General features: G+C 54.0%; 9 protein-coding genes across 13 annotated transcripts; 4 read left to right on the top strand and 5 right to left on the bottom strand.

Annotated features, from left to right (window-relative positions):
- Positions 1-5,300: 5,300 nt before the first annotated feature.
- CD48 (CD48 molecule) lies at positions 5,301-8,080 on the top strand. Of its 2 annotated transcripts, none has more exons than XM_058042892.1 (4): positions 5,301-5,382; positions 5,761-6,081; positions 6,644-6,895; positions 7,672-8,080. In XM_058042892.1, exons 1-4 carry the CDS (start codon positions 5,307-5,309, stop codon positions 7,761-7,763), a joined length of 741 nt encoding a protein of 246 aa, XP_057898875.1. In that variant the 5' UTR covers positions 5,301-5,306; the 3' UTR covers positions 7,764-8,080. The 2 variants fall into 2 exon arrangements, with proteins under 2 accessions (XP_057898875.1, XP_057898874.1); XM_058042891.1 differs by having other exon boundaries at positions 7,669-8,080.
- Positions 8,081-10,493: 2,413 nt separating this feature from the next.
- LOC131095214 (signaling lymphocytic activation molecule-like) lies at positions 10,494-17,058 on the top strand. Its single transcript, XM_058042862.1, has 7 exons — positions 10,494-10,554; positions 12,355-12,672; positions 13,268-13,570; positions 14,947-15,057; positions 16,222-16,310; positions 16,629-16,775; positions 17,014-17,058. The coding sequence occupies exons 1-7, from the start codon at positions 10,494-10,496 to the stop codon at positions 17,056-17,058; spliced, it is 1,074 nt and encodes a 357-aa protein (XP_057898845.1).
- Positions 17,059-17,995: 937 nt separating this feature from the next.
- LOC131095103 (CD48 antigen-like) lies at positions 17,996-20,324 on the bottom strand. Its single transcript, XM_058042674.1, has 5 exons — positions 20,252-20,324; positions 19,613-19,942; positions 19,172-19,477; positions 18,481-18,591; positions 17,996-18,344 (listed from the first exon to the last, which is right to left on the bottom strand). Exons 1-5 carry the CDS (start codon positions 20,322-20,324, stop codon positions 18,340-18,342), a joined length of 825 nt encoding a protein of 274 aa, XP_057898657.1. The 3' UTR covers positions 17,996-18,339.
- A 3,259-nt stretch (positions 20,325-23,583) lies between these two features.
- LOC131095102 (T-lymphocyte surface antigen Ly-9-like) lies at positions 23,584-26,563 on the top strand. The gene is made up of 7 exons (XM_058042673.1): positions 23,584-23,653; positions 23,863-24,132; positions 24,614-24,724; positions 24,916-24,960; positions 25,798-25,856; positions 26,298-26,381; positions 26,510-26,563. The coding sequence occupies exons 1-7, from the start codon at positions 23,584-23,586 to the stop codon at positions 26,561-26,563; spliced, it is 693 nt and encodes a 230-aa protein (XP_057898656.1).
- Positions 26,564-32,369: 5,806 nt separating this feature from the next.
- Positions 32,370-46,109, bottom strand: VANGL2 (VANGL planar cell polarity protein 2). 3 transcript variants are annotated; one of them, XM_058042789.1, is made up of 9 exons: positions 46,032-46,109; positions 41,782-41,915; positions 39,313-39,574; positions 38,670-38,790; positions 36,414-37,021; positions 35,938-36,074; positions 35,363-35,498; positions 34,743-34,974; positions 32,370-34,086 (listed from the first exon to the last, which is right to left on the bottom strand). In XM_058042789.1, exons 3-9 carry the CDS (start codon positions 39,381-39,383, stop codon positions 33,826-33,828), a joined length of 1,566 nt encoding a protein of 521 aa, XP_057898772.1. In that variant the 5' UTR covers positions 39,384-39,574; positions 41,782-41,915; positions 46,032-46,109; the 3' UTR covers positions 32,370-33,825. The 3 variants fall into 3 exon arrangements, with proteins under 3 accessions (XP_057898772.1, XP_057898773.1, XP_057898774.1); XM_058042790.1 differs by having other exon boundaries at positions 46,045-46,077; XM_058042791.1 differs by lacking the exons at positions 41,782-41,915; positions 46,032-46,109 and having other exon boundaries at positions 39,313-39,592.
- A 6,052-nt stretch (positions 46,110-52,161) lies between these two features.
- Positions 52,162-52,545, bottom strand: NHLH1 (nescient helix-loop-helix 1). Its single transcript, XM_058042943.1, has one exon. The coding sequence runs from the start codon at positions 52,543-52,545 to the stop codon at positions 52,162-52,164; it is 384 nt and encodes a 127-aa protein (XP_057898926.1).
- Positions 52,546-58,472: 5,927 nt separating this feature from the next.
- Positions 58,473-74,210, bottom strand: NCSTN (nicastrin). 2 transcript variants are annotated; one of them, XM_058042775.1, is made up of 17 exons: positions 74,066-74,210; positions 72,719-72,823; positions 71,414-71,537; positions 70,496-70,614; positions 69,613-69,758; positions 69,232-69,385; positions 68,163-68,272; positions 66,972-67,124; positions 66,103-66,207; positions 65,893-65,970; positions 64,724-64,893; positions 63,659-63,761; positions 62,852-62,947; positions 62,209-62,296; positions 61,480-61,631; positions 60,322-60,534; positions 58,473-59,410 (listed from the first exon to the last, which is right to left on the bottom strand). In XM_058042775.1, exons 1-17 carry the CDS (start codon positions 74,205-74,207, stop codon positions 59,288-59,290), a joined length of 2,181 nt encoding a protein of 726 aa, XP_057898758.1. In that variant the 5' UTR covers positions 74,208-74,210; the 3' UTR covers positions 58,473-59,287. The 2 variants fall into 2 exon arrangements, with proteins under 2 accessions (XP_057898758.1, XP_057898757.1); XM_058042774.1 differs by lacking the exons at positions 58,473-59,410; positions 60,322-60,534 and adding an exon at positions 60,783-60,920.
- A 60-nt stretch (positions 74,211-74,270) lies between these two features.
- On the top strand, positions 74,271-98,378 carry COPA (COPI coat complex subunit alpha). The gene is made up of 33 exons (XM_058042738.1): positions 74,271-74,365; positions 75,303-75,416; positions 75,926-75,999; positions 76,813-76,893; positions 77,580-77,656; positions 78,206-78,315; positions 79,408-79,517; positions 80,212-80,311; positions 81,016-81,151; positions 81,251-81,333; positions 82,320-82,470; positions 83,379-83,445; positions 83,741-83,816; positions 85,539-85,621; positions 86,586-86,725; positions 87,193-87,278; positions 88,180-88,318; positions 88,921-89,083; positions 89,932-90,078; positions 90,683-90,872; positions 91,731-91,826; positions 92,395-92,483; positions 92,863-92,986; positions 93,422-93,511; positions 93,607-93,716; positions 93,812-93,889; positions 94,032-94,100; positions 94,328-94,464; positions 94,919-95,105; positions 95,788-95,898; positions 96,200-96,361; positions 96,869-97,063; positions 97,898-98,378. The coding sequence occupies exons 1-33, from the start codon at positions 74,326-74,328 to the stop codon at positions 97,955-97,957; spliced, it is 3,675 nt and encodes a 1,224-aa protein (XP_057898721.1). The 5' UTR covers positions 74,271-74,325; the 3' UTR covers positions 97,958-98,378.
- A 737-nt stretch (positions 98,379-99,115) lies between these two features.
- Positions 99,116-101,849, bottom strand: S100A11 (S100 calcium binding protein A11). Its single transcript, XM_058042959.1, has 3 exons — positions 101,636-101,849; positions 100,388-100,525; positions 99,116-99,400 (listed from the first exon to the last, which is right to left on the bottom strand). The coding sequence occupies exons 1-3, from the start codon at positions 101,636-101,638 to the stop codon at positions 99,248-99,250; spliced, it is 294 nt and encodes a 97-aa protein (XP_057898942.1). The 5' UTR covers positions 101,639-101,849; the 3' UTR covers positions 99,116-99,247.
- Positions 101,850-102,328: the final 479 nt, after the last annotated feature.

Genomic DNA, 102,328 nt, shown 5'->3' with positions numbered 1-102,328 from the left:
GAAAAAGAGATTTTCTTGGGCTTTGTTGGTTTTTCAAAAATCTGCTTTTCCACAGAGGCGTGGTCAGCTCCTCCCTGTGGTGTCAATCTGCAAATCCAGCCAGGTGATTGGCTCTTCGGATCTCGCCAGCGGATTGGCTCCGCCCCACAGGGAACCAATCCCTGGGCTCTCGTCCAGCTAAAAACCTGTCAAGATAGTCAGGAGAACCCCAAATATGCCCCAAATCCACCCCAAATCAGAACCCCAAATCCACCCCAAATCCACCCAAATCTGCCCAAATCCACCCCACCCTGGCTCTGTCCCCCTCCCAGGTCCCACCTCCGGCTCCCCAGGGCTCCAGGGATGGTTTTCCACGCTCACCTCTGGATTTACAGTAGGCCACGAGGAAAATCGATAAAAGCGACGTGATTTCAACCCCGGCCACGACGCCGATCCTGATCCAGCTGCCGGAGCGGGCGCCTGGAAAAGGAAGAAGATCCCGAAATAAATCTGGCTCTTCCTGGCATTGGGGCAGAGGGAGTTTGGCCTCAAATCCCGCCCTGATCCCTCATTCCAGGGGATCTCACCCCAAGGCAGGGCAGAGGCGGCGCTCTCAGGGGATCGGGATCAGCCCATCCCAACCCCAAATCCCAGCTTTTCCTGCTCTCAGGGATCGGGATCAGACCATCCCAACCCCAACATTCCCGTGTTCCTCAGGGGATCCGGATCAGCCCATCAGGATCTGTCCCCGGCTCTCACCTGCGCAGAGCTCCCCAAGGTTGGTGACGGTGACGTTCCTGCTGCTGACGGGGTTCCGTGTCGTGCACGTCACCGGCTCCAGCCCATCCTGGGATGTTTTCATCACCAGCAGCACCACGGAGCTCCCGTCCCACGTCTGATCCCCCACCCTCCAGGTGTAGGAGACGTTCCCGAGGCCAAGGCCGGTGCCGGACGCGGAGCAGCGCAGGGAGGAGCTGCAGCTCCCATCCAAGCAGTTCTGGGCCTCGCAGGTCACCGTGGGCTCTGCTAGCTCCCCTGCGGTCACAGCGGTGTCACAAACGTCTCATTTAGTGTGAAAAACCCCAAAACAGCACTGAAAGCACCCCTAAAACAGCACTAAAAGCACCTACTGAACACCTGCAGGGTGAAGGTGGATGTTTCATACAGAATGGTTACAGAGTAGGTCCCGGCATCCTCCATCCTCAGCTGGGAGATGGTGAGCGCACGGCCGTTCTTGGAGACAGAAAAACGGGTTCTGAATTCCTCTTTATGAAATAAGGGTCGAGGAGGATTCTCAAACGCCACAGTCAGTATGGGTTCATTCCCAAAATTCCAGAATGCGGGATTTCCATCTGGGTTGTGGGTGCGGAAGGTCACGGACTTGCCCAGGACCCCAACCACCTCCGTGGGGTCGCTGGCGCTCACTGGGGAGAGAAAACGGGGAGAGAACTTGAGATGGGGGTGGGAGCTCAGGGTGGGATGGAGAGAGGATGAAGGTGGGCTCAGGGTGGGATGGAGGTGGGATGGAGGTCGGTTGAAGGAGGGTTGAACGGATCAAGGGATAAGGGTGCGATGAAAAGCTGGAACGAAGGAGGGATCAAGGTGGGATGGAGAGATGAAGGTAGGCTGAAGGTGGGCTGGAGGTGGGAGGAAGCTGGAATGAAGGAGTGCTGAGCATGGGCTGGAGATGGGATGAAAGGGGGAAATGAAGGTGGCATGAAAAGCCGGGATCATGGTGGGACCAAGGATGGATGAAGTTGCAGAACCCAGAGGATGAAGCCCATCAGGGCTGGGGGTGCTTGAGGGCTCATGGGGGGCTCATGGAAGGGTCCCTGGGGGAAGGAAGAGCACGAGGCCACCCCCAGGCCGAGCCCGGAGGGGAACTGAAAGGGAAAGGAGAACGAGGAGTTGGAGACAGCCTGGCCCTGGACACTGCCAGGGGTGCGTGGGGCAGCTCCAGCACGGCTTCTCCAGGCTGACCACTCCCTGTGGCCACAGGAAATGGCCCCTGTGAAACGTGGACTGGCTCCAACAGTTCCATGAACTTCTCATGCTGGAAGCACCAGACCTGATGGGATCTGGAGATTCCAGACTGGATCTCACCATTCCAGGTAGGATCTCACCATTCCAGAGGTGAGACCCCTTCCACACTCCTGGACAAGGTCCAGGATCCCTCTGGACCCATCCGTTCCCTCCAGTGACCACACCATGCCCTTGGCTCATCAATTTGAGGAGGAAAGAGCTGTTTTTGTTATTTTTGCAACTTCCCATTTCCAACGAACCCTGCCACCCCATTTATACCGGGAATGGAGTTCTCCTTCCCAGTTTTCCTAACCGGGAACTGATCCTGGCCCAGCCCCGAGGTCGGGCTCGGCACCAGCCTCAGCCACCCCTGCGACATGGACAGAGGAGCCCGTGGAAGGAAAAAGCTGCTGGAGGAGATAAACTCGCAGGAATAACAAAACCACGGGATGGTTCACATGATAAACCCCCCTCAGAGCGGGCAAGGGCTGAACTTTGCCCAATTTCCCTCCTTTCAGCCAAAAAACACCCCAAGATGAGACCCCCAAAACCAGGGAGACAACGTGGAGAGGAGCAGGAGCTGAAGGCAGAGCAGGATGTCTGGAGAACATCTGGAGCAGAGGTTGGGCCAGAGGTGGACACAGAGATGGACACCAGAGATGGACACAGAGATGGACACCAGAGATGGACACCAGGGATGGACCCCAGAGATGGACACCAGACATGGACACAGAGATGGACACCAGGGATGGGCACAGAGATGAGCACCAGAGATGGACACAGAGATGGGCATCAGCCCGCTACCAGCAGGAGCTCCACGGCAGCCCTGGATTCCAACACTGGGCACGAACCTACCCCATGGAGCTGCTCTGGTGCTCCCAGCCATCCCTCGAACCCCAAAACCTCAAAAATCCCAAAACCACCCCAAGATCTCCTTCCCAGGGGACCTGGCACTCACTGGTTTGGTGGAGCAGCATGAAGGTGACGAGATGAGGGATCCAAAACACGTCCATGGATGTCCAGAAATTGAGCGGATTTTGGGGCACCAACAGGCAAAAATTCGAGCCAGAAAGAGGAAGAAGAAGGAAGAAGTGCCCTTGTGGCTTTTCAGCATAGAGGTGGAGGGGAGGTGGCTTTGGATGTGGTTTGGGCCAAAAATAAAACATCAAGGAGGGGCAATTCATGCTCACACGGAAACCTGAGGTGTTTAAAAGAAAACCACTCTGTTTTCAAGGAAAAAGGAGGAAACTCGAGGTGTTTAAAACAGAGCCCAACTCTGTTCCCGAGGAAAGATGAGGGTGGGACCAAGAGTGTCACGGTGGCCGTGTGTGACAAATGGCTCGGGTGCTCCGTGGGGACCAGCCTGGAGAGCATTATCCCAGAGAATGTCATGGTGCCCATGGAATTGGTGCCCATGGAATTGGTGCCCATGGAATTGGTGTCCATGGACTGGGGCCTTCAGGGCATCCCTGAGGAGCGAGGCTGAGCCCAAATCACGGAATGGTTTGGGTGGGAAGGGGCCTTAAAGCTGATCCTGTGGGCAGGGACAGCTCCCACCAGCCCAGGCTGCTCCAAGCAATGTCCAGCCTGGACTTGGGCACTCCCAGGGATGGAGAATCCATGGAACAACCTCAGTGAGGGAAAGATTGATCCCTAAAATCCCATCTAAACCAGCCCAGGGAATCCTGGAATGTTTTAGGATGGAAAGGAACCTGAAATCCCCAAAAAATCCCACCCCAATTCCATGGGCAGGGACCATCCCCTATCCCAGGTGGGTCCAGCCTGGCCTTGGACACTCCCAGGGATGGGGAATCCATGGAATCACCTGGGACCCTCACAGGGAACAATTCCACCCCAAAATCCCACCCAAATCCCCCCCTGCCATCCCCCTGACCCCATTCCCCCTTTTCTGGGGAAAATTCTTGGGAAAATTCTCCTTCCATTTGTCCTGAAGCCCCCCCAGGTCCTGCAAGGCCACAGTGAGGTCACCCCAGAACTTCCCCTCTCCAGCTGAACAGCGGAACTTTTGGGGGCTGGAAACTGCACAGCCCCGTTTTCCCAGGATTTTGGGGCAGCCCGTGGTGACCCGGGGTCTTTTTTTCCCCCTAAAAGCAGCGATTTTGGGGTGTGGGGAGCAGAAAACCAGCGGGGTTCGGGAGATGGATCGCAGCTCCAGCCCCTCCTCATCCCAAAGGACGAGCGCGGATGCCTCCGTCGGCGCGCTCTAATTTATTCTAACGACCCTCATTTGCATGCCGGGGTTAATTCGCAGCCCTCCAATCGCCCTTCCCGTCCCTCCCCTCTCGGTTTCGGCGTCACCGCAGCCAAGGCGACACCGGAGGGGACGGGGACAGCCCCGGGCCGGCCCCAAGTGGGTCAGGGCGCAGCGGGGGTCGCGGGGGTCCCTTTGTTCCCCTTTGTTCCCCTTTGTTCCCCTTTGTTTCCCTTTGTTCCCCTTTGCTCGCAGACCCCCGCCCGTGGGAAGACGCCGAGGGCCGTTTGTCCCCAGCCAGGGGACAGCGAGGGGACAGCGGGGGTGGCCCGAGTGTGGCCGGGCGGGGGAGGGAGGAATCCGGGCTGGAATTGTGGAATAGTGGAAGAGCGGCGACCCCGGGAAATCCCGTGGGGATGGGGGAGAATCCCTGGAGGGAGCTGGGGTCGAGCGCGCCTGGACATCCGGTGGTCATCTGGTGTCCATCTGGTGTCCATCCAGTGGTCATCCAGTGGTCTTCCAAGGGATTCCTTGGACACCTCCAGGGATGGGGATCCAGCCCTCCCTGAGCCCCTTCCGACGCTTCCCAACCCTTTTTCCATGGAAAAACCATCCCAAATTTCCATCCCTGGCACAGCTCGAGGCCGTTCCCTCTGTCCTGCCCCATTCCCTGGGTTCAGATCCCAAATTCCCCTGGGATCGGATCCCAAATCCCCCTCTGGAAGATCCCAAATCCCCCCTGGCTGCCCCCAGGCTTTGGGGTCCCTGTGGTGGGGATTTGGGGGACCCATGGTGCGCTGTGTCACAGTCTCAGGGGCTGTGTCTGTGACACCCTTGTGACATTTTGTCACCATGCAGAATGTCGTTTTTGCGGACGGAAGAGGAAGGGGAACCTCCATCACGTGTCCTCCCCGTTCCCCTTCAAGCCCTGAGTTTTGGGGGACCTTGAGGGGTTCCAGCCTTAGGGGTCCTTGGGGAGCAGCTGCCCCGTGAGGGGGTCCCACCCTGGAGGGGTCCCACCCTGGGTGAGGTCGTGTCCTACCCTGGGTGCGGCCGTGTCCCGCCCTCGGTGAGGTGACGCGGGTGACAGAAAATGGCGCCGACGCTGGAGCTGAACCTCATCCTCTTCCTCCTCTTCTTCCTGCTCTCCCTCCTCTTCGCCACGCCAGGTACGGGGCTGGATGAGGGGCTGGGGTGGCCATGTGGCTTTGGGGACAGTTGGGGACCTTGTCGTGAACCCGCCCAGTCCCCACAAGGTGCCACCACCGGGTCCCTCCAACGGGAGCCACCGCGCCCTGGGGGGATGGACTGTCCCCACATGGAGTCCCAAAAAAATTTTAAATTTTTGGGAATTTCGGGCAGGAAAATTCAAAATTCTGGTCCTGCCCCCTCTTCATGCAAAGGGCTCCAGAAAGGGCGGAGTTATTTCAAGTTTATTTTTAATATTTGAGTTATTTCCGTTTGGAACGTGTCTGGAATTCCAAGTGGGATGAGACCTGGGGAAGGACGACCAACCCAACTCCACCATCCCCAATTTATTTTGGCAGCCCGGGCACAAGAACCCCAACCTATGGAGGTGGCCGGAGCCGTGGGCGGGGTGGCACTTCTGACCCCCCAAAGGCCCCAAAATCCCTCAGAATACTCCCAAATCCACTGGCGATGGCAAACCCGGCTGAGGATCGCCATCCTGAAGAGGGGGGAGCTGCCCAGTTACCCCCAGACCCGCTTTGAGGGACGCCTGGAGCTCATGGATAACGGAATCCTCAGAATGAGCAACCTGAACCTCGAGGACAGCGGCGAGTTCCGGCTGTACCGGGAGGATGACACGGGCAGGGAGAGCGTCCAGAGGGTCCTGCTGAGGGTCTACGGTGAGTCTGGGGACAGGGGATTGTCCCAGAGCCCCATGGGTGGGTTGGGGACATTGTGGTGTCCTGGGCATTGTCCCAGAGCATCCAGAGGGTCCTGCTGAAGGTCTACAGTGAGTCTGGGGACAGGGAATTGTCCCAGGGGGTGCTGGGGATGTTGTGATGGCCTGGGCATTATCTCGGAGCTCCAGGAGGATGTTGTGACATCCTGGGGGTTGTCCCAGAGCCCCACAAGCGGGCTGGGGATGTTGTGACATCCTGGGGGTTGTCCCACTGTCCCACAGGGACACTGTGAGACCCTGGGGTTGTCCAAGAGCCTCATGGGGGCATCATGACTTCCTGGGGGTTGTCCCAGAGCTCCACAGGGGTCTGGGCACATTGTGGTGTCCTGGGGGATGTCCCACTGCCCCACAGGGACTTTGTGGCTTCCTGGTTGTCCAAGAGCCTCATGGGGGCATCGTGACATCTTGGGGGTTGTCTCAGAGCTCCATGGGGACTTTGTGCCATCCTGGGCATTATCCCAGAGCTCCATGGGGACTCTGTGCCACCCTGGCCTCTCCTGCAGACCTGGTCTCCAAGCCCCGCGTGATGGCCACCACCAACGGTGACCCCCAGGTGTGCAACACCACCCTGAACTGCTCCGTGGCCCTCCAAGGGGTCACCTACGAGTGGATCCTGCCCCAGAAGGCCCCGATGAAGCAGGGCCCCTTCCTGGAGGTCTCCAACCCCGCGGCGGACACCTACGTGTGCAAGGTCAGCAACCCCGTGTCCTCCAGCAACGCCTCGCTGACCTTGCGGCGGCCCTGCAGCTGGACAGGTACGGACACGGCCCCGGCCAGGGCTGGCCTGGCCTTTGGGGGGTCCCCAGAGGGGTTTGGGGGGGATCTGGGGACTTTCAGAGCGATCCCATGGAACTGTTGGGGTTGGGAAGGAGCTCCGAGGTCGTCGGTCCAATGTGGGGCTGACCCCTCATCCTGAGGGATCTCCAGGGGTTCCTCAGACACCTCCAGGGGTGGACACCCCGAACCTCCCTGGGGCTGACCCCATCCAACGTGAGACTGACCCCTTCTGGCCATCCAGAGGGATCTCCAGGGGTTCCTTGGACACCTCCAGGGATGGACATCCCGAACTTCCCTGAGCCCCTTCCAAAGCCTTTTCCACATTTCCAGGAGGAATTTCCCCAAATTTCCCACCCTGAACCTCCCCTGGCACAGCTCAAGCCCATTCCTCTGTCCTGATTTTTGGATTCCACCCCAAAATTGACTCTGGTGTTGGAAGATCCCTGAACCCCAAAACTGAGCCCAGAGGGGCTCTGGAGATCCCTGAACCTCAAAAATAAACCCATGGTGTATCAGGGGGACCCTGAACCCCTAAAATCAGTCTGGGAGGGATCAGGGGGTCCCTGTGCCCCCCAAAATGATCCCTGGGAGCAGATCCCAGTCCCAAGGTGGGTCCCAGGGCTGGGGGATCCCTTTTCCCTCCTCCTGTGGGTTTGGGGTGGGATTTGGGACCCTCCTGTAGCTTCTGGATCCCTCCTGGGTTTGGGGTGGGATTTGGGGACCCTCCTGGAGCTCCTGGATCTGCCTCCAGAAGAATCCTCCTCGTCCTCCATCCACACCACGCACAATGCCCTGCTGGCCCTGGGACACCTCGTCCTCCTCTTCCTCCTGCTCACCGTGGCTTGAGGACCCCGCGGGCGGCACCTCCGGTCACCTCCTCACCTTCCACCACCACGGGACCAAGATCCGGATGAAGATCCCGAAATCCTCCGGACGTGGAAAAACCGCGGGCGCGCGAGGGAACGGAATCAGCGGGATCGTCCAGTTTGGGGTTCATCTGGAAATCCTCCTCTTCCTCATCCCCAAATCTGTGGGGAGACCCGACCTGAGCCTTTCCCGGGCTTCCCTGGGATTTTGGGGGTGCACCCTGCCAGGGAGGGCTTGGCGTCGGTTTTGGATTTCCCAAATGTTTGTTTGCACATTAAATTCCATCCTGGACACCACATTTTGTTTTGTTTTGTTTTGTTTTGTTTTATTTTATTTTATTTTATTTTATTTTATTTTATTTTATTTTATTTTATTTTATTTTATTTTATTTTATTTTATTTTATTTTATTTTATTTTATTTTATTTTATTTTATTTTATCCTATAATTTCCCAATTAATTCCATCCTGGACACCACATCTTTGGGATTTTCTGGATTTTTCCCTGGCCTGGGACATCCCACGGCTCAGGGATCGGAGATGTTTCCCCCCAGCCCCATTTTTGGGGACAAAATCCCTTCTTTTGTTCCCCAGAGTGGGATCTGGCTCCAGAGGGTGGGACACGGATCCAGTGGGGTGGGAAGAAACCTCGGGAATGACGGAGATGATCCCTCAGCCTCAAATAAAAAACCTGGAAAAGTCTGGGACAATTCCAGCTCCACCAAGCCAGCCCAAAAAAGGGGAAAATCGGGGATTTCACCTCCATAAATCACAAAAAGTTCCACTTTGGGCAAAAATTCCCAAAGATTCCTTGAGACCATCCAAGGGTCCACGGGGACCTCCTTGGAAAATTCCAGCCCCACCTGAGGAGTGGCTCAGGACAATTCCTGCTCCTTGGGTGATGATTTTGACACCAAAGTTGATTTTTCCAGTGAGTTTCCCCCCTTGGAAATATATTTTTGGGGTCTTGGTCCATTCCCATATGGAGATTTCGATCTTTTTATTCCACTTATAAAATCCAGGATGTCAAAAAAACCTCTGGAAATTAATAAACATTCATCCTGCTGCTGAGTTTCCAGCCAGAAAATTCTGGGATGAGTTGATGGGGAGAAGAAAGGATTTGGGATCATTGTTTCCACTTAAAAGAGGTTTTTCCCACCATTTTTAGTTCCTTGTTCCCGAAAATGCTTCCCCAAAGGAATTTTCCTCTGGACGATTTCGCTTCATTCATTTTTTCCCTGCCTGATGCCAGCCAATCCCAGGTGGGGAAAACTGTGGGTTTTTGGGGGGGATTTTTTGGCTTTTCTGGACCATTTCCAGGTTGAAAATTTTCCTTTTGGGACCTGGGGGTTGAACTGGTGGAGAAATCCATGGAGAAATCCAGCCTGGCCGTGGGAATTCCAGGTGGGATTTGTGCTCTAAAAACATCCCAAAAAACACCAAAATACCCCCAAAATCCCAAAATAGCCCCAAACACCCCAAGACCAACGACTTTGCCACGCCAAAATCCTTCCAAGCTCCCATTCCAGAAGTTTCCAGGACTCCACCGCTGTTTTTCCCAGATTAATTCATCTTGCGATTCCCCGTCTGTATTTTTTCTGTAAAAGTCTGATTTTTGAGAAATGGTGGCTTTGGGTTTTTACCTATCAGGTGCTTTCTGAGCAAGGAAGGAGGAGGAGCCTCCCAGGAGGTTCCGGGTGGGTTTTTTTGGGTGGTTTTGGGTTTTTTTTGTCATTCAAAAATCATTTCCCGGCAGCAAAACCTCGGGGAAAACTCTGAGTTGGGCGTCCCTGGAGAGCAGCGGGATGTGACCCAATCCCAGGATTTGGTTTGGGTTAAAATCCTGGAATTTTCATCCCTGGAGGTGTCCATGGAACAGCAAGGTGGGACTCGGTGACATCTTGGATTGTTGGATCCCAGAGCTCTTCTCCAGCCTCAGGGATCCTGGAATTCCCTCTCCATCCACACCCTGAAAATTGGGAAAAGTGGCGAAATTTGGAGAAATAAAAAGGCAAAAAACCTCGGATTTCAAAGCTTTTCCACCAAAACCAGTCAGGATTTTCCAGCAGCAGATCCACAACTGGATTTTCCCGGCCTTTCCCAGCCTTTCCACCAGGAAGGACCATCCCCACACCCAGCTGATCCCAAATCCACCCAAACCCACCCAGAACGAGGATTTGGCTTCTCCCAGGTGAGTTTTCGGGACCTCCCGTCCTTCTCCTCCTCCTGTGGATCCCATGGAGCTCCAAGCTGGGATTTTCCAGGGAAATCTGGGGATTTCTCACCTTTCTGGGCGGTCCCACCCCTGGGGGATGCAGCAGATTTTGGGATGCTCCGATGAATCTCCCACGTCCCTTAGTGGGGTTGCTTTGGAGCTTCCACCTCTCCAGAGCTGGGAAAACTCCATGAAATTCCTCCAAAACTGAATTTTTCCTCTTTTTTTCAGAGCCGTTTGAGGACCCCTCAGCAGGATGATGGAACTGTGGCGGAAAAACCAAACCCATTCTCTGCTTCCTTCTGCTTTTTCCTCTTCCATCTCCGGGGCGCGGAGCACAACCTCCGTGCTTTGAATAATTTCCGAGCAAAGGGGATAAAAGGCAAAGGTTTAGCTCAATCAGCCCCAAAAACAGGAAATGAGAGGGCCGGGGGTGAAGCTCTTCCTGCCAGCACCTGCTCCGAGCCCCGGAACCGCGGAGGCTCCGTGATCCCGGCATGGGCTCCGGGGCTTGGCTCCGGCTGCTCCTCACCCTCGCCGCTCTTGGGGGTATGTGGGGTTTCCTCGCTGATTTTTGGGGGTTTGGGTGGTTTTTCATGGATTTTGGGGTTTTTTATTGGTGGATCTGAAGGGGTTTGGGCCTTTGGGGTGGAGGTGCTCCAGGTGGGATGGGAGGGGTGTCCCCAAAAGTCTCCCAAAGGGAGGAGGGGAGTAAAATGTGATGGGAAAAGTTCAGCGGGAAAAGTGAAGGATTTGGGTGAATTTTTAGGGGGTTCTGAGAGCCCTGAGGGATTCATTCAGAGCCAGAGGGAGTTGGGATGTTCCAGAGGGAGATTCCCGGAGGATTGGCTCAGATCCACGGGCTGGGAGATTCCCAAGGGGTAAAATCATGGAATGGTTTGGGCTGGAAGGACCTTGAGGATCCCAACCCTTTGCCATGGGACAACTTCCATGAAAATGGGGCCAATCCCTGTTTTTGGGGGGTCTGGAGAGCCAAAATTCCCTCCAGGCTTCCAGCCAAAATTCCAGGTTCTGCCAGCATGAGGTCATTTCCCTTTTCCTTTATTCTTCCTTTTTTCTTCCTTTTTTCTTCCATTTTTCTTCCATTTTCCTTCCTTTTTTCTTCCATTTTTCTTCCATTTTCCTTCCTTTTTTTCTTCCATTTTTCTTCCATTTTTCTTCCATTTTTCTTCCCTTTTTCTTCCCTTTTTCTTCCTTTCCTTTTTCCTTTCCTTTTTGGGCAAAAACCCATGGGAAAAAAGGCTTTGGGAAAAGTAGGGGTGGCACAATGGGGACCCTTCTGTGCTTTTGGGGGCTCCAGATTTGGCTCCTCCTCCTCCTCCTCCTCCTCTCACAATTTCCTACAAAAACAAAATTTGTTTGCCCAGAAATGAGGGAAAATCTGAGTCGAGGAAAATCCAAATCGAGGAAATTCTGAATCATTGGCCTGAAATAAAGAACAACAAAGGGAGTTTGGGGGAAAAATCCTCCCACGGGAATCCCGGGCCGTGGGAGATGAAACCCTTCAATTTTTTTCCAAAAAACCCAACCTGGGACCACCTCAACCAGAAGGAAAATGTGGGATTTGTACCCGAGCCTGCTCCCAGGTGGCTGCAATTCCCAAAATTCCAGGATGTTTGAAGCTGGGAATGAGACTTCTTTGGATTTGGGGACTCTCCTTTGGATTTGGGGCCTTTCCCTTTGGATTTGGGATCTTTCCTTTGGATTTGGGGTCTTTCCCTTTGATTTGGGGTCTCTCCTTTGGATTTGGGGCCTTTCCCTTTGATTTGGGGTCTTTCCTTTGGATTTGGGGTCTTTCCCTTTGATTTGGGGTCTCTCCTTGAGATTTGGGGCCTTTCCCTTTGGATTTGGGGTCATTCCCTTTGGATTTAGCATCTCTCCTTTGGATTTGGGGTCTCACCTTTAGATTTAAAGTCTTTCCTTTGGATTTAGGGTCTCACCTTTGGATTTGGGGTCTTTCCCTTTGGATTTGGGGTCTTTCCCTTGGATTTGGGGTCTCTCCTTTGGATTTGGGGTCTCACCTTTGGATTTGAAGCCTTTTCCTGGGATTTGGGGTGTTTCCCTTGGATTTAGTGTCTCTCCTTTGGATTTGGGGTCTCACCTTTAGATTTGAGGTCTCTCCTTTGGATTTGGGGTCTTTCCCTTTGGGTTTGGGGTCTCAGCTCTGGATTTGAGGTCTCTCTCTTGGACCTGGAGGTTTCTGCCTTACATCTGGGCTCCTGTGTCTCCCCAGGCTGGATCCAGTGCCGTCCCTGCCCCGATCCCAGAGGATCCCTCCGGGATTGGGATGGGGACGATCCCCGCGAGCCCCAACCCTTCTCGCTCCCCTCTTCCCAGGGATCAGTGCCCGGGTGACGCAGCTGGGGACTCTGGGGAAACCGACAATCCTGCGGATCCCCCGCAAGCTGTGGGAGCCCACCAAAGAGTTCAAGGAAGCCTCCTGGAAGAAAATCACCGAGGAGCCGCTCAAGAAGAAACTCCTGCTGAAGATTTCGGGCGAGAACCACACGGCGTTCGAGCCGGAGCGGATGCGCTTAGGGGAGAACTTTTCCCTGAAAATCCTCAACACCAGCCGGGATGACGGGCGGCTCTACGAGTACAGCGTCTACCGGGGCTCGGACGAGGAGGTCTGGCAGATCCAGCTGGAAGTGCTTGGTAAAAAAATCCCCTGGGAATCGCCAGGATGGTGATCCCGGCCTTTTCCTGGGTGTTCCAGACCTTTCCTGGATGTTCCAGAGCTTTTCTGGATGTTCCAGACCTTTCCTGGATGTTCCAGAGCTTTTCTGGATGTTCCAGGTCTTTCCAGGATGTTTCAGGCTTTTCCTGGGTGTTCCAGACCTTTCCTGAGTGTTCCAGGTGTTTTTTTTTTTGTATGTTCCAGGCCTTTTCTGGATATTCCAGGCCTTTTCCTGGTTGATTCTGGCATTTTGGGAGCACGTCTGGGAGGTCAAGGGTGGGGTGGTCAAGGGGATGGAAATGTCCATTTTGATGTCCAAAGGATCCTGGAATTTCCATTTCTCCTTTTTCCAGAGCTGGAGGTCAATCTCAGCATTTTTGCCGGAACCTCTCGGCAAAAAAGCTGAGATTTTGTTGGACATTCCCAGCCTTTTCCTGGAATTTCCTGCTGTTTTCCTGGGTTTTTTCCTGGGTGTTCTCAGCCTTTTGGGAGCAGCTCTGGGATGAGGGAGGTGGAAACCACCAACCTCCATGTCCTCCAATTCCAAATCCTGGCATTCCCGTCTCTCCCCAGAGCCGGTGGCCGTTCCCAGCATCCGGATCCTGCGCCAGGAATCGTCCAACGGGAGCTGCTGGCTGGAGCTGAGCTGCTCCTCGGAGCGGGGGGACGAGGTTTCCTACAGCTGGGACAGCGGGGACAGCGGGGACAGCCGGGACAGCAACGGCACCGGGGCGCACTGCCGGGCCAACGGCAGCGTCCTGAGGCTCCGGTTCCCGCTGCGGAGCGCGGCCTTCGGCTGCGTCTGCACCGCCCGCAATCCCGTCAGCTCCCACAACGCCACCTTCGACGCCGACCAGTGCGGATCCCTGCACGGGGGTAGGTGCTGGGATCCCTGAACCCCAGAATTCCGGAACCCTGGAATCCCAGAATCTTGGAATTCCAGAATTCCAGAACCCCAGAATCCCAGAATCTTGGAATTCCAGAATCCCAGAACCCTGGAATCATGGAACCCTGGAATTCTGGGATCCCAGAACCCCGGAACCCTAGAATCCCAGAACCCCAGAATCCTGGAATCACAGAATCCTGGAACCCCGGAATCTCAGAATCCCAGAATCCTGGAATCTTAGAACCCCCAGAATCATGGAATCATGGAATCCTAGAACCCCAGAATCCAGGAAATCCAGAGGCCCAGAATTCTGGAATCACGGAATCCTGGAATTCCAGAAACCCAGAATCCCAGAACCCCAGAATCCTGGAGGCACAGAATGCTAGAACTCCAGAATCCTGGAATTCCATAGTCCCAGAATCCTGGAATCATGGAATCCTGGAATTCTGGAATCAGAGAATTCCTGAATCCCGGAATCCCAGAATCCTGGGATCCCGTAATCTCAGAACTCCAAAATCCCTGAACCCTGGAACCCCAGAATCCCTGAATCCCATAGCCCCATAATCCTGGAATCCTGGAACCCCAGAACCCCAGAAACCTGGAACCCCAGAACCCCAGAATCACAGAATTTTGGAACCCCAGAATCTCAGAATCCCAGAATTTCAGAACCTCAGAATCCCAGAATTTCAGAACCTCAGAATCCCAGGGTGGTGGGGTAGGAAGGCAGCTCTGGAGATGTCCAGATGGTGGGAACTTGGTGGATTTGGGTGGAAAATTCAGAGATTTGTGGGGGAATTTTGAGAGATTTCTATGGATATTTGAGATATTGCCATGGATTAATGGGATCCCCCTTTAGACAGGAGATTTTTTACAGGTATTGGAGATATTTCTTTGAACTTTCAAGATATTTCTGTCCCTCGAGCCCCCTCAAAGCCACCAGGGATATTTTAGGGTTTTTTCCGGCCCCACATCCAGCCCCCCAGTGGGTTTTTATCTCGAATAAGGCAAATCAAGAGAGCTCAGAGGCATTTCCTGCCCTTTGCTTCCTGTTCAAATCAACCTCAAATCAGGTGACAGAGGTGACAAAATCAGCCTCCGAATCCGGTGACAAAGTGACCAAATTCAGGCCCAAAATTAGAGTACAGCAGTGAGAAAAATCCGCCCCAAAGTCAGGGGAGAAAGTGATGGAGATCAGCCCCAAAATCAGGTGACAGGTGACAAAAATCAGCCCCCAAAATCAGGTGACAGAGGTGACAAAAATCAGCCTCAATATCAGGTGACAGATGACAAAAATGAGGGGACAGAGGTGACAAAGGGCTCTGGGTGACCCGGGGCCACCTCCCCTGTGTGTCCCCTCCTGTCCCAGGTGTCCCCGGGGTGAGGACAGAGCTCCTGGTGCCTCTGGTGGTGCTCGGTGTCATCGTCATCATCGCCATCGTGGTCATTGTCACCTGCAGGGCCACCCGCTCGGCCAAATGTGAGTTTGGGGGCTCCTGGAGCGGGTGGGGGTCCCCAGAATTCCAGAGGTTGGGAAAGAATTCCGAGGTCATCGAGTCCTGGCTGGGACTGGTCCCCTGTGGTCACTTGAGGAACAGGAGATGGGACTGGGATCTCTGGGATCACTGGGATCTCGGATTGCTGGGATCACTGGGATCTCTGGGATCACTGGGATCACTGGGATCTCTGGGATCTCTGGAATCACTGGGATTGCTGGGATTGCTGGGATCACTGGGATCTCTGGGATCACTGGGATCACTGGGATCTCTGGGATCTCTGGGATCACTGGGATTGCTGGGATTGCTGGGATCACTGGGATCTCTGGGATCACTGGGATTGCTGGGATCTCTGGGATCTCTGGGATCACTGAGATCACTGGGATCTCTGGGATCTCTGGGATCTCTGGGATTGCTGGGATCGCTGGGATCACTGGGATCTCTGGGATCTCTGGGATCTCTGGGATTGCTGGGATTGCTGGGATCAGTGGGATTTCTGGGATCACTGGGATTGCTGGGATTGCTGGGATTGCTGGGATCACTGGGATTGCTGGGATCACTGGGATCGCTGGGATTACTGGGATTGCTCGGATCTCTGGGATCTCTGGGATCGCTGGGATCACTGGGATCTCTGGGATTGCTGGGATCTCTGGGATCTCTGAGATTGTTGGGATCACTGGGATCACTGGGATCGCTGGGATCACTGGGATCACTGGGATCACTGGGATCACTGGGATCACTGGGATCACTGGGATCACTGGGATCCTCTCCCAGCTCAGCTCTGAGGGACCCAGGATGAGTTCCTGGCAGAGAAAATCCTGGAAGGAGAATTCCTGAGGGATCTGGAAGGGGCTCAGCCTGGAGAAAAGGGGGATCCAGGGGGGATTTGGGATCTGATCCCAGGGAACGGAGCCAGAACAAGAGGGAACGGCCTCGAGTTGTGCCAGGCCTGGAAATTTGGGGAAATTCCTCCTGGAAAAGGGAAAAGGGCTTGGAAGGGGCTCAGGGAGCTTTGGAGTGTCCGAGGAATTCCTGGAGATTCCTCGGGATGACCAAGAGGGGACCGGACACTGGCTGGACTCGGAGATCTTGGAATTCTCTTCCAACCTGGCTGATCCTGGGATTGTGCGACCCCTCCCACCCCACAGGTGACCCAGAGTCCTCCCAGGTCACCCCGGACCCCTCCCAGGTCACTCCGGCCAGCGCCACCATCTACGCCCAGGTGCAGCGGGTGCAGGTGAGGGGGAAAAATGGGGAAAAATGGGGGAATTGGGGAAAAATGGGGAAAATGGGGAAAAAAGGGGATAAGGGGGGAAAAGGTTAAAAGTGAGGGAAAAAATAGGGGAAACTGGTGAAGAAAAGGGGGAATAAAGCCGTCACAACACAACTTGCTGAGTGCCCAAAATCCCACGGTGGCTTTGGGGACAAACTCGGGGATTTTGCCCCTTTTTCCGAGACCCGTTGAGCACAATCCTGTCAGGAAAACGTCCAGCAGGACCAGGGTGACCCCGTGGGGACCCTCGTGTCGCTGCCCACCCTTTGTCCCCTCCCTCAGAAGCCCAAAGGCACCGTCCCCAACGCCACCCCCGTGTCCTGCACCACCATCTACGCCGCCGCCACCGGGCCACCCCCGACCCCCAATGGAGCCCCCCGGTCCCCGGCCGTGTCCCCAACCCCGCGGGGACGCCCCCCGCTGTCCCAGGTAAGGGGAACTTCCCCAACCCCCCCTTTGTGGGGCACCCCCTGCCCAGCCACCTCGCTGACCCCTTGGTGTCCCCATTTTGTGATCCCTTGGTGTCCCCATTTTGTGATCCCTTGGTGTCCCCATTTTGTGACCCCTTGGTGTCCCCATTTTGTGACCCCTTTGTGTCCCCATTTTGTGATCCCTTGGTGTCCCCATTTGGTGACCCCTTGGCGTCCCCATTTTTGTCCCCCCCAAGGAGCCTACAACGGTTTATGCCAGCGTGACCCATCCCGTGGCCTGAGCCTCCCTGGGATCCCTTCCTGGCTGGAATCACTGCTGATCCAGGGGGATCCTTTGGGAATCCCAGGAAATCCTTCAGGGATCCCATAGCAACTCCAGAGCCTCCCTGGGATCCCTTCCTGGCCGGAATCGCTGCTGATCCTGGGGATCTTTGGGAATCCGAGGGAATCCTTTGGGGATCCCTGAGCACCCCCAGAGGAATGGAGCGGCGTGTCCGATGTGGGACGGTCAAACAAGGGCTGGACACAGGGAAGGAATTCCAGGCTGTGCTTGGAGGAATTCCAGCGGGATCCTGGAGCCGTGGGAGAAGGGAGGGAGGCTCTGGATGCACCTGGGGCTGGGAATGATGGAGGATCCAACGGGAATGGTCATTCCCAGACCTGTGGAACCTGGAATGGTCATTCCCACATCCATGGAACCAGGAATGGTCATTCCCACACCCGCGACATCAGGAAGGCCGTCGGGATTTGGACTCTGACCTCATCCCTGCGGAATTTCAGGATCTCATCCCCGTGGTCCTGAATTCCCAAGGGAACCCACAGGGACTTCAAAGAGGAAGAACAAGGGTTTATTTCCTGAGCTCTGGAATGGGTTAAAAATCCCAAATCCGCTGGATTTTGGCCCAAGGAATGAGGGATTTTGGCAACCCCTCTGTGGCAGGAGCCAGGTCCCACCAAACTTCCTCATTCCCATCCTTTCCCACTGATCTGAGGGATTTTATCATCCCAAAACGTCTCAGGTGTCCCTCGGTCCGAGCTCGTGGATTGGGGTGGAGGGAAAGGAAAATAAACTTGGAATTTAAAAATCCCTTGGAACTGGATTCTGGAGAGGTTTCCCAGGCTGGACCTGGATTTGGGGGAAGAAAACCAAGGTGAGAATCGGGGGGTTTCCCTCTCTTCCTGTGCCCGAGGTGTAATTCAGCCTCTAATCAGCCAATTAATTAATTAAACAAGTTTATTTTGCAGCTCAGCTGTATTTGCATCAATAAAAAAATTTTAAAAAAAGGATTCTCAGATTTCCAAACCCTAAAATCCCCACAGAATTCCCACCCCTGCCCAATCCCAAATCCATACTTTCCGGAGTTTTCCAACCCCAAATCTTCGCTCCGAGGTGCAGCTGGGGGTTGAATCTTGGGGGAAAACCCCGAATTTCTGGATATTTCTATTCCATGGATCCCAGTGGGTGCTGGAGTTTCCAGGAGAAGAATTCCATAGGAATGGGGATTCTGGAATTTTGGCGACGCTGGTGGCTGGTGGGATTTGCGAAGCACCTGTAACCTCTGTTATCCTGCAAGGAAAACGGGCGGGATTTGGGACATTTTGGGGATTTTTGATTCCAGAACACCCAGATTTTGGGGTTCCAAGGGCCGGTTTGGGGTCAGAACCCCCAGATTTGGGATCCTGCCCCCACATTCCGGACAAACCTTCCCGGGAATTCTCCCTCCACCAGCAGGAGAAGCCCACGAAGAGCAGGATCAGCCCCTCGGCCACGGCCACGACCACCGGTCTCCAGAGGCTGAAATTCCCTGGAATTACTGGAAAAGAATCCCAAAATCCTGGAACTGGGCTGGGATTTGGGGTTCCCTTCCCACCCGAACCACCCCAGGATTCCGTGAATCTCTAAATTTATAGTTTGGCCTTATACAGAACAAAAATTTCCTAGATAATTATGCATTAAGGATATAAAAAAAAGTATATATATATATATATATATATATATATATATATATAAAATATATTTAATATATAAAACAAGTATATTTATATAGAAAAATGAGTATATATTATATATAAAAATAAGTACCCATTCTATATAAAAGTGTATTATATAAATACCTATTACATATATATTTTATAGATATTAATTTATATATTTTATAGATATTAATAGATATAAATAATATTTTATAGATATTATTATAGATATTAATATATATATAACTATAGTTTTTACACAGAATGCATACAAAAAAAGTTAAATTTAAAATTATATTATTTACATCTCCTTAAACGATTTTTTAAAATATTTTCCAAAATTTCCCCCATTTTTCCCCATTTATGGCCTGTAAACCCCGGCATGCTCAGCCCCACCCTGGGGTCCCACGGGGAGCTCACCTGGGCAGGTGAGGGCGGCGCGGGCCGCGCTCCACCCCGCGGGGTTGCTGACGTTGCAGAGGCAGATTTGGGGATCCGCGCCCTCGGGGAGGCTCCGGAGCAGCCGGGAGGAGTTGTCCGGGATCTGCCCCGGGATCTGCCCCGGGATCTGCCCCGGGACCGGCTCCGGGACCGGCTCCGGGCCATCCCCGGCACAGGCCCAGCTGTAGGAGACGTTCCCGGGGCTGGAGCAGAGCAGGGACAGGTGGCACCGGCCCCGATCCCGCTGCAGGATTTGGGATTTCAGCTCCGGCCGCGGGACGGGGTCTGCGGGGACAGCGGGGTGAGAGGGGACAGAGGACACAGGGACAGAGGGACAGGAGGACACCGGGACAGGGGGACATGGGGACATGGGAACATGGGGAAAGAGGGACAGAAGGACACAAGGACACGGGCACTCACCCCACACGGACACTCGGATGCACCGGGATGGAATCACTCGCGAATTCTCAAACTCGGCCCAATAGACCCCGTTATCATCCCTGAGAACCGGGGAGATGCACAGGGAGAGGTTTCCTGGGTGGAATTTCACTCTCCCGTGGAAAGGACTTCTGGGATAGGAGACACTTCGATCCCTGCGGGCTGTCAGGATCCACTGCTGCTCTCCTGAGTTAATGTACCATTTCCAGTGCATCTCTGTCCACTCCCACGGGGGTTTCTCCGGCACCAGGCACAGCGACGCTCCCGCGGTCACGGGGCGGGACACAGCCGGATTTTGGCATTCCGGGGATCCTAAACCAGAGCCGGGCAAGTCGCGACTTTCAGGCAAACTCCGCACCCCAAACGCTGCCCAGAAAGGGGAACCGGCCCCGCGTCACGGCCCGGCCCGGCTCGGCTCTGCCTGGCCAAGGGGGGTTTGAGAGGAGCGAGGAGAATCCCCCCAAAGCCGCAGCCAGCCCCTCTCCATCCCCACGAGCGCCGCTCCGGCTTTTCCCCGCAGCAATTCCCGAATTGCCCGCAGCAATTCCCGAATTCCCCGCAGCAATTCCCGAATTCCCGAATTCCCGCAGCCCCCCCGGTCCCCCCGCGCCCCCTCCTCACCTCGGCTCCCGGCCAGGCCCAGCAGCAGCGCCAGGAGCGCGGGGGGACAGCGGCGACCCCCGCGCGGGGACATCGCGGAGCGGAGCGGGGACCCCTCGGGGCTGCGAGCGCCCGCCGGGGACTGCCTCTGCCCCGGCTCCTTCCTTCCTCCTCCTCCTCCTCCTTCTCCTCTTCCTCCTCCTCCTGCGGCCGCCCCTGTGCCAGAGGGGACAAGGACGTGCCCGGAGCGCGGCGCTCTCAGCCCCAAAGTTCGCAGGGAACTGATCTGAGTCGCCCCGGGAGGGCAATTTTGGGGTGTTTTGGGGGGGTTTTGCTTTCCCTTTGCAGCGAGCGCCGGGGACGCTTGGGGACATCGCGGTGGCTCCGCTGTCCCCAGCTCGGGCAGCCCAGCAGCAGCAGGGTCGGGAGCTTTGGGGAGGAATGTCCAACACCAAAATGAACTTTCCAATCTCAAAATCCCTATTCCAACCGCCACAATCCTTCTCGTTCCAACTCCAAAATCCTCCCGATTCCAACTCCAAAATCCTCCCGGTTCCAACCCCAAAATCCTTCCTGTACCAACCCCAAAATTCTCTCTGTTCCAGCCCCAAAATCCTCCCGTTTCCAACATCAAAATCCTCCTCGTTCCCACCCCAAAAGCTTCCTCGTTCCCACCTGAAAATCCTCCTTGTTCCAACCCCAAAACCCCTCCTTGTTCCCACCCAAAAATCCTCCTTGTTCCCGCCCCAAATTCCTCCTGGTTCCAGCCCCCAAATCCCCTTTTCAACCCCAAAATCTTGTCCTTGAGTTCCCTTCCACCCCAGACCAGTCTGGGTCAGCAGCTCCCAGTTCCTCACTGGGGCAGAGGAACCAGGGTTTTATTTAGGATTTTTAATCCATTTTAAAAGAATATTTTTAGGACATGTAAGACAAATTTTTAATCTGCCCCAGCTCACTTCCCCCTCGCCCCAAAGTTTCGCCGCAACCGTCTGCGTGTGACGTTCCCTGAATAATCCTGACTGGGAAGCAATGTTTCCCAGAATTGTCATTGTCCCGTGTTTGGGTTGGCTTTTGGGGGGGGACAGAGGGGACTGGAGCTGCTCCTTTATGGCCAAGGCTGAAAGAACCACGGAAAACCTGAGCCATTTGTCCCACACGTGGTGGGACACAGCTTGGTCCAGGTGACGCTTTTGGTCCATCATCTTTTCATGGAAAACACAGTGGTTTTGGTTTTTAACCTCACACCCTTTTTGGGGTGTGAATTGCCTCTCCTTGATGCGTCATTTATGATCACAACCACTTCCCCCCAACCAGGCACTAAAAGCCGCGCAGGCGCTCTTGCTCTTCCTCTTCGCGGTGCGCATTTTTGCCCGCTGGTGCCCCAAAATCCGCTCAATTTCTGGACATCCATGGATGTGTTTTGGATCCCTCATCTCACCATCCTCATGCTCCTCCACCAAACCAGTGAGTGCCGGGTGGTCCTTGTCCCCTGGGAAGGAGATCTTGGGCTGGTTTTGGGGTTTTTTGGGGTAGAGGGATGGCTGGGAGCACGAGAGCTGCTCCATGGGGTGGATTTGTGCCCAATGTTGGATCCAGGGCTGCCATGGAAACCTGCTACCATGGAAACCTGCTGGAGGGCTGGTGTCCATCTCTGGTGTCATCTGTGGTGTCCATCTGTGGTGTCCATCTCTGTGTCCATCTCTGTGTCCACCTCTGGCCCAACCTCTGCTCCAGATGTTCTCCACACATCCTGCTCTGCCTTCAGCTCCTGCTCCTCTCCACGTTGCCTCCCTGGTTTTGGGGGTCTCATCTTGGGGTGTTTTTTGGCTGAAAAGAGGGAAATTGGGCAAGGTTCAGCCCTTGCCCGCTCTGAGGGGGGTTTATCATGTGAACCATCCCGTGGTTTCGTTATTCCTGGGAGTTTATCTCCTCCAGCAGCTTTTTCCTGCCACAGGCTCTGTTGTCCATGTCCCAGGGGTGGCTGAGGCTGGTGCTGAGCCCGACCTCGGGGCTGGGCCAGGATCAGTTCCCGGTTAGGAAAACTGGGAAGGAGAACTCCATTCCTGGTATAAATGGGGTGGCACGGTTCATTGGAAATGGGAAGTTGCGAAAATAACAAAAACAGCTCCTTCCTCCTCAAATTGGTGAGCCAAGGGCATGGTGTGGTCACTGGAGGGAAGGGACGGGTCCTGAGGGATCCTGGACCTTGTCCTGGGCTGCACCCAAAGGAGTGTGGGAGGGTTCTCATTGCTGCAATGGTGAGATTCCACCTGGAATGGTGAGATCCAACCTTCAGTGGTGAGATCCAAACTGGAGTGGTGAGAATCCACCTGAAATGGTGAGCGTCCACCTGGAATGGTGAGATCCCACCTGGAATGGTGAGATCCCATGTGCAATCTCCAGATCCCACCAGGTCTGGTGCCCCCAGCATGAGAAGTTCATTGAACTGTTGGAGCGAGTCCACCATTCCAAAGTTCCCTTCCCTGTGGCCACAGGGAGTGCTCAGCCTGGAGAAGCCGTGCTGGAGCTGCCCCACGCACCCCTGGCAGTGTCCAGGGCCAGGCTGTCTCCAACTCCTCGTTCTCCTTTCCCTTTCAGTTCCCCTCCGGGCTCGGCCTGGGGGTGGCCTCGTGCTCTTCCTTCCCCCAGGGACCCTTCCATGAGCCCCCCATGAGCCCTCAAGCACCCCCAGCCCTGATGGGCTTCATCCTCTGGGTTCAGCAACTTCATCCAACCTTGGTCCCACCTTGATCCCAGCTTTTCATGCCACCTTCATTTCCCCCTTTCATCCCATCTCCCATGCCCATGCTCAGCACTCCTTCATTCCAGCTTCCTCCCACCTCCAGCCCACCTTCAGCCTACCTTCATCTCTCCATCCCACCCTGATCCCACCTTAATCCCAACTCCCTCCCACCTTTTCATCCCAACTTCAGCCTACTTTCATCCTGTCTCCAGCCCAAACTCAGCAATCCTTCACCCCAAATTCATCCCACTTCCATTCCACCTCCATCCCACCTCCATGCCACCTCCATGCCCCCTTCAACTGACCTCCATCCCACCCTGAGCCCACCTTCATCCTACATTTCCCCCACCTCCATCCCAAGTTCTCTCCCCGTTTTCTCTCCCCAGTGAGCGCCAGCGACACCAAGGAGGTGAACGGGGTCCTGGGCAGGTCTGTGACCTTCCAGAGCCACAACCCAGACAGAATGACAGCGCTCTGGTTTTTTGGGAATGAAGCCATAGTGACTGTGATATTTGACGGCCCTCCTCGACCTGCATTTCATAAAGAGGAATTCAGAACCCGTTTTTCTGTCTCCAAGAGCGGCCACGCGCTCACCATCTCCCAGCTGAGGATGGAGGATGCCGGGACCTACTCTGTAGCAATCAATGGAGAAAGATCCGCCTTCACCCTGCAGGTGTTCAGTAGGTGCTGTTAGTGATCTTTTGGGGGTGCTTTCAGTGCTGTTTTGGGGGTGCTGTTAGTGCTGTTTTGGGGGTGCTTTCAGTGCTGTTTTGGGCGTGCTTTCAGTGCTGTTTTGGGGTGCTTTCAGTGCTGTTTTGGGCGTGCTTTTAGCGCTCCTTTGGGGGGTTTTACACTAAAAGAGATGTTCGTGACACCGTGGTGCCCACAGGTGAGCTGGCAGAGCCCACGGTGACCTGCGAGGCCCAGAACTGCTCGGACGGGAGCTGCAGCTCCTCCCTGCGCTGCTCCGTGCCCGGCGCCGGCTTCGGGAACGTCTCCTACACCTGGAGGGTGGGGGATCAGAACATGGACGGGAGCACCGTGGTGCTGCTGGTGAATGAAACATCCCAGGATGGGCTGGAGCCGGTGACGTGCACGGCACGGAACCCCGTCAGCAGCAGGAATTTCACTGTGACCAACTTTGGGGAGCTCTGCGCAGGTGAGAGCCGGGGACAGATCCTGATGGGCTGATCCGGATCCCCTGAGGAACATGGGAATGTTGGGCTGGGATGGGCTGATCCCGATCCCTGAGAACAGGAAAAGCTGGGATTTGGGGTTGGGATGGGCTGATCCTGATCCCCTGAGAGCCATGGGAACATTTGGATTTGGGGGTGAGATGGGAATGTTGAGGTTGGGATGGGCCGATCCCACTTCCTGTGAGGGCCATGGAAAGGTGGAGGGAAAGGTGAGAAGATGGACTGATCCTGATTCCCTGAGAAACACGAAGGGTTGGGGTTGGGATGGGATGGAATGGGAATGGATGGATGGATGGTCTGATCCCGATCCCCTGAGAGCAGGAAAAGCTGGGATTTGGGGCTGGGATGGGCTGATCCTGATCCCCTGAGGAACACGGGAATGCTGGGTTTGGGATGGGCTGATCCCGATCCCCCGAGATCTTCTGCATGCTCTCCCTTTTCCAGGTGCCCTCTCCAGCGGCCAGGTTGGGGTCAGGGTAGGGGTCGGGGTCATAGCCGGGACTTTGGTCCTGGTCCTTTTGTTGATTTTCCTCTTGTTCCTGTGGAAATCCAAAGGTGAGCATGGAAAACCATCCCTGGAGCCCTGGGGAGCAGGAGAGGGGACCTGGGAGGGGGACAGAGCCAGGGTGGGGCAGATGTGGGGTGGATGTTGGGCGGATTTGGGGCTGATTTGGGGAGGATTTGAGGCTGATCTGGGGTGAATTTGGGGCAGATTTGTGGTTCTGATTCTGTCGCATCTCCCCCAGGCTGGACGAAATTCCGCGTCTCCCAGCCCAGGCCTGCGGACACAGGTGGGATTTTGGGGCAGTTCCCGGCCCTTTTCCTGGTGGGAATAACCAGGGAATTGCATTTAGGATCAGGGGAACCATCCCCGGTGCCGTGGTTTGGGAAGGACCCCGACCCCTCTGTCCTGGTGGGGAGAGGGAGGGGCTGATCCCAGGGGATGATCCCAAATTCCTGAAATCCCATTTTCCACCAATTTCTGCTAGAAAACTTCATCCCAGACCACCAAGGGGGAGCTGGGAGTGCAGCTGTGGGATTATGAAAAAAAGAGAGAATTTGGGGTAAACTAAACTAAACTAAACTAAACTAAACTAAACTAAAATAAAATAAAATAAAATGAAAAAAAAATAAAATAAGAGACATTTAGGGGGAAAAGTCAGGAATTCCACTTGGGAACTCAGGGTCAGTCCAGCCAAGAATTCCAGAATCCCCGAGGCTGGAAAATCCCTCCAGGACCATCGAGTCCAAGCTGTGCCCGATCCCCACCTGCTCACCCAGGAATTCCAATTGGAAATTTATCCCAAAAATGGGATTTTAAGGATTTAAATCCCCCTTTCCCTGCTCTGTTCTATGAGCAATGAAGGAGAAACAAATGGATTTTGTCCTCCAAAAAAGCAGCCAGGAATTTGGGATTTAAACCAAAACCGGGCGGATTTTCCCTGTCCTTGGTGCTGGAAGTTCATCCCGACCCCGCGGCACCAGGGAGGGTGGGATGGGGAGCAATTCCCACCTCCAGCAGCTCCGAGGGGCTTCGGGGTCGGGGTTTACCCAAGCCTGGACTCCTGAGGTTGGGATTCCCGCATTCCCTGCATCCCAAAACCCCAATTTCCTGCTTTTCTCCCCAGTTCCAGGGGCCACGAACGACTACACAACCGTGTACGCCGAGGTGGGACCTTCCCAGCAGGTGAGTCTGGAGTTGGGGACACTTTGGGGACACCTTGGGGACACCTTGGGGACACCCCAGGGACGGCTGGACAACCCTTGGTTCCTTTTGAGAATTCCAAGTGGGAAGTGCCACGGCTGGATGTGGCCCAAGGGCACCTGAACTTGCCCAAAACTCCGTGCCCAGCCCCAAAATCTCGGTTTTGGAGGGGATCAGAGAAAAATGGGGGTTTCAGGGCTGGGAGTTTAAAATTGTCCCATTCCATGGGTGGGGACAATTCCCACTGTGCCAGGATGGTCCAACCTGGCCTTGGGATGGGACAACACCTCCAGAGGTGGCGCTTTGTTGGGTCTCTGGATTTGGGATAATTTTTCCAGCACCGAGCCCTAAAATTTTTTAAAATTCTTAAATTTTTTTTTTTAATTTTAAATTTTAAAAGTTTAAAAATCTTTTTATCCCCAGTGCGTCCCTGACGGAACTAAAGCCAAACCAGCAGAGGGGGGACCTCCCTCAACCGTTTATTCCCTGGTCAAGAGTCCAGAGCAGGTGAGCCCGGGCTGGGAGATGGAACCCCTGAAGCTGGGACGGGCACAGAGGGGTCCCGAGCCCTCAAACCAAACCCTGGATCAGCCCCCAGGACCCCAAACCAAGCTTGTGTCCGTCTGTCCTCGCAGGTGGAGGGGGGGACAGCAGAAAATGCCACCGTGACCGGCCTGAAGCTGGTCTAGAAGGACCCAGAACTGGTTTGAAGATCAATTTAAAGGGACTGGAACTGGTTAAAGAACATGAAACTGGTTTAAAGAACATGAAACGCATTTAAAGGACCTGAAACTCGTTTAAAGGACCTGGAAGTGGTTTAAAACTGGTTTAAAAACCTGGAAGTGATATAAAGATTTATTTTAATGAGACTGAGCCTGGTTTACAAGAAACCAGAACTGGTTTAGAATCAGAACTGATTTGGAAGAAGATGGAACTGCTTTGAAAGGACCTGGAAGTGATTTAAAGGATCTGGAACTGGTTTAGAAGGACCTGGAACTGGTTTAGAAGGACCTGGAACTGGTTTAAAGGACCTGGAACTGGTTTAAGACGTATCCACTCCCTGATCAGACAGATGGACACCACAAGGTGGCTCCAGAACAGCTCCAACATCCCCAATGCCGCTCCAAACCTGGATCTCATGGATCTCCCCCTTTTGTCATGTCCCTTCCCCTCCTCATCTCTGCTGCTTCAGTTTCCCTCTCTTTGGGATTTCAGGGAGGATTTTTCATGGGGAATTTATCCATGTTTTTGGAATCTTTCTCCGTGTTTTTGGGAACTTTCTTCACGTTTTTGGCAGCTCTGTGGGATTCAGGTTCCTTTCCCCAACCTCTCCCACCGGAATTTGGGACCAAAACACTGCCAAAGCTGCTGGGACTCCCAGGCAGGCGGGAGGAGACTCTTCAAAAGGTTTTCTCATGGAATCCTGAAATTCCCGAGGGTGGAGAAGCCCTCCAGGACTGTCAGTCCCAATCCTGATCACCCAGACAGGCATCCAGTGGGTTCTTCAGAGATGACCAGGGAAGGCTCCAAACCAGCCCCTTTTTGCACGGAAAAGTCATTTTTAAAAGCTCAAGGATTCATTTTATAAATAAAAATTTACCTTTAAAAAAAATTTTTTTTTCTTCTGTTGTATTTTGAGCCTTGCAAAAGCTTCAGCTTCTAGCAGGGCTGAAAACCACCAAAACCAACCAAAAATAACGCCAGGAAGTTAAAGCGGAACGAGAAGTGACGCCTCCCATCAGAGCTCGTGTGGTTTGAGCACCTGCTCCCTTTCCCCACCTCCGGAACATTCTAAATTTTACAGCACCCAGCCCCCCAAAAAAACCCCCAAACCCTCGGCCCCACCAATCCCTGCAGGGCCAGGGTTCGGGATTGGGGATCCGGGATTTGGGGTGGATCTGAGGGAAAACGGGACACGGAGAGCGACTCTGGGATGGAAGAGTAAACCCATGGCAAGGGGAAACATCCATGGAGTGGAGAGATGAATCCAATGGGGTGGAGAAATAATTCCATTGGATTTCTCCATGGAATGGAGAAGCAATCCTATGGGATGGAAGAGTAAACCCATGGCAAGGAGAAACGGATCCATGGGACGGAGAAATGAATCCATGGGGTGGAGAGATGATCCATGGATGGAGAGATGACCCATGGTGTGGAGGAAGGACCTCGGGGATGTTTTTTACCCGTTCCTCCCCCGATTTCACCACCTTTGCTCACCAACCGCCGCTTCCTGCGCCGAAAGGGGAAGGGAGGCGGCTCCGAGGGGCCGGGCGGGGCAGGATGGGCCCGAGGGGCTTTGGGGGGCTCTGCCTCGCCCTGCTCTGCTCCGGGGCCGGTGAGTGGGGCCGGGGGGCTCGGGGGGCTCGGATCAGGAGGATGAGGAAGAGGAGGGGGCTGAAGGCAGCGGGTGCAGCGCAGGGAGGTCCCTGGAGGGCTTTTCCTGGGGGTTAAGCTCAGGTTTGGGTTGAGCCCGGCTTTGCTGAGCATGGTTTGTGTTCCCATGAGAGTTTTGGGGTCTTCTGAGCTGTCCCAGCTCCCCAGATCCATCCCAGAGCATCAGGAGGGGCTTTTGGACCGTTTTGGGTTGGTTTTGTTGGTTTTGATCTTAGCAGGGCCACGAACGGGACTTGGATGATCCTGGTGGGTCCTTCCACCTCACATTCCCCAATTCCATGCCCCAAACGGGGATATTTTGGGGTATTTTGGGATATTTTGGGATATTTGGGGGTATTTTGGGATATTTTGGGGTATTTTATAATTCCCTGCTGGTGGCACGACCCCAAAACCCCCTGGGTTTCGGAACGGCCTCAGCTCAGCCCCAGCCCCCATTTTCCACTGTGAGAACGTGACAGATTTGGGGTTTTCGTTGTCGGGGGTGAGGTGTGAACCCCACAGGATGTGGGGCCGCTGCTCCGCTCGAGCTCAGCCCCCTCGGAGAGCTGTGGGACCTCCTGAGGTGGAAAAATCTGCACGGATCACCCAACCCAGCCCCAGACCATCCCAAAATCCCCAAATCCCCAAATCACCAAAATCCCCAAATCCCGCCCGGTGTCTGGGAGTGTTTTCCAAACCCTCCTCCAAACCCTTGGAGCTGTTCCAGAACCCCAAAACCCTCTGGGGCAGAATTTCCCGGATTTCCACCCCAAATCCCACCGGGAACATCTCCGGCCATTCCTGGGATCCCATCCCCGCTCCCTCAGAATTCCCGGGATTTCCCTCCCTCTCCTCTTCCCCAAAATTTCCTTCTGGGGCCCTTCTGACCCGTCACCCTCTGGCGCTGTCCCCAAACCCTGTCCCACGTCCCCTGAGGGGACACTGGGGTGGACATTCCCGTTCCTGACCCCGGAATTTGGGGCAGAACAGACAAATCCCAAACCCCACAAATCCCCAGCCCTCGGCTTCCAGGAAGAGGAGTCGGGGAACGGGAACAACGGGAATGTCACCGAGGAGACCCCGGAGGGGACACGGGACCCCCTGGAGCCACCAGGACACCCCAGCGCGGCCACCGGGGACGGGGACGCGGTGACAACGTGGCCGAGGGTCACCACGAGCCCTCCTGGGAGCCTCGGGGACCACGCGGTGACATCGGCGGGGAACCAGAGCCGTGAGTTCTGGGGGAAGGGAGGGAGGTGGCACTGTCCCCAGGGATGTGGCATTGTCCCCAGGGATGTGGTATTGTCCCCAGGGAGGTGGCATTGTCCCCAGGGAGGAGGCATTGTCACCAGGGGATTGTCACCATTGATGGGACATGGCACTGTCCCCAGGGAGGTGGCATTGTCCCTAGGGACCTGTCACCATCATGGGGAGGTGGCACTGTCCCAAGGGTTTGTCACCATTCTGGGGAAGTGGTGCTGTCCCAATGTGTTTTGTCATTGTCCCCAGGGGTTTGTCACCATCATGGGGAGGTGGCATTGTCCCCAGAGGTTCATCATTGTCCCCAGAGATTTGTCACCATCATGAGGAGGTGACGCCACCCCTGGAGGACCTGTCACCCTCTTGAGGGGTGTGTGCCACCCCCGTGGGGACTTGTCACCCTCCTCGGGGATGTGTCACCACTCTGGGGGCTTTGTCACTGTCTCGGGTGACTTGTCACCCTTATGGGGGATGTGTGACAACTCTGGGGGACGTGTCACCACTCCAGGTGATGTGCCAGCAACCTGAGGCACCTGCCACCTTCTTGGGGGATGTCCCCCCATGTCACCTCTGTCCCCACAGGAACCTCCTCGGGTGTCTCAGCCCGGTACTGGTCCCCCGTCATCTTCGTGGTGCTGGCCCTGCTCGTGCTCTTTGTCACCTACCAGAGGAAAAAGGACAAAGGTCAGACCCAAAACCCCAAAACCCCCAGAGGCCACAATCCCAAAACAATCAGAAATGCCCCCAAAAGATCCAGAAGTCAAAACCCCCAAAGGTGCCCCAAAATGTCCCTTTATGGGGTGCAGCACCACCAGGGGGATCCTGATCCCAAAACCCTCCCGTGGTCACAGCTCAGGGCTGGGAGGTTCCCCTGTGCTCCAAAATTCCCCAAATTCCCCAAATTCATCCCAAATTTCCCATTTTACCTCAAATTTCCCTCCTTTGGGTCACCTCTGCCCTTTTCTTCTCCACAATTTTTTGGGGTTTTGGGGTTTTTTTCCTGCCCCAAACCCAAACTGGTGCTCGGCTGCTTTTGGGGTTTTCCAAAGGGGATTTGGGGTGGAAAATTCAGATTTTGGGTCTGTTCTGGTCACAGGGATCCTGGACAGGGCCACGAGCGGCAGCGACTCCTCAGGTGAGCCCTGCAGGGTAACTGGGGGAACTGGTTTTATTTTATTTTATTTTATTTTATTTTATTTTATTTTATTTTATTTTATTTTATTTCATTTCATTTCATTTCATTTCATTTCATTTCATTTCATTTTGTTTTAATTTTTTGGGGTATTTTTCTAATTGGGTGTTTGATTTTATTGGGGTATTTTGACTTTACCGGGATATTTTCTTTTATATTTCATTTTATTGGGATTTTATTTCTGAGATATTTAATTTTATTGGGATATTTCATTTTTCCTTGAATATTCAGTTTTATTGAGATATTTTATTTTTTTCTGGGATATTCAATTTTATTGGGATGTTTTATTTTTCCTGGGATATTCAGTTTTTATTGGGATATTTTCTTATCCCATCCCTGGAAGTTCCCAATTCCAGTTTGGGATGGTGGCAATGTCCCTTCCCATGGGATCGGGATGATCCTAAAGCTCCTCCCATCCCAAACCGCTCCAGAATTCCCAAATCCCGGAGATTCCCAGAATTCCCAAATCCCGGAGATTCCCAGCCCTCATCCCGACCCTTCCCTTGCAGATCTGGGAGCTCTGGTCCAGCCCCACGTCCACGAGCCTATCCCAAAAATCCCGGAGGAGACCGAGACCCCCTTGGACCCGCCAGAGCCCCCCCAGCCCCTGGTATTGATGGGGAAAGGGAAAATTCCTGGGGAAATGGGAAAATTCCTGGGGAAATGGGAAAATTCCTGGGAAAAAACTGAATTCCTGGGGAAATGGGATTTCCTGGGAAAAAAGGAAAATTCCTGGGGAAAAGGGAAAATTCCTGGGAAAATGGGAATTCCGGGGGAAATGGGAAAATTCCTGGGGAAAAGGGAAAATTCCTGGGGAAATGGGAAAATTCCTGGGATAAGGGGAAAATTCCTGGGATAAAGGGAAAATTCCTGGGAAAAAAATTGAATATTTCTGGGATAAAAGGAATTCATGGGAAAAGGGAAAATTCCCGGGAAAAAGGGACAATTTCTGGGAAAAGGGAATTCCTGGGCTAAAGGGAAAATTCCTGGGAAAATGGGAATTCCTGGGGGAAAAAGGGAAAATTCCTGGGAAAAAGGGAAAATTCCCGGGATAAAGGGACAATTCCCAAGAAAAAGGGACAATTCCAGCCTCTCCCAATTCCCGATTTTCTCCTCCCCAGCCAGACTCACCCCCAGGAGGCTCCTGAGGGTCCCGGGGTGGCCCCAACCCCACCCTGGGGACACGATGCCACTCCGAGGCCCCTCCAGTGTCCCCTGCACGAGGAACAGCACAAAAAGTGGGATTTTATCCCAAAAAATCCTTGGAATTCCTCTGCCAGGACACGCAGCCCACTCTGATGTTTTCCTCCGTGGTTTTGGGGTGGTTCTGGGGGATTTGGGGGTGGGATGAGTGCAGGAGGGATTGGGCATCGACCCCAAACCATCAGCCCCCAAAATCCCAAGGTTTTGGCCCCAAAAATCCCAAATTCTTTGCCCCATAAATCCCAAATCTCTGCCCATTGGACCCCAAATCCTTCACCCCACAACCCCCAAATCCTTGTCCCTACAGACCCCCAAACTTCACCCCACACACCCCAAATCCTCGGCCCCACAAACCCCAAACTCTTGGCCCCACAGCCCCCGAGCCGAAATAAATTTAAAAAAGAAAAAAAAATTCAAAACAGATTTATTTTATTAAAAAAAACAAAATTGTACAATTTTAGTTCCTCTATGAAAAAAAAAAATAAAATAAAACAAAAAAAAGCCCAAAAAAACAACCAAACACCAACGGAAAAAAAATTCCTACCACTGCCGGAACGCTCCGATCCACTGCAAAACTCCGGGAAAATCCAAGCTTTCTTTATATATTAAAAACCATTAATTTGACATTTTACAACTTTCTACACGCATGCACGGAAACCTCGGCTCTGCGGGAAAACAAAATCCAAACCCGACCCCGAAAACGGAACCAAAAAAAGGGAATTTTGATCTCCCAAAATTCCCAAATGGAATTGAGAACTCCCCACCCCTCACAGGAAGATCCACCCCCCCCCTTTTTTTTTCTTTTTTTTTTCAGGAAAATGGCCCAAAATGGGCTCCCAGTACAAATTGCCCAAAAAATTTCTCCTAAAACTCCCAAAAAACCCAGGAATTTCCTGGAATTCGGGTAGGGGGTGGATCCCCCCATTTTGCTACTGGTGCTTACTGGGGAAGCCTCCCCTGGCTCCAAACTCCCCCTTTTTTAGTGCTTAGGACAAAATCGACCCCAAAACCCGACCCCAAAACTCCTGGAATGAAATCCGGCACTTCCGGCCCCACGAGGGTGGAGGTGGGAGCTGGAGCGGGGAGAAAAACCAAAAAAAAAATTGGGAATAAAATCCCAAATCCATCCGTGAGGTATTTGCGACCTTAGAAACAAAACCAGGACAAGGCGAAAAAATGAATTTTTTTCTTTTTGCATCCCGATGGGAATTCTGTGGGATCGCCTCATTTGAGGGACGTTCCTGAAGGATCTCGCTGAGATCTCATGGAGCTCCTCAGGGTCACGGATCCAGGATCACGGCACCGGGAAGCTCCCGCTGGAATTTGGGATGTGGATCCCCCCAGGAGCAGCAAAACCCACCCAAAAAAACCCTCCCAAAACCTCAATTCGACCTTCAGCTCCTCCAAAAAACCCCAGATTTCCGCTCGTTTTTCCTAAAAATTCAGCAGAGGCGAGGAGGATGCTCCCAAAACCTGGGGGTGCACCAGGGGGAGCTTTTCCATAGCAGCCACGGATTCCTGGAGACGCTTCCAAAATTCCCTTGGGATCCCAAGCTGGGAAGTGGTTTAAGGCCAGAGCCAGGACAGATGTCCAGGAGAACACGGACAGGAGGAGCAGGAGGTTGGTGGGACCCCGGAGCTGCTCCAGGACGCTGGTGAAGAAGGAAGTTGGGAATTCTTGGGATTAGCCCTTGAGTTCCGGCTCCAAAAGGATCCGGATTTCGGGAATGAGGAGGAAGAGGAGGAGGAGGGTGAGGAGAAGGCGCTCAGCCACCTCAAGAAAGGACGAGTGGTCATGATCCCAGCAAGGCGCCGGAGCCGGGAGCGCTTCTCCCGGTTTTCCGCGTCCCGGCGGCGCCGGAGGAGCCAAATTTGGGAGATTCGGAGCCGGAAGGATTCGGGAAAAATCCCAACACGGCCCAATCACACCGAGGTCTCCGACTGCAGCCTCATGATGAACTTGTGCGACTTGGGGTCCACGAACTCCTCGGAGAGCTTGAAGAACGGGATCTTCTTGGTGGACACCACCAGGCTGAAGTCCTGGCGCTTGAGCACGAAGACCACGCCGTCCTTGAGGCCGTTGGTCACCGGCTCCTCGCTGACCAGTGTCCACTGCTTGGCCAGCCAGCGGTCCTTGTGGTACTGGATGGTGGGGCCGGCCGTCAGGTACCGCTCCAGGAAGGCCTTGGGAGAGGGCAAGGACAGGGGATGTCACATCCAGGTGGCCCGGACCTGGTTTTGGTTTGTTTTGGAGGGAAAACAGCCCTGTGGTGCTGCTTTGGGGATTTTTGGGTATTTTTGGGTACTTTTGGGAATTGTCCAGGTTGGGAAAGAGCTCTGAGGTCATCGAGTCAGAGCTGGGGACAATCCTCACCTGGTCCCCCAGAATTCCAGGAATTCCTTGAGTGGTCACTCCAAACCTCCCTGAGCCCCTCCCAAGGCCTTTCCAGGAGGGATTTTCCCAAATTTCCCACCCTGAGCCTCCCCTGGCACAGCTTGAGGCCGTTCCCTCTTGTCCTGCCCCATTCCCTGGGGTCAGATCCCAAATCCACCCTGGCAGATCCCAAATCCCCCCTGGATCCTCCCTTTTCTCTGGGATCAGATCCCAAATCCCCCCTGGCAGACCCCAAATCCCTCCCTGGCAGATCCCAAATCCCCCCTGGATCCCCCTTTTCTCCAGGCTGAGCCCCTCCATCACCCTCAGGATTCTCCATTCCCTTCTCCAGCAGCTCCAGCTCCATTCCCAGTTCCCCACGAGAAGAACCCAACCCCACCTCACTCCAACCCCTCATTTTTTATCCCAGATGGGATTAATTCCACCCAAACCCCCGTGTGGGCACCTTGGGGGTCATGTCGTGGGTGATGCAGAACTCGAGGTGCTGCAGGATGCTCTCCATGGTGTGGTAGGGCTGCTGCTTGGTGGTCCTCAGGTACTTCTGCATGGCGCGGGCCATGGAGGCGAAGATGGCCTGGGCGGCCTCGCGCGGGTCCATGATCTCCCGCGGGTTCTTCTGCTCCTCCTCCTGCAGCCGCTTGATGTGCGTGAAGGCCTCCTCCACCGCCACCACCAGCCTGTGGGAGAGGCGGGGAACCCGGGGGTTTGGGATGGAAAACTTGTGGATTTGGGATAAAAACCCCGTGGATTTAGGATGGACACTCCCTTGGATTTAGGTTAGAAAACTGCTTGGATTTAGCATGGAAACTCCCTTGGGTCTGGGATGCTAAACTCCCTTGGATTTAGGATTGGAATCTCCATGGATCCAGGATGGGAATCTTGGATCTGCTGGGATTCACTCGGATGAAAGAACCAAAGCTTCAATCAACTCAGCTGACAACCCCTCCAAACCACTGCCCTTGTGTTGATCTGGAATCACCAATTGGAACATCCCCATCCATGAAAAACCTGGAAAGAACCCACCACAGCATTCCCAAATCGGGGAATCCGTGGATTTTTCCTCACCTGGCACGGCGTTTGCGCACCCGGCGCTCGTGCTCGGCCTCCTCGTAGTAGAACTCGTTGTGGCTGTTGTCGCGCCGCCGCGCCGCCGCGGCGATCACCGCCCGCGACTGCCCCGTGGAGTTGTTGGTGGAATTCTCTGTTGGTGGAGCCATCCAGACTGGGGATGAGCTCGGAAAAAGCAGCCGGAGCTCCCCCCCAAAAAAATTCCAGAGAGGAAGGGAGGAAACCCCTGGAGCTCCCTCCAAAAAATTCCAGAGAGGAAGCACCCAGAGCTCCATCCAAAAAATTCCGGAGAGGAAGGGAGGAAGCACCCAGAGATCCCTCCAAAAAATTCCAGAGAGGAAGGGAGGAAACACGCCAAAAAATTCTGGAGAGGAAGGGAGGAAACCCCTGGAACTCCCCTCAAAAAATTCCAGAGAGAAAGAACCCGGAGCTCCCCCCAAAAAATTCGGGAGATGAACACAAGGACGGGGATGGAGAAACGTCCACGAGAGCGACCGCGAGGATGAGGATGGAGGAACGGGAGGAGAAGGAGAAGGGGAAGCCAAGAGGGGAAAGGGGGAATGGAACCTCACCCTCGCCGAGGGAATAGACCTTAAAGCCGGACATTTTCTTGGAGAGGACGGATTTTGGGAGGTTGAGCAGGGCGGGGTTGTAGACCGGGAAGTCGTGGTAGTAATTCTCCAGGATCCACACGGCCGCTCGCTGGATGCTGTGGGGGGAACATCGGGAACGTGGGGCAGGGGGAGAGCGGGAGTGCGTGGGGGGGACACACACCGAGGGACAGCAGGGGCTGGGAGGGAATTCCCCAGAAAAAATGTGGCTGTGCCATCCCTGGAGTGTCCAAGGTCGGGTTGGAGCCACCTGGGATGGTGGGAGGTGTCCCTGCCCATGGATCTGCGAGGTCCTTCCAACCCAAACCATTCCGTGATTCCATCAATTCCCAGAGAAAAGAGCTCCCACCACGAGAACACCCACCAAGCCCACGTTACAAAAGCCCCATTCCCACCACGAGAACATCCACCCGCGCCGCCACCGCGGCCGTCCCCACCTGAGGTGGCCGACGTTGTAGAAGCGGCTGGCGCCGTCGGCCGAGCGCACGGCCTTGAGCGTGAACTGGGGCTGCAGCTGCCGCAGCTCCAGCAGCACCACGGCCAGGTAGTGCACGAAGAGCAGCGCGTCCACCAGCGACACGGCGAACTGCACCACGCCGCGGTAGTTGCGGTCCCGCGAGTCCAGGATCCGCACGCCGTAGAAGAGCCAGTAGGACACCACCAGCAGGAACACCAGCACCATGAGGAGCGCGCGGAAGACGAAGACGCGCGGGAAGAAGGCTTTGGGGCGGCGGAAGAACAGGGCCCAGCTGCCCAGCAGGAGGATGAGGAGCTTGAAGGCCACCGAGATGAAGAGCCCCTCGCAGGGCGTCCCGCAGGGCTCCAGCTCCTCCCGCCACAGCAGCTGCGGGAGGAGGAGGAAGGCCAAGGGCGTGAGGAAGGCCAGGAGCGCCAGGGCCGCGCCCAGGGCCACGCCCAGGTGGCGGGAGCAGTCCAGGTGGGCGCTGTCCTCCATGTCCTTGGTGATGCGCGTGAGGTCATCGTGGGAGATGCTGTGCTCCGACGTGCCCGTCACCACCGTGGTGGTCTCGCCCCAGTTGTCGTCCTGGGGAGGGGATGGGACGTTTCGAGGGGTGGCTTTGTGTCCCACCTGTCCCACCTCACCTGCAGGACCTCCCTCTGACCACCCAGGTGTCATCCTGACCAGGGGACATTCTGAGGGGTGGCTCCGTGTCCCACCTGTCCCACCTGACCTCCAGGACCTCCCACCCACCGCATCTCCAGGAAATGCCACCCCGGGGAGGTGACAGGGCACATTCCAAGGGTTGGTTCCCGAATTCCCTCAGTCCCAATTCCTTCATTCCCTGTTCCCCAAACCCCCATCCCACCTCCACGCCGGGAGCGCTGCCCGGAGCCATCGCCCTCCTCAGGGTGGAGGAACCTCAGCCCGGGCCTGGGAATTCCGCTGGGAATTCTCCCTCCGGGAAAGCTCCGGCTGTGTCAGGAGCAGCTTTGGGATCGGGAAAGCTCCGCCAGGAGCAGCTTTGGGACCAGGAAGCTCCCGGATTTCCTGGCCAACCCTTCCTGGCTGGCAGGACCAGCAGGAACACGCCCGGCACGCCCCCGCAGTGCTGCCCGCGCCGGGAAGGCTGGGAATGCTTGGGAATGCTTGGGAATGCTTGGGAATGCTTGGAGCGGTCAGGAATCGTTGGGAATTGTCAGGAATTGTCGGGAATGGCTCCAGACAGGCCCTTCCCCGCTCCAGAACCCCCTCTCCCAGCCAGAGAGGTGCCAAAATTCCTGGATTCCTTCCCAGCCGTATTCTTTCTCCCACCCCTGTCCGTGTGTCTTTCCCTCATCCTGGTTTTGGGCACTCGGACATTCCTGGAATCTGGGGTTTGTTTTTCGTTTTCCATGTCAGAAGTTTCCCCACAGATTCCTGCCAGGAAAACTGGGAGATTCTTCTCTGTTTTTCCATGGATCACTGGATAATTCCAGCCCCAATTCCAGCCCAATTCCTGTTTTTTCCATGGATCACTGGATAATTCCAGCCCCAATTCCAGCCCGGAGCGCCCTGGGATGGTGGGAGGGGTCCCTGCCCATGGGATGATTCCCATCCAAGCAATTCCAGAGCTCCATGGATTTCATTCCAAGGGGCAAAGCGAAGACTGGGACGCTCCAGGGCGGCTCCGGGAGCCCCATTCCCAGGAAAAGCCCCCATTCCCAGGAAGAGCCCTCATTCCCAGAAAAATCCCTCATTCCCAGGAAAAGCCCTCATTCCCAGAAAAAGCCCTCATTCCCAGGAAAAGCCCTCATTCCCAGGAAAAGCTGCCGCAGAGGGAACATGAAAAGCGCCGGAGCCGCCGCCGGCGTGGGCGGATTGGGACAGGATGAAAGGCCGGGATCGAGCTGGAGAAATTCCAGAATTTGGGAACGAGGGGCACCAAGGGCGGGGCAGCCTCCCCTGTCCCATCTGGGCAGGAATTTGGGGCAAATCCTCAAAGTTTGGGTTCACTGGGGATCAGATCCCGGGGGCGTTTTCCAGCCCTGGCGCCGGAGCCGCGTCTCCTTCTCGTTTTCTCATTTTCTCGTTCTCCCCACAGGACCGGCCCGACCGGCCGGACCGCTCGGCCGGGAAATCCCGCCGGGAGGAATTCCGACGGGGAAAATTCCGCCGGGAAAAATTCCAACGGGAAAAATTCCCTCATCCCTCGGCGGGGGGTTCCAGCCCTGTGTCCCCCCACCGCGCTCACCCTCTCGTCGCCCCGCGTGGATTCGTTGTCCAGCAGAGGCTCCCCCGGCGCTTGGATCGTCACCGATTTGTCCCCGCGCGTCCCGTCCCGGCTCTTGGAGCGGTGCCGCTCCCGCCGATCCCTGGGGAAAGCGGGGAAAATGGGGGAAAAAGGGAAAAAAAGCAGGAATAAAGGAGAAAAAAAGCAGGAAAAGTGGGGGGAAGTGTGGGGGGGAAATGGGGAAAAATCGCAGGGAAAATGGAGGAAAATATGGGAAAAATGGGGGGAAATGAGGAAAAAAGCAGGAAAAAAGCAGGAAAAAAGCAGGAAAAAAGCAGGAAAAAAGCAGGAAAAAAGAAGGAAAAAAAAGAAGGAAAAAAAAGAAGGAAAAAAGAAGGAAAAAAAAAGAAGGAAAAAAGTGGGAAAAATCAGGAAAAATGGGGGGAAATGGAGGGGAAAATGGGGACAAAATGGGGGGAAAATGGGGGAAAGAAGGTAAAATGGGGAAAAAATGGGGAAAATGGTGAGAAAAAAGTGGATAAAAAGTGGGGAAAAAGCAGGAAAAATGGGGGAAAAAGGGGGGAAAGTGGGACTGGGACTTCTCTTGGGACTGGGGTCATGGGGACACCCTCCAAGGGTGGGGACAGGGGTGCGGGTCCCTCACCTGTGCTTGCGGGAGCTGCGGGAGTGGCCGGATTTGTAGGAGTACCCGGAGTACTGGGACTCGTTGTCCATGGCGTCGGAGCGCCGGGGCTTGTGCCGCTCCAGGATTTGGGCTTTGGGCTTCCCCGGGAGGGCGGCCAGGGCCTCCTTCAGCGGGGGCTTCTTCAGGCCCAGGGGCACCTTCAGGAGATCGACCGTCACCTTGAGGGGCTCAATTTTGTCACCTTGGGGTGGCCTCGCTCAGGAGAAAAGGACGCGCCCACCTGCGGGGACACACGGGGAGCGTCACCGGGGCCGGCCCAGGATGGCCCAGGATGGACCAGGATGGTCCAGGATGGCCCAGGATGGTCCAGGATGGCCCAGGATGGACCAGGATGGCCCAGGATGGACCAGAGCCCCTCCTGTCCCTGCATCCCATTGCCTGGTGGGAAATGGGGCCAGGAAAGGGAATTTGGGGTCAGGAGGGAAAGGGGATTTGGGATGGGCAGGGAGAGGAAATTCGGGATGGGAAGGGAAAGGGAATTTGGGATGAGCAGGGAAAGGGAATTTGGGATGGGCAGGGAAAGGGAATTCGGGATGGGCAGGGAGAGGAAATTCGGGATGGGCAGGGAGAGGAAATTCGGGATGGGCAGGGAGAGGAAATTCGGGATGGGCAGGGAAAGGGAATTTGGGATCTGGGGTTGTGCCCCCCCTGCCCTTGGGAATCTGGGAATTTGGGATTCCCTCGGGATGATCCTGCCAAACCTTTCCCCAGGGTTTTGGGGGAATCTGGGCGCCCCGACCCCGCAGTCCGGGAGGCCCCAGCTGCCTCTGGGAGCCGTCGCAGCCTCCCGGGTTTCCATGGAAATCCCATTCCCACCGAATCCACCCCAAAACCCCCTCGGGCCCCTTTTCCAAGGCCCCGGGAAAGGGGGAAAGGGGTCAGGGAGGCGCAAAGGGGGAAGGGGGGAATTCCTTTGTCCGGAATTCCGGATGATCCCGCACGGATCTCCATGGAAACCGAGGCCGTTCCCGCTGCCGCCGTCGCCCGGGAGACGGGAACGGGGCCGGGAGACGCTGGGGGGTCCCAGTATGGCCCAGTAACCCCAGTAAGGGCTGGATCCTGTCCCAGTATGTCCCAGTAATGGGGTGGATCCTGTCCCAGTATGTCCCAGTAATGGGCTGGATCCTGTCCCAGTATGTCCCAGTAATGGGGTGGATCCTGTCCCAGTATGTCCCAGTAACACCAGTAAGAGCTGGATGCCAGACTTCCCATCCTCCCAGTAACCCCAGTAAGGGCTCTCCAGTAACCCCAGTAAGGGCTCTCCAGTAACCCCAGTAAGGGCTGGATCCCAGGCTCCCAGTAACCCCAATAATGGACGGATCCTATCCCAGTATGTCCCAGTCTCTCCAGTAATGTCTGGATTCTGTCCCAGTAACCCCAGTAACCCCAGTAAGGCCTGGATCCCATCCCAGTATCCCGAGTTATCCCAGTAATGGCTGGATCCCATCCCAGTATCCCCAGTCTCCCCAGTAGTGGCTGGATCCCATCCCAGTATCCCCAGTAAGGGCTAGATCCCATCTCAGTATCCCCAGTAATGCCTGGCTCCCCTCCCAGTATCCCCAGTATCCCCAGTAATGCCTGGATCCCATTCCAGTATCCCCAGTATCCCCAGTAATGCCTGGATCCCATCCCAGTATCCCGAGTTATCCCAGTAATGCCTGGATCCCATCCCAGTATCCCCAGTAAGGGCTAGATCCCATCTCAGTATCCCCAGTAATGCCTGGATCCCCTCCCAACATCCCCAGTATCCCCAGTAATGCCTGGCTCCCTTCCCAGTATCCCCAGTAATGCCTGGCTCCCCTCCCAGTATCCCCAGTAATGGCTGGCTCCCATCCCAGTATCCCCAGTAATGCCTGGATCCCATTCCAGTGTCTCCAGTATCCCCAGTAATGGCCGGCTCCCATCCCAGTATCCCCAGTCCCCCCAGTAATGCCTGGATCCCATTCCAGTATCCCCAGTATCCCCAGTAATGCCTGGATCCCATTCCAGTGTCTCCAGTATCCCCAGTAATGGCCGGCTCCCATCCCAGTATCCCCAGTCCCCCCAGTAATGGCCGGCTCCCATCCCAGTATCCCCAGTCCCCCCAGTAATGGCCGGCTCCCCTCCCAGTATCCACAGTAGTGCCTGGATCCTGTCCCAGTATCCCCAGTAATGGCCGGATCCCATCCCAGTCCCCCCAGTGGTGCCTGGCTCTCCTCTCAGTATCCCCAGTCCCCCCAGCAAAGGGGTGGATCCTGTCCCAGTATCCCCAGTATCCCCAGTGGTGCCCGGCTCCCATCCCAGTATCCTCAGTCCCCCCAGTATCCCCAGTACTCCCAGCATCCCCAGTGGTGCCCAGCTCCCCTCCCAGTATCCCCAGTATCCCCAGTGGTGCCCGGCTCCCCTCCCAGTATCCCCAGTCCCCCCAGTCTCCCCGGGCTCCCTCACCGGGCGGCTCTGGCGGCGGCGGCTCCGTCCCGGCGCTCTCCGAGGCCTTTGGGGCGTCCGGAGCCTCCGGAGGGGCCGGCATGGACCACGGGCCGGGCATGGGGGGCTGCTCACGGCACGGGCACGGGGGGGAGCTGCGGAGGCAAACAACGGGAATTCGGGAGCAATTCCCAAAATCCCGAATTCCCAGATTCCAAAATTCCTAAATCCCAAATTCCAAAATTCCCAAATTCCCAAAGTCCGAACTCCCGAATTCCCAGATTACCCAATCCCGCCAATTTTCAAATCCCATCAACTCCCAACTCCTGCCAATTTTCAAATGCCGCCAATTTAAAATCCCACCAATTTTCAATCCCATCGATTTCTGAATCCCACCAAGTCCCCAATCTTGCCAATTTTCAAATCCCACCAATCCCACCAATTTCCAATCCCGCCAATTTTCCACTCCCGCCAATTTTTAAATCCCGCCAATTTTCAATCCCATCCATTTTCAAATCCCACCAATTCCTCAATTCCGTCAATTTTTAAACCCCGCCAATTTCCAACTCCTGTCAATTCCCCAATCCTGCCAATTTTCAGTTTTCACCAATTTCCGAATCCCGCCAATTCCCAGATCCCGTTGCTCAGGAATTCCTTGGGAGCACCACAGAAAAGCGATTGGACATTCCCCCACCCCAGGCATCCCAACATTTTTGGGAATTGTCCCTCTGGATAATCGGCCGGGATAGATTTGGGATTTCCCAGGAATTCCTGAGTTTTCCCAAAATCCCGGTGTCTGCAGCTGGAGTGAACTTGGGATTTTCCAGAAATCCTGGGGTTTTCTACAAATCCTAGGGTTTTCCATGAATCCTGGGGTTTTCCAGAATTCCTAGGGTTTTCCATGAATCCCAGGATTTTCCAGGAATCCCTGAGTTTTCCCGAAATCCCGGTGTCTGCGGCTGAAGTGAACTTGGGGTTTCCCATGAATTCCTGGGGTTTTCCACAAATCCTGGGGTTTTTCAGAATTCCTGTGGTTTTCCATGAATCCCAGGATTTTCCAGGTGTTCCGAGGTCTCTTGTCCCCAGCCTGCGGATTCAGCCAAAATAAATTCGGGATTTTCCAGGAGTCCACGAGTTTCACAGGTATTGTCCCCGTCCCAAAGGGAATTTGGGAATTCCAGCAGCAATCCGGGACCCTGGAACTCCTCATCCTCTCGTTCCAGAATTAAACAAAAAAAAGAGGGATTTTTCTTGGAATCTTTTCCAGCAGAGCCGGTTCCACAGCCCAGGAAAAGCCGGGAATGGGTTCCCGGGCTCTGGGAGACGCCGGGAGCCAGAGCCGGATGCAAAAGAGGAGGAGGAGGAGGAAAATTCCCATTTTTTAATCCCGGGATGATCAAAGCTCCCCAAAAAACCCCCCCAGGGCCGGAGAGGCTTCGCCATTCCTGACGCCTTCAAGTCCAGGCTGGAATTTTTATGGGCATCAAAGTCCTGGAACCTCAAATCCAACGTTTGGGATTCAAATGTTCCCCAAAAGAGCGAAAATTAAATTAAAAATAAAACCGATAGATCCAAAGCGTTTCCTGATGAAAAAGCTTCTTCCCAACGGCTCCAGAGGGAGAATTCCAAGCGGGAAATCGGCTCCTTCCCGATCCGGGGTTCTGGGAAAGCTGGGAATGAGATTTCCTGGGAAAAATCCCACTTGGAGAGGAGGAATCTGATGGATGAAGGATCCGGAATTCCCATCCTGGAGGAACTGGGGAGGGCTGGGAATGAGGGGGGTGGGAATCCCAGAAAATCCCGGGAAAGATCTCCGAGGTCACCGAGTCCGAGCTGGGATGGATCAAATCCCAATTCCAGGGATTCCCTGCGGGGATGGGGGTCCAGCCCCACCTGAGCCCCTTCCCGACCCTTTTCCCATGGAAAAACCATCCCAAATTTCCAGCCCTGGCACAGCTCGAGGCCGTTCCCTCTTGTCCTGCCCCCATTCCCTGGGATCAGATCCCAAATCCCCCCTGGATCCTCCCAAGTTCCCAGCAAAATATCCCAGGATTCTGGAATTCCCACCCCACATCCCTAAATCCCCCCATCCCAAATTCCTGGGGAACACTCAGGATTCCCTGGAGAAATCCCAAATCCCATCTCCCCATCCCTTCCCTGAATTCCCCCATCCCAAATTCCAGGAGAACGCTCAGGATTCCCTGGAGGAATCCCAGATTCCTGGGGAACACTCAGGATTCCATGGAGAAATCCCAAATTTCTGGGGAATTCCTCAGGATTCCCTGGAGAAATCCCAAATTCCCGGAGAACGCTCAGGATTCCCTGGAGAAATCCCAAATTCCCAGAGAACGCTCAGGATTCCCTGGAGAAATCCCAAATTCCCAGAGAACGCTCAGGATTCCCTGGAGAAATCCCAAATTCCTGGGGAACACTCAGGATTCCCTGGAGAAATCCCAAATCTCATCTTTCCAGCAATCCCAAATCCGCTTCCAGGTGTCTCCATGGGATTCGGGAAGGACCATCCCATAAATCCATGTCCTTGCTGGGAATTCCGATGTTTTCTTCAGGAAAAACCCCAAAATCCCAATTCCTGCCCCCAAAGGACGCTGGGATCTCCCAGGATTTGGCTTTGGATCCATGAGAACTCTGCTCCAGCAGCTCCCGATCCTTTGGGATCCCCCCCCGATTCCATTTTCCACCTCCTGGATCCCAGAAAAGCGGCGCAGGGTCGGGATCCGGCGGGATCCAGGAGCGCCGCGACGTTCCCACCACATCCAGGGATCCCGCGGGGCTGAACCTCCTCGGCTTGGGCCGGAATTCCCAATTTGGGAATTCCCGAATCCCTTCCCAGGCCTCGGCACCCGCGCCCGGACAATAAATCCATAAAAACCTCTCGGGAATCCCATCCCGAATCCCGAACCGAGCCGGATCCGGGGCTGCTCCCTCCGACCCATTGTCTGCCGGCAGCCGGGGGGGAAACACCGGGAATTCCTTCCTGCCGTGGGATCGCTCCGAGGGCCGGGATTGTCCCCAAGCCCTCTGGAATTGGGGACGCGGGGGCACCTCGGGCCCGCCGCCCGCTAATTGTTAATTGTTCATTAATTAAATCATCCGAGCTTCACAAAGCGCCGGGAAAATCCTCGGGGTCCCGTCTGGGTCCCGGCCCCAGCCTCGGATTTCTGCCGGGGGCTCCTCCAGGAGGAGATTTGAATTTTCCCGAAATCTCCTCTTTTTGTTGTTGTTGCTGTTTTCATTTCTTTTTCGTTGTTTTGTTGCGTTTTCACCTCCGCCCGCGGGGGGAAGAAGAGAATCCCAAAGGAAAAACAACAAAACATCCCAGGCTGGGATCCGGGAACCGGCTCGGGGATCCGGGAACGGGCTCGGGGAACCGGGAACCGGGTCAGGGATCTCCAGGAACCGGCTCGGGATCCGGGAACCGGCTCGGGGAACCGGGAACCGGCTCGGGATCCAAGAACCGGCTCGGGGAACCGGGAACCGGGTCGGGATCCAAGAACCGGCTCGGGATCCAGGGCGGCTCTGCCGGAACCGGCTCGGGATCTGCGGGAACCGGCTCGGGATCCAGGAACCGGCTCGGGATCCCAGAACCGGCTCGGGATCTGCGGGAACCGGCTCGGGATCCAGGAACCGGCTCGGGATCCGGCCGGGGCTGTCTCGGAGCCGGGGGGCACCGGGCACGCCCGGCACAGGAGGCCCCGGGCACCGGGCAGGGCGTGGGGACACCGGGGGCGACAGTGGGGACACGGGGGGACAGCGGGGGGGGACACCCCAGGGACACCCCTCAGGTGACGGGGGGACACACAGGAGACACCGGGGGACACCCCGAGGGTGATGGGGACACCGGGGACCCCGCGCGGGTGGTGGTGGGGACACCGGGCACACCATGGGGACACCTTGGGGACACCTTGGGGACACCCCGGGGACGCCCCGCAGGTGCCCCCGCGATGGGCACAAAGCGCCCCGAGGCCGCCGTGCCAGCCCCGCCGCAGCCCCGGGCACATCCAGGGGGTCCCGGGGGTGGCACCGCGCCCCGAGGGGGTTCCCGGGGGGTCCCATGGCCCCCTCCCCGCCGGGGCTCCCGCAGCCGCCGCCGCCGGAGCGCAGGAAAAGCCGCGGCCGGCGGGGCCCTTCCCGCACGGAGCGCGGCCCCGGCCCGGCCCCGCTCCCCGCCCAGCCCCGGGGATCGGCTTCGGCAGCCCCGGATCCCCCCGGGACCCCCCGGCGCCCCCCACTCACCATCGCCCCCCACTCACCATCGCCCCGCACCTTTGTGCGCGTCCCCCCCGCACCCGGAGCCGGCGGCGGCGGAGGAGGAGGAGGAGGAGGAGGAGGAGGAGGAGGAGGAGGAGGAGGAGGAGGAGGAGGAAGGGGAGGAGGAGGCGGAGGAAAGCCCGGCTCCCCCCGGAGCGCCCCCGCGCCCGCCCCATTGTCTGCGCTGCGCGCTCCCGGCGCCGCTGCGGGGCCATTGTTTGGGGCGGGGGGACACCCGCGGACCCCTCCCCGATATTGGGGACCCCTCCCCGAACACCCAGGGACCCCCCCCAGGCCGGGGGGATTTGGGGTGAGGATGCGCTGTTTTGGGGGAGGGGGCGTTATTTGAGGAGGGTCCCCCGTTTTTTGAGGAGGGTTCCCCGTTTTTGGGGAGGGGGCGGTGTTTTTGGGGATGAATCTCCGTTTTTAGGGGGGGCAAGGAGGGTTGAGTCCCCCCACTTGGTGTCTCCCCAGCTCGGAGCTCCCCCAAGCGGTCTCCGCACCCCAAAATTGTCCCCAAAGGGGTCTCAGAGCCCCAAAACCGCCCCCTCCAAGGAGGTCTGAACCCCCAAAATTGCCCCAAAGGGGTCTCAGCCCAGGGTGGGGCACAGCCCCGCTGCTCCCACCTTGTTTTGGGGTTGGGGTTGGATTCTGAACCCCATAAACTCCCCCCAAAAAAAGGGGTTTGGGGTCCTGGGTCCGCCCGAGCCCCCCTCAGGGTTTGGGGTGTCCTGGGGAGGGGTCCGGCCGAGCCCCCCCGGGTTTGGGGTCACCCCCGACCTTCAGCCCCAGCGGTTCCGGGGTGCTGGAAGACCCCAGCCCCATGTCTGCGGAAATGGGGTGCCCGGGACACACCTGGGGTCACACCTGGGGTCACACCTGGGGACCCCCGGCCTGCAGCGGAGCCGGGGTTTTTGGGGGGCTCAGGGCCAGCAGCAGCCCCCGAGCCAGTACGGGTCTCTGGGGGCACACAGGGGTCTCCAGCAGCTTCATTTCCCCCAGTGGGAGCGACCCCAAATCCCCCCGAGCCCCCCAAACCCACCCGGGGGTCCCCAAAGCCCGCGGAGCGCGGGGGGGGCGCGGCCGATGCCCGGAACAGCCGGGCGCTCAATGGGCGAGGGTGGGAAAGCGCTGGCCACGCCCCCCAGGGCCCTGGCCAATGGCGTGAGGCGGGCGCAGAGAGCCGCGCTGCCATTGGTGGGATTGAAATGCGTGTGTGGGGCTCAATGGGGAGGCGGGGCCGGGTGGGGATTCGGGCGGGGGGCGAGGGGAGAGCGGGAATTTGGGGGGAATATGGGGGGATTTGGGGCATTTGGGGCGGGGGAATTTCAGGAGGATTTAGGGCGAGGGGAGATTGGGATTTTGGGGGGAATTTGAGGGGATTTGGGGCGGGGGAATTTTGGGGGGATTTTGAGGGGATTGGGGGCGAGGAGAGATGGGGATTTTGGGGGATTTGGAGAGCGGCGTGTTTCGGGGTTAGGGGCTATGGGGCAGGGAGATAAGGGGGGAATTATGGGGCGGGGGGCGATGGGCTTATGGGGCAATGGGCGCAGCGCCCCGCACCCCATTATTTCACACCCTAATGAGCCGAACCCCCGGCCTCACCCCGAGCTGCGACCCCAAACCCCAAACCCGGCCATTGTTGTGTGTGGGGGTCCCAGGTGACCCCATTGTTGTGGGGAGGGGTCCCTGGTGACCCCATTGTTGTGGGGTCTGTGCCGGGGGGGTCCCAGGGCCGCCCCCGCAGCTGCCCCGGGGCGCTCCCGCCCCGCTCGGGGATGATTTATGGGGCCGGGGTCGTTCCCCGGGATGATTTATGGGCTCGGGGGTCGTTCGCGGCCAGATGGGGCTGCGGCAGCTGGGAGGGGGCGCTCGGCCCCACCCCGGCCTTTGTGGGGCCGCCCCTCCCCTCCAGGGCTGCCGGAGGGGACACGGCCCCAGAGGGATTGGGGACAATGAGCCCTAAAGGGGTTTGGGGATAATGAACCCTAAAGGGGTTTGAGGACACGGCCCTAAAGGGGTTTGGGGACAATGAACCCTAAAGGGGTTTGGGGACAATGAACCCCAAAGGGACTGGGGACAATGAGCCCTAAAGGGATTGGGGACAATGAACCCTAAAGGGGTTTGGGGACAATGAGCCCTAAAGGGGTTTGGGGACAATGAACCCCAAAGGGATTGGGGACAATGAGCCCCAAAGGGACTGGGGACAATGAGCCCCAAAGGGATTGGGGACAATGAACCCTAAAGGGATTGGGGACAATGAGCCCTAAAGGGGTTTGGGGACAATGAACCCAAAGGGGTTTGGGGACAATGAGCCCTAAAGGGGATTGGGGACAATGAACCCTAAAGGGGTTTGGGGACAATGAACCCCAAAGGGACTGGGGACAATGAGCCCTAAAGGGGTTTGGGGACAATGAACCCCAAAGGGATTGGGGACAATGAGCCCTAAAGGGACTGGGGACAATGAGCCCAAAGGGATTGGGGACAATGAGCCCAAAGGGATTGGGGACAATGAACCCAAAGGGGTTTGGGGACAATGAGCCCCAAAGGGACAGGGGACAATGAGCCCTAAAGGGGTTTGGGGACAATGAACCCCAAAGGGGACTGGGGACAATGAACCCAAAGGGATTGGGGACAATGAACCCCAAAGGGGTTTGGGGACAATGAACCCTAAAGGGGTTTGAGGACACGGCCCTAAAGGGGTTTGGGGACAATGAACCCTAAAGGGGTTTGAGGACACGGCCCTAAAGGGGTTTGGGGACAATGAACCCCAGAGGGATTGGGGACAATGAACCCTAAAGGGGTTTGGGGACAATGAACCCTAAAGGGGTTTGGGGACAATGAACCCTAAAGGGGTTTGGGGACAATGAGCCCCAAAGGGATTGGGGACAATGAGCCCCAAAGGGATTGGGGACAATGAACCCCAAAGGGATTGGGGACAATGAACCCTAAAGGGATTGGGGACAATGAATCCTAAAGGGGTTTGGGGACAATGAATCCTAAAGGGGTTTGGGGACAATGAACCCTAAAGGGATTGGGGACAATGAACCCTAAAGGGGTTTGGGGACAATGAGCCCTAAAGGGGATTGGGGACAATGAGCCCTAAAGGGGTTTGGGGACAATGAGCCCTAAAGGGGTTTGGGGACAATGAGCCCTAAAGGGTTTGGGGACAATGAACCCTAAAGGGGTTTGGGGACAATGAGCCCCAAAGGAGTTGGGGACACGGCCCTAAAGGGGTTTGGGGTTCCCAAATTGAGGGGGGAGTGTCCCCAAAGTAAGGGGAGGTGACAGGGGGAGATGTCCCCAAATTGGGGGGGCGGCAGAGCTGGAGGGACCCGGCAGGGGGCGCTGCTGCCCCGGCGGCGTTTGGGGACATTGGGGACACTGGGGACCATCCCAGGGGACATTGGGGACACCCCAATGGAAGGGTGAGGGACAATCCCGGGGGACACTGGGGACACCCCTGGGGACACCCAGGTGCAATTTCCTGACTTTTATCCCCAAACCCAGATGGATTTTGCCCAGAAATTGGATTTTCCAGAGAGATGGAGAGGATGGGAGGGCTGGAAATAGGGGGAAAATGGAAATAGGGCAAAAAATGGGAAATCGGGGAAAAATGGGAATAGGAGGAAAATTGGAATGGGGGGGAAAAAAAGGAATAGGGGGAAAATGGGAATTTGGTAAAAAATGGGAATGGGGGGAAAAGGGAATAGGGAAAAGGATGAGAATGGGGGGGAAATGGGAATGGGGAAAATGGGAATAGGCAGAAAATGGGAATGGGGAAAAATAGGAAGAGGAGAAAAATGGGAAATAGAGGGAAAATGGAAATAGGGAAAAAATGAGAATGGGGAATATGGAAATAGGGAAAAAATGAGAATGGGGAAAAATGGGAATGGGGGAGAAAAGTGAACAGAGGGAAAAATGGGAATGGAGAAAAAGGGAATGGAGGGGAAATGGTAATGGGGAAAAAGGGAACGGGGGGGAAATGGGAATAGAGGATGAAAATGGGAATTGTGCTGGGAAAGGCTGGGAGAGGCCAGGACAAAGGGCCGGAATTCCCAATCTGTCGGGCCGGAATCTCAATGAGAGCCGAGAGTTCCCATTGTGATGGGGACAATGGGGCCAGATGGGGCCCGGGCCCCAAAGGGGTTTGGGATCTGCCGGGATGGGAAAAATGGCCCTGAAGGGGATTGGGAATGGGGAAAACCTAAAAGGGTTTGGGAATAGGAAAAACTGATCCTAAAAGGGATTGGGGAAAACCTAAAAAGGTTTGGGAATGGGAAAACTGACCCTAAAACAGTTTGGGAATGGGAAAACTGACCCTAAAGGGGATTGGGAATGGGAAAACCTAAAGGGGATTGGGGATAGGGAAAACTGATCCTAAAAGAGTTTGGGAATGGGGAAAACTGATCCTAAAAGGGTTTGAGAATGGGGAAAACTGATCCTAAAAGGGTTTGGGAATGGTGACAGGGTCCTAAAGGGGATTTGGGAATGGGGACAGGGCCTTTTCCTTCTCCCCCCAAAAGTGCACAAGGACACAGTGGATAAGTTAATAATAATATTAATATTAAGTAATGATAGTAATAAATAATAAATAATAATAATTCTCAATAAATAATTCCATAAATATCCTCATGGCACAGGGATAGGGGGGAGGGAAGGGTTTGGGGGAAAAGGGGGAGCCAGGCTCAGGAATTCCTGCTCCAGTTCCTCTGGGAATTTCTGCTCCCAGTTCCCTGGGAATTCTGCTCCCAGTTCCTCTGGGAATTCTGCTCCAGTTCCTCTGGGAATTCTATTTCCAGTTTCTATGGGAATTCTGGCTCCGACCTTTTGGGATTTGCCGTCCCAGCTCTCTGGGATTTGCGGCTCCGTTCCTCTGTGAATTTCGGCTCCATCCCTCTGGGAGTTGCTGCTCCAGTTCCTCAGGAATTGCTGCTCCAAACCCTTGGGAATTGCGGCTCCACCCTCTGGGATTTGCTCTTCCAAATTTCAGGGATTTGCTGCCCCGACCTTTCGGGTTTCGCTGCTCCAGCCTTTTGGGATTTGCAGTCCCAAATCTCCGGGATTGGCTCCTCCATCCCTCCGGAATTGCTGCTCCAGTTCCTCCGGAATTGCTGCTCCAAAGGCCCGGGAGCAGGGCTGGGGCTGGGGGGCAGGGTGGGCACACGGACGGACGGACACAGGGACAGAACACAGGGACGGACACAGGGATGGGCAGACAGACACAGGGATGGACACAGGGATGGACAGAGAGACACGGGGATGGACACAGGGATGGACAGATGGACACATGGACGGGTCACACATTCAGGACGTGGTTCAGGTAGGAGATGTAGCAGATGGCCAGGTGGACACAAGGATGGACACAGGGATGGACACAGGGATGGACAGATGGACACGGGGATGGACACACAGACACCTCAGATGTCCAGGACGTGGTTCAGGTAGGAGATGGCCAGGTGGACACACGGACGGACGCACGGACAGGTCACACGTCCGTGGTTCAGGTAAGAGATGTAGCAGATGGCCTGGCAGACACACAGACAGACAGACAGACAGATGTGTCACGCATCCAGGATGTGGTTCAGGTAGGAGATGGAGCAGATGGCCAGATGGACGGACACAGGGATGGACAGATGGACACATGGATGGACACACGGACACCGCACACATCCAGGACGTGGTTGGCCAGGCGCAGGATCTCCATCTTGGATGGGGGCAGCAGGGACAGACACACGGACCCAGGGACGGACAGACGGACACCTCAGACATCCAGGGCGTGGTTCAGGTAGGAGATGTAGCAGACGGCTGGATGGACACACGGACCCAGGAATGGACAGATGGACACATGGACACCTCAGACATCCAGGACGTGGTTCAGGTAGGAGATGTAGCAGATGGCCAGGAGCAGGATCTCCATCTTGGATGGGGGCAGCAGGGATGCACAGACCCAGGGATGGACACACGGACACAGGGATGGACAGACGGACAGTCACACGTCCAGGACGTGGTTCAAGTAGGAGATGTAGCAGATGGCCAGGCGCAGGATCTCGATCTTGGACAGTTTCTTGTCGGGGGGCAGCGTGGGCAGCAGGGACGGACACACGGACACAGGGATGGACAGACGGACAGTCACACGTCCAGGACGTGGTTCAGGTAGGAGATGTAGCAGATGGCCAGGCGCAGGATCTCGATCTTGGACAGTTTCTTGTCGGGGGGCAGCGTGGGCAGCAGGCGCCGCAGCTCGGCGAAGGCCACGTTGAAGGCCTCGACGCGGATGCGCTCGCGGGTGGCGTGCGCCGTGCGGTACTTGGCCGTGGCCCGGCGCCGCCGCCGCCGCTCCTCGCGAGTCAGGGGCTCCGCGCGGCTCAGGGGCTCCGTGCGGGGCGGGGGCTCCATGGTGGAGCCGGTACCGGCACCGGAACCAGCACCGGAACCGGCAGCGGCGGCCGGGGAGGGAGCGGGGTCGGGGTGGGATGAGGGGATGGAGAGGGACGGGGGCTCAGAGTTCAGCATCGTGGTCAGAGGGACGGGGGACGGTGACAAAGTGACCCTGGGATGGCTCTGGACTGATCCTGGGGACTTGGGGACAGATCCAAAGGGATCCCGGAGACAGTTCTGAACTGATCCCCGGGTTTGGGGACAATCCCAAAACGATCCTGGGGATTTGGGGACAGTCCTGAACTGATCCTGGGAACAACTCCAAGAAGATTCCAGGGACAATCCCAAAGGGATCCTGGAGACAATCCCAAAGGGATCCTGGGAACGGCAGCCAAGGGATCCCGGGGACTTGGGGACAATTCCAAACTGATCCTGAGAACTTCAGGACAGCTCTGAACTGATCCCGGGGACTTGGGGACAATTCCAAACTGATCCTGAGAACCTCAGGACAGCTCTGAACTGATCCCGGGGACTTGGGGACAGCCCCAGAGGGATCCTGAGGATTTGGGGACAATTCCAAGCTGATCCCGCGGATCTGGGGGCACCTCCAAGTGTTTTGGTGTCACCTCCGAGCTGGTTCCAGCGTTTTGGGGACTCGTCAGGAGAAGCTGGTCCGGATTTTTTGGGGTGACCTCGGAGCTGCTCCCGGTGTTTTGGGGTCACCTCAGCAGGAGAAGTCCCCGGATTTGGGGTTCCCGTCCCCGGATTTGGGGTTCCCGTCCCCGGCTCCCAGCGAGGCCCGTGCGGATCCTCCTCCTCCTCCTCCCCATCACATTCCAGCCAAATTGGGGAATTGGGGAGTTTCCCTCGGGAATTCCGCGGGCCGGCAGGACAAATGCGGAGGCATAGAAACAGGATCGAGCTTTTCCCGGGGGTTTTGGGGATTTTGGGGATTTTGGGGTCAGGATGTGGCTCCGGAGCCCTCAGGGGTCAGATCCCGACGGGTCTGGAAAAGAAGGATCGGGAATTTCAGCTCAGGGTGGGAAAGGCTCAGGGGAGAGGCATCAAATGAAAGAATAAAATGAAATAATAGTAATAGTAGCAGTAATAATAATAATAATAATAATAATAATAATAATAATAATAATAATAATAATAATGTTGTAAAACATGGTAAGATCAAATAATGAAATGAAAATGAAATGAAATGAGATTAATAAAATAAAATAAAAAAAATAAAATAGATTAAAAATAAAATAAAATATATGAAAAATAAGATAAAATAAAATAAGGTAAAATAAAATATAAAACAAAATATATTAGAAATAAAATAAAATAAAATAAAATAAAATAAAATAAAATAAAATAAAATAAAATAAAATAAAATAAAGATTTTCCACAGCTTTTCCCAGCCAAATCCCGTCTACTTCTGGGAAACAAACTCAGGGAATTCCAGCTCCCGGAAGGAAAAGGATCCACCGGGAAATTCGGGAAATTTGGGAAGCTGAAAAAGCTCCGGGAACCGGGGGAATTGGGGAGTTCGGGGGATTTGGGGGGTTCGGGGCCGGAGCGCGGCGGGGGCGGCAGGTGGCGGGTGGCGGCGGGGGCGGGGCGGGCTTTGTGTCGCAAATGGGCCCCGTCTGTCCCCAAAGCTTTTCCCCCCTCCACTGTCCCCTCTGTCCGTCCCTCTGTCCCTCTGTCCGTCCCGTCTGTCCCCGCGGCTGTGTCCCCTTCACTGTCCCTCTGTCCCCACCTGCCTGTCCCCCTGTCCCTCTGTCTCCCCGTCCCCCTGTCCGTCTGTCGGTCTGTCCCCTCTGTCCGTCTGTCCCCGCGGGCTCCGTTCCCGGCAGATGGAGCGGCCGCAGCTGCTCCCGGGGATCCGCGGGGAATCCCGAGCGCCGCGCCCCGCCCCCCGCTCATCTTCCTCATCATCCTCATCCTCATCATCCTCATCCTTCTCATCCTCATCTTCCTCATCACCCTCATCCTCCTCATCCCCCTCATCCTCCTCCTCTTCTTCCTCATCCTCATCATCATCATCTTCCTCATCATCCTCATCCTCTTCTTCCTCATCATCTTCATCATCCTCATCATCCTCATTCTCATCCTTATCTTCTTCTTCGTCCTCATCATCCTCCTCCTCATCATCCTTATCATCCTCTTCTTCCTCGTTTTCATCACCCTCATCCTCCTCATTCTCATCCTCTCCTTCCTCATCATCCTCATCACCCTCATCCTCGTCGTCTTCTTCCTCACCCTCATCATCCTCATCCTCCTCCTCATTCTCATCATCCTCATCCCCTTCTTCCTCATCATCCTCATTCTCATCTTTATCTTCTTCATCCTCATCTTCTGCATCTTTATCCTCCTCCTCCTCATCTTTATCTTAACTTCATCCTCACCCTCATCTTCATCCCACTCCTCATTCCCATCCTCATCCTCCTCATCTTCATCCCCTCTTGCCGCTCCTGGGAATCCGGGAATGCCGCGGGGAAAAAGGGGAAAAAACTTTGGAGTGGGAAAAGCGGCCGGGAACGGATCCCAAATCCCAGCGGGACAGGGCAGGAACGGCCCCGGTCCCGGTTTTTTTTAAAGGCTGGAATGGTGGGAATTTACCCCCAAAAAAATGGGGAATAAAATTCTCCCCAAAATCGCTGAGAGGGGTGGGAATTTCCCCGCTGGCTCTCCCGAAGAAATTCCTGGGAATTTTGGATGTTTGGGATCACTCCCGGCTCGATTTGGGGAATTATTTGGGAATTCGGGAATTTGGGTATTTTGGGAATTTGGGAATTATTTGGGAATTTGAGAATTTGGGGATTTGGGAATGTGGGGATTGGGGAATCTGGGGATTGGGGAATTCGGGGATTGGGGAATTTGGGGATTTGGCCCCTTGAGTTTCCCTGCGGATCTGGGATTCCCGGGAATTCGGGGTGGATCCCTGGATGGGAAGCAGGGGATTTTTTTTTTTTGGGAAACCCCAAGTTTCATTCCCGCATCCAAACCAATTCCCGGCCTGGGTTATCCCGGAGCTTTTCCTCAGCGTGCAATTCCTGCTCCCAGCGCCTCTTTCCCGAGGTTTTTTTTTTTTTTTTTTTGGGGAAAACCGCCCAATTCCCGAATCCAGGGATTCCTGGTCAGCCTCTGCTTTTCCCAGCAAAACCCCGGGAATTTTTCCCACCTCCTCCCTCTCCCTTTTCCTTCCATTCCTGACGAAATTCCCAATTTTCCTTGGAAACCAAACGGATTCCAGGCGGGTTCTTTTCCTTTTCCCCGCTCCCAAACCCTCCCAGGAAAATCCCTCTTTCCAAAGGGATTTGGGACCCAAACCTGGCAGCGGGACCGAGGCATTTCCCGGGAATTTGGGGCAGAATTCCCGGTTTTTGGGCCATTCCCGATGCCTGGAAAAGCCGCCTTACCCCGAGTCCCGCACCATCCCCGGGCTCCGCGCGTTTCTCCTCCAGGAATTCCCAGGATTTCCGCTCATCCATTCATGGAGAAAAGAGGAAAAAACTTTCCCTGGATTCTCCCGAGGTCCCGCGGATGATCCGGGATGGGAATCCGGGATGGGAATCCGGGATTGATCCCGAAATTCCCGGGGAAGCCGCTCCGGAGCCTCCGAGGAGGAAATTTCGCCGCTTCTCCCCCCCAAAAATTCCCAATTTATCCACGCCGGGCCCGACCCCGGGATCCTCATTGGCCTCTCCGGTTCCCCCCCCTCCCTTTTCCCTCATAAATATGGAAAAGCGGGAATTCGGGATTCCATTGGCTGCGCGGGAAGCCCCGGGAGGGGCGCGCTGGATGCGGGCCGGGAAAAGGCGACAGCTGCTCCCGGGGCTGCTGCCCAGCGGGAATTCGGGAACAGCGGGAGAAGGGCCCGGAGCGGAACTCCCGGGGCCGAAAATCGGGGAAAGGGAGCCTGGAGATTGGGAAAAGGGAGCCTGGAGTGGAATTCCCGGTCCTGAAAATTGGGGAAAGGGAGCCTGGGGCGGAATTCCCGGTCCTGAAAATGTTCCCGTCCCCGCTCTGTCCTCGCTGTCCCGGCTCTATCCCCGCTGTCCCCGCTCTGTCCCGGCTCTGTCCCTGCTGTCCCCGCTCTGTCCCCTCTCTATCCCCGCTATCCCGGTTCTGTCCCCGCTGTCCCCGCTGGCGCTGCTGGCGGTGCTGGCCCTGGCTCTGTCCCTGCTATCCCGGTTCTGTCCTCGCTGTCCCGGTTCTGTCCCCGCTGGCGCTGCTGGCGCTGCCGCCCTGGCTCTGTCCCCGCTATCCCGGTTCTGTCCCCGCTGTCCCGGTTCTGTCCCCGCTGTCCCCGCTATCCCGGTTCTGTCCCCGCTATCCCGGCTCTGTCCCCGCTGTCCCGGTTCTGTCCCCGCTGTCCCCGCTGTCCCCGCTGGCGCTGCTGGCGCTGCTGGCGCTGCCGCCCTGGCTCTGTCCCCGCGCTGTCCCCGCTCTGTCGCCAGCTGAGCCCCGCGTGTCGCCGCCCGCGGCTCCGGGGCCGTTCCGGGAGCAGCTGCGAGCGCGGCGGGCACCGGGCCCGGGCGGGAGGGGCCGCGAGGGGACGGGGACGGCGACGGGGACCGGGACGGGAGAGGGGGACAGGACATGGGGACAGCGACAGGAGATGGGGACAAGGACAGCCACGGGAGATGGGACAGGGAGTGCAGCGCGGAAAGAGCCCGGAGCGGCTCCCGGCGCAGCCGCATCCCAAATCCCCGTCCCTCACTCCCGAATCCCCTCCCCGACACCCCGAGGGGATTTTTTGGGATCGTTCCAGGCGCCTCCCGCATCCATCACTCCCCAAATCCCACATCCCAAATCCACATCCATCATCCCATATCCCACATTCCCAAATCCCACATCCCAAATCCACATCCATCTACCCGAATCCATCACCCCGAATCCCAAATCCCGAATCCCAAATCCCAATTCCCACATCCATCATCCCATATCCCACATTCCCATCCCAAATCCCAATTCCCGAATCCCAAATCCACATCCATCACCCCAACCCCACATTCCCAATTCCCAAATCCACATCCATCACCCCCAATCCCACATTCCCATCCCGAATCCCAAATCCCACATCCCAAATCCACATCCATCATCCTATATCCCACATTCCCAATTCCCGAATCCCAAACCCACATCCATCACCCCCAGTCCCACATTCCCAATTCCCGAATCCCAAACCCACATCCATCACCCCCAGTCCCACATTCCCAATTCCCGAATCCCAAACCCACATCCATCACCCCCAGTCCCACGTTCCCAATTCCCGAATCCCAAACCCACATCCATCACCCCCAGTCCCACGTTCCAGCCCCGGTTCCCGTCCCCTCCTCCCCGCGGGGATTCTTTGGGATCGTTCCCGGCGCGGCCGCAGCTGATCCCGGCGGCTCCGGGCGCGATTCCAGCCGGGAACGAGCCGGGAACGAGCGGAGCCGTCCCAGCGCTTCCCGCCGGGAATTGCCGGGAATGGGGGATCCCAGCCAGGGATGTGCCCGGACCCCAAAAATCCCAAAAATCCCGCGGAGCTGGGAAGGGTCTGTGGAATTTTGGTCATTCCCAGTCCCGGGAATTCCTGGGATTTCGGTCATTCCCAGTCCTGAGATTTCCCAGGATTTTGGTCATTCCAATCCTGAGAATTCTCGGGATTTTGTTCATTCCCAGCCCCGAGAATTCCCGGAATTTTTGGTCATTCCCAGTCCTGCGAATTCCCGGGATTTTGGTCATTCCCAGTCCCGAGAATTTCCAGCCCATTATCCCAAACTTCCAGCCCATTATCCCAAATTCCCGGCTCAATATCCCAAATTTCCAGCCCATTGTCCCGAATTCCTGGCCCATTATCCCGAATTTCCAGCCCAATATCCCAAATTTCCAGCCCATTATCCCAAATTTTGGCTCCGTCCCTTCCTCCCCATTCTGTTATCCCAAAGCTTTTTTTTTCCCAACCTGCTCCTCCTTTTCCATGAATTATTTGGGATCCAAATCCCATCCCCTTTTATCCAATCCCAAATTCCCCGGATTCCCAGTGTTTGACGGAAAAAAACCTGGAAATAAAAAAGTTTCCTTGGGAATTCCACGGATTTATTTATAATATTTACAAATCCCAGGGAAAAAAAAAAGGGATATTTTCCATTGGGACATTCCCGGACCCTTTGGAATTCCTCACGATTCCCAAAAAGCTCCACCCTCGGAAACAGGATGGGTCCAACTGGGAATTCTTGGAATATATTGGGAATTTCTCACTGAGGGCATCGAATCCAAATGAGAATTTCCCACTCAGGGCATCGAATCCAATTGGGAATTTGGGGAATTTCCCACCCAGGACATCGATCCCACCTGGAATTTTGGGAATTTCCCTGGAACACCTCTGGCATTTCCAGCTCTGGGGGAATTCCCTGTCGAGGATTTTCTGGAAGTTCCCCCGGATTTTCCAGGAGGTTTTTCCCAGATTTTTCAGGTGGTTTTCCCAGATTTTCCTGGAGGTTTCCCCGGATTTTCCAGGCGGTTTTCCCCAGATTTTCCAGGATGTTTTTCCTGCATTTTCCAGGAGATTTTCCTGAATTTTCCAGGAAGTTTTTCTGGTATTTTTCCAGGTGGTTTTCTGGGATTTTCCCAGGAGGTTTCCCTGGGATTTTCCCGGAAGCTTTTCCTGGATTTTTCCAGGCAGTCTTCTGGAATTTTCAAAGAAGTCTTCCCTGAACTTCCCAGGATGTTTTTCCTGAATTTTCCAGGTGGTTTTCTGGGATTTTCTCCGGGATTTTCCAGGCAGTTTTTCTGGGATTTCCCAGGCAGTTTTCCTGAATTTTCCTGGCTGTTTTCCCAGAATTTTTCCAGGCAGTTTTCCCGGGTTTTCCAGGCGTTTTTTCCGGGATTTTCAGTACCCAGAGGAGCCGGGAGGGGCCGGGATCCCAAAGAGCAGCGAGGCCTTGGAGTTGATGAGGAAGGTGCCGAGCAGGGACAGGAGCAGCACCAGCACCCCCAGCGCCAGCGTCAGCAGCTGGAAAAATGGGAATTTGGGAAAATTGGGATATTTGGGATGTTTGGGATGTTGGGCATATTGGGAATTTGGGATATTGGGAATTTAGGGTATTCAGGATATTGGAAATTTGAGATATTGGGACATTAGGGACATTGGGAATTGAGATATTACGGATTGGGAATTTTGTATATTGGGAATTTTGGAGATTTGGGATTAGGGATTTGGGAATTGGGCTATTTGGAATATTGGGGAATTCAGGGATTTGGGATATTGGGGATGCTGGGAATTGAGATATTGGAGATTTGGGAATTTGGGATATTGGGCATTGGGGAATTGGGGATATTTGGGCTATTGGGGATTGGGAAGATTTGGAATTGAGGGTTGCGAATTGGGGATTTGGGAATTTGGGAACTGAGAATTTGGGATATTGGGAAATTGGGATATTTGGGAATTAGGGATTTTGGATACTGGGAATTTTGGATATTAGGGATTTGGGATATTGGGGATTTAGAAATTGGGCATTTGGGATATTGGGAATACTGGGAATTTAGGAGATTGAGGATTTGGGATACTGGGAATTGGGAATTTTGAATATTGAGGATTGGGACCTGAGGACATTAGGAATCTGAGAATTTGTGATATTTAGAATTTTAGATATTGGGGAATGGGGATATTGGGAATTCAGGAGATTGGGGATTTGAAAATTTGGTGATTTGGAATATTGAGCAAATTGGGAATTGGGGATATTGGGGATTTGGGATATGGGGGATACTGGGAATTTGGGGATTTGGGATACTGGGGATATTGGTAATTTAGGAGATTGAGGATTTGGGAATTTGGGGGATTTGGGAACTGAGGACATTGGGACACTGGGAATTTGGGGATGGGGATAAACCCCGTGTCCCCTCCCTGTCCCCGCCCTGCGTCACCTCCAGCTCCCTGCTGGCCACCAGGAAGATCCGGGCCCTGATGTCCTTCCAGCGGCTCTCGGTCCACGTGGAGAATTCCCGGGAATCCCAGCGGCGCAGCTCGAAGGCCGGGGACAGCGCCGGGGACAGACGGACACCGGAGCGGACGCAGCCGGGAACGCGGGACGAGGAATTGCCGTCCAGGGGGCCCTGCACCCACCAGTACTCGTACAGCTGGGAAGGAGAGCCAGAAAAATGGGAATTATACAGGGAAAAATGGGAATTAAAGCTGGGAAAAATGGGAATTATACAGGTAAAAATGGTAATGACAGCCAGGGACAGACGGACACCGGAGCGGACGCAGCCGGGAACGCGGGACGAGGAATTGCCGTCCAGGGGGCCCTGCACCCACCAGTACTCGTACAGCTGGGAAGGAGAGCCAGAAAAATGGGAATTATACAGGGAAAAACGGGAATTACAGCTGGGAAAAATGGGAATTATACAGGGAAAAATGGTAACGACAGGGCTGGGGACAGACGGACACCGGAGTGGACACAGACAGGAATTCTGGATGTGGAATTGCCGTCCAGGGGGCCCTGCACCCACCAGTACTGGCACAGCTGGGAAAAGTGGGAAAAATGGGAATTATACATCGAAAAATGGGAATTATACAGGGAAAAATGGGAAAGACAACTGGGAAATGGGAATGATACAGGGAAAATGGGAATTATACAGGGAGAAATGGGAAAGACAGCTGGGAAATGGGAATGATACAGGGAAAATGGGAATTATACAGGGAAAAATGGGTAAGACAACTGGGAAATGGGAACTATACAGGGAAAGTGGGAATTATACAGGGAAAAATGGGAAAGACAGCTGGGAAATTGGGAATCAGAACCGGGAATGACACAAGGAAAGCGGGAATTACAGCTGGGAATGGCACAGGGTAAAACGGGAATTACACAGGGAAAAATGGGAATGAGAGCTGGGAAAATGGGAATTACACACGGAAAAATGGGAATGGTAACTAGGAAAAAAGGGAGTTACACATGGAAAATCCAATCCCAATCCCATTATCCCAAATCCCAGGCTCACCTCCGGCTGTGTTCCGGGCGTTTTCCCGGGGTTCTGGCACTGCTCCTGTTATCCCAAATCCCCAATCCCATTATCCCAAATTACCTCGGGCATGGTTCCGGGCGTTTTCCCGGGGTTCTGGCACTGCTCCCGGCTCAGGTTGGCGCTGATCCCGGTCAGGTTCCCCAGCACCGCCTGCAGCAGCTGCGTCGTGTTGGTGGGGCTGGACACGGCCACGTAGTGCTGGGGAAACGGGCCTGGAAAAACGGGAATAACACGGGAAAAATGGGAACAGAAACAGGAATTACGGGATTGGGAACAGGGAAAATGGGATTGGGAACAGGGAAAATGGGAAAAACAGGATTTGGAACGGGGAAAACAGGATTGAGAATGGGAAAATGGGATTGGGAATGGGAAAAATGGGATTGGGAAGGGGAAAAACGGGATTTGGAATGGGGAAAACGAGAAAAATGAGGAGAACGGGATTGGGAATGGGGAAAATGGGATTGGGAATGGGGAGAAACAGGATTTGGAATGGGAAAAATGGGAGAAAGGGAAAAATGGGATTGGGAATGGGGAAAACAGGACTGGGAATGGCAGAAATGGGTTTGGGAATGGAAATTCCAGCTGGGGAATGGTAATTCTGGCCCTAGGGAATCACGACTGGAAAAACAGTGATTGGAGAGGGGGAAAATGGGAATTACAACCAGGAAAAATGGGAATTACAGGCAGGAAAAGTGGGGATCACAGCTCATGGGGATCCCAGCAGGAGAAGGAGGAATTCCAGCTGGGAATCCCATCAGGAAAAGCGGGAATGGGGATCTCTCTGCTCACCCAGGATTCCCTTCTGGTCGGGTTTGATCAGGGACTGGAACCAGGAGTTGTTGGAGTTGAGCAGGAACCCAAAGAGCAGCCGAGCGACCTGGGGGGGGAAAAACCCCGCAATTCCATCAGGGAAAAGGGGCCAGGAAAATGGGGAATTCCAGGAAAATAGGGGAAGTGGGGAATTCCAAGAAAATTGGGGATTCTGATTCCAGGGATCCCAGGAAAATTGGGAATTCCAGGCCAACTGTGGATTCCCACCGCAGCATTCCCAGCAGGAACTTCCATCATTCCCAGCATTCACTCCTGTCATTCCCATCAGGAATTCCATCATTCCCAGCAGGATTTCTTAGCAGGAATTCCCATCATTCCCAGCAGGAATTCCCATCATTCCTAGCAGGAATTCCCAGCAGGAATTTCCATCATTCCCAGCAGGATTTCCCAGCAGGAATTCCCATCGCTCCCAGCACGAATGCTCAGCAGGAATTCCCATCGCTCTCAGCAGGAATTCCCATCACTCCCATCACTCCCAGTAGGAATTCTCGGCAGGAATTCCCAATGCTCTCAGCATTCCCATTGTTCCCAGGTGGAATTCCCACCGTTCCCAGCAGGAATTCCCACCATTCCCATCGTTCATTCCCACCACAATTCCTACCGTTTTCTCATCCGCCTGGATGTTCTCGGTTCCGTTTTGTCCCCCGGCCAGGGAGAACAGAGCCCGGGCCACCAGCGTGCCCACCTTGGCCAGGGCCTGGAGAACGGGACAAACACGGGAATTACGGGAATTCCAGGAATTCTGAGAGAACGTCCGGACCTTGTCCCGACGCTCCCGGGTCCTTCCCGCCCTCATTCCCAGCTTTTCCCTCCTCTTCCCATTCCCAAATCTCTTGGGATTTATTCCTGACCTCATTCCCAGCTTTTCCCTCCTCTCCCCATTCCCAAATCCCTCAGGATTTATTCCCAACCCTTTCCCAAGGTTTTCTCTCTCTCCCCGTTCCCAAATCCCTCCCAGCTCCTTCCCAAGTTTCCCCCCGCTCCAATTCCCATTCCTGTCCGGATCCTGAATCGCAGGAATCCCCTGGATCCCAAATCTCAAGAATCCCTTGGATCCCAAACTTCAGATCACCAATTCCAGGAATCCCCATCATCCCAAATCCCAGCAATTCCCTGGATCCCAAACCCCAGATCCCAAACCCCAGGAATCCCCCAGATCCCAGGAATGCCCTGGATCCCAGGAATTCCCCGGATCCCAAATCCCGAATCCCAGGAATCCCAGCTCCCAAACCCCAGGAATCCCCTGGATCCCAGAACCCAGAAATCCCCCAAATCCCAAACCCCAAGAATTCCCATCTCCCAAATCCCAGGAATCCCCCGGATCCCAAGTCCTGGACCCCAAACCCCAGGAATCCTTCGGATCCCCCAAACCCCAGGAATTCCCAGAATTCCGGGAATTCGGCGGGACCTTGGCGGTGTCGGTGACGTGCTCCAGCTGCTCCTCGGGGCTCATTCCCTCGGGATAACGCAGCCCGATGTTCTCGGCCGTGTCGTAGATGCTCTGGAAGTACCTGGGAACAAAACACGGGAAAACCTGGGAACAAAAATCTGGGAACAAAACCCAGGAAAAATCTGGGAACAAAACCCAGGAGAAATTTGGGAAAAATCCAGGAAAAATCTTGGGAAAACTACAGGAAAGATCTCAGAAAAATCTGGGAACAAAGTCCAGGAAAAATGCGGGATTCCCAAATTCCCGCTGCAAATCCCAAAATTCCTTCGGAAAACCCAGACCGGGGTCACGGGGGGTGATCCCAAAAAAACCCCTGGAAGGGGAGAGGAATCAGCGGGGCGAGAATTCCATGGAAAATTCCGGGAGCAGCCTCCGGAAGCGCAGCTGCGGCTCCGGCGCCGCCGGGCTCGGGGCCAGGAACGCTCTCCCGAAAAAAGCCGGAATTTCCTCTCGCCTGTCCGAGCAATTCCCTGCCGCCCTTCCGAGCATTCCCGGGAAGGGAAGCTCCCACGGGAAGGGACGGATCCCGCTGGAATGGCTGGCATTCCCGGGTTTCTGGGATGGAATTCCCACGGGAAGGGACGGATCCCGCCGGAAATCCCGGATTTGAGGGATGGGATTCCGGCAGGATCCTGCTGGAATGGCTGGAATTCCTGGATTTGTACCTGTTCCAGAATTCCTGCATTTTACGTGCTCTGGAATTCCTGGATTTTTTTGCCTGTTCTGGAATTCCCAGGATTCCCAGATTTACCTGTCCCAGAATTCCTGGAATTTCCAGTTTTACCTGCCCTACAATTCTCAGATTTACTTGCACCGGAATTCCCAGATTTTCCTGTCCCACAATTCCGGGCACTCGCAGATTTACCTGCCCTGGAATTCCCGGTTTTACCTGTCCCAGAATTCCCGTCGTTCCCAGATTTACCTGTCCCAGAATTCCCATCATTCCCAGATTTACCTGTCCCAGAATTCCTGGAATTCCCAGATTTTACCCGTCCCACCATTCCCAGCATTCCCGTATTTTACCTGTTCCGGAATCCCGCCCGGTGGTCGCTCAGCACCGCCCCCGGGATGCTCCGGGACCTCAGGAACCTCTGGAATGACGAGGGCGGGAGGGGCTGGGACACGTCCGGCTCCTGCAGGGAAACCCCGGAGCTGGAACTGGAGTTCCGGAGCGCGGACAGGAGCCGCTCGACCTGGAAAAACAATGGGAATTTTCATTGGGAATGACGGGAATAACAACAGGAATAACAACAGGAATAACAACAGGAATGACGGGAATGATGAGAGGGTCTGGGATGTGGGGAAACCCTGGAGCCGGAACTGGAGTTCTGGAGCTTGGAAAGGAGATCCCGGACCTGGGAAAACAATGGGAATTCCTATTGGGAATGACGGGAATGATGGGAATGACAACGGGAATAATGGGAATCCTGAGGGGTTCTGGTATGTGGGGAAACCCCGGAGCTGGAGCTGCTGCTCTGGAGCTTGGAAAGGAGATCCTGGACCTGGAAAAACAATGGGAATTCCCATTGGGAATGACGGGAATGATGGGAATGACAACGGGAATAACAACGGGAATAACAACAGGAATAATGGGAATAATGGGAATGATGAGAGGATCTGGGATGTGGGGAAACCCCGGAGCTGGAACCGGAGTTCTGGAGCTTGGAAAGGAGATCCTGGACCTGGGAAAACAGCGGGAATTCCTGTTGGGAATGATGGGAATGACAATGGGAATAATGGGAATCCTGAGGGGTTCTGGGATGTGGGGAAACCCCGGAGCTGGAACCGCAGCTCTGGAGCTTGGAAAGGAGATCCCGGAGCTGGAAAAACAATGGGAATAATGCTGGGAATAACAATGGGAATGACAAGAACAACGAGGATCCTGAGGGGCTCTGGGATGTGGGGAAACCCCGGAGCTGGAACCGCAGCTGTGGAGCTTGGAAAGGAGATCCCAGACCCGGAAAAACACCGGGAATAACAATGGGAATAACGGGAATAACAATGGGAATGACGGGGGGCTTTAGGATATGGGGAAACTCCGGAACCAGAACTGGAGTTCTGGAGCTTGTAAAGGAGCTCCCGGACCTAGGAAAACACCGGGAATTCCTCTTGGGAATGCTGGGAATAACAGCATTCCCTGGGATGGGGAACATTCCCAGGATTGGGAACATTCCCAGGGATGTCGGGCTCACCTGCTCATCCACGGATTTGTTCTGGCGGGAGACGGGATCCGTGTGCATCCAGAGCTCGGAATTGTTCATCAGGGACACCTGGAAAACAGCCAGGGGGGAAATCCGGGAAAAATCAGAATTGAGATGGGAAATTCAGGGAAAAACTCGGGAAATTCCAGGGGAAATCAGGGAATCCCCAGGACAGGATCCCTGGAATGTTTTCTCCCGGACCTGTCCCAGCTCCAGGAAGGCGCCGATGTTCTCCAGGCGCAGCGGGAACTTCTCCTGCTCCATGTCAAACACCAGGCGCGAGCTGCCGATGTAATCAAAGCTCTCCTGGGAAAGGGAACGGAACGACCGGAGTGGGAAATGGGAATGGGAAAATGGGGAAAAGGGGAATGGGGAAATGGGAATGGGAAAGGGGAAAGGAAAAGCAAAATGGGAAAGGGAAAGAAAAAGAGGGAAAAGGAAAGGGGAAAGGGGAGAAGGGGAATGGGAAAAGGGAAAAGGGAAAGGGGAAATAAGAACGGGGAAAGGGAAATGGGAAAGGGGAATGGGAAGGGGAAATGGAATGGGGAAAGGGGAAAATGGGAAAGGGGAATGGGAAAGGGAAATGGAATGGGGAAAGGGGAAAATGGGAAAGGGGAATGGGAAGGGGAAATGGAATGGGGAAAGGGCAAAATGGGAAAGGGGAAAGGGAAATGGGGAAAACGAGAACGAGGGAATGGGAAAAGGGGAAAAGGGGAATGGGGGAAATGGGAAAGGGGGGAAATGGGAAAGGGGAATGGGGAAAGGGGGGAAATGGGAAAGGGGAATGGGGAAAGGGGGGAAATGGGAAAGGGGAAAGGGGAAATAGAAAAGGGAAAATGGAAATGGAAAAGAGAAAAGGGAAAGGAAAAATCAAGGAATGAAAGAGAAAGAAATGGAAAAGAAAGAGAACGGAGAAAAGAGGAAAAAACAACAAACAGAGCTCGTCCCACCCAAAACCCCAGGAAAAACCCGTTCCCAAGGGCTGGGAATGATCCCAAAGATCCAGAGCTGGATCCTGGGATTGATCCCAAGGATCCTGGGCTGGATTCCCCCGGGATTCCGTGTCTCACCCCCTGGAAGAAGACGAAGAGCACGTTCTTGGGCAGGCTCTGGGCGCCGGGGGCTCCGTGCAGGGCCTGCGCCGCCGCCAGCAGCGCCACGAAGGAGCCGACGGCGGCCTCGGCCCCCGGGGCCACGTTCCAGAAAAACGAGTGGCTGTCCACCTGGAAAAATGGGGAAAATAATGGGAAAAATAATGGGAATGTTCCAGAAAAACGAGTGGCTGTCCACCTGGAAAACGGGGAAAATAACGGGAAAAATAATGGGAATGTTCCAGAAAAACGAGTGGCTGTCCACCTGGAAAACGGGGAAAATAACGGGAAAAATAATGGGAACGTTCCAGAAAAACGAGTGGCTGTCCACCTGGAAAATGGGGAAAACAATGGGAAAAATAATGGGGATGTTCCAGACAAACGAGTGGCTGTCCACCTGGAAAATGGGGAAAATAACGGGAAAAATAATGGGAAAAATAATGGGAATGTTCCAGAAAAACGACTGGCTGTCCACCTGGGAAAATGGGGAAAACAATGGGAATGTTCCAGAAAAACGAGTGGCTGTCCACCTGGAAAATGGGGAAAATAATGGGAAAAATAATGGGAATAATGAGAAAAATAATGGGAACGTTCCAGAAAAACAAGTGGCTGTCCACATGGGAGAAACAGGGAATGGGACAGGGAACATCCTTGAAATACAATACAATGGGATTTTCATTGCGATTTTCCCAGGGATTTCTCCATGATTTCCCCGTGATTCTCCCAGAGATGTTCCCAGGATTTCCCCAGAAATTTCCCCAGAACTTCCCCATAATTTTCCCCAGGATTTCCCCCACAATTTTCCCAGAAATGCTCCCAGATTCTCCCCATGATTTTTCTAGGAATCTCACCATGACTTCCCCAGGACCTTCCCCAGGAATTTCCCCAAGCTTCTTCCCATAATTTCCCTACGATTTCCCCGTGACGTTTCCAAAGATGTTCCCAGGATTTTCCCCACAATTTCCCCGCAACTTCCCCAGGATTTTCCCAGATTTTTCCCGTGATTTCCCCACGATTTTTCCCAGGATTTTTCCCATAATTCCCCCAGGATTTTTCCCAGACTTTTCCCACAATTTCCCCATGATTTCCCCACAATTTTCCAGGGATTTTCCCCACAATTCTTCCCAGATTTTTCCCCAGAATTTCCCCAGGAATTCCAGGTCCGCTCACCCTGGTGGCCGCCAGCACCACGCGCTGCTCGGGCTGCAGCCGCCCCGAGGCGTTGATGGGCTGGAGGGAGCTCCAGACATTGAAATCCAGCAGGGGGTCACACACGATCTCTGGGAACGGGAAAACATGGAAAACATTCCAGGCACTGGGAAAAACCCAGGGAAAAAATGGGAAATCCTGCTGAAAACGGGATTTTTGTGGGAATTTTTATGGAGGAAATGAAAGGGATTGGTGGGGTTCGGGGAGCTCCAGATTTCCAGGATTTCCACAGGATTTACCCAGGGTTCTCCCAGGATTTTCCTGGAATTTTCCTGAGATTTCCCAAGGATTTCCTCAGCATTGTCCTGGGATTTCCTAGGATTGAATCCCAGCATGTTCTTGTGATTTCCCAGGATTTCCCCAGGTTTTCACTGGGACTTCACCAGGATTTCCCTGTGACTTCCTGAGGATTTTCCCCAGGATTTATCCAGTATTTCCCCATGATTTCCCTGTTTTTCCCAGATTCCCCAGGAATTCCCTGTGGTTTCCCTGTGACTTCCCCAGGATTTCCCCAAGATTTCCTCAGGGTTTTCCCCAGAATTTCTCTGCGATTCCTCCAGGATTTCCACATTATCTCCTCAGGGTTTCTCCCAGATTCCCCAGAGTTTCCTTGTGGTTTCCCCAGAATTTCTCTGTGATTTCTCCAGGATTTCCCCATGACTTCCTCAGGGTTTTCCCCAGGATTTCCCTGTGAATTTCCCCAGGATTTCCCTGTGAATTTCCCTATGAATTTCCCCAGGATTTCCCTCTGTTTTTCCCAGGATTTCCCCATGATTTCCTCAGGGTTTTCCCCAGGATTTCCCTCTGTTTTTCCCAGGATTTCCCCAGGATTTCCCTGTGAATTTCCCCAGGATTTCCCCACGTTTTTCTCAAATTCCCCCAGGATTTGGGCTGCTGACCTGGGTTGATGCTGAAGGCGCTCTGCAGCCCCAGTGCAGCCCCAGTGCAGCCCCAGCAATGCATGACTCACCCGGGTTGATGCTGAGGGCACTCTGCAGCCCCATTGCAGCCCCAGCAATGCATGACTCACCCGGGTTGATGCTGAAGGCGCTCTGCAGCGAGCTGCGGCGCATGCAGGTGACGGTGCTGGCTGCAGCGTGCATGTGGGACTGCAGCTGCATGGCGCACAGCGGGAACTGCGGCGCTGAGCCCCCGGGGCCCGGCACGTTGTGGGCTTGGTAACACTGGCAACAAACAGCGTGTTATTTCTTGTTTTTATAGATTTTAAACACTTTTTGGGCATTTTTTTCTGGCTTTTTAATGGATTCGTAATGGAATTTTTAAGATTTTTCAACGGATTTCTATCATTTTTTAAATTAAATTTTAACGGACCTTACCGCGCTTAAACGAATTTTAAAGGACTTTTAATGGATTTTTAATGGGATTTTTCCCCACCTCGTGTTCCTCTCACCTCTTTGATGAGCTGGGTCTCGTTGGCGTCCTGCAGCAGGAAAATGGGGAAGGGAAAATCCTCATAGGAGACCCCGGAGCCACCTGGGTTCCACTGGGAGCCGTTGCAGTGAGCAAATTGAGGGCCGTAGGTGTCTGAATATACACCTAAAAAATGAGGGAAAAAAGGTAAAAAAAGGGTAAAAATTGGCCAGGAACTGTGGGCTGTGTCTGAATACATCCCTAAAAAAATGGGGGAAAAACGGTGAAAAATGGGTAAAAATTGGGCAAGAAATGGGGGAAGAACAGAGCAAGAACTGTGGCCTGTAGGTGTCTGAGTAAATACTTGAAAAATGGGGGAAAAATGGGAAAAAATGGGTAAAAACTGGGCAAAAACCCGGAGCCGTTGCAGTGAGCAAACTGGGGGCCGTAGGTGTCTGAATAAACACCTGAAAAATGGGGGAAAATGGTAAAAAAAAGGGTAAAAATTAACCAGGGACTGTGGGCTGTAGGTATCTGAATACATCCCTAAAAAATGGGGGGGAAAAAGGGAAAAAATGGGAAAAAACAAGGCAAAGAACGATGGCCCGTAGGTGTCTGAGTAAACCACCTGGAAAATGGGGGAAAAACGGGAAAAAAGGTGAAAAAGTCAAAAAGAACAGTGGAAAAATGGAATAAAATGGGGAAAAACAGGGGAAGAATGGGGGAGAAAATGGGAAAAAGAGGGGAAAAATGGGGGGAAAACTCAAGAAAAAAATGGGACAAAAATGTGAAGAAACTCAGAAAATAGAGGAAAAAAATGGGAAAAAAAGGGGGAAAAATGGAGAAAAATATGAAAAAAATGGGAAAAACCAGGAGGGGAAAATGGGAAAAAGCAGAGGGGAAAAGTTGGGAATTCTGCTCACCAAATCCATCGTTGGGACATTTCAATCCTGGGGAAAATCCTTGGGAAGGGGCGGGAGAGGCAGCGGCCACGGCCAGGCCTGAAATCCGGGAGGATCCTTTCAGCTGCATCAAAACGTCCCTGGAAATGGGGAAAAGGGGCTGGAATTTGGGATTTATCCATGAGTAATTGAAATCTGGGGATAAATCAAGGAAACGAAGGAAAAAATGAAATTTTCCTTCAATGTGAAAGTTGAAACCCAGGAAAAAATCAAGGGGAACTAAGGATAAATCCTGGGATTTTTATCTTGTGAGGGCACAAAATGGCGGAAAACCGACAAGGCTGGAAATTCCCCTGAGGTGGAGAAAAACCTTGCTGGAAATGGGAAAATGGGGCTGGAATTTGGGATTTATCCACGAAAAATTCAAATCTGAGGATAAATCAAGGAAATGAAGAAAAACATCCCAGGAATTTTATCTTGTGACGGCCCAAAATGGTGGAAAACCGACAAGGTCAAAAATCCTGGAATTTCCCTTCAGGTTCAACAAAACCTCCCTGAAAATGGGGAAAAAGGGGCTGGAATTTGGGATTTATACATAAGGAAATCGAAATTTGGAGATAAAGCTAGGAAATCATGGGAAAATCCCTTGGAAAAATCATGGAAGGGCCTAAAATGAGGGAAAAATCAACAGGGAGAAACTTCCAGCCACATCTTTCCTGCTTTGCCCAGAAAAAGGAGCCCCAAATCCATCCCAAAGTTTATTTTCCCTGGGTTTTTTTTAAATCATGGATCAAATAATTGCATCTGAGAGTCCAATCCCGCAAAAAAAAAAAAGCAGGAAAAGCAAAGTTTAGGAAGGAAAAAAATCCCTGAAACCCCAGGAACGCCCGGAGCACCTGGAAAAGGGGATTTGATCCCAAATTTTGGAGAAATTCCCACCTGGAGAAGAGGTTCCCGTCCAGCAGGACCATGTAGGGCGGGTGGGGACCCTTGGACAGGGCCCACTCCAGGTCCTGCTCCTGCTCCACCACGTGGATCACGCCCGTGTCCCCGCTCAGCGAGGCTGCCGGGGGAAAACGGGATCAGAGCCTCGGAATTCCCAAAATTCCCATGAAAAATCCATGGATTCCCACAGAACACCATGGCAGGGGGATGAGGGATTGAGGGGAAGAGGTGTGGAGTTGGAAATGTGGGATTCGTCCCCTCAGAAATCCCAACATTCCCACAGAAATCCATGGATTGCCATGGAACACCACGGCAGGGGGATAAGGGATTGAGGCAAAGAGGTGTGGGTGGAAATGTGGGATTTGTCCCCTCAGAATTCCCAAAATTCCCATGAAAAATGCATGGGTTTCCATGGAATAGCTGGGGAGAGGGGTGAGGGGGAGACGTGGGGTGGAAATGCGGGATTTGTCCCCTCAGAAATCCAGGGAATCCCACAAAACCCATGGGTTTCCATGGAATAGCTGGGGAGAGGGGTGAGGGAGAGCTGTGGGGTGGAAATGCGGGATTTGTCCCCTCAGAATTCCCAAAATTCCCTGGAAAGGATGGGCAGGAGGTGAGGGTTTTAGGGAAAAGCTGTGGGGCGGAAATGTAGGATTTGTCCCCTCAGAATTCCAGGGAATTTCTTCAAATCCCAAGCTATTCCATGGAAAAACAGGGCAGAGAGAGATGATGAATTTGGGGAGGAGTTGTGGGATGGAAATGTGGGAATTGTCCCCTCAGAACTCCCCGGAAAAGCAGAAGAGGGAAATGAGGAATTTAGGAAAGAGCTGCGGGGTGGAAATGTGGGATTTGTCCCCTCAGAATTCCCAAATTCCCCCACAAAACCCATGGATTCTCATGGAATAGCAGGGGAGCGGGGTGAGGGAGAGGTGTGAGGTGGAAATGTGGGATTTGTGCCCTCAGAATTCCCAAATTCCCCCACAAAACCCATGGATTCCCATGGAATAGCAGGGGAGCGGGGTGAGGGAGAGGTGTGAGGTGGAAATGTGGGATTTGTGCCCTCAGAATTCCCCAAATTCCCTGGAAAACCAAGGCAGGGAGCCGAGGGGCTCTGACACTGCCAGCATCACTGGGAGGCTCCCTCAGACACCCCCAACATTCCCAAAATTCCCAGATTTCCCTGGAATTCCCAGGAATTCCCACATTTCTCACACTGGCAGGGAGGCTCCCTCACACCCCCAGCGTTCCCAAATTCCCAAAAAATTCCAAGAAATTCCCAGACTTTCCAGGATTTCTCACACTGGCAGCCGATCTGGTGCGTGGCGTTGAGCAGGCGCACGCAGGGCGCTGTGTGGTTCAGGGGGATGTAAATCTTCCTGTGCACCGAGTTCCCCTGGCAGGAACCTGGAAAACGGGATAAAAAATGGGATAAAAAATGGGAAAAATGATGTAAATCTTCCTGTGCACGGAATTGCCCTGGCAGGAACCTGGAAAACGGGATAAAAAATGGGATAAAAAATGGGAAAAATGATGTAAATCTTCCTGTGCACCGAGTTCCCCTGGCAGGAACCTGGAAAACGGGATAAAAAATGGGAAAAATGATGTAAATCTTCCTGTGCACGGAATTGCCCTGGCAGGAACCTGGAAAATGGGATAAAAAATGGGAAAAATGGGAAAAATGATGTAAATCTTCCTGTGCACTGAGTTCCCCTGGCAGGAACCTGGAAAATGGGATAAAAAATGGGATGAAAAATGGGAAAATGGGATAAAAACTGGGAAAAATGGGAAAAATGATGTAAATCTTCCTGTACACGGAATTGCCATGGCAGGAACCCGGGGAAATGGGATAAAAAATGGGAAAGATGGGAAAATGGGATAAAAACTGGGAAAAATTATGTAAATCTTACTGTGCACGGAATTGCCCTGGCAGGAACCGGGAAAATGGGATAAAAAATAGGACAAATGGGAAAAATGATGTAAATCTTCCTGTGCATGGAGATATCCTGGCAGGAACCTGGGAAAACGGGAAAACTGGGATAAAAACTAGGATCAGAAACTGGGAAAAAACGGGATCAAGGACTGGGAATGACTGGGATTAGGGACTAGGAAAAACAGGACCAGGGACTGGGAATGGCATGGGAAAAACAGGTCAAAAACCAGGGAATGACTGGGATCAGGGACTGGGAATGGGGCAGGGAATAATGGGATCAAAAGCCACGAATGGCACGGGAAAAATGGGATCAGGGACTGGGAAAAACTGGGATCAGAGACTGGGAATGGGCTGGGGAAAACCAGGGATCAGAACTTAGGAATAGGGCAGGGAAAACGGAATAGGGCAGGGAAAAAGGAATAGGGCAGTTCAGAAACTGGGAACGGGGCAGGGGAAAATGGGATGAAAAGCCAGGAATGGCACGGGAAAAATGGGATCAGGGACTGGGAATGGGCTGGGAAACATGGGATTAGAAACTGGGAATGGGGCAGGGAAACACCGGGACCAGCGAGGGACACGGGGACCCCAAAAAGGGAACTGGGGACCCCAAAAAGAGAACTGGGGATCCCAAAAATGGAACTGGGGACCCCAAAAAGGGAACTGGGGACCCCAAAAGCGCCCCCGGGCCGCCCCTCCCCGCTCCCCTCAGGCCTCACCCGCCGCCAGCGCGGCCACGAGCAGCGCTCGGAGCATGCCCACGGAATTCCGGGCCGTTCCCGTGGAATTCCGGGCCATCCCCGGGGGATCCCGGCCCGGCCCCGCCGCCATCACCGCCCGCGGCACCGCCACTTCCGCCATCCGCTTCCGGCATCCGGCGGAAGTGACGTAAGGAGCAGGAAGCAGCGGTGCCGCTTCCGGGGCGGTCCCGCGGTGCCGACGTGGAGGTTCCGGGCTGCGGCCGGGCCGGGCTGGGACCATGTTGACCAAATTCGAGACCAAATCCGCGCGGGTGAAAGGTGAAAAAGCGGGATAAAAACGGGAAAAACAGGGATAAACAGGGGTAAAACAGGGATGGAGCGGGGTGCGGGCATGGGGAGGCGGAACTGTGGGGGCAAGGTGCGGGTCCGTTATGGAGGGAGGGCCCGGAGCGGCTGCAGCGGGAATGGAGGGGACGGGGGGAACCAGGGGGGATCCGAGGGGAATTTTGGGGTCTGATCTCAGATTTCCCCAGGTTTATTTCCCACTTTTCCCCAGGTTTATTTCCCACTTTTCCCCAGGCTTATTTCCCACCCTTTCCCCAGGGTTTTCCGAGGTTTGTTTCCCAGGTTTATTTCGTTTCCCAGGTTTATTTCCCACCCCTTTCCCAGGTTTATTTCCCACTCTTTTCCCGGGTTTTCCCCAAGGTTTCCCCGCCCCTTTCCCAGGTTTATTTCATTTCCCAGGTTTATTTCATTTCCCAGGTTTATTTCATTTCCCAGGTTTATTTCCCAGAGTTTTCCCACGCTTATTTCCCGTCCTTTCCCCAGGTTTATTTTCCTCTTTTTCCCAGGTTTGTTTCCCAAGGTTTTCCCAGGTTTATTTCCCAGGTTTATTTCCCAAGGTTTTCCCAGGTTTATTTCCCACCTTTTCCCAGGATTTTCTTCACCCCTTTCCCGTTTTTTTCCCCAGGTTTATTTCCCATCCTTTCCCCACCGTTTTCCTGGGTTTTCCCCAAGGTTTTCCCAGGTTTTTCCCAGGTTTATTTCCCACCTTTTCCCCATCCTTTCCCAGGTTTATTTCCTGGATTTTTCTCAGTTTCTCCCAGGTTTATTTCCCAGGTTTATTTCCCAATTTTTCCCAGGTTTTCCCTCACTCTTTTCCCGTTTTTTTCCCCGAGCTTTTCCCAGGTTTTTCCCCAGTTTTATTCCCAGTTTTTCCCACATTTTTCCCACTTTCCCCCCCCTGTTTTCCCAGGGCTGTCATTCCACCCCAAGCGGCCCTGGGTGCTGAGCAGCCTCCACAACGGCGTCATCCAGCTCTGGGACTATCGCATGTGCACCCTCATCGACAAGTTCGATGAGCACGACGGTAAAATGGGGCGAAAACGGGGAAAAACGGTGAAAAACAGGAAAAAACGGGGAAAAAAATGGGAAAAAATGAGAAAAATTCAGGAATTCTGGAGGGTTCTGGGGTGCACCCGAGCCTGTGGTGGGGTGGGTCCCGTGTGCGCCCTCGTTGAAAAGTTTGGTGAGCGTGATGGTGAAAACGGGGTGAAAGTGGGGAAAAATCCAGTGGGAAAATAAATTCAGGGAGAACGTAGGAAAAGTTTGGGGAAAATGGAAAATTTCTGGGAAAAATCCAGGAAAAAATGGGAGAAGTCTGGGAATTCTGGGGGTTTTGGGATCCCCTTGAACTCGTGGTGCTTCTGGGTTTGGGCTCCAGCGTGGGAAAAATTCCCAAAAAATTGGGGAAAAAATATCGAAAACTCAGGAAGAATTCTTAAACATTTGGGGATAATTCCCAGAAACTTGAGGGAAAATTCCCAAAAATCAGGCAAAGAATCCCAGAGGAGTTTTGATGTTTTTTTCCTGCTCCAGGGCCGGTGCGAGGCATCGATTTCCACAAGCAGCAGCCGCTCTTCGTGTCCGGGGGGGATGACTACAAAATCAAGGTGAGCTTTCACAATTTCCCTTTTTTCCCCCATTATCCCCCCAGTTTTCCCCTGGTTTTTTCTCCTTATTTTTTCCCGATTTTTCCCACCCCCATTTTTCCTATTTTTCCCCCATTTTCCTCCTCATTTTCTTCCCATTTTCTTCCCCATTTTCCCCCGTATTTTTCCCCATTTTCTCCCCACATTTTATTCCCCATTTTCTCTCATTTTTCACCCCATTTTCCCCCCATTTTCCCCCCTTATTTTCTTCCCATTTTTCTTTCGATTTTTTCCTCTTATTTTCCCCCTTATTTTCCCTATTTCCCCCCATTTCCCCCCGTTTTTTTCCCATGTTTTTTTTCCCATTTTTTTTCCCCATATTTTTTTCTCTCATTTTTCCTCGTTTCCCCCCTTTCCCCCCCTCCTTTTCCCTCTCGTTTTCTTCCCATTTTTCTCTCCATCTTTTTCCCATTTTTTCCCACGTTCCCCTCATTTTTCTTCCCGTTTTCTTTCCAATATTCCCCCCCATTTCTCCACCATTTTTTTCTTACTTTTTCCCCATTTTTAACCCAAAAACCAGAGCCTGGGATGGTCCCTGGGCTCCTCCCCAGCTCAGAATTTTTTGGGAATAAAATTTGGGAATTGGGACTGAGTGACGGCAGCGAGGAACCTGGGATTGAAAATCGGATTTAAACGGGAAAATCTGGGAATAAACAGGAAAAAATCCTGGGGAAAAGTGGGAATTCTGTGCTGCCGCTCCCCTGGAGCGGATCTGGGGCTTCCCTGGTTTGGAATTCCGGGAATTTTCCCTGGAATCTCCCTCTGGGATTGCAGGTGTGGAATTACAAACTGCGGCGCTGCCTCTTCACCCTGCTGGGCCACCTGGACTACATCCGCACCACCTTCTTCCACCACGTGAGCACGGGAATTCCGGGGGTTTTCTGGGAATTCTGGGGGTTTTCTGGGAATTCCGGGGGTTTTCTGGGAATTCCGGGGGTTTTCTGGGAATTCCGGGGGTTTTCTGGGATTTCTGAGGGTTTTCTGGGAATTTCAGAGAGGTTTTTGGGAATTTCTGGGATTTTTCTGGGGTTTTCTGGGGTGTTCTGGGAATCCAGGATTATGCTGAGAACTCTGGGGGTTGTCTCAGGAATTTTGGGGATTTCTGGGAATTTTAGAGTTCTGGGAATTCTGGGTTATCTCAAGGTTTCAGGATTTCTGGCAGTCTCCAGTGGAAATCTGCTCTCCTGGGCGTTCTGGGGATTATCCCAGGAATTTGGAGGTTTTCCTGGGAATTTCTGAGAATTTTTTCCAGGGGGTTTTCTGGGGTTCTGGGAATTCTGGGGTTATCCTGGGAATCCAGGATTTCTGGGAGCTTCTGCTGGGAACATTCTCATGGAATTTTGTCCCGGAATTCTCGTTTCCCAGTGGGAATCCCTTCCACTGGGGATCCCTTTCCTGGGAGTTCTGTTCTTTTCCTGGCAATCTCCAACAGGGATTTTTTAAATTGGGAATCAATTCCTGGGATCGCTTCCCGGGATCCCAGCCCCTCCAGGCCCTCAATCCCAGGTTTTTATTTCAGTTATTTTTCCCCGTTTTCCCAGGAATATCCGTGGATCCTGAGCGCCTCCGACGACCAAACCATCCGCGTGTGGAACTGGCAGAGCCGCACCTGCGTCTGGTCAGAATCCCATTAACCCTGGGGTTCCTTGGGATTCTGGGGTTCCTGGGATTCTGGGATTTCCTGGGATTCCTGGGATTTCCTGGGATTCCTGGGATCAGCCCTTCCCTGGGATTGTGGGATAAATCCTTCCTTGGGATTCCCTGGGATTCCCTGGGGTCAGCCTTGCCTGGGATTCTGGGGTAAACCCTTTCCTGGGTTTCCCTGGGGATTTCTTGGATCCTGGGGTTCCTGGAATTCTGGGATTTCCTGGGATCAGTTTTTCCTGGGATTCTGGGATAAACCCTTCCGTGGCGTTCTGGGGATTCCTAGGGTTTCGGGATTCGTGAGGTTCTGGGATAAATCCTCTGGGATTCTGCGGTTTCCTGGCATTGCTCGGGATCCCGGGGTTCTGAAATAAACCCTTCCCTGGGATCCTGGGGTGAATCCTTCCCTGGGATCCTGGGGTAAATCCTTCACTGGGATGATTCTGGGATGTTCTGGGGTTTCCTTGGAGTTCTGTCCGTTTTTCCTGGGATTTCCATGGAGCTGTGTCCCGCGTTTTGCCAGCGTGCTGACGGGGCACAACCATTACGTGATGTGCGCTCAGTTCCACCCCAGCGAGGACCTGGTGGTGTCGGCCAGCCTGGACCAGACCGTCAGGGTGTGGGACATCTCGGGTGAGAGAAACGGGGAAAAATCCATGGAAAAATACATGGAAAAATGGGAACGGGAGCGGGATGGACCAGACCGTCAGGGTGTGGAACATCTCGGGTGAGAAAAACGGGAAAAAATCCATGGAAAAATGGGAATGGGATGGACCAGACCGTCAGGGTGTGGGACATCTCGGGTGAGAAAAACGGGAAAGATCCATGGAAAAATGGGAATGGGAGCGGGATGGACCAGACTGTCAGGGTGTGGGACATCTTGGGTGAGAAAAACGGGAAAAATGCATGGAAAAATGGGAATGGGAATGGGATGGACCAGACCGTCAGGGTGTGGGACATCTCGGGTGAGGAAAACGGGAAAGATCCGTGGAAAAATCCATGGAAAAATGGGAATGGGAATGGGATGGACCGGACTGTGAGGGTGTGGGACGTCTCCAGTGAGCTAACTGGGAAAATCCGAGAAAAACTGGGAAAACGCACGGGAAAAAGGGAATGGGAATGGGTGTGGGACCTGTCTGGTGAGATAACTGGGAAAAATCTATGGGAAAATGGGAAAAACCGGGAATGGGAATAGACGCGGACACGGGTGCGGGATGGACCAGGCTGTGAGGTTTCCAGGGATTTTTCTGGGATTTTTCCTGGGATTTTTTCCAGGATTTTCCCCAGGATTTTTTCCTGGATTTTTTCCTGGATTTTTCTGTGATTTTTCCTTGGATTCTTCTGGGACTTTTCCTGGATTTTCCCCTGGATTTTCCCAGATTTTTCCTGGGGTTTTTCCTGGGATTTTTTCCAGGATTTTTCCTGGATTTTTTCCTGTTTTTTTTCTGGGATTTTTGCCTGGATTTCCCCCTGGATTTTCCTTGGATTTATCCCAGATTTTTCCTGGGATTTTCCCAGGATTTTCCCCTGGATTTTTCTGGGATTTTTCCCAGGATTTTTCAGTGATTTTTCCATGATTTTCCCTGGATTTTTCCCTGGATTTTCCCGGGATTTTCCCAGGATTTTTCAGTGATTTTCCCTGGATTTTCCCCTGGATTTTCCCTGGATTTCCCCGGGATTTTCCCCTGGATTTACCCCTGATTTTCCCATGTTTTCCCTGCGCAGGGCTCCGTAAGAAGAACCTGTCCCCCGGGGCCGTGGAGTCGGACGTGCGCGGCATCACCGGCGTGGATCTGTTCGGCACCACCGACGCCGTGGTCAAACACGTGCTCGAGGTGCCTGGCGTTCCCAAAATCCTCGGGGAACCTGTGGGAAATCTGTGGGGGCTCCATTGGAATTCTGCGGGAAATCCATTGGAAATACACGGGGAATCTGTGGGAAATCTGTGGGGGATCTGTGGGAAATGGCAGGAAGATCCATGGGGGATCCATTGGGAATCTCTGGGAAATCCATGGGCTGTCCATGGGAAATGCATTAGAAATCCATGGGAAATCTCTGGTGGGAAACTTGTGGAAAATCCATCGAAAATGGTGTGAAATCCGTGGGGCGTCCATTGCAAACCCATTGGAGATACGTGGGGGATCCATGGGGGATCCATGGGAAATCTGTGAGGAATGCATTAGAAATCTATCGTAAACCCACTGGAAATCCCTTGGAAATTCATGGGAATTCTGTGGGAAATCCATTGGAAACCCCGTGGGAATTCTGTAGGAAATCCTTTGGGAAATCCATTGCAGAAATCTGTGGGAAATCCATTGGGAAATCCACGGGAAACGTGTGGGAGATCCAAAGGGGATCCATGAAAATCCCTCCACCCTTCAAACCCTGTCCTGGGTGGGGAGGATTCCAGAAGGGTTTTCCTGCTTTTTCCGCCGTTCTTCTCATTTTCCCCTGGATTTCCCCCTGGATTTCCCCCTGGATTTTCCCCTGGATTTTCCCTGGATCTTTCCCTGATTCCCACTTTTCCAGGGCCACGACCGGGGTGTGAACTGGGCCGCCTTCCACCCGTCCATGCCCCTCATCGTGTCCGGGGCCGACGACCGCCAGGTCAAGATCTGGAGGATGAACGGTGAGGGGGAAAAATGGGAAAAAAATAGGAAAAAATGGGAAAAAGGCTCAGGATTGTGGTGGGGACAGGGAAAAGTCGGAATCCCCCCCATTCCTGGCATTTTCCTGTTTTTTCTTCCCAGTTTTGGGGAGGTTTTTCCTCCTCATTGCTCCCATTTTCTGGGGTTTTTTCTCCCCCCAGTCCTCCCCTTTTCCCTGGGTTTTTCCCCATTCCTTCCACTTCCCTGCTGTTTCTCCCCATTCTATATAAATTTTTTCATATTTCTTTGGGATTTTTCCTCTTCATCCCTGGATTTTTCCCTGGATTTTTCCAGAATCCAAGGCCTGGGAAGTGGACACATGCTGGGCTGGTTTCTCCCTTTCTGGGGTGGTTTTTTTCCCATTTCCCCATCATTTGTCCCCAGTTCCTTGGGGTCTCTCCCCATTCCCCTGCTGTTTCTCCCATTTTTCCATTTTTTTTCCCATTTCTCTGGGATTTTTTCCCTTTTTCCCTGGGTTTTTCCCCAAATTTTACCCTGGATTTTTCCAGAGTCCAAGCTTTGGGAGGTGACCACGTGCAAGGGCCGGTTTCTCCCTTTCTCCGCTGTTTTTTTCCCCATTCTTCTGCTGCTTTTCCCATTTCCCCTGGGATTTTTCCCATTTCCCCTGTGATTTTTTTCCCATTTCTCCGTGACTTTTTCCCCTTTTCCCCGGATTTTCCCCCAGAATCCAAGGCGTGGGAGGTGGACACGTGCCGGGGTCACTACAACAACGTTTCCTGCGCCGTTTTCCACCCGCGCCAGGAGCTGATCCTCAGCAACTCCGAGGACAAGAGCATCCGGGTCTGGGACATGTCCAAGCGGTCGGTGCCGCCCTGAGGGACAGGAGAGACCCTTGGGAATGTCGGAATTCCAGGCTTTGCTGGAATTCCAGGGTTTTTTCCCTCTCTCCCTTCCTTTAGGACCGGAGTCCAAACGTTCCGGCGCGACCACGACCGGTTCTGGGTGCTTGCGGCGCATCCCAACCTCAACCTGTTCGCTGCCGGTGAGCCCCGGGATTCCCGAAATTCCGGGTGGGAACGCCCGGATTCCGGGTGGGAACCCCAAAACACCCTCAGGATCCCAAAAGTTACATCTGGGAATCCCTGAATTCCGCGTGGGAACCCCAAAGTTCCGTCTGGTAATCCCCAGATTCTGTCTGGGAGTCCCCAAAATTCCAGTTGGGGACCCTTAAATTCCGGCTGGGAATTCCCAGAATACCCTTAGGAACCCCAAAGTTCCAGCTGGTATTCCTCGAATTCCATCTGGGAGTCCCCAAAATTCTGCCTGGGAATCTCCAGGTTCTGGCTGGGATACTCTGACATGCCCTCAGGATTTCTTCAGGAACCCCAAATTCCAGGTATAATTCCTGATGTTTTTTCCCTGGAATTCCTGGTGTGATTTTTGCTGTTATTCCAGGTATTTTTCATGGCGTTCTGGATGTTTTACCCTGGAATTCTCAGTGTAATTCCTGCTGCTATCCCGGGTGTTTTTCCCTGGAATTCCCAGTGTAATTCCTGGTGTAATTCTGGGTGTTTTTCCCTGGAATTCCCAGTGCAATTCCCACTGTCATTCCGGGTGTTTTTCCCTGGAATTCCTGGTGTAATTCCCGCTGTCATTCCGGGTGTTTTTCCCTGGAATTCCCGGTGTAATTCCCGCTGTCATTCCGGGTGTTTTTCCCTGGAATTCCCAGTGTAATTCCCGCTGTTATTCTGGGTGTTTTTCCCTGGAATTCCCGGTGTAATTCCCGCTGCTGTTCCGGGTGTTTTTCCTTTGAATTCCTGGTGTTTTTCCCTGGAATTCTGGCTGCAATTCCCAGTGTAATTCCTGCTGTTATTCTAGGTGTTTTTCCCTAGTGTTCTGTCTGTAATTCCAGGCGTTTTTCCCTGGAGTTCTCAGTGTAACTCCTGTTGTCATTCTGGGTGTTTTTCCCTGGAATTCCCGGTGTAATTCCCGGTGTAATTCCCGGTGCAATTCCGTGTTTTCTCTCAGGACACGACGGGGGCATGCTGGTGTTCAAGCTGGAGCGCGAGCGGCCGGCGCTGGCCGTGCACGGGAATTCTCTGTTCTACGTCAAGGATCGGTTCCTGCGGCAGCTCGACTTCGGCAGCTCCCGCGACGTGGCCGTCATGCAGCTGCGCAGGTGCCCTAAATCCCTGAAACCTGCCCCAAAATTCATCCCAAAAATCCCCGAAATCCACCCTGAAACGCGTCCTGACACCCCTGAAATTTGCCCCAAAATCCACCCCAGAATCCCTGAAACTCATCCCAAAATCCACCCCCAGAAATCGCCGAAGTGTACCCCCAAAATTCATCCCAAACTCTGCCCTAAAATCTATCCCAAAATCCACCCCAAAACCGATCCTAAAATGCCTGGAATCCATCCCAAAGCCTATCCCAAAATACCTGAAATCCACCCCAAAATCCACCCTAAAATCTGTCCCCAAATACCTGAAATCCTTCCTAAAATCCATCCCCAAATCCCCAAAATCCACCCCAAAACCTATCTTGAAAACCCCTGAAATCCATTCTGAAATCCACCCCAAACTCCACCCCAAAATCCCTAAAATCCATCCCAAAACCTGTCCTGAAATCCCCCCCAAAATCCCTGAAATCCCCCCCCCAAAATGCCTGAAATCCACCCCAAAATCCATCCCAAAATCCATCCCAGAATCCCCAAAATCCACCCTAAAATCCATCTTAAAATGCCCCCCAAAATCCATCTCCAAATCACTGAAATTCCCCCCAAAATCTACCCCAAACTCCACCCCAAACTCCACCCTAAAACCCATCCCCAAATGCCTGAAATCCACGCCAAAATCCATCCTCAAATCCACCCCAAATTCCTCAAAATCCACCCCACAGTCCCCCCGAAATCCACCCCAAAATCCCTGAAATCCACCCCAAAACCTGTCCTGAAAATCTACAAAGTTTATCCCAAAATCCCCCCCAAAATCCACTCTAAAAATCTTCAAAACCCACCCCAAATTCCCCCAAATCCACCCCAAATTCCCCCAAATCCACCCCAAATTCCCATTTTTCCCTCTCCAGCGGCTCCAAGTTCCCGGTGTTCAGCATGAGCTACAACCCAGCTGAGAATGCCGTGCTGCTCTGCACCGTGAGTCCCAAAATCCCAGAGTTTTTGGGGAAAAATCCCCCAAATCCCCAACTCTGGGGGAAAACCCTCTAATCCCGCTTTGTTCCTCTGGAAAATCCCTCAAATTCCACTTTTTGGGGCAGAAAATCCCTCAAATTCCTGGGTTTTTGGGGGAGAAAATCCCTCAAATCCCTGACTTTTTTGGGACGGGAAAATGTCCCTCAGATCCCTGATTTTTTGGGGGAAATAAATCCCTCAAATCTGTTACTTTTTTGGGGCAGAACCCCTAAAATCCCCCATTTTTTCCTCCCCGCAGCGAGCCAGCAACCTGGAGAACAGCACCTACGACCTGTACACCATTCCCAAGGACGCAGATTCCCAAAATCCCGACGGTGGGTGCGCCCTGAAATCCCAAAAATCCCAAAATTTCCATCCCCTCTTTGTTATCCCCTTTATTCCCCCCAAAAATCCCCTTTTTTCACCCCAAATTTTCCTTTTTTCCCTGTTTTTTTGGCACCTTTCCCCCTTTGCCTTTGAAAAATTCAAACTTTTCCATCTCCCCCATCCATATTTTATCAGGAATTCTCCTTTCCCTTCCCAAATTTTTCCTCCCAGCTGGAGATTTCCTGGCTCTGTCCAAACTTGATGGATTTTTGGGACGTTTCACCCACAAAAAAATCCCTTTAAAAGTGACAATCCCAGGAATTATTTTGTTTTTCCGTTCCTGGCAAATTCCAAATTTTATTTTAGTGGGGGAATTTACGATTCCAAGCTTTGATTTAATGGGATGAAAACTCCCAAATTATTGGATTTTTTTTGTGCTGGTTTTAAATCCCAGCTGCTCCATGATGGATTTGGGGCCTTTTCCAGGGATTTATGGAATATTTCCCTGCTGGGGTGGATTTGGAGGCAAAAATAAAAAAAAAAACGATTTTTTTGGGGAGTTTTTCCAGCTGGGATATTGGGAAGATCAATCAAATCCCTGGAATTGATGGAGGAGCAGCTGGGGCCCAAAAAAAAATGAGGGAAAAGGGAAAATTCTGCAGCCAGAGGAGAGAAAAGGACCCGGCCTCGGGGAGGGTTTGGGGGCAAAACCCTCAAATCCCTGAGATTTTGGGGAAAATCCTTTAAATCCCTGAGGTTTTGGGAAAAAATCCCTCAAATTCCACATTTTTTTTGGGGGAAAAAATCTCTCAAATTCCCCTTTTTTTTGGGAAAAAAATCCCTCAAATTCCACATTTTTGGGGGGGAAAATCCCTCAAATTCCACTTTATTTTTTTTTTTAACTTCTCATATCCTGTAGTTTTGGGAAAAATCCCTCAAATTTGACATTTTTGGGGGAAAACCCCTCGAGTTCCACATTTTGGGGATTTTCAGGGCTGGTCCCAGCTGAATTCCTGGGGTTGATCCCGGGTTGATCTGGGCTGGATTCCCGGGGTTAATCCTGGGTTTATCCAGGGTTGATCCTGGGTTTATTTTGGGTTAATCCTGGGTTGGATCCCGGGTTTATCCCGGGTTTATCCCGTGTTAATCCTGGCCGAATTCCCAGTGTTGATCCCGGGTTTATCCCGGCTGGATTCCCGGGTTAATCCCGGTTTATCCCGTGTTGATCCCGGGTTTATCCTGACTGGGTTCCCGGGTTTATCCCGTGTTGATCCCGGGTTTATCCTGGCTGGGTTCCCGGGTTTATCCCGTGTTGATCCCGGGTTTATCCCGGCTGGATTCCCGGGTTAATCCCGGTTTATCCCGTGTTGATCCCGGGTTTATCCTGGCTGGATTCCCGGGTTTATCCCGTGTTGATCCCGGGTTTATCCTGGCTGGATTCCCGGGTTTGATCTCGGTTTATCCCGTGTTGATCCCGGGTTTATCCTGGCTGGGTTCCCGGGTTGATCCCGGTTTATCCCGTGTTGATCCCGGGTTTATCCTGGCTGGGTTCCCGGGTTTATCCCGTGTTGATCCCGGGTTTATCCTGACTGGGTTCCCGGGTTAATCCCGTGTTGATCCCGGGTTAATCCTGGCTGGATTCCCGGGTTAATCCCGGTTTATCCCGGGTTAATCCCGGGTTAATCCCGGCCGGATCCCCGGTTTGATCTCGGTTTTGTTTGGGATGGCAGCTCCGGAGGGGAAGCGCTCCTCGGGGCTCACGGCCGTGTGGGTGGCGCGGAACCGATTCGCCGTCCTGGACAGGATGCACTCGGTGAGAGCCCGGGGAAAACCGGGAAAAAACGGGAAAAAATGGGAAAAAACGGGAAAAAACAGGAAATCAGGATAATGGGATGGGATCCAGGGGGACCTGATCCCAAATAAAAAGGGTTGGAAAAGTGTGAAATAGGGATAACAGGAGATCAGATCCAGGGGGGCTTGATCCCAAATAAAACTGGGATTGGAATTACAGGGATTGGATCCGGGGGGCCCTGATCCCAGTGGGAAAAGGGTTGGGAAATTTGGATAACGGGGATTGGATCCAGAGGGACCCGATCCCAAATAAAAAGGGTTGGAAAAGCAGGAGATTGGGATAATGGGAGATCAGATCCAGAGGGACCTGATCCCAAATAAAAAGGGTTGGAAAAGCAGGAGATTGGGATAATGGGAGATCAGATCCAGAGGGACCTGATCCCACATAAAAAGGGTTGGGAAAAGTGGGAATGGGGCTGGAGCAGCTGGAAAAGGGAATGGAGAATCCTGAGGGAGCTGAGAGGGTGATCCCATAGAAAATGGGGATCCAGGGGGGATTTGGGATCCGATCCCAGGGGAATTTGGGATCTAATCCCAGGGAATGGGGGCAGGACAAGAGAGAACGGGCTCGAGCTGTGCCAGGGATGGAAATTTGGGATGGTTTTTCCATGGAAAAAGGGTTGGGATGCCTCGGAAGGGGCTCAGGGAGGGCTGGATCCCCATCCCTGCAGGGAATTCCTGGGATTTAGGTTGGGTTTGATGCTTTTCCAACCTCCAAAATCCTGGAATTCCGGGAAAACCCCGATTCCCAACCCACCTCTTCGTGCTCCCTCAAAAAAGGGGGGAAATCCTGGAAAAACCCAACTCTGCTTCAGCCCTAGCGGCACAAACCCCTCCTGCATTCCCTAAAACCCCCAAAATCCGGGAATTCGCCCCAAAATCTGGGAATTCACCCTCAAATCTGGGAATTCTCGTCCCGGGGGCAGATCCTGATCAAGAACCTGAAGAACGAGATCACCAAGAAGGTTCCGGTTCCCAACTGCGACGAGATTTTCTACGCGGGCACGGGGAACCTGCTCCTGAGGGACTCCGACTCCATCACGCTCTTCGACGTCCAGCAGAAAAGGTGGGAACTGTCTGGGAACGTTCCGGGAATTTTCCAGGAATTTTCCAGGAATTTTCCAGGAATTTTCCGGGAATTCCGCACCTAAAATCTGCTTTTAGTGCGCCAAATCCTGTTTTTTTATCTGAAACACTGGGGTTTTTTCACCTTAAGTCCTGGGTTTTTTTTACCCCTAAATCCCAGTTTTTTCCATCCTAAATCCCTTTTATTTTTCCCCTCAATCCCTTTTTTCTCCTCCCTAAATCCTGTTTTTTCCCCCCCTAAATCCCTTTTTTTTTTTTTTTCACCCCAAATCCAGCTTTTCCCACCCCAAATCTTGCTTCTTCCTGTGGAAAGCTGGGAAAGGCTGCAGAAAGGATCTGCTGGGGTTATTCGGGATCCGCTGGGGTTTTCTGGGATCCACTTTGGTTTTTGGGATCCTGGGTGTGGATTTTGGGCCGTTCCTGATCCCGGATCCGGGGTTTTTCCAGGACTTTGGCCTCGGTGAAGATCTCCAAGGTGAAGTACGTGATCTGGTCGGCCGACATGTCCCACGTGGCGCTGCTGGCCAAGCACGGTGAGCTCCGGGGGAAAATTCACATCCCCATCCCCATCCCCGCCCCCATTCCCATCCCCATTCCCATTCCTGTAATTCCCATTCCCATAACTCCTGCAATATCCATAATCCATCCCAATTCCCATCCTGATCTCCGTTCCCATCTCCATTCCCCATCCTGATCTCCGTTCTCATTCCCATTCCCATAATTCCCACAATCCCCATTATTCCCATTCCCATCCTCATCCCTGTTCTCCATCCCCATTCCTGTCCCCACCCCCATCCCTATTCCCATCCTTATCTCCGTTCTCATTCCCATTCTCGTTCCCATTATTCCCATCCCAATCTCTGTTCTCATTCCAAATCCTGTGATTCTCATCCCCATCGTTCCCACTATTCCCATTATTCCCGTAATTCCCTCATTCCTGTTATTCCCCTCACTCCTGTAATTCCCGGGTTCCTGCCATTCCCATCGTTCCCATTACTCCTGTAATTCCCTGATTCTTGCTGTTCCCGTGATTCCCTCATTCCTGTCATTCCTGTAATTCCCTCACTCCCAACATTCCTGCAATTCCCAGGTTCCCAACGTTCCCGTGATTCCCTCATTCCCATCGTTCCCATAATTCCCTCATTGCCATCATTCCTGTAATTCCCTGATTCTTGCTGTTCCCGTAATTCCCTCATTCCTGTCATTCCTGTAATTCCCAGGTTCCCGACGTTTCTGTAATTCCCTCGTTCCCGCTATTCCCATCATTCTCGTAATTCCTGGGTTCCCAACGTTCTCCGGCATTCCCTGCAATTCCCATCAGTTCCCGTTAATCCCTGCCCTTCCCATTATTCCTGCCATTCCCTGCAATTCCCGCCGTTCCCTGCAATTCCCGGTTCCCCCGTCAATTCCCGTCGTTCCCTTGGCCGTTCCCAGCCATCCTGATCTGTAACCGGAAGCTGGAGTCGCTGTGCCAGATCCACGAGAACATCCGCGTCAAGAGCGGCGCCTGGGACGAGAGCGGCGTCTTCATCTACACCACCAGCAACCACATCAAATACGCCGTCACCTCGGGGTCGGTGGCATTCCAGGGACTGGGAATTGTCACCGGGATGGGCGGGAATTGTCACCAGGATGGGCAGGAATTCCCTGGGATGGTTGAGAGTTCTCACCGGGATCGTTGGGAGTTCCCTGGGATGGTCTGGAATTTGTTGGAGGTGGCCAGGAGTTCTCACTGGGATGGCTGGGAATTGTCACTGGGACGTCGAGAGCTCCCTGGGATGATCAGGAATTCTTCCTGGGATGGTCTGGAATTCTTCCTGGGATGGCTGGGAGTTCCCTGGGATGGCCTGGAATTCCCTGGGATGGTCAGGAGCTCACTGGGATGGTCAGGAGTTCTCACCGGGATCGTTGGGAGTTCCCTGGGATGATCTGGAATTCGTTGGGGTGGCCAGGAGTTCCCGGGGATGGCTGGGAATTCTCACCGGGAACGCGCCCCTGAAATTCTCTGGGATGGCTGGGAAATCTCACTGGGAATTCTCGCTGGAATTCCACGGCGTGGCTGAGAATTGTCATGAGGAATTCTCACTGGGAACGTCCCCCTGGAGCTCCCTGGGATGGCCGGGAATTCTCTCCGGGAATTCTCCCTGGGGACGTCCCCTCTCCCCGTTGGCGCAGGGACCACGGCATCATCCGCACGCTGGACCTGCCCATCTACGTCACGCGCGTCAAGGGCAACAACGTCTACTGCCTGGACCGGGAGTGCCGGCCCCGCGTGCTCACCATCGACCCCACCGAGTTCCGCTTCAAACTCGCCCTCATCAACAGGAAATACGACGAGGTCGGGAAACCCGGGAGTGCGGGGAAATCTGGGATTGGGAAATGGGGGAAGATGGGATTGGGAATGGTGGGGAAACGGGGGCGAGCCCCGCGTGCTCAGCATCGACCCCACCAAGTTCCGCTTCAAACCGGCCCTCATCAACAGGAAACACGACGAGGTCGGGAATGAACCTGGGAGTGGGGAAAATGGGGTTGGGAATGGGGGAAAAGTGGGGTTGGGAATGGGGGAAAAGTGGGGGAAAATGGGGTTGGGAATGGTGGAGAGGCCCGCGTGCTCACCATCAACCCCACTGAGTTCCGCTTCAAACTCGCCCTCATCAACAGGAAACACGACGAGGTCGGGAATGAACCTGGGAGTGGGGAAAAAGTGGGAAAAAACAGGATTGGGAGTGGGGGAAAAGTGGAGGGTTTCCTGAGGATTTTGGATTTGGGAGTAGGGGCTGGCAAAGCCTTTCCCAAGGATAGGAAAAGCCTTTCCTGAGGGTTTTTGGGAAGAGGCTTTCCTGGGGATGGAAAATCCTTCCCCGGGATTTTTGGGAAGAGCTTTTCCCAGGGATTTTGGGAGGAGCCTTTCCCAAAGGGTTTTTGGGAAGAGGCTTTCCCTATGGTTTTGGGAAGAGCCTTTCCCGGGGATGGAATATCCTTTCCTGAGGGATTTTGGGAAGATCCTTTCCTGAGGAATTTTGGGAAGAGTCTTTCCTGAAGGTTTTGGGAGGAGCTTTTCCCAAAGGAACTTTGGGAAGAGCCTTTCCTGAGGATAGGAAAAACCTTTCCCAAGGGGTTTTTGGGAAGAGCCTTTCCCAGGATTTTTGGGAAGAGCCCTTCCCGAGGCCCGGTGCCGCCCCGCAGGTGCTGCACATGGTGCGGAACGCCAAGCTGGTGGGGCAGTCCATCATCGCGTACCTGCAGCGCAAGGGCTACCCCGAGGTGGCGCTGCACTTCGTCAAGGACGAGAAAACGCGCTTCAGCCTGGCCCTCGAGTGCGGCAACATCGAGGTGATCGTCCCCGGAGAGCTTCTGGGGCTTTTTGGGGTGTTTGGGGATGTTTGGGAAAAACATGCTTCAGCCTGGCCCCTGGAGCGTGGCAACATTGAGGTGATGCCAGCTCTGGGGGCTTTTTGGGGTGTTTTGGGGATGTTTTTGGGATGTTTTGGGAAAAACGTGCTTCAGCCTGGTCCTAGAGTGTGGCAGCGTCGAGATGATGTCAGCTTTGGGGACATTCCTGGGGCATTTTAGGAAAGTTTTGGGAAAAATGCACCTCAGCCTGGCCCTGGTGAGGTGACACAGGCACAGGGCTGCCTCAGGAGATTCCGGGGAATTTGGGGATGTTTTGGGATACTCCGGGATGTCTTGGGATGTTTTTGGTCATTCTGAAATGTTTTGGGGCATTCTGTGAAGTTTGGTTTTGGGTATTTTGGGTTGTTTTTGGGACATTCCCTGGCACAGATCACCCTGGAGGCAGCCAAGGCCCTGGATGACATAGGCTGCCGGGGAAGGTGGCTCTGCTGCCATCCCTGCTTCCATTTCCCATTCCCAATCCCATTCCCCATTCCCCATTCCCCATTCCCAATCCCATTAATCCCTGAATTCCCCGTCACAGATCGCCCTGGAAGCAGCCAAGGCCCTGGATGACAAAAGCTGCTGGGAGAAGCTCGGCGAGGTGGCGCTGCTGCAGGGGAACCACCAGGTGGTGGAGATGTGCTACCAGCGCACCAAGAACTTCGACCGCCTCTCCTTCCTCTACCTCATCACCGGCAACCTGGAGAAGCTCCGCAAGATGATGAAGATCGGTGAGAATACCAGCATTCCCGCCTGGAATCCTGCCTGATTCCCAGTTTTAGCGGGTTGGGAAGGGCGGCTGATTCCTGGTTTTGTTTGTGCTGATTCCTGGTTTTTCTGGGGCCATGAACGACAGCTGATTCCTGGTTTTCCTGGGCTGGGAACGGTGGCTGATTCCCGGTTTTCCTGTGGCTGGGAATGGCGGCTGATTCCTGGTTTTCCTGGGACCAGGAATGGGCTGATTCCTGGTTTTATTGAGATCAAGAGCAGCAGCTGATTCCCGGTTTTCCTGGGGCTGTGAATGGCGTCTGCTGCCCTGTTTTATTGGGTTGGGAATGGCAGCTGATTCCCGGTTTTCCTGGGGCTGATTCCCAGTTTTATTGGGCTGGGAATGGCAGCTGATTCCCGGTTTTCCTGGGGCTGATTCCCAGTTTTATTGGGCTGGGAATGGTGGCTGATTCCCGGTATTCCTGGTCCTGGAAAGGCAGCTGATTCCCAGTTTTCCAGAGCTCGAAGAGAAGCTCATTCCCGGTTTTATTTGGGCTGGGAACAGTGACTGATTCCCGGTTTTCCTGGGCCAGGCACGGCGGCTGATTCCTGGTTTTCCCGGTGCTGATTCCCCATTTTCTTGTGACTGGGAAGGGCAGCTGATTCCTGGTTTTCCCGGTGCTGATTCCCGGTTTTCCTGTGACTGGGAAGGGCAGCTGATTCCCGGTTTTCCCGGTGCTGATTCCCGGTTTTCCTGTGACTGGGAAGGGCAGCTGATTCCCGGTTTTCCCGGTGCTGATTCCCGGTTTTCCCGGGGCTAGGAAAGGCAGCTGATTCCCGGTTTTCCCAGTGCTGATTCCTGTCTTTCCCGGTTTTTCCAGCGGAGATCCGGAAGGACATGAGCGGGCACTATCAGAACGCGCTGTACCTGGGGGACGTGGCCGAGAGGGTGCGGATCCTGCGGAACTGCGGCCAGAGTGAGCCATTCCCGAGGGAATCCCGGGAATTCTGGGCACGGGGAGTCCTTCCCGATGAAAATTCGGGCGTTCCGGGCACAGGGGGAGTCTTTCCTGACAGGAATTCCGGGCACAGGGAGTCGTTCCCAAAGGGAATTCTGCCCTGGAAGCTCAGGAAGGGCTCTTGGATCCCCACACGCTTGCATTGTTCCAGTGGTTATTCCCATTATTCCAGTGGCTATTACCACTATTGCCATTATTCTAGCGGCTATTCCCATCACTCCTGTTATTCCCATGGCTATTCCCATTATTCCAAAGGCTGTTCCCAATATTTCCCTTTATTCTCGTGGTTATTCCCATTTTTTCAGTGGCTATTCCCAGCATTTCCCATTGCTCCCGTGGCCATTCCCATTATTCCAACGGCCATTCCCACTATTTCCCATTATTCCAGTGGCCATTCCCACTATTTCCCATTATTCCAACGGCCATTCCCACTATTTCCCATTATTCCAGTGGCCATTCCCAGTATTCCCCATTACTCCCGTGGCCATTCCCATTATTCCTGTGGCCATTCCCGTTGTTTTTCCAGAGTCCCTGGCGTTCCTGACGGCCGCCACGCACGGGCTGGACGAGGAGGCCGAGAGCCTGCGGGAATCCTTCGATCCCGAGAAGGAGACGGTGGGAACAACGGGAAAACTCCGGGAGAAGCTCTGGGAATCTGGGAGGGAAGGGGATGGGCATGGGAGAAATCCTGGGAAACTCCTGGAATTCAGGAAGGAGGGGATGGGGAGGGGTCCTGGAAAACTCCAGGAACTTGGGGGGAGAACAGTGAGATCCAGAGGAGATGGGGGGTTCTGGAAAGCTCCAGGAATTTGGGAAGGGAATAGTGAGATCCAGAGGGGATGGACTCCTGGAAAACTCCAGGAATTTGGGAAGGCAACAGTGGGATCCAGAGGGGATGGGGCTCCTGGAAAACTCCGGGAATTTGGGGAGGAGCTGTAGATGGCAAGGCAGCTCCCTCCCGGAATTTTCCTGACATTTTCCTGGCGTGTCCCAGATCCCGGCTGTGGATCCCGAGGCGCGGCTGCTGCAGCCGCCGGCCCCGGTGCTGCCCCTGGACACCAACTGGCCCCTGCTGACCGTGTCCAAGGGCTTCTTCGAGGGCTCCATCGCCGGGAAAGGTCGGCATTCCCGCAATTCCCGAGGCGTTCGTGGTGTTCCTGGCATTCCCGGGGTTTGGGGTGTTCTGGGAATTTGGGGGAAAAGGGGCTGGAAAACTGGGGAAGGGCGTGGGGTGTGAGGCCAGCGGGGTGGGAGGGATCAGGAATGGGATCGGGGCTGGGATTGACCCCTGGAATGGGATTGACCTCTGGGAATGGGATCAGGGCTGGGATTGACCCCTGGAAATGGGATCAGTTCTGGGATTGGAATTCCTGCAATTCAGAGTGGCTGTCCAGCTGGGCATGAACCCCACAATCCTGGAGCTCTCCCTCACCCTCATAAATCCCAAAATTCCCCAAAATCCCACCCCAAAAATGCCACAGCACAACGTCAGGATGAGATTTTCCCCTCATGGAATCCTTTCCCGAGGGTCTTTCCCTGTTTTTTTTTTTTAGGGAAAGGAGGAGCCCTGGCTGCCGACATCGACATTGACACCGTGGGCACCGAGGGCTGGGGCGAGGACGCCGAGCTGCAGCTGGATGAAGGTGGGAAAAAACCCCGGAATTTCCCTTGGGAAAACCCTGGAATTTTCTATTCCTCCTGCCCATGGGATCTCTCTGACATTCCCTGCTCCCTGCAGATGGATTCGTGGACGCCGGGGAAGGATTCGGAGAGGAAGGAGCGGGAAAAGGGCAGGAGGAAGGAGGAGGATGGGAGGTGGAGGAAGATTTGGATCTTCCCCCCGAGCTGGTAGGAGAATCCCGGGGTGTCCCAGCGCAGATTCCTCGGGAATTCGGGATCATCCAGCTCAGATTTCAGCTGGAATTCTGGGATTTTTCCCTCAGGATGTCCCCGCCGGCCCTGCAGGAACGGCTGAGGACGGATTCTTTGTGCCTCCCACCAAAGGCACCAGCCCAGCCCAGGTAAAATCCTGGATTTCCTTGGAAAACCAGGAATTCCCTCCTTTTCCCTTTTCTTTTTTGGGTTTTTTTGGGGGATTTTTCAGCCCGTTGTGGGAACTGGGCCCAACCCAATCCCACCTGGATTCCCTTCCCTCTTTCCCAGGTGTGGTGCAACAATTCCCAGCTCCCTGTGGATCACATCCTGGCGGGATCCTTCGAGACAGCCATGAGGGTGAGTTTTCCATGGAATTTTTTTATGGAAAAACGCCCCCTTTCCCGCCTTACTTCCCAAATCCTCACTTTGCATCCATCTGGGAACATTCCATCCCCCTTTTCCTGTGAATACCACCCCGAGTGAGGCCTTGGTGTTGCCTAATCCACGTTTTCCCGACGCAATCCATGATTTTTTATTTTTATTTTTATTTTTATTTTTATTTTTATTTTATTTTTCCCTCTCAGCTGCTCCACGACCAGGTGGGAGTGACCAACTTCGGGCCCTACAAGCAGCTCTTCCTGCAGACCTTCTCCCGGGGCAGGACGACATTCCAGGCGCTTCCCAGCCTCCCCGCCATGTACGGATTCCCGCACCGAAACTGGTGAGCGCCTTCCACGCATTCCAGGGGGTTTTCCAGGGCAGAAATCCCGGATTTTTGGGGCTGGGAATTAGCTCAGACGGTCCGAGGTGGACGATCAGAGTTCCAGGAATTCCTTGGGCTTTTTCCATGGAAAAGCATTGGAAAATTCCCATTCCAATGTGGGAATTTTTCCATGGAAAAGCACCAGGACAGGTTTAGGTTGGATATTTGTGGGGAATTTTTCCATGGAAAAGCATTGGAAAACTCCATTTGCCATGGATATTTGGGGGGAATTTTTCCATGGAAAAGCATCGTGTACCATTGGAAAGAACTCAGGGAGGGATGGTGCATCCCCATCCTTGGAGGGAATTCCCAAGAATTCCTGGGCCACTCCAGGAATTCCATCCCACCCTCACTGGGCCCACACACCCCTCACGGCCCTCATCCCCAAATCCGGAATTTTTTGGGGTTCCAGGAAGGAGGCCGGGCTGAAGAACGCGCTGCCGGCCGTGGGGCTGAAGCTGAACGACCTGATCCAGCGGCTGCAGCTCTGCTACCAGCTCACCACGGCCGGCAAGTTCGAGGAGGCCGTGGAGAAATTCCGGCTGATCCTGCTCAGCGTGCCCCTGCTGGTGGTGGACAACAAGCAGGAGATCGCCGAGGTCAGGGGGGCTGCATCCCGGTGGGATTTGTGAGGGAAAAATATGGGATTGCTGAGAGGGAAATGTGGGGATTCTGCTGTGAAAAACATGGAATTCATGAGGGGGAAATGTGGGAATTCCTGCCTTGGAAAATATGGAATTTTGGAGGGGGAAATGTGGGGATTCTGCCATGGAAACCACAGAATTTCTGAGGGGGGGAATGTGGGATTCACGATGGGGAAAATGTGGGGATTCGTGAGGGGGAAATGTGGGATTCGCGAGGGGCAAACGTGGGATTCGTGAGGGGCGAACATGGAATTCGTGAGGGGGGAAATACGGGAATTTCTGAGGGGGGGAAATGTGGGAATTCCTGAGGGGGTAAGTGTGGGATTTCTGAGGGGGAAAACTTGAAATTTATGAGGGCAAAATGTAGGAGCTTCTGAGGTGAAAAAGTGGGAATTTTTGAGGGGATATGTGGGACTCCTGCCCTGAAAAACATGGAATTCCTGAGGGAGGAAATGTGGAATTTCTGAGGAAGGAAATGTGGGAATTCCTGAGGGAGAAATTGTGGAGTTCCTGAGGGAGAAACATGGGATTCCTGAGGGGAGAAATACGGGATTGCTGAGGGGGGAAATGTGGGATTTCCCATCCTGATCCCAGGGTGTCCCCAGGGAAGGGTTTGATCCCCACTTCTGTCCCAAAGGCCCAGCAGCTGGTTGCCATTTGCCGGGAATACATTGTGGGGTTGTCCATGGAGATCGAGAGGAAGAAATTGCCCAAGGAGACGCTGGAGCAGCAGAAGAGAATCTGCGAGGTGAGGGAGGCCTGAGGGGAAAAACAAGGAACTCCTGACGGGGAAATGTGGGAATTCCTGAGGGGGAAAATGTGGGAATTACTGAGGGGAAAACACAGAAATCATGAGGGGAAAATATGGGAATTACTGAGGGGAAAAAAACGGAATTCCTGAGAGAGGAAATGTGAGATTCCTGAGGTGGTAAAAACCTCACTGGAAATTTGGAATTCTGCCTTCAGCACAAACACAAGAGGAAAAAGAGGGATTCCTTGTCATGAGTCCCATTATTCCCAAGGATTTTAACCCTTGCTTTCCCTGGCAGATGGCCGCCTACTTCACGCACTCCAACCTGCAGCCCGTGCACATGATCCTGGTGCTCCGCACCGCCCTCAACCTCTTCTTCAAGCTCAAGAACTTCAAAAGCGCCGCCACGTTCGCCCGGCGCCTGCTCGAACTCGGCCCCAAGCCCGAGGTGGCCCAGCAGGTGAGACGCCAAAGGCCATTGTCCCCAATGGCCTTGTCCCCAAACCCAGTGGGTGAGACTCCAAATGGCCCTGTCCCTAATGGCCGTGTCCCCAAACCCAGCAGGTGGGACCCCAAATGGCCCTGTCCCCAAACTCAAGGTGAAGTCCTCAGATGAGGCCCTCAAGTTGGGAAACGCCATTTTTGGGGTTGTGACACCGTTTTTGGGGTATCCCCGTCCCCAAACCCGAGCTGAAGCCGTGAGGTGTGGAACCTTTCCTGTGATACCATTTTTTGGGGCATCCTTGTCCCCAAACCCCCACTGTGACACCATTTGTGGGGGGCCCTTGTCCCCAAACCCCAGCTGAGGCCCTCAGGTGTGTAACCCTTCCTGTGAAACCATTTTTGGGGTATCCCTGTGTCCAAACTTCCACTGTGACCCATTTTGTGGTGTCCCTGTCCCCAAACCCCTGCTGTGACCCATTTTGGGGTGTCCCTGTCCTCATGCTCACGGCGCCGCCGTTCCCAGACGCGGAAGATCCTGGCGGCGTGCGAGAAGAACCCCATCGACAGCCACCAGCTCAACTACGACCAGCACAACCCCTTCGACATCTGCGCCGCCTCCTATCGCCCCATCTACCGCGGCAAGGCCGTGGAGAAGTGTCCCCTCAGCGGGGCCTGCTACAGCCCCGAGTTCCGGGGACAGATCTGCCGCGTCACCACGGTGAGGGGACAGGGACATCCTGCTGCTGAGCTGTGGGCTGGGAAAGGTTGGGCTTTGGAGGTGGTTTGAGGGGTCAGCATTGCGTCAGGGGCGACATTTTGTGGTTCCGGAGGGGGTTTGGGGTCTCTCCCACAAGGGAGGCCTGTGGGAGTTGGGCCTGGTTGGTCTGGAGGAGGCTGAGGGGGAAACTTACTAATCCATGGAAATATCTACAATATCTGTGGAAATATCTCAAATAGTTGTGGAAATAGCTTAAATATTCCCAAAAATCTCTCCTCTGAGAGGGGATTTAGGCTATGGAGTCTTTTTCCCACAAGGGAGGCCTGTGGGAGTTGAGCCTGGTTGGTCTGGAGGAGGCTGAGGGGGAAACTTATCCTTATGTGGAAACATCTCAAGTATTTCTGGAAATATCTCAAATATTTGTGGAAATATCTCCAAAATACCAAAAAAATATCTCATCTGGGAGGGAATTTGGGCTCTGAAGTGTTTTTTCCACAAGGAAGGCCTATGGGTGTTGGGCTTGGTTGGTCTGGAGGAAGCTGAGGGGAAACTTACTCATCCATGGAAATATCTTAAATATCTGTGGAAATATCTTAAATATCTCAAATTTCCACACAAATCCCTCAGATTCCCACCCAAATTCCCCCAAGGGATCTCAGGATGCTCCCAAACCCTTCCCAGTGCTCCCAGCACTGGCCCAGGAGTGACAGCCACAAACCCAACCCCTAAATCCTTATAGTTCACCGCTAAATCCCAAATTTTCACCCCTAAATCCCAAATTTTCACCCCTAAATCCCAAATTTTCACCCCTAAACCCTCTCTTTGTCCCTGCAGGTGACGGAGATCGGGAAGGACGTGCTGGGGCTGCGCATCAGCCCGCTCCAGTTCCGCTAGGAATTCTCCTGGATCAGGAAATTCCCGCTCCCCCATCCCGGCTTTTTTCCCCCTGGCCGTTGCCATCCTCCCTTCCTGGTTTTTCCCCATTCTGCAATGCCAGATTGGGATTTTTTCCCCACATTTAGCAGGAATTTTTTTTTTCCTTGTTGCCAGAGCGGTTTTCCTGTGCTTTTATCCCAAATGTTTTTTCCAGAGGGGCAAGGGGGGTTTTTCCCAAATCCTGATTGTGACACAACCACCTCTGCTCCCCTTAAAATCCTAAAAAACTGCTCAAAAACCTGGAATTTGCTCTGTAAATCCCAAATCCAGGGAAATCCCGCTCCCTCTGGAAGTGGCCCCGTGTTTGTTGACTCCTCCTGTTGTCGCCATGGCAACTTAATGAGCTCCCATTGTTAATAAAGTTCGTTAATCACCTGGATTTTCCTGGTTTGCAGCTCACGACACGCCAAAAAAAACCCCATTTAATTTAAAAAGGGAATTTAATCCCTTTTCCCACCTCTGCTTGGAGAGCTGAGAATGTTCCAGAGGATGGGATGGGCACTCCAGAGCTGGGTGTGTTAATTACTGGGGTGTAATTAACGCCCCAATTAACCCTGAGGGCCTGTCCTGCTTTTCCAGGTGCAGTTTTGGCCCCAGGGCACGGAAAAGGCTCCGGGATTCCCAAATTTGGGTGAATTCCGATCCCTGCAGGGGAGAAGGATGGGAATAACAATCCAGGGATGGAATTCCGGGGATTGTCCTGCTGGGAATGTCCAGGGTATGGAATGAGGGGCTGGAAGTGTCCAGGGAATGGGGCTGGAAAAGGGAATGGAGAATCCTGAGGGAGCTCAGCCTGGAGAAAAAGGTGCCCCAGTCGGGGATTTGGGATCCAGGGGGAATTTATGATCCAGGGGGAATTTGGGATCTGCCAGGGGCAATTTGGGATCTGATGCCAGGGAATGGGGGCAGGGCAAGAGGTAACAGCCTTGAGCTGTGCCAGGGCTGGAAATTTGGGATGATTTTTCCATGGAAAAAGGGTTGGGGTGCCTCGGAAGGGGCTCAGGGAGGGCTGGATCCCCACCCCTGCAGGGAATTCCTGGAATCCAGAGCAGGTAAGGGTAGTTTTGGGATTCTTCTTCCCCCCCCACCCCACCCCCTTCACACATCCCGGAATCCTTTGGGGTCTTCAACCTTTTATTTATCCATAAAAAATCGGGGTGAGAAAAAGGGAACGCGAGCATTCCATCATTTCCAGCATTCCATGGGGAATTCCATGGGGAATTCTGGGGGGAGCCAGAGCCTCCGGATTCAGGGTTTGGGGGCCTTGAGGACCAGGGAGTCGTGGCAGGCCACGGCGATGCCCCCGATGAGGTTCAGGAACTCCTGGAAGTCCAGCTGCCCGTCGCTGTTCATGTCCAGCTTCTTCATCATCCTGTCCACCACGCCCGGGTCCTTCTGGTTCTGGGAAAGGGAAAAAAAAAATGGGAATTTGTGCCTGGAATGAGGGAGGGAATTCCCTGTGCAGGGAGGGAGGGGAGCTCAGCGAATCCTGGAGTGGTTTGGGATGGAGAATCCTTGAATAGTCATGTTCAGGGATGTTCGTAGAGTTCCCTCCTGCTCCAGATTCCATCCTGGCACAGCCCCAGGGCCGGGACCCATCCCATCCCATCAATCCCATTGTTCCCATGGATCCCATCTCATTGATCCCATCCCCATCCCATTGATCCCATGGATCCCATCCCATCAATCCCATCCCACCCCATTGATCCCATGGCTCACATTGGTCCCATGGATCCCATCCCAGTCCCATGGATCCCAGTCCCATGGATCCCCCCCCCATCCCATGGATCCCATTGATCCCATTGATCCCATCCCCACCCTATTCCATGGATCCCATTGATCCTCTCCCATCCCATGGATCCCATCTCATGGATCCCATCCCATCAATCCCATCCCAGTCCCATGGATCCCATGGATCACATTGATCCCATTGATCCCATCCCCACCCCATTCCATGGATCCCATTGATCCCATCCCCATCCAACTGATCCCATGGATATCATCCCACCAATCCCCTCCCATTGATCCCATGGATCCCATCCCCATCCCAATCCCATGGATCCCATCCCATGCATCACCATGGCATCAATCCCATCCCATCCCAATCCCATGGATCCCATGGATCACATTGATCCCATTGATCCCATCCCCACCCTATTCCATGGATCCCATTGATCCTCTCCCATCCCACGGATCCCAGCCCATGGATCCCATCCCAGTCCCATGGATCCCATGGATCCCCCCCCCATCCCATGGATCACATTGATCCCATTGATCCCATTCCCACCCTATTCCATGGATCCCATTGATCCTCTCCCATCCCATGGATCCCATCCCACGGATCCCATCCCACGGATCCCCGCCCGCCCCAGGCCCCCGTTCCCGCACCTTGGTGAAGGCGGCCAGCTCGGTGTCCATGAAGGCGCGGAATTCCCGCTTGGAGAGTGTGCAGGCGTCGCCCTCGCGCCCGGCGTAGCGCTGGAACACGGCCAGCAGCGACTCGATGCAGCGCTCCGTCTCCGTGGGCTGGGGGGCCGAAATCCCGGGGTTTGGGGTCAGGGAAAGGCTGGGGAGCCCCCAGTGCCCGTCCCAGGTGCGCTGGGAGCAATCCCGGATCTTCGGGGAGCAGGGAAAGGCCCCTGTACCCACCCATCCCAGGAGCAATCCCACGTTTTTTTTGGGATGAGGGAAGGGCAGGAGGAGCCTCCTGTGCCCATTCCAGGAGCGATTCCAGGTTTTTTGGGAGCAGGGAAAGGTCCCCTCTGCCCATTCCAGGACCAATCCCAGTTTTTGGGATTCTCCTGTGCCTATCCCAGGCGCTCCAATGAGCAATCCCCAATATTTTAGGGAGCAGGGGATCCCTTCCCGTGCCCATCCAGCTTTTCCAAGGGCAATCGCGGTTTTTTCAGGGCTCGGCCGCACCCGTCCCGCCGCATTTTTCCCTGGATTTCGTTCCTGGCACAGCGGGACGGGCCCGGATCGGGAGCGGCTCCTGGAAAATGCCCTGGGGAGGTGGCGGATCCGTGGGAAGGGCCGGCTTGGATCCGCTCTTTCCCCTTTCCCCCCCATTTCTCCTCACCCCGTGTTTTCCCTGTTTTTCACGCATTTCCCCCATTTTCCCCTGTTTCCCTCCGTTTTTTCCCCTGTTTTTCTCTATTTTTTCTCATTTTCCTTCCGGTTTCTGCCCTGGTTTCCCCCCCGTTTTCCACCAGTTTTTTACTTGTTTCCCACCCTGTTTCCCCCCATTTTTCCATTTCTCCTCACCTCACCCTGGGTTTTCTTTGTTTTTCACTCACTTCCCCTCTTTTTTACCCATTATTTTTCTCCATTTTTTCCCTGTTTCGCCCCATTTTTTCCTATTTTTCCCTGTTTTTTTTCCCCCATTTTCCTCCCAGTTTCTTCCCTGATTTTTCCCCCCCACTTTCCACCCCTTTTTCCCTGTTTCCCCCCCCTGTTCCCCCCCTTTTTCCCCCCATTTTTCCCCCCATTTTTCCCTTTCTTCCCCCTCTTCCTTCCTCCCTTTGCCAGACCACGCCCTACCCCCTCCCACTCCAATTTTGGGCCGTTTTCCCGGAAAATCTCCATTTCCCCCCCTCCTTATCCATATTCCCCCTCGAATTCCCGGGAATTCCTCACCATGGCTGGGACAGGCGGCGGCTCCGCTCCGGTTCGGAGTTTGTGGGATCGGGAAAAAGAAACCCCGGGGAAAGTCGGGGAGCCCCGCCCGGGCTGAGTCAGCGCCGGACGCGTTGGGCAATTCCCGTTCCAGCGGCTCCTCCCGCGGCCTCCGGAATGTGCCCGGCCCGGTCCGGGGCTCTGCGGGCATCCCCGAATCCTGCCCCGGCCCCGCTTGCTCCTTGGGATATCCCTGCAGTCGTCAGGGCACTGGCAGCTGTGTCACTGTCCCTGGCATTGTCACCGAGGGCTGACGCTGTCCCTGGCATTGTCCCTGGTACTGGCACCAAGGGCTGACACTGTCCCTGGCGCTGTCACCGAGGGCTGACACTGTCCCTGGCATTGTCCCCAAGGGCTGACACTGTCCCTGGCATTGTCCCTGGCACTGGCACCAAGGGCTGACACTGTCCCTGGCACTGTCACCGAGCCCTGCCAGTGTCCCTGTTCCTGTTCCTGCCCCTGGCATTGTCACCAAGGGCTGACACTGTCCCTGGCATTGTCACCGAGGGCTGACACTGTCCCTGGCACTGTCACCGAGGGCTGACACTGTCCCTGGCATTGTCCCTGGCATTGTCCCCAGGGGCTGACACTGTCCCTGGCACTGGCACCGAGGGCTGACACTGTCCCTGGCATTGTCACCGAGGGCTGACACTG

This window comes from Melospiza georgiana, chromosome 33 (assembly GCF_028018845.1).
Source record: "Melospiza georgiana isolate bMelGeo1 chromosome 33, bMelGeo1.pri, whole genome shotgun sequence".
In the NCBI taxonomy this organism is placed as follows: Eukaryota; Metazoa; Chordata; class Aves; order Passeriformes; family Passerellidae; genus Melospiza; species Melospiza georgiana.
This window is presented reverse-complemented; position numbering and strand designations above follow the sequence as displayed.

What these genes read in the sequence shown, in the direction of transcription:
- COPA (XM_058042738.1), top strand. Translation starts at nt 74,326, where the DNA reads ATGTTGACCAAATTCGAGACCAAATCCGCGCGGGTGAAAG. An exon ending in GCACCACCTTCTTCCACCAC is followed by an intron (nt 76,894 to 77,579) that starts GTGAGCACGGGA and finishes CCGTTTTCCCAG; the next exon opens with GAATATCCGTGGATCCTGAG. An exon ending in AAGGCACCAGCCCAGCCCAG is followed by an intron (nt 93,890 to 94,031) that starts GTAAAATCCTGG and finishes CCTCTTTCCCAG; the next exon opens with GTGTGGTGCAACAATTCCCA.
- LOC131095214 (XM_058042862.1), top strand. Translation starts at nt 10,494, where the DNA reads ATGGGCTCCGGGGCTTGGCTCCGGCTGCTCCTCACCCTCGCCGCTCTT. An exon ending in GATCCAGCTGGAAGTGCTTG is followed by an intron (nt 12,673 to 13,267) that starts GTAAAAAAATCC and finishes GTCTCTCCCCAG; the next exon opens with AGCCGGTGGCCGTTCCCAGC. An exon ending in GTGCGGATCCCTGCACGGGG is followed by an intron (nt 13,571 to 14,946) that starts GTAGGTGCTGGG and finishes CTCCTGTCCCAG; the next exon opens with GTGTCCCCGGGGTGAGGACA.
- LOC131095102 (XM_058042673.1), top strand. Translation starts at nt 23,584, where the DNA reads ATGGAGGATGCCGGGACCTACTCTGTAGCAATCAATGGAGAAAGATCC. An exon ending in GTTCCTGTGGAAATCCAAAG is followed by an intron (nt 24,725 to 24,915) that starts GTGAGCATGGAA and finishes CATCTCCCCCAG; the next exon opens with GCTGGACGAAATTCCGCGTC. An exon ending in GCCCAGGCCTGCGGACACAG is followed by an intron (nt 24,961 to 25,797) that starts GTGGGATTTTGG and finishes TTTTCTCCCCAG; the next exon opens with TTCCAGGGGCCACGAACGAC.
- NCSTN (XM_058042775.1), bottom strand. Translation starts at nt 74,207, where the DNA reads ATGGCGGAAGTGGCGGTGCCGCGGGCGGTGATGGCGGCGGGGCCGGGC. An exon ending in TGGTGCTGGCGGCCACCAGG is followed by an intron (nt 67,125 to 68,162) that starts GTGAGCGGACCT and finishes CCATTTTTCCAG; the next exon opens with GTGGACAGCCACTCGTTTTT. An exon ending in ACAAATCCGTGGATGAGCAG is followed by an intron (nt 64,894 to 65,892) that starts GTGAGCCCGACA and finishes TTGTTTTTCCAG; the next exon opens with GTCGAGCGGCTCCTGTCCGC.
- CD48 (XM_058042891.1), top strand. Translation starts at nt 5,307, where the DNA reads ATGGCGCCGACGCTGGAGCTGAACCTCATCCTCTTCCTCCTCTTCTTC. An exon ending in CCTCCTCTTCGCCACGCCAG is followed by an intron (nt 5,383 to 5,760) that starts GTACGGGGCTGG and finishes TTATTTTGGCAG; the next exon opens with CCCGGGCACAAGAACCCCAA. An exon ending in GCGGCCCTGCAGCTGGACAG is followed by an intron (nt 6,896 to 7,668) that starts GTACGGACACGG and finishes ATCTGCCTCCAG; the next exon opens with AAGAATCCTCCTCGTCCTCC.
- VANGL2 (XM_058042789.1), bottom strand. Translation starts at nt 39,383, where the DNA reads ATGGACAACGAGTCCCAGTACTCCGGGTACTCCTACAAATCCGGCCAC. An exon ending in CGCAGCTCCCGCAAGCACAG is followed by an intron (nt 38,791 to 39,312) that starts GTGAGGGACCCG and finishes CGCTTTCCCCAG; the next exon opens with GGATCGGCGGGAGCGGCACC. An exon ending in GTGCGCAAACGCCGTGCCAG is followed by an intron (nt 34,975 to 35,362) that starts GTGAGGAAAAAT and finishes CCTCTCCCACAG; the next exon opens with GCTGGTGGTGGCGGTGGAGG.
- LOC131095103 (XM_058042674.1), bottom strand. Translation starts at nt 20,324, where the DNA reads ATGTCCCCGCGCGGGGGTCGCCGCTGTCCCCCCGCGCTCCTGGCGCTG. An exon ending in CATCCGAGTGTCCGTGTGGG is followed by an intron (nt 19,478 to 19,612) that starts GTGAGTGCCCGT and finishes CTGTCCCCGCAG; the next exon opens with ACCCCGTCCCGCGGCCGGAG. An exon ending in CGCCGCCCTCACCTGCCCAG is followed by an intron (nt 18,592 to 19,171) that starts GTGAGCTCCCCG and finishes ATTCTTTTCCAG; the next exon opens with TAATTCCAGGGAATTTCAGC.
- S100A11 (XM_058042959.1), bottom strand. An exon ending in AGCTGGCCGCCTTCACCAAG is followed by an intron (nt 99,401 to 100,387) that starts GTGCGGGAACGG and finishes TCCCTTTCCCAG; the next exon opens with AACCAGAAGGACCCGGGCGT.
- NHLH1 (XM_058042943.1), bottom strand. Translation starts at nt 52,545, where the DNA reads ATGCTGAACTCTGAGCCCCCGTCCCTCTCCATCCCCTCATCCCACCCC.